The 144179-nt window shown below is 39.0% G+C and overlaps 1 protein-coding gene and 1 long non-coding RNA gene across 2 annotated transcripts; one reads left to right on the forward strand and one right to left on the reverse strand.

Annotated features, from left to right (window-relative positions):
* Nucleotides 1-22055: 22055 nt before the first annotated feature.
* On the reverse strand, nucleotides 22056-52247 carry LOC5574080 (structural maintenance of chromosomes protein 5). The gene is made up of 7 exons (XM_001661101.2): nucleotides 51938-52247; nucleotides 51735-51876; nucleotides 40944-41500; nucleotides 37367-38176; nucleotides 35066-36230; nucleotides 22473-22748; nucleotides 22056-22411 (listed from the first exon to the last, which is right to left on the reverse strand). Exons 1-7 carry the CDS (start codon nucleotides 51988-51990, stop codon nucleotides 22301-22303), a joined length of 3114 nt encoding a protein of 1037 aa, XP_001661151.2. The 5' UTR covers nucleotides 51991-52247; the 3' UTR covers nucleotides 22056-22300.
* Nucleotides 25762-26034, forward strand: LOC110677848. The gene is made up of 2 exons (XR_002501240.1): nucleotides 25762-25809; nucleotides 25871-26034. It is a non-coding gene; the product is annotated as an uncharacterized LOC110677848 (long non-coding RNA).
* Nucleotides 52248-144179: the final 91932 nt, after the last annotated feature.

Here is a 144179-nt window from a genome sequence, read left to right on the forward strand (position 1 = left end):
CAAGCATTTACGTGTCGGTGTCTTTAAATATATAATCTTAGCAATGTATCTACGAAAGCCTTCAAGACTTCCTCTAGAGCTCAGGAGTTCTTTCAGAGAACGTTGTGGGAGTTCACCAAGGGTTACTTTCAAACTTCAGTCAAATTTCATCAGATATTACTTTTTGATTTCTTTCTAAAATATCCCCGGATTTTTAAAAAATTTCTCCAATAATAGCTGAAAAAAATATCCTTGATCTGTTTTGGTGATATTCCTCGGGAAATTATTTGAAGATATCTTTGGAAAATTTATCTAAGAACTTCTAAAATAATTCCTTAAGGAATCTTAGAAACAATCTCTGGAGTAATTTCTGAAGGAATTCTCTGGATGAAATCTGAACGATAATTTTGACATACATTCTAGAAAATCCATGGAAAAAATACTAGTTGAAGTCTTGAAGATGTTGTAAACGGGATTTTTATAAAATTTTAAGAAAACGATGGTAAAATCATTGAAAACAATCCTGGAGTACTTATGATTTTCTCGAAAAATTTCCAAAATCATTGAAAGATCTCATGAATCTCTGAGGTAACTTCTATGGTCATCTTTAGAAAATTTATGTTTATTATTTTTATGGTATCTAAAACGAAGTACATGAAAATTATAACTTGAACTCCTGAAGAAATCTTAATTACAAGGCATTTCATCAAGAATTTAGAAATCAAAAACACAAAATTTAGAAAATGTTCAATTACTACAACAACATATCAACGTAAGCTCCATCACTTTAGTCTACAGAAGCAATTTGTTCATCATTTATTTCTACATATAATTTCACACTAGCGCCTTACATTTAGACGGCGTTTACCTTTATTATGAGGCCCCTAAATCGAACTCCACACCGCGCCCCAAAACCGTTAGCTACGCTAGTTTATAATATTTAGCTCTACCGGGTACCCCCGTTGGTTTGACCACTTTTAATCTGAACACTTTTTAATCTGTACCCCGCAAATTTGCACATCGTTCAGATTAAAAATGGTTCAAACGTCATTTAGCTCATGGAACGGAGTAAAGTAGAATGGAACGCTGTGAAACGGAACGCAAAATCAAAACAAAACAGCCAAAGAGGTTACCACAAACACGGTTCTAGGGTGACTAGATGTTCAAATTAAAAATGAACACCGATAATTTGCATGAGGTACCGTTCAAATTAGCGGGGGTACACGGTATTCAGAGATAGTGCAGATATCCAATCTACCAAGTGCTTTATTGAGATTCTGCTCAGAGGATTCGAATACATTAAAAAGAGTCTATTCAGAGAGTTCATGTTGATGTATGAAAGACATGTTTGCAATACCCTGATGAAATAGATAATTGAACTGGATACAAAAAAATGAAATGATTTTTATCGAAATATATGGCAACCAATAAAAACATATAGATTTTTTCGGAATTATTTGATAAATTACGTTAAAAACATAATGAGGAACACCCGTATGTCTTCAGCAAAATGATAGATTATGGTACCGTAATCCGGGGTGACATTGATCCTTTTTCTGAATATTTCTTTAATATTTCGTTTGAAAATGCAAATGTTGCAAATTTTATATTTTTAAAACAAGTACTGCCACCTATAGCTCGAGACTGTATACTGTATTTGTTCATTGAAAGGTAAAAGCAGGACAATAAAAAGTTTTAAGCGATTTTTTGATTTAGCTGATATGGGGTAACATTGATCAACTATGTAAACAACGTTCGGTAATATAGAAAATGTCATTACCGTAATCCGGGGTATCATTGATCAGCGGGGTAACATTGATCGGAATGACTCATCTCGTAATAAGTTGGTATCATCATTTATTGATGAAACATTTCCAAAGCATGAATGTTGCTTCTCTTTATTATATTTATAAGCTATTAAAAATTAAGATTTTTTCAAAAATTGCGTTAACTTTATGCGTAAATTTGTCAAGTTTGCGAAATAATGATATTGATGGTTAAAGATGACAGTACCAAAGATTCGAGAATTGAATCAAAAAGTTTTTATAAATACATGAATGTAAGCAGTGTTGTGAAAAACTCAATATCCCATAACTCACGCTTGAGATTTTTCATACGTGAGTTATCAATCACGCAACTCAGCAGTCAAAATATCATGGATGAGTTGGCTCACATTTTGACTCATTGTCTCGTATTTCAATAGTTTACACACACGGCAAATATTGCTTGTTAGTCTGGTAAAATTATAGTAATCCTTTCTAACGTAAACAACAACATTCGGGTTTCACGAGTTTTTGACGGGTTTTGTGACTGAATCATTTTTACGGTTTGAGTTGATTGAGTGATTTTGCATCAAAATTTCAAGCGTGAGATTTGCGATGCAGATCTCTAATGAGTTTGCTCTCATGGGAGAGCGTATTGATTGATATTTGAGTGTGAGTCTATCAACATTGATTATAAGTTCCTAAAATATTCTCATAGAAATTCAGGAATTATTTGAAGAATTTACCCTGAAGTACTTCAAGTGTTGTAATTTTTTTTTCTAAGTACTATTCCTGTAATTTTCGTCGTAAACTCCAACCTCAATTTACGATGGTTCTTTTACGAACACTTTTTACTTTTTACGAAATTCAGATTACCTGGTGGAAAAATGTCGAATCTCTTGACTAGTACAATGAGAGTCCTAGAGCTACAACACTGCGGAAGACGTTATCTTTCTAAGTAATCAGGATCCTGAGAAATCCGCAAAACAAAAATTCCTTGCTCACTAACGCTACCTGGTGGTGAAATCTTGAACCTCTTTGCTTGAATAATGATAGACCTTAAGATTCTGAACAACTTCGCCGAAGACGCCATCTTTCTAAATGGGGATCCTGAGATATCCGCAAAACAAAAGTTCCATGCACACTAGCAATGCCTGGTGAGGGTATTTCACTTGAACAGTGTTGCCAGCTACGACAAAATGTTGAACCCGTCATGAAAAAACCTGGATTACAGTTGAAGAGTGTTTCTATGTTGGTAAGCATTCTATTTTTCTATTCCGCTCAAGTTTTATGGTTTTGATCTTTTTTTATTTCTTCTTAAACAGTGTTGCCGACTGGCAACATAAATATTTGTGCTTCGGCCAACTTTATAGCATGCAACACTTCCTCCAATTTAGGTGAACATTCGATATCGTTATCTTTAAAATTTATTGGTATCTGCATATAACACCCCCATATAATTAGCTCTTTCGATAACAATCGAGCAGTGTTGCCATTTATTACTAGAATATCAAATGTTGAATGGCCGAATATCTCAAATCAATTTTCCCACATCACGTTGCATTTTTTAAAAACATAATTATAACCCTGCTTTGTTTTTATGACGAAAATTTTTACCACGGTCGTAAAAAGAGGTTGGTGTGTATAATTGATCTCTGGACTCCTTTCAATATTCAATCAGCAATTCTTTCAAGGATCCATTTGATCAGAGTTTTTTTCAGGATTTTGTCCAATACTTTCTTCTTGGTTTACTGGTTTATCTATAAATACTTCTAAGAACACCACCAATAATTCATCAGCAGAATCCAACATTTTCCAACTATTACCGGAAAAAAGGTTTCTTTAAGAGTTTATTTTGTACATACTGTTTTACTCCCGAATCAACTTTCTAGGAATTCTTGAGCAAATTTTCAGAGGAATGCTCGTAATTATATTCAAAGAACAACTCTTGTGTCTACGAACTTCAGGTTTTTCAAAACACTATCGGCTGGTTTAGGCTATAAACAGGGCTGGCACCAACTCGCACAATGCGCGCAAAGAGCAGAATTTAACCACTGCACAAAGAGGAGACAGACGCGCGCAAAGTGTAACAACACGAACACAATGAGGGCACGCAGTCGGAAAGTTAGTGTAAGCGATTACGCAAAGAGTGATGCTGACGGAGTGTGTTGGCAAAACATGCTCAAAGTGTACACAATTTGGCTCTTTTTGCCTTATCCTAACATGGATATTTTTAAAACGAGACCAACGAATAGATGACGGATATCGATGTCCGAAGTTGTTTTGGAATCCAAGATGGCGACTTCCGGTTTCCGAAAATTCCTTTAAGCCCATGCAATATGGGTATTTTTGGAACGGGGCTGTCGGGTAGATGACGGAAATCGAAGTGCGACTCTATTTTGGAATTCAAGATGGCGACTTCCGGTTTCCAAAAATTCCTTTGAACCCATGCAATATGGGTATTTTTGAAACGGGGCCGACGAGTAGATGACGGAAAGCGATATCCTGTGTCGTTTTGGATTCCAAGATGGCGACTTCCGGTTTCCTAAAATTCCTTCAAACCCATGCAATATGGGTACTTTTGGAACGGGGCCGACGGGTAGATGACGGAAATCGATGTCCAACTCTATTTTGAAATTCAAGATGGCGACTTAGGGTTTGTGAAAAGCCCTTCAAACCGGATTGCGCCATCATGGATTTCAAAATGGTGTCAGACATCAATTTCCGTCATCTACTCGTTGGTCCCGTTCCAAAAATACCCATATTGTATAGGTTTGAAGGAATTTTCGCAAACCAAAAGTCGCCATCTTGGATTCAAAAACGACACCAGACATCGATTTCCGTCATCTACTCGTCGGTCCCGTTCCAACAATTCTCCCATATATTCCAATAGAACCATTCAGTAGGTACTCAATGAGCCACACAAAGAGTTTGTGTTCACCATTTTCCATCCACACTTTGTGTCGAAGGATGCATTGCAGCGAGAGCAGAAACACAAAGAGGCCTCAAAGAGGTAAGAACCAGTGAGAAAGTGTAGCTGTCGCACTGCACTCAAATTCGTGATCAACACAAAGTGCGCGCTCTTTGTGTTTTTCTGTTTGCACTGAGGAGATGCCAGCCCCGGCTATAAAAAGCGTTGTTGACTGTCATACGAAAAAATCTAATCCTGAAAGAGGGGGAGGGAGTTGAAACTTGAAGGAATACTTCAAAATAATATTGACTCCATTTTAATCACCGTGAAAGAAAAAGGAGGATGGCTGTTATAAAAGACGTTTTAAGCATAAAGAGTTTGTGTATAATGAGTGTTTTTATTTGTGTGAAATTCGTGAAGGAACTTTTAACCTTCCATAGTCCCTAACAAAAAGTTACAAATTGTGACTTAGGGTCGTTTTCGACCCGGAAATTCAAACAGCTCGCAAAAATCAGTGTGTTGACCGAATTTAGTTCTGTTGGGCTTAAATGAAAGGCACACATGTCTAGTTTAAGAAACCCTCACGGAGGTCCGGATTTGGCCACAGAGAACCTGCTATATCTGAAAATTGTCCATTTAGAGATCCTTATTTTGACAACATGTAGATTCGTAACTAAACAAGTAATCTGATCCGTTCTCAAATTGTTGAATAGGTATTCACGTAGACTGTGAATAGAGATTCTCAAATCACTTACATAGTAATTCATACCCGGTTCCGGAAACCAGGAACATCCGAAAAGTAAGTTCCCATCGCAGTTTTGTATATGTAATTCAAATCGGTACTATTCGGTTGATGGATATTTTGGCAAATCTTCCGATAAATTCGGTCCAGTATGGTCCATCCGGACCGGTTCCTAGAGTCCCGGAAGGTGGCCAATCTGGACAATTCAATTAAATTACTCGGATTTATGCCCCAAAACCAAATGAAATGTGTCCAATTATTTATGATATTTTGTGTGATGTATGATGTATTATGCCAACAGGATGAATGGATGGTTATTCTGGTCCTTTGGAACATCCTAATGGCCACCGGGAAACCCGTAATATGGGATAACTAAGTTTTATCACCAAAAGTAGGCATGTGACGGCTCAATCTTCATGATTTTGAACCCCTGTGACTCTGCTAGTTGAATTATAGATAAATGGATCTCCGAAATAATCCAGGAATGACCACCGGAGTTGTATACTCATACTTTAATTGTATTTATCCTATTATTCATATTCCATTACAGTTTGAATGATCTAAGATAACCGGAAAAATCTTTATCAACATATGTTGCTTTTTCTGTAACATTCATGATACATAAGACCGAAAAAAATCTAATCCGTACGTAATACGCAAGTAGAGAAAAGTCGTCCTGAAAGGGTTAACTCTACTCTTTCTTCGAGAATTGCACTGCCATAGGAACAGAAATTGATTAAATGGTCAATTATCTCTATAATAAATGAAGCTATTTTTGCTTATCGCGCTCTCACGGTATTTGAACCTTTGGAGAGACTGGTGGTATGTCGTCCACGTACGTAAGCTGCACTCCATTCCAGCCAGATCTCATAAAATCAATTAAAATTATAATAATTTCATTGACACCGGTGCTCTGGCCCAGGTGGCTTGACACGGCTTGGAGGGTACTCCGTGCAAGCCGATTATCGCCGATGCTAGGCTATCTGTCAACTTTATTAGGTAGGTGCATGCTCGTTGAAATCAGGCAGACAGGTGGTCCTCACCTCGACTGCCAGATGAGGCATCTTCCAAAGCTTTCTTGCGCAGGAATGTGATGAACAATTACCGGACGGATGATCAATTTGCATGTTAATAGCAGTGGTTTGTTTAAGATGATCAACCGACGTCCGGTACAACACTATTCAGGCTGTGGATTTCAACATGAGATAGTTGAAGGGATCAACTATATATGGGCGAGCTAATTCAAGCATTAGATGCATCGTTGTCTTGGTATAATTTCATTTTAAATGGTTTTTAATATACTTTTCATTAACATGCACACTTGCAACATGACTTACGACTACGGCTTGAATCCGACTTTGTTGAACAAGCACATAAATGAATGGATTTTTCATTATTGGGCTTTTAAGCATTTGTTAGTTTATTAGATGTATTCTCTTGTTTGCAGTAGATACACACTCTAAAAATTGTGCACAAAATTGAGTACGACCGATACAAAATCGGGCAGTTCTAGACCAACACAAAATGTGTGTAATTTCCACACAATCTGAAAACGCTTCTACATTGATCACGTTAAATGTAGAGCTGACGAGCAGAAATGGTGAAGAATTGATTATCGATGTGACGTTCTACATATTTTTGATAAAAATTTGTTTCGAATGTATTATAATAAAGTGTTTAGCCATAGACAGTCGTAGGCACAATTAGCGCACCGCTCGTTTTGAATTCTCAGATAACCATCATAAAGCTAAGAAAAAACTGAGTATGATAGGCTACAAAACTTAGGTGAGCAATGGTATTCATTTCGTATGTTCATTGGCAATTCCATTGCCTTCTAGACGTCTTATTAGATACTAGGTTTAAAAACAATATCCGAAGAAGAATGGTTCTTCGCTGATAGCAGAACTTCGATAAGATTTAATTAACGCCAAATTGCAGCACATGGAAGAAACATGCTGATGCTAGTGAGGATATTATTAAGAGGAAAATAACCATCATCGTTTTATAAATTTTCAAAACCAGTTTTTCTGCTCAAAATTTAAGCAATGTTCAAGAAAATCTATCATTGCATTACACTTGCTATCTGGATTGCGATGATAGATTTTCATGGCGATTTCTTTAAATTTGAACGAAAAAACTGGTTTTTTCGTTTTTGATGATTGCTGATGATTGAATGATGGATTCTTGAGCCTTAAGCGTATTACATCGATGAACGCCGATTGGACTCAAAGTAGACCTCATTCATCACCATCAGCTCTTGCGGCTACCGGTTGTCATCACCATCCCGCATGTTCTTTCAACATTAATCTTGGGCTCCAGCACCGGCCACGAAATCGCTGACGCAAATTCCCCCCATTAAAAAGCCGACACATCCTGCTTCCACGGCATAATAGACGCTTCCTTTCTCCCCGTCGCTTCTCACTATCGGAGCAACAAAAAAAACAGGTGCAAATTGTAGCATGACTTTTCAATCGAACCTCCCGGAAGACGTCAATAATTAACGAGCCGATCCGAAAGTGTGAGATCGCTCAGCAGCGCACTATCTCTGAAGCGGACCGTGCCGTGAACGCGATCTCTTGGCAGACTATGAGGATGACAAATTCCAACACGAAACCCCATCAGGCCGTGGTGCAGTTCGTGCGACGACCGACGATTACATCCTGAGAAAGCAGTAACCAGTGCATTGGAGATAGTACGCGAGGCGCCTTCGTCCGGACTAGGCGGCAGGATAGCAGAGCACATGGTGTGCGAGCATGGACGTGGCCAGGATTTCCATCAGGAGTTGGGGTGATTGGGGGGTAGCGACCTCAAAAAATCATTCAAACGCACATTATGTGATTTAGGATTTCTTTGAAACATATGTCAATATATTTCCAAGAAAAAACGTTAATTTGCATCTCAAGTTTAATGCCTTTAATAATCTTTTATCAGCCATTGCTTTGTATCAAAGGAAGGCGCTTTTTCAACCATTTCGCAATATGTTGAATATTTTTTATATCCAGCTTTTTACGAGCACTAATCTGCCGTGAATCGCAAGTCAGTCCCATATGTAAAAAGTAGGCATGGAGAAAATGGGCTGTGAAGTTTTCAAACTCGTTTTCCATACGAATATTCAAAAAAATCCAGAGGATTAGGACATGTTCCAATCTTAATGAAACTTTCACATCTTGTTTTCACTACAATATCTCTCAGAGAAAAATATAAGGATGACCAAAACAAGTTACATTTTTGTGTTCCACGGTGCGAAAGTCTGTAGTGGGACTGATATGCGGTTACTTTTTATTATGGGACAATTTGACTTGCTGTTTTTTTTTCCTGATTTTTCCGAACAAATCATATTATTTCATTAATAAAGCTGAAAGAGCATTGGAAGAGATGTTGAAAACTGAACTCAACTCAATTTTGACGAAAATGCAGATGGGACTGACTTGCGATTCACGGCAGTAATGGCTGCCACAAAAAGGCTCGCTTTCTGGTAGGGATCAGTCGATATGGCGTTTGGCATGAGCCCGTTCAATATAAAACGACCCAAGCCAAACGTCAAATCGACTTATCCCTACCAAAAAGCGAGGCCGTTTGAGGTAGCCATTAGCGCTTTTAAAAAATTGGATAGCTGGAGCTATAGGATGCATTATCGAATGCTCCTTCAATATCGAGAAAAGCAACAACGGCTTTTTCTTTGGCTTCAAGAGATTTCTCGATTTTATCTACCAGCGACGGCAGCGTTGTAATGGTAGATTTACTTGATTGAAAAGCAAATTGGTATTTACAAAGAGGCATTTCTATTAAACTTGTTGACTTGAAGAAGTCATCAATTATTTTTTCCATTGCCTTTAAAAGAACAGAGGAAAAGCTTATAGGTCTCTAAAGGCTTTGGGAATTGTTTTATCATTCCTTCCAGCTTTTGGAATGAAAACAACTCGAACCTTTTGCCACGATTTTGGAATATATGAAAGCGCAACACTTGCTTTGAATATTTCGGTTAAGAGCGGACAAAATGTCTCTTTTCCTTGTTGCAGTAAGCCTGGGAAAATATCATCTTTCCCGGCAGATTTGAAAGGCTGAAAAGAACTCAATCAGTGATGCCACATACACAGATTTACCTGTAATTACACAGATTTTTTACTGTTTTTGCCTACAGATATCTGTGATCACAGATCACAGATTTTTTAGATAAAAAAGATTTTTTGAGATTTAAGGATATTTCACGAGTTTAGGACACGTTTTGGAAGATATAAATCAGAAATGCCTTTACTCTGTTAAGTTTTTCTCAAAAACTTAAGTGTTATAATATTTTAGAAACTATTATGTACCTTTAACTTACTTTAAGAAAAATAAGTTCAAATTAAAAATTGTCGGCATGCCAAAACCAGTCATAATATCCCAAGTAACAAATTCACAGCAATTTGGCATTCGAGTGGATTTATTAATGTTTTAAGACAGTTACGTGAATGCAATGATAGCTAGAGGCGACATTTAACGTTGCTAGAAGATGATATTTTGTAAGTCAGCTCTTGGTTGTTTTCAAAACCTTTTAGAGACAAACTATGAAGTTAAAATGTTGTGGCTACAAAACCAGCTTTATTGCAGCATAGAATACCTCATTTAAACTGCTAGTGGTGGCTGAGTGACACTTATTTGTGACGGTTATGATAAAAGATTGATATAATACACCTTGTTGCCATAAAAGCTGCTTTTAAACTGATTGACTTGCACTTTAACCTTGATTACTTACCTTATTTATACCTCTCAAATCGATATTTGGGCTTTTCAGATGCATTACGAATGCATTGCAATGCATTGCGAACACTTATTCCCGACGAAAAACGACGAACTAATGCCCGTTTTCATTTTTTTTGCGTATATTCTTCATAATAGCATACCCAAACTGCAAACTTTGTTGAATGCTGCTTGGTTGCCATAAAAAGCGAAAAAAAGCTGAATCATCTGCAATCAACATTTGTTGAAGCAATTTTACATCTGCAAATGCCGAATCATAGCAGTGTACCCTTATTTGTGTATTTATGATGACAAAACAGCATTTGTTGATGACAATCTATCAATTATGGTTCCGCCATATTAATTTCACTCAAGTTGCCACAATTTCACTTTTTCAAATAATATTATCTCCATGAATTCATTCATTAGATGCTATGGTGTGATGATTAAACTAATTGAATATAATTTAAAGCACAATTACTGCCTAATCAAACCAAGAAATGTTCAATTCTTCACCTGGCGATTTATTTTAGCAAATACTAAATAACTAAAAATATGCCACTTTCAGAGGGGGCACAGGCAAATTCACTTCTTTCTCATCACATTTCACAGTAAATCTCACTCGGCACTATAGGGTTGGGTACTTTATTCAAATAAATCACTTCAAATAAAAAGCACTTAGAAATAAACTATTACATCCATGTTTTCAATCTTATTTTCTTTTGTTTACGTTGGAATAAAACCGGCAAGATCAACGTTATGATAAAATCATTTTCAAAATGAAGCGACATTCATCTAGAACAGGTGGCCTCAAAATAGCTACCATAAATGCTAATTTGCTTTATTCGTGTGACATAATTATACACTTCATAGCCTCTTTCAGAGTGGGCCAACTAGTCACGTTCTAATCTACAAGAGGTTTTGGGGGATGCGATGAAGACAACAGTGCCTTGACCATGGTTTTATGGGCGTTTATTTATAGCACCCTGGAAGTAATTCATAAAACTAAAATTGTTACTTGGGATGTTTGAAATAATTATTTTTGATCTAAAATATATAAATTTTGGGTATTTTTGCGACACAGATTTTTACCAAGATTTTTGGAGGTTGACCTAAGATAAAAAAGATTTTTCCAGCCGAAAACACAGATGAGTTTTGGAAAAAATGTGGCAACACTGAACTCAATGCCCATTCGACCCTCGAAGGCGTGAAGATTTCACAAGCTTTCTGATAGGCATTTATCGACCATACATGTCTTGCCTCATCTGAGACCAGTTCTTCATCCGAATATGGGATCGATTCAGGGAAATGAGTTCTCATCATTACTTCCAGTGTTTCAGAAGAGTCAACAGTATATCTGCCATCTTCTTTTTTAAGGCTACCTAGATCATTGGAATGGTCTTTCGAAAGGACTTTGTGCAGACTTCCAGCTGCAGGAGCGTTGTTGATGCTTTCACCCGTCTCCAGTGCCTTATGTTTGGCGTGCCTTCCCAAGTAACAAAATTAGTTTCATGATTTTCTTCAGAATTTTTACTAGAACAAATCATAAAACTCAAGAATAAATCGATTTATCCTGCAAAACCAGAATAAAAACACGATGAAAATCTCATAAAACTAATCTGGCCCACGCTTCAGTAGGTTTTCAAGACTATTTTTTAAGATTCTCTTAAATGTTGATGCTCTTGTGGCCGAAAGCCTATCATCGATAATGGGAGCATCATAAAACTATGATGAGAATACCTCTAAACCTATCGACCTTGTGATAATCTGTTTCAAAAATACTTGTAGATAACAATAAATCATAATCATTATTACGCTTTTGGTTTGTATTTGATAGATATGGGGAATAAATATGACTAGAACAAAAAATAAATGAATCCACTGAAACGTTATTATTATCTTCACGCAAATTAATTAATTGCTAGATAATCACCCTACACCACGAATTTAAGCTGCTATTCTCAGTATATCGTTATTATCGTGCATGATACTACCGAAAATTAAAATGCGCCACGCTTATATTGAGAAACATCCCATAAGTTTTAAGAAATTAATACAGCATTTTCCATTTTGAAGCATACATTTCTGCATTTTTTCAACATGGCCTCCAACTCAGTGATACAATTATCATACATACGCCATATTTTATAGATGTTTTCGATTAAGTGCAGCATAAGACACTATCAAATCCACTACATCTTTCACAAATCCAATGCAGTTCAAAGGAGACCATTTAGATTCATGAACACTTCGGTGAAAAACGGTTGATCTTGATCCAATCTTATATAAAACTCAGAGGATTCATACAGGAGTAAAAGTTTGACATTTGTTTATTTACATCACTTATCGTTCGGAAAGTGTTTTTTTTACACTCAGATTCGTTTGGTATAGCGATTAAAATCATTTCTGAACTTAAAAGAATATTAAATGTAATAAAGTGACAAATGTTCCAAGTAAGTACCGATTAAGGAATTCTGGTCAATGAACACGGCGGTGCTGTTTTGTATTTTGAGTGGGAGACGGATTACACTGGCAATATAAGGTGCCATTTTTTCACCTTCCCTATACATCAGTTGTTTGGCCGTTTATATTACTTTAAGCTGTTAAGATTACATTTAATTTCAATAAAAATCAAACAATGTTGGAATATGGAAATATTGTCAAGAACATGATTAAAAATTAATACTACAACTTTTTATTGAAATAAGTATTTAGGAAAGAATTTTGATTTTTGTTCGAGAACAAGAGTGATTCAAGAATGAGCTTAGTAAGTATATTGGGTTTTACTGTGATCAGCATAAATAATCCACAATACAATTGAATGTGCTATACTGAAGAATTTATGGAGAGCCTTGTAAAACTTACTTCTAGATATTCTTATAAAATCAAAGGTTTTGTAGAGCACACTTCAAGTATTTGTTAAGATGGTTTGAAGAGAATAAACTGGAGGAGATTACTTCAACTTGTGAAAAGGTGCAATAAAACTGCAAACAATGATCATGCTGTTATAAAACCATCATAAAAATTGAACAAATCCAGATAGAATCGGAATTGTTACTTGGGTTACTAATTAGTTCTCTGTTGTATTCTGTTAGGGTTTTTTTTTTTGTATTTAATCCAATTTAAAGTGATCTTTGCTGTATTGAACAACCGCCTGGATTTCTTCCTCAATCCTGCCAGCTTGTCATTCCACCAAGGCACATCCCTGTTAGATGACCTTTGTTGAATAGGACAGCTAGCATGATATGATGAGTAGAGATGTACCGAATATTCGGCCGGCCGAATATTCGGGCCGAATATCTCGATTATTTTGATTTTGCCGAATATTCGGTCTGCCGAATAATGAAATCTGTTAGTCGGCCGAATAGGCCGAATAGTGACCGAATAATAACAAAATAAAATAAACTGTAACAAAACATTATGTTTCATACGAAGGAAAATTAAAAAAAAAAACGATTAATTTATTCAAGTGATAAAACATCAAATTTTCCCTTTGGTGGATTCCATGGATGGAGTTTGATACTAAATGTTTAAAAATGTGAGAATTTTTCCGTTCTACGGCATTACGATGCTGCTCAATATACAAGCCATTCAATATTTCACTCATCTTGCATGGATTGTATTGTGGCATTATTTTTACGTAAACTGAAAGTGCGTTTCACCTTGGTTTTGTAAAAAACATGGAAACAACGAAAATTCAAACTTTTGCACTTATTATCGCTTGTGCCTATAGGAACATATGTGACTATTTCTAATTCCTGTTCCAATAGCTTTACGGCGTAGGCAAAACAAAAAAATCAAAATCGTATGTTTATTCAAAAAAAAAAACAAAGTTTCTCTACTATAGGAACAGTACCTAGGTGTACTATAGGTGCAAGAGAGCTAGAATTTTCAGCAAAAAATCATTTCTTGAACAAAATTGAGCTGTGAATCAATGGTACTTAGATAAATAACTCCTGACATTCATGTCAAAAAATATTTTGCAACGATTTATAGAAAAACGGTCGTGAAAAGCTACTAGTGCGAATATAGGGGACTGTCTACTAAGGGAACACCGACCCTATGCGATGTATGTGCTCTAATTAATATGAAGCACTTCCAGAAGTCGGATGAGAAATAAAGCGACGTATTAACCTAGTTCCTTAAAAAGTTAAATGGATCAAAACTGCAATCAAAAAGATACAAATCCCTTACTTTAGAAATATAAATCCTCAGAGCTTTTGACTTTTGTTTTTTCTTCACACGGTTTCAAAAGCTTAAAACGATCATTCCGATCAATTCTTCACCGTGGAAGCTATCCCTATTTAAAAACTAGGTGTTATTCGACCGAAATTAACGGTTTTATTGGGCCGAATATAGAGTCATTATTCGGCCGAATATTCGTTTGGCCGAATAATAATTTCTCAACTATTCGGTATTCGGCCGAAAGCCGAATAGTGCTATTCGGTACATCTCTAATGATGAGACTATTTGGTCGGTGTTAAGTCAGAGGGGACCAAGTACAAAACTTGGGAAAATTGAATTATTCTCTCATTAGATGCAAAGTTACCTTACCTCCGTTTCACTTTGACCAGATTTGATGAATGCTGTAAACTGCGAGAGATATTTAACAAATTTACTTTGGGTGATTAATAAAAATCGATAAAAGTGTGCAGTCAGATTGGACCAAGTGCTTATTACCATAACAGCGAAATAATCAACGCACTGAGGAATGCGAGGAAATGAAAAACATTTCGAGACATTTGTCAGATTTTTCGACATCGAATCAATCTTCTACTCATCCATCAATAGAAATCCATAAATATTACTTAATTCGATGAATTTGGTTTTGACTTTTGACCATTTACCATATTTGGATGGGTGGTCAGAAATTGCAACCGTTTCTGTGCAGTCAGAGTGGACCAAGTGTTGAAAAGCAATAAATCGATTGATTATTGCATTTTTTGAGTCAATTTCAGAGTCCGATAGAAGTTTATGGAATATCTATGGTGTATGTATGGAATGCCCTAGAACCCGTTTATTGGACTAGTATATTTTGGACGGTACTCAAGATTTTCACTTGGTCCACTCTGACTGAACGCATATTTGAATATTTCTGGTCTTCATTGCCCTGACTCTGCGAAACCTTAATTTCCAAGCTATCGTAATGCCACTGCTTTTGGTATTGAAGATATGGATTATTGAAGGATTTACGATTCTGGTGTTGAAGGGTCTTGATAACCTGTTCATCTTAGATATATGCACCCAGTTTGCCCATGCAAGCATTAAATGATCGTTATTTTTCTAGAAATTGTTCAGTCAGAGTGAACCAACTCACTGAACGGTGGTCTTCAGTTCAGTCAGAGTGGACCAAGTACACATAGTCCATCAAAATATCGTTCTATCAGAAGTTTTCATTATGATTATTCATGATTATCACTTCACATTATATTGTTTGAAAGTAGCACAAAGATGTATAGAAATATTGAACCAAAATTTGAACGAGTTAAAAAATTACAGAGCGTTAGACTTTAAGCTCATTTTTCTCAAGATATAAAAAAATGTCACTTGGTCCACTCTGACTTAACGCCGACCATTTGGTCAATGATCCCATTAACCTTCCAGTCGTCGCGCGGTTCGCCACCGTCAGAACCAGCACGCTTCTGCTATGAGCGAAAAGCGAGCTGTTTTCATCAGTGTCGTATAACATACAACAGCGCAACGACTGAAGTGTTAAAGGCACTTCCCAGTTGTGAAACAGTCGTGAACTGTTCACCGTTATAGTATGTGCCCTTCCCTGTAGATATGGCGTATGAGGCCATCCAACTAGCCGGTGGACAATTCTTCGTCCTCCCATACCTTCAGAAGTACTCGGTGGATCGACTGATACAGCTGTTCACTTCCGTGCTTGAGAAGCTCGAACGGGATCTCGCCATTCCCAGCAGCCTTACAGTTCTTCAGCTCGCTGATAGCCTTTCGAATCTCTCCTATGGCCGGTGGGTCCACAGCTTGATCGTCATCATCAATGTTCATCCTGTTCCTCGCAACATTTCCATTCTCACCGTTCAACAATTGCTGAAAGTGCTGGCGACATTCTTCATGTCTGTCACTCTCTGGCACTCTTCATCGAACCAGTCGTTTCGTCGGTCCCACAGGCTTTCTACATGTTCAGCAACGTTGATTCTTCCCAACTGCTCGTCCAATTGCTGGCGGTACTGTGCAGCTACCCCATCAGTCGACAAGCGTTATATATTGAAGTGCAGCGCTCTGTTTGTTCTGGAACTCGTGACGCTGAATAACCGCATCCGAATTTTAGCTACGACGAGATAATGATCCGAGTCGATATTAGGGCCTCGGAAGGTCCTGACATCCATGATATCTGAGAAACGTCGCCCATCAACCAGTACGTGGCCTATTTGGGAGCAGGCATCGCCACTCGGGTGTCGCCAGGTGTGTTTGGGGCTATTCTTTCGTGTGAAGTAGGTACTGCTAATAGCCATCCCTCTTGCAGCAGCGAAGGTTACTAGCCGCAGGCCATTATCATTGGCAACGGAATGAAGGCTTTCCGTTCCAATGACGGGTCGGAAGAAATCTTTTTTCTCGATCTGCGTATTTGCTTCGCCGATGATTAGCTTGACATCTTGTTTTGGGCACTCTCCGTAGGCCTTATCCAGGCTCTTTTATTTTGTGTTTTTTTACAAGGGTTAAATCTGCAAACAGAAGATAACTCAGGGAATGCGGGATGACCCGCTAAAACCAGCCTATGCACTGTGCTTGAGCAATTCTTTTAGAATTGCTCAGGAGGTGAACAGTGCATCGACATTACCCTTGGCCTCAGAAGCTTATCTCCCCGGAACCACCAGGCTTTCATAGAACTCATCCTTCATGTCATCGGGCTTCTCGTTCGTTGGCGCATATATGCTGATCAGGCTGTAATTGAAAAACTCGCCCTTCATTCTCAACACAAATATTCTGTCGCTTACCGGTTTCCACCGAATAATTCGCTTCATCTGCTTCCCAATCACTATCACTAAAATCAATCCGTTTGCTCTACTGGTAAAGAGTCTTCGATAGGCCACCTAACCAGGGTTGCACTACCTACATCGTGCTAGAGGGGCTGCCTCGTCGGTGCTGACACGATACAGCATTGTCCGTTTATTCTTTACATGATGACCACGGTCATAACCATCACAATCATCCACCTTTATCAGGGCTTTGGACATGTAGCTCTGGTTTTCAATAGTTTCAAGTTCTTTCGCACATGCCACTAAGGTGAGCCGTCATGCGCTAGCGCTGTTATGAACTGTGATAGATCAACTATATTAAGAGTGGAAGACAGAAGCAAGTGAAATATACACCTATAAAATAGTTGCTAAGGACAATCTTCGGCGGCGTGCAGGAGAACGGCGTGTGGCGGCGAAGAATGAACCACGAGTTCGCCCAACTCTACGGCGAACCCAGTATCCAGAAGGTGGCCAAAACTGGAAGGATACTATGGGCAGGGCATGTTGCAAGAATTTTATTGGGGCCCAGATAGCCGTAGCGGTAAACGCGCAGCTATTCAGCAAGACCAAGGTCGTGGGTTCGAATCCCACCGGTCGAGGATCTTTTCGGGTTGGAAATTTTCTCGACTTCCCAGGGCATAGAGTATCTTCGTACCTGCCACACGATATACGCATGCATTTGGTCATTGGCACAGTAAGCTCTCAGTTAATAACTGTGGAAGTGCTCATAAGAACACTAAGCTGAGAAGCAGGCTCTGTCCCAGTGGGGACGTAATGCCAGAAAGCAGAAGATGTTGCAAGAATGCCGAAAAATAGCCCTGTAAAGATGGTGTTGATGGCAATGATTTATTTTTATTCGCAAATCTATGAATTTTGGTTTTTGATTTTTATAATTTTTATTTTTGAACATCCCTACCCTTTTTCATTTTTTCTTGAAGCCTCTTCTAGTTACTAATTTTTAGCAATAGTAAAAATTTAAATTTTTACAAGTCTTTTAAAAATATTAAATTTTTATTTTTTTTCTGGATTTTTTTTTTATTTTCCGTGTAACTAACGGAAATTATTTTAATACCACCAAACTCTTCTTCTGCGCTAGGTTGATCGTAGAAAAATATAAAAGGTACGATTTTCTATATTACAACACGTTATCTTGAACCCTGGCATTTGTGGATTATATAAGATTACAATTTTTCAAACAATTTTCAAAAATAGAAAAATGTTTCAAAAGTCATAAAAAACTTTTCTTATATGAGTGTATGAGTCAAGGTTGAGGTCAAAAATAAAATCATTTTGATTTCAGAGCTACGCAAAAATACACAAAATTCCAAACTGTACCCCGTCTAAAGGCGGGGTTGGGTATTAGAGGGTTAATATGGAGGCAATCTTTCAAAAATGTGAACACTATAATAATTTCCTTAGCGATCTTTCTATTGGCCAGGGGGCAATGATTCTGGTTACGCCCATGTGTACGAGCGCGCTTCGCTTATTGCCGCGAGAAAAATTTCCTGGTGCTATTGGAAAAATCAAGCGACAAAGTGTCATCCATCGATACACTGAGATGGCGCTGGCCTCCGGTTTTCTTCTAGTGACGGTGATGATGATGCATGCATGCAAACACCGGTGCGTCGAGAGATAGCGGAATCGATCGCGAGTTCTGGTCTGGTCCGGTATGAGGTCCATCTTCTAGAAGCAACTCTGTCCCGCGTCTAGAAGGAGCTTGAGATTTTATTAGAGCGACACACGCGGCCCTAAGGGTTTTTTTATCGATGGGTCGAGGAGATGCGTTGCGAGTCCGTAAACCGGCTTCTAGATAAGCTACGTGGCACACGTGGTCAGGTGAACCTCGCGGCGATAATTATATTTACTGAAACAAAAAGTAACATAGAAAATTATAGAGAGATGGGTAACCCAAGCGGACAAAGAGAGGTGTACGTTTGAAAGCAATATTTTCGTTGCCAGAGGGTGTTTGATAACAAAGTAGTGATTGCATCCAACCGATCAGGGGTGTATCCTAGTGATCATCTAATTTAAGAAACAACTTTGAAACCAACATTGTTTAAAGTTATTCCGCCTCTGGCACAGATTCGGACGTATAGAGCTTAGTTGTAAGTAGAGATGTACCGAATATTCGGCCGGCCGAATATTCGGGCCGAATATCTCGATTATTTTGATTTTGCCGAATATTCGGTCTGCCGAATAATGAAATCTGTTAGTCGGCCGAATAGGCCGAATAGTGACCGAATAATAACAAAATAAAATAAACTGTAACAAAACATTATGTTTCATACGAAGGAAAATTAAAAAAAAAACGATTAATTTATTCAAGTGATAAAACATCAAATTTTCCCTTTGGTGGATTCCATGGATGGAGTTTGATACTAAATGTTTAAAAATGTGAGAATTTTTCCGTTCTACGGCATTACGATGCTGCTCAATATACAAGCCATTCAATATTTCACTCATCTTGCATGGATTGTATTGTGGCATTATTTTTACGTAAACTGAAAGTGCGTTTCACCTTGGTTTTGTAAAAAACATGGAAACAACGAAAATTCAAACTTTTGCACTTATTATCGCTTGTGCCTATAGGAACATATGTGACTATTTCTAATTCCTGTTCCAATAGCTTTACGGCGTAGGCAAAACAAAAAAATCAAAATCGTATGTTTATTCAAAAAAAAAAACAAAGTTTCTCTACTATAGGAACAGTACCTAGGTGTACTATAGGTGCAAGAGAGCTAGAATTTTCAGCAAAAAATCATTTCTTGAACAAAATTGAGCTGTGAATCAATGGTACTTAGATAAATAACTCCTGACATTCATGTCAAAAAATATTTTGCAACGATTTATAGAAAAACGGTCGTGAAAAGCTACTAGTGCGAATATAGGGGACTGTCTACTAAGGGAACACCGACCCTATGCGATGTATTTGCTCTAATTAATATGAAGCACTTCCAGAAGTCGGATGAGAAATAAAGCGACGTATTAACCTAGTTCCTTAAAAAGTTAAATGGATCAAAACTGCAATCAAAAAGATACAAATCCCTTACTTTAGAAATATAAATCCTCAGAGCTTTTGACTTTTGTTTTTTCTTCACACGGTTTCAAAAGCTTAAAACGATCATTCCGATCAATTCTTCACCGTGGAAGCTATCCCTATTTAAAAACTAGGTGTTATTCGACCGAAATTAACGGTTTTATTGGGCCGAATATAGAGTCATTATTCGGCCGAATATTCGTTTGGCCGAATAATAATTTCTCAACTATTCGGTATTCGGCCGAAAGCCGAATAGTGCTATTCGGTACATCTCTAGTTGTAAGGTACCGCGGGGCAAGTGGGTAAATGGGGTAAGTGAAAATTATTTGTATATCTTACTGAATATGTGAATTAACGTTTTTACCACATGCGTGAAACTTTGAGGCTATTAAGAACATTACGATAGGTAAGAGATTTTTGAGATTGTTCAACCATTATTGCATATTAGAGCGAAAGATTGTTTACCAATCAATTACTACTCCGTAACAAGTTGGCGGCGTACAATCTTCTTTTCATATTTTCGGTGTAAAAAAGTGTCGGAAAATAATTTCCAGTACCACTTCTAAGTTGTCCCCTCTGACAGTTTTAAACTGCAATGAAAAAAGTTTTAGAATTAATTCGACATAGACCTAAAAATAACTAAATTGAAACACCGTCATTTTTCTAATCACGTGGGGCAAGTGAAAAGTTTCTCATTAGAGATTGTATTTGTGTTTTCTCTTTAGGTAGCAATTATCATAGAATAACAGAACGTACTGATAATTCAAGAAACACTATACTCAAAGCATTAAAAGCTATTAGCATGGCATTTCTGTGAAAAAAAGATTGTCAAATATTACGATATTAACATGTGTACTTCGGACAGCCGATTAAAAGAAAGACGTTGATTGAAAAGTTCCAATATAAGAGAACGCACAGAAATCTAGTGGAATGAATATGTAAAGCTAGTTGAAAACATAAAAAATGGAGTATGAGTCTACCCACATAAGAAAGTTTCGAAATACTTTATTGGAAGATTCCGTTTGATTTCTCCCGAAGAGTTATCCGACGTCAAATCCGATTTTTATAAAAACAAATAACGAGCGGTGAAAATTCTACAGAGCGGAAATACAATTGCTGTCCTATGATGTAAGAACTACCATTGGAAATGTTGCAGTTAAAATGTTGTCGAATCATTTCAACAAATATAACTGAACAGAAGAAACTTCAAGTAACAAGAATAAAATGTTCCTTTTTTTACATCTTATTTATGTTATTGTTCATTGAAACGCCTTAACAAATGTTAATATGTATCGTGAATGTAACTGTTAGTTTTTGAATTTATTGCTCAAATCGATAAAAGAGACGTTTTTCAAAAACTTTTTCTGTACTTTTTTCTTTAATTTTACATAAAAATCAATTTCAGCATACTGCTTATATTTGGTGGGAGTCAAGCTAAAAAATATACATGACCACATTTGTTTTAATTTAAAGTCTCTAGAATTTGGAGAAGCCCACCTATGCGAAATCCATTACCCACTTGCCCCACGGTACCTTATTTGAAGACACCATATCAAGTGCTGACGCATTGGCGCTGTTCTCTATCCTTCATCCCTGGTAAGCCAAGAAGGGTTTGCGTTTGTCACCAGGCGAAACCGTTCCCAAGAGGGCAACGCGACACTTCTTCGCGATGTGGCAATCAACACGCACGGTGCACCCGTAAGCAAAGTGCGTGATCGGTATAGCCTTTTAGCGCGTGACAGCCAACTCTGTACGTATCAGCGGAGAAATTAATTTTCACTCTTGTTTGGTTGATGATATTGGATAGCGGTATCGATAGTTAATTGAGGGCTTGGGGTATCAATCGGGTTTGATTTTTTTTTCACAGTTCACCTGTACTGATATGACATTTTCTTTTTGATCTATTTTTAAAATGCCGTCGTGGCGATAGACATTTTATTTTTTTGTGGAAGTTTTAATGGTTTGTCTCTTACGGTGAGATGTCTATAATACAGATAAGTATGCTAACGGAATGAAAAACAATGTTGCACTCTGGGATGAACCAAATCAACGTTAAAAGATTACACGTAAAATTCTAAAAATTTGTACGGCTTTGACTTAGTAGGGTATGTAGGAATTCAATCACCAAGTGAGAATGCTCGTCATGATTTATGATGTGTCGTAATTCTAACACTCTTGCAGCTGATCATAAACGAACACATGAGAATCCTGTATAAATTTCCCATTATGCACTATGAATACACTCATCAGATCGTTGTGCTTTAGGTTTGGCAGAAGCTGGAATAAATTAATTGAAATTGAACATATTTAATGAAATAGATTTTCAGATCATATTTACCTTGGGAGTGACGAAGAAGTACTGCGATTGGCCGGAGCGACAGGTTTCATCCACCAGCATTTCGAACACCTTGCGTTCGTTGCGCGGATCCATACCCTGGTTGATTTCGTCCACGCAACGGAACGGTACATGCGTGATGTGCTGCAGGGACAAAGTGTAGGTGGCAATGGCAACGGCGCGCTCGCCACCAGACTGCACGTGCCGATCGAGTGCCTGCAGTTTTTCCGTGTTGCGATACTTAACACGAATCTGAATGCCGTATTCATCGTAGTCACGCTATGCAAATGAAAACCGAAAAACAAGTTGGTGATTAGATGAAGAACTTCAAATCAATGGACAAGGGAAAACTTGATTTTATAACAGTTCCCAGAAAACCATTAACCTGAAAACTATACCCCATAATGAACCGTTCATCAGATGTACATCCATTTTTTTTCAATTTTTCATTGCGAAACAGCTTAAGTATAAATAAAATTGATGCACTACATTTTGATATTCGGTCAGGTAGTCAATGCTTAAAAGGTAGCCTTTTTCGTCTTGAAACCAGATAATTATCTGAAATACTTTTTTTTTTCACTGAAACTATGTATTCTTCGCAATTAACCATTTTTTACAAGCCTGTGAATGATGATAGCAACTTCTTCACATGCTCCTTCCAGTCGATCATTACGATAAACAAAAAAAGCATGGATATCTTTTGAGTTTGGATCCAGGATTCAAATAACTTTTAGTAATAACTGCTATATGTATGTTAAAAGCTGTTAGAAAATCAAGTGGGTACAAGTTCGTCAAACTAGATTTGGTACTACAGGTCGGACTCGATTATCTGGAATATTTTTGTACGGTTTTTTCGTGTATGCCGGTCAAAAATGTATTTTCCTTCTCAAGGCCCCTACCTACCTTGATACCTTGATGGCTACAGCGTAGCATCACGCCATTGCACAATGGTCGGGCTCCATATAAAGGAGCGGCCAAAACTACCAAAAACTTTTTTGAGATTTTCATGATTTTTTTAATTTTAAAATATACCTCATGTGTTATATTATTATGATCCTTAACTGAAATTGAAATAAAATTTTAATTTCTATGACTTTTATGACGGCAAACTGGCTGAAGTCAAAAAATTGAAAAATGTAACTATAAAATAAAGCACAAAATTTATAATTTAGGAATGCAATATTTCCCCAAAGTTACCCACTATCTGAAAGCTTATGGTTCAACACTTTTATCGAGCATGAGGATGGAAAAAAATATTTGGTTGAAGTTTTAATACTATTCAATATTAAACTTTAGTAATTTTGATGATTTTGAACATGAAAAACAACTCTTGTCGCGTCATGTCGCCGCCATTTCGAATATTGCACATCAAAAAGCATCCTTAGATCTCACAAAAAACCTTTGAATTTTTTGCAGAAATTTGCTGATTTGCAAGTTAGAGCTATTTGAATAATTCAATATTATACATATATTTTTACGATATTTTTCATACAAAGTTTATTTAAAATATATTTAACCGCTATTCATACACATTTTGATCAAACTCGATCAAATTTGAAATAAATTTGTGCTTTCAGTCCAGTTTGAAAACAATTTTAATTTAAAAAAATCTTTTTTTCAAAGCTACGTAATTTGTGAATAACCCCTTCTGAAACAACAAAAACGTCAAAGAACATATTCAGATTACATATTTCATCGATTAAGGCGATAAAAATAGTTTTGGCCAAACTTCACTTTTTTCGACCATTGTGCATTGCCGGGCGTATTGTACACTGAGCCAATTAATCCGTTTATATTTATCTGGAAAATCATATACACGCATCAGAATTCATATTTAATAGATTTCATTAACACCCAATAAGGACTATATGAAGGTCCAATGAGGTTTAAATAATAACTATATGGAAATCGTTGGAAATTCACATATAACTTATTGGACATCGTTTACCCATTAAGTCATTGAAAAATCAGATACATGGTATATGATTTTCTATTGTGAAAAAAATCTGTGTTTATATTTAGTGACACGATGGCGGCCACTGTATTCATTTCGCTAGCAGATAAAGGATTTACGACGAATTCTTGCAAGTTTTTAAAGGTAAGCGGGTAAATATCAGTTTTTCAATAATTATACAGTTTTATGTACATATTTTAGAATGTGGAACCATTATTTACTTCTCGATGAAGAATTTAGCTTCTAATTCCATACAACTTAGAAGTTGATGAAGTTCTGCTCGACGATATCTATAGATATAGGTGAGTTATTTTATTCGGCAGTTAGTTTTGAGCTTAAATTGTGTTAACATGGTTTTATGGTTTTAGATTTATATACCGACCATGCTGCAACAAAAATCCCTTTTGTTCAATTTCCAGTAGTTACTGTGAGATGGCTTTGCAGGTAGTGGATCCAAATACCCGAATGATAAAAAAATTGAAGACTGGAGAAGTACTTGGCCCTTCTCAAACCATGTCAACGAAGAAATCTTTTTCGGTTATTCTAATATTATCTTAAATAAATAATTTTAAAATGTAGTACATGAACGTATTTTTATTTTTGAAATTTCATTTCAAATAATCTTGTAGTAAATGCCATTTGAAAACCATTTCAGTTTTATTATAGAATCAATTATTATCTATATTAGTTTCGGACGAAATGTATATGATTTTGTCTATGATACCAACTTCCATTGGATTCCATATCAATCGTCTTTATGCTTGGAAGGTATGTGATTTTCACAATGAACTCTATCTATGCGATTTGTAAATAAGAGTTATGTGAAAAGCATTATGGAAAAAAGCTATATGTTTTTGGTAATGACTTGAACATGATTACTTCTCAGAGTGTACACTGAACCAACTAATCCGATTATAATTATCCAAATGTTCATTTAATTAATTTCATTGGTGTCCAATGCGAATGATATGAAGATCCAATGCAATTTAAATAATGATCATATATGAGCAATTTGAATTTCATATAAAGATTATTGGATATCGATCATCTATCCGATCATTACAAAATCAGATACATGATATATGATTTGCCAATGTGAAAAAATCTGAAAAAAAATCGTTTACCTGTGTCAAGATGGCGGCCGCTGAACAGAAATTATTAGTCGATCTTGGATTTCCAAACGAATTGCTGCAAGTTTTCAAAGGTAAGCTCGAAGGAATTAACTTTATCATAGAATATAATGTTTATTCTCTAATTTCAGAATGTGGAATCACCCTTTACGAGCTAGTATCGTACTCATTTGAAGAGTTTTGTCATAAATGGGAACCAACGTCGGTTAGATACGACGAGCTGTTCGACACTATCCAAAATTGGAGGGAGCGTAACGTAAGTTATTTTACAGTTAAAACTAGGATATGTTTTAATAAGTAATGTGTTAATATTTTAGAGATTGTTTGTCGTGAAACCAACGTCGCTGGTTGAGGGAAACGCATGCAAACATGAAGTGATTGAAATTGTATAGGAAGAAGTTTGCCGGAACATTCGTAAGTATACGCACGTATACGTAGAGCACAATTGTGGCCCTTTTAACAAATGTAATTAGAATAAGAACGAATAAACTGTTATAAGTATGAAAACCCATTTATTTAATTGCATTGGAACTCGAATTGCGCATACGCTCAAGCTGTCACAATAGATATCGGGTTTATACTATTGACATGTTTAAAAAATGCGTCAATTAGTAAAACTTGACATATATATTGTGATTGTTTGAGCGCATGTATTATTTTTGAAATTTTATTTCAGGTATGCAGCAAGCGCTGAATGATATCCCATTATTTTTCATTAGATATCCCATTGGGTTATGTCATATACAACAAATACAATCTATATGATTTGGTATATGATTTCAGATTCCTCCGAATTCAATATCTATATTCTTTGTATTTGAGAGTTATGTGATATTCATAATGAACTCTATCTATAGTATTTGTATATAGCAGTTATATGAAAAACAATTTGGAAAAAAGCTATATGTTTTTTGTAATGATTCGGATATGAACAATTTTTGGAGTGTAGAGCTCCATCTTCGTCGGTCTTGGGCGAAACTTCTCCAGTTGCCCCGAACGTTTAGGGTCGCCAGGTCCTCTTCCACTGCGTACAGCCAGCGTATTCGTGGTCTTCCCCGAAGCCGCCGACCTCTACCTGGTTCCCTGCTGAATATTATTTTCGCAATTCTTTCTTCCGACATTCGCACTAAGTGACCAGCCCACTGAAGTCTGCCGTATTTTACACGATTGATAATATTCGCATCTTTGTACACTTGATACAACTCGTGATTCATGCGTCTGCGCCACACACCATTTTCGAGTTTCCCACCGAGTATTGTCCGCAGCACTTTACGCTCGAAAACACCGAGAGCTTTCCGGTCTGACTCTTTCAACGTCCACGCTTCGTGCCCGTAGAGAGCCACCGGAAGAATCAATGTTTTATACAGGGCGAATTTTGTTTCGGTTTGCAAGCTGCGGGACCTAAGCTGGTTACGTAGTCCGTAAAAGGCCCTATTCGCAGCCGCAACACGTCTTTTCACTTCGCGGGAAACGTCGTTGTCACACGTCACAAGTGTTCCAAGGTAAACAAATTCTTCAACAACTTCAAACACATCCCCATCAAACACTACCTCAGCACTTACACCACCATGCCTGACTCTATCTCTACCTGCAACCATGTACTTCGTCTTGGTAGAATTGATGGTCAGGCCTATCCTCGCTGTCTCCCTCTTCAGAGGCACGAAGGCCTCTTCCACTGACCTGCGATCGATTCCAATCAGGTCTATATCGTCCGCAAAGCCAAGGAGCATGTGCGACCTTGTACCTTTGCACGCCAGATCTCCTAATAGCACCCTCAAGTGCAATGTTGAACAGTAAATTCGAAAGTGCGTCTCCCTGCTTCAATCCGTCTAATGTCACGAACGAGGTTGACACCTCGTCTGCGATCCGAACACTTGATTTCGAACCATCCAGCGTAGCACGTATCAGCCTAATTAGTTTAGCCGGAAAACCATTTTCAGACGTTATCTGCCAAAGCTCATTTCTTTTCACTGAGTCGTACGCCCCCTTGAAATCAATAAACAGATGGTGAGTCTGCAAGTTATACTCCCGGAATTTGTCTAGGATCATTCGCAAGCTAAACATCTGGTCCGTTGTCGAACGGCCCTCACGAAATCCAGCTTGGTATTCGCCGACGAAGGACTCCTCGAGCGGTCTCAGTCTGTTAAACAGGATGCGCGATCCTATAACATTTCCCCGAATACCATTACCCCGAAAACCATCACCCCGAAAGTCAATACCCCGAATGGTCAAGTACCCCGAAAACCATTACCCCGAATAGTCCGTTACCCCGAATACCATTTCCCCGAATGGACCATAACTCCGAATTTTCTTGGCACGAAAAATTGAAGATCCGACAAATGAATCCCATATACCTATTTCATAGAATTTTGATTTTCATTTGAATTAATGTTCTTCATGTTATCAAAGATTTATTATTCTTTTAATCAACAGCTATTCTTCATGAGCCAAGTGAGAACCCAAATTTTACTCACAGGCATGTACTTGATTTTGTGCGAATGATTGTGTTCACAGCAATAAATCATTTTTCGAACTGATGATAATGCTGACATGTTAATATTAGAGACTTTTCCCACCCTCTTTCAAATGCGTTATATTATTTGGTAATGTATAATTATATTTTTATATTGCAGGAGGCAATGCGAGTTCAACATATTCTAAAATGTCATTAGACTATGGTTTGAAAAATGTCAGATGAAAATGTTAACTGATATTAAACTGACCACTATTTCAAAAGTACATCGCTAAAGAATAGCCTATGATAAAAGAAGAAAAAATCACTGTTGAAAGCGTCAATAATTATGATGCCAACAATCACTGTGCTGGTGCAACTTCCAAAAGAATAGCCGATAACTAAAGAAGGACAAATCTCTTGTTGGAAATTGTAATACTGACAAGATGTAACACAGACAAGTAATCCAGGGGCTTATTTTCATTTAGTTTTTGAAGTCACTGTCAACTTTGAATTTCGCTCAAGACAATTTTGTCAAACTTCAACCCAAACGGTACAATTCGAAAGAACAGCCTATAACTCAATGAAGAGAAAATCATTGATTAAAATTTTTACACTGCCATTATACAACCTCGAAAGAACAGCCGATGATTGAAAGAATAAAAAATCACTAATAGGAATAGTAGTAGTTACTAAGCCGAAAACTTTCAGGCTCAAATTCGCGAGCTTCCTTGAAGAATTTCTTGAAGTGCATCACAGATTTTCGGGGAAGTGTCGTATTAGGGGAACTGGTTTTCGGGGTAATTTACCATTCGGGGTAATGGTTTTCGGGGTAATGTGTCATTCGGGGTAACGTTGCATTCGGGGTAATGGTTTTCGGGGTACTGGTTTTCGGGGAGATGGTTTTCGGGGTAATGGTATTCGGGGAAGTGTTATAGGACCCTTTCTTGTAGATAGGGCGGATGAGGCCATCCAACCAGCCGGTGGGCAATTCTTCGTCCTCCCATACCTTCAGAAGTACTCGGTGGATCGACTGGTAAAGCTGCTCGCTTCCGTGCTTGAGAAGCTCGACCGGGATCTCGTCCTTCCCAGCAGTCTTACAGTTCTTCAGCTCGCTGATAGCCTTTTTAACCTCTCCTATGGTCGGTGGGTCCACAGCTTGATCGTCATCATCTATGTTCATCCTGTTCCTCGCAACATTTCCATTCTCACCGTTCAACAATTGCTGAAAGTGCTCTTTCCACCTGGCAGCCACCGCCGTTTTATCGGTCAGCAAATTCCCTTCTCGATCATTGCACATGGCGGGCACTGGTACGGTATTGTGCCGCGCACCATTGACCGTTGCATAAAATCTCCGCATATCATTCTGGTTCATGCTTTCTTGTGCGTCAGCTACACACTTTCTTCGTGCTGCCTTTTCTTTCTGCGGTGGATTCGCTTTTCTTCGGCTCTCGCTGCCCTGTACCGCTCTCTGTTCTGTTGGGTACCGGCCACAAGCATACGGCTTCTGGCGGCATTCTTCATGTCTGTAACCCTCTGGCACTCTTCTTCGAACCAGGCGTTCCGTCTTCGTCGTTGACCAGTGCCGATCACTTCCCGCGCCGTTGTTGTCACAGCTTCGTGGATAGGGTCCCACAGGCTGTCGACGTATCTAGCAACGTTGACTCTTCCCAACTTCTCGTCTAGTTGCTGACGGTACTGCGCAGCTACCCCATCAGTCGACAAGCGTTGTATATTGAAGCGTAGCGTTCTGTGTGTTGCGGAACTCGTGACGCTGGATAACCGCGCCCGAATTTTAGCTACAACGAGATAATGATCCAAGTCGATATTAGGGCCTCGGAAGGTCCTGACATCAATGACATCTGAGAAATGTCGCCCATCAACCAGCACGTGGTCTATTTGGGAGCAGGCATCGCCACTCGGGTGTCGCCAGGTGTGTTTGCGGATATTCTTTCGCGCGAAGTATGTACTGCTGATTGCCATCCCTCTAGCAGCACCGAAGGTTACTAGCCGCAGGCCATTATCATTGGTGACGGAATGAAGGCTTTCTCAAGGCCCCTAATGTTCCTAAAAAAATGTGGCTACGTCACTGCATCATTTAAATAAAACAACGAAAAGAGATAATTTTTAAGTTCTTTTATCGCAGATTTTATTTTTTTCAGTGATTCGATTATCCGGAGTGAAAAAAACATGATACTCTGGATAATCGAGTCCAACCTGCATTTATATAGGGTCAGTGTTCCCTTAGTGGACAGTCCCCTATCAGGGTGTCGACTCAATTGTGAAAATTAATTTCCCTGACTTTCCCTGACCCTGACCAGTCGTTTTCCAGAAAAAATCTAGATCACTGAGTTGATTTTTTTTTTTTATCTATATTAACGAGATTTTTAGCCCTGGGCTAGTTCATCTCAGGACCAACGGCTTTACTTCCCTTCCGAAGGAAGTCGTCACTATAACTTTTTACGTCATAAGTGACTATGTCGGGGATGGGATTCGATCCCAGGTCCTCGGCGTGAGAGGCGAGTGTTCTAACCACTACACCAGGTCCGTCCCCAACTGAGTTGATTAATTTGAACCGAAATATGTAAGATTTGTACAAGAAGATACCGACAATTTGCATAATGTTTATGTTATTGCTCGTATGTATAAATTGAACAAAAGCTTTAAACTTTGCTGAGATATATGTACCTGCCAGATAACATCCTTGAGCGTTCATTTTCGTTGATATGTCAAAACTGAGCAATTGAGAACCTATTTTTCAAACTTGAAAATCCATATGAACAAAGATGTTCTCGGCTAGTGAACTACCTCAGATCTAATTTCATAAATTGCAGACATGAACGACAATTTTGAACTCCGTCATGATTATAACTTTTTATACAAGACGCAACTCTATTGCGATTATCCATCATCCTTTTTTAATGGAAGAAAGTTATCCTAAAATTTGGCTATTTCTTTTTCCAGGTAAAATTCCAGCCATTGCCAAAGAATTTTCTTGGAGAATTGCTTCAAGGAATTCCACATAGATTTCTCGCGGAACATTACTAAAGGACCTATCTAACATTGAGAGGTTCTCTTTGTTTACTTTCTCTTTCATCAATAACTGAGTCACATTAATCTCTTGTGTTGCGTTTTTTGTATGAAACGCTAGTCAAGGAAATTGGCTTTCGATCTATAGTGAAAAACTTCCCAAAATCTTTAGTGGTCCACTGTTATAATCAAAAGAGAACGAGAGAGGAGAGAATCTCTCATTTGTACATAGGTCCTTTAGTAATGTTCCGCGAGATTTCTCAGAAATTCCTCTTGATATTTTTGAGATGTTATTAGAGTTATTCCTTCGATACATCTCGATGAACTCTTTAAAGATTTCCCCTAGAAGCTCCTGATCTCCAAAATTCCCTAAGAATGGTTGGAGGGAGATTACTTACATTACCGTTACATTACTTGCAACAAAAAGAGGGTTCATTCACAAATTATAGGCCCCAAAGAGCAATTATTTTGTGACATCATCATATCACACCGCAACTTAAACCGTGGCAATTTTTTTTTATTTCGTCACGATAACAATACTTCTCTCGCCCCAAAACGTGTTTGTTTATTTTGCTCGATAGGTTGACGATTTGACAGTTCAATAGGTAGACTTGGTTTCAGTCTTCGCGCAACTCTTCATTCATAGACTCTGCTGAAATACTTATACAAATATTTTTCAAGATCACATACATTTTTTCCCAAAATGTTTTCATTTTTTTCTTAGAATACCTTTAATAACGTTTCACAATGATTACAGGTATTTTTTTTAGGATTCTGATATGAATTATGCCTACCTTTTCTTTCCGAGGAATTTATCTAAATATTTTTAACGCAATGCATTTAGGGCTTGAATAATGCGCTAATAATAAGTTTTCTGATGTTTCTCTTGAATTTGTCGTACCTTCATCAATGCTCCGATGAACTCCTCTAAGAATTCTTCTATGAGTATCTCCAAGTAATCTCACAAATTGTCAATAGATAATCAAGCATTTTTTTTTTTTCAAATAATATCCCTAGAATTCCTGTTTTTCAATGGTGTTTAGGATTCCTAAAAATAATTGCTTAATTTTGAACAGCGTTCTCAAAATTTCTGGAGAATTTTCTGGATATATTTTTAGAAAAAAAAAAACTAGGCATACTTATCAGAAAGCTCTTGATAAAAATCCTGAAGAAAGGCGGTATTATCTGAATAAACCTTTTTCAGAAACAACTTGAAAAAAATCAGGAAAAATCCTGTCCATACCCTCATATCTAAAAAATTACGTATTTTCGACAAAATTTTAGATTTTCCATTTAGTTTCTCATGCTGCAATTTTACATCAAATATAACAAGAGTAAAACTGTCCAAAACATTCAACCGAAAAAAAACACTACTAAGGGCACAAATTTGTAAAACCAAACAGTGTTTTGGGCTGAAAAATTGATGGATTGATCACCAAATAAATAACAAATAAATGATAGATTGAGGCATCAGCTATGTGCTTTTTAAATTTTGAGATACGGCTTTTATTCATCCTTACTAAAATACGAGAATTCTTGTTGGGTTTTCCCTATACATAGTTTTACTAGTTTTCCTTGCATATGTCGAGTAAACTTGATAAGATTGGCATGAAATCAATTTTTTTTAAAGATTATGGACAAAATGTGAGGAATTAGGCATTGAGTTGATCTAGGAAACTTTAGAACAAAATATTTTCAAAGCAATCAACGTCAATTTCGAAGAATTTGTTCGGAGAGCACTGTTGATGCTTTCCATTTCGGAAAATTTAAATTTTGATGATAATTATAGGCAGTGAAAGAGCTGCCCATTATTTACGTAAGAGATTATGGTAGGAGAGGGGTTTTGGAATTTTTACGCGCCATACAAATCATGTTTTATTTTCATGCAGAAATCGCCAAAACTGTCTTACTTAAGTAATGGACGACCCCAAAGTGTAGTATATGCATAAAAGCATTTTCTCAATGGTGAACTGTTGTTTTGAAAGATTGATAACCCATTTTTTTTGTCGTGTTGAATGTAAACATCATGATTAATCGCTATTGTATTGCTGATTTAATCTGATCGATAATTTTGCAGACAATCAAATCGTTTGATGTTCTAGTATTTATATTTTTTCCCTGCCCTCAAGTGAAATTCTCTGATTTTTCCTGACTTTCCAGGTTAAAAATTGAATTCCCTGACATTCCCTGATTTTCCAGGTTTTTCCAGGTACTCGACACCCTGCCTATAGTCGCACTAGTGGCTTTTTACGGCTGTTTTGCTATAAATATTTTCAAAATATTTTTTGACATGAATGACAGGAGCTATTTATCTAAGTACCATTGATACACAGTTTGATTTTGTTCAAAAAATTATCAAAATAATAAGTTTTGCTTAAAATTTGAGCTCCCTTGCGCCTATAGTAAACCTATTGTTCCTATAGTAGCACTACTGTGAGAAACTATATTTTATTATACGTAATAATTAATCAATTAAGAACTTTTTTTACATCAAACGAAAGCTTTTGATCCACACTTTGAAGGAAAAATATAGAAGCTTTGTAAAAATGCGATTTTGATTAGTATTTTGCCAACGCCGTGATGCTAGTGCTACTATACTGCCCATAACTGCAAAACAGTCACATTCGACATTTTTGACAAATTGGAGTTAATACCATGGAGAGTCATCAAATGATAAATACTTTCGATCAACTTACTGAAATCTGTGAGATTGTTCTAGAAAATTCTAAATAAATACCAAGTTGTTTTGTCACATTGGTAATTATAACCGCAAAACAGTCACATTGAGATTATGAATGAGCCTTGTAATGTAATAGCAATGAAATTTCTATCAGAATTATTTTCTGGCAATTCATTTAGTATGCGATTTGAGTTGTACGAAATATCAGCCTTAAATAAGCACTTTTGAGTTCCTGGCATTTTTTAGAAATTTTAGTTTCCTCCCATACTGCCATAAAATGCACACTTGGTATTCCATTTACTCAATGCCTACTTTTGTCGAATGTTACAAATATGCAGTTATGGGCAGTATAGGAACAGAAATTAGAAATAGTGCTACTATAGGCACATGTATTCCTATAGTGGCACAAGCGATAATAAATACAAACATATGAGTTTTCGTTGTTTTCATATTTTTCCCACAAAACCAAGATAAAAAGTTTTCAGATGATGTAAAAATAATGACGCTAGCGTTATTTTTCGATTTTATACGAATATTTGTTCTTAGCTATGCGGCTATTGGTACATCGACCCTAGTTATTTTGATATCAATTTATTTAAAACATCTTTAGATTTTGAGTCTTGAAAACATCTAGGGACAGTGTTCATTGAAAAAAAATGGATTTTTTTTGCATACCTTCTTGACAATTTTTTGCAATATTTCAATGAATAGGAATAGGTACTAAAGTTTTTCCAGAAAATGTTCACGTAAGCAATGCAAAAATATGAGGTTTGAACAAGGGGCGTTCAAATGGCGGTACGCTAAGGCTGTCATGAGGACACACTACGGCTATGCTGATCATCTATGATAATGCAACCAATACCAAGCCATAAGTTGGGAAGTAGTAAATACCGACAACTAAAAAAATATTTTCTTTTGCCATTACCTTCAGATTTTCTTAAGCGTTCAGAATATGTTGCTTGGGCCGGCACGGTAGTTCACTTGTATGAGTTTACTGAACTTAGTGTCCAGGCATAGAGGACACATAATTCAAATTATTCAAAAAGGGCGATAGCTTTCAAAATTGAAGTACCTACCGTGATGCTACCATATTTCGCTCACTGCCATTTTATTCATATTTCTTGATACATTGGTCTACATAATTGCATGTTATGTAACAAAGGCTGAAGTAGAATTATTCAAAATACTAGTCAACAAAAATTTCTTTCGCAAAATAGGTTTAAAATGTCAGTGAGCGAAATTAGGAGCGCGCGCAAAAAAGGAAAACTTCACTTTAAGTTTTTTTTTCTTAGTTTTCTGGGGAATAAAATGCGGTTTTCGTAGGAATGTCATAGAATCGTAAAAACTTACCACTCCTTTTGTGATGATTTCCACCTCACCAGCGAAACCCATACTGCTCATGAATCGCGAAAAATTTCCGTTTATGATGTCTACCACCCGGCTAATCTCAGGAAACCACCGGTCATGAAGCTGCTGTAATTCAGCTTCCAAAGCATCGGTATTCTTTGTAGAATCACCGATCGATTCTTTCAAGGCATCAATCTGTCGACAGCGAGCCTCGTACTCCTCCAAGATATTTCCATTGTCGCGAGACATACATTCGATCCTAGCCTGAATCTCTTCCATGTGATTATTCAGATCCTCTAATGAAGAAGGAAGTTTCCTGAATTCTTTCTTATACGGAAAATTTTCATTTTGTGGTATCGTATTGTTGGTCAGGTTCTTGGCGAAACTCAGTTTCCTTTTCACTTTATCCTTAACTTCTTCGTATCGTCGCAAAACAGATTCGTGACTTCGCTTAGCAGAATCAACTGCATCTTCCGCCGATCGGATTTCACCCTCCAAATCAGCATTTTTGTTCAGGAAAATCATCAACTTTTGCTTGTAGGCTTCGTGCTTAACCGTAGCAGCCACGTACAAATCCAGTTCGTCCACTTTCTTTCCCTGCAGCTTTAACAGATCGGTGATTGTCTTCGCACAAAACTCCTTGAATTTCGCCTTTTCCGCGCTGATGTCTACCAATCTTTTCGCCAAATCGTTACACTTCTGTTCTTGCCGTTTGGTTTTATGCTTGCAGTTTACGTAACGTGAAAACTTTTCATCCACTTCTCTGCGCTTGGCCGTTAACTCCAAAGACTGTTCCTGCACTTTGTTGATGTCGGCCTCAATCTGGCCGCGATGATTGCGAATCTTGTCGCATTCTTTCACCAACCGCTGCAGGGCTCGTTTGCGTTCTTCCAGCACTTCCGGGTCAACGTTTTTGTTCAGGAGGTTCTGAGAGTGAATTTCATCCGATCGGGAACTTTTTTCGCCGGTGTAACGTGATTTGATAACGGAAAACCGATGCGACGGAGTGAAAAACAAGCGGATTTCGTCCGGCATTTGGGAAGCATACTTGGTAGAGTCGTTGGCACCAACGGGGACATTGTGTAGCTGGAACGATTTGCAGAGGTAGTTCAGAATGGGGAAGGGTGCTTCCACCATGTCTATCAGATAGGAGTGGAAACCGTAGCGCCTAAAATGGAGAAAAATGATACGGATAGTTAATGAGAGGATAACACTTTGCTGAACAGTTCAGAAAATAGTAGCAGGTTTGGTAAACTTTAGTTTGAAATTATACTTGAGATTTGTATTGCATCAGTTCCCAGCACAAATGAGATAAATATACAGAAATCCAAAAATTCCCATTTAAAATCTTTGAAGGAAATAACAAATAAATTCTCTCTGATAAAACAGCAATTATCTCATAACAAATCCGTCAAATATATGACCAGAAATCCTCAAGGACCAACGTTAAATATATTAAAATCTTCAAAAAGTGCATAAAGAAAAATTTTAAAACCAACCTAGCTTGAAGGAGTTTAAGGTTTATATACTGGGATATCAACAGACAGACCCCAAAATCGAACCCAAAAACAACGTGACGATCAATGGAAAACACTTCTCCAATATTCCCGACGTCTGACTCCATTACAGTGCTAATTTTGTGTCTGAACACTACTTCGTGATGAAAAAACTACGACCAAAACCATACGCCATCAACAACTTACGGTACCGACGCCCGTCTCGGTACGATCTAGTGCGATTGAAACAATTGGATGTCACCACCTTATAGGCAGAGGAACTCAATTAATGTGATTATAAAACGAAGCTAAACTTCAAATTTTCAAGTTCACAGATCTAGAAAACGTTTGCGTTATACATTTAAGGCCGCACGGGATGTCATCAAAATCACCCTATCCATTTGAAAAAGCAAATCTCAAGAACCACTCCATATACCTATCTATGCGAAAAATATATCACTATGATTCTATATAGGTATGTAGTGCACAACCCAATAAATTTTCAGCTTCATCGGTTCACTAAAACTCGAGATTTGCATCCACAAAGGTTTGATGATAATTGTTAGTGAGACAAAAGATAGGGAAAATAGCACGATCTCCCGTGTCACCTCAATCGATTGGTTGCATGCTGCTGATGATCAATCGGTCAAATTTTCAGCTCAAAGCGCAGTTTAGTTTTCTAGACTAGTACTCTTTGAAAAATCGATGTTTGGTTTCGTTTTATACTGTGTGGGACCGAAACACTAACCCAATTGAAACCCAATTGTAACATCTGTAGGAAGTGGTAGGCAAATGCACATATACTCACTCTAAACTTTGAATCGGTAACCGAGATTTGTACATCAGCCGATCCGCGGGCTCCGAAAACACCACATTCACCCCTTCCAACTTCATCTCCTGTCGCACTTTGCGCAAAAATAGCGCCATATCGTCACGGTCCTCGCAAGTGAACGCTATCAAGTCCCGCTTGGCGATCGTATTCTCCAGATACTTTGCATTTTCGCTGTTCGGAACGTTCAGCTCCAAGATCATTGGTTCGTAGATATTCCCTCGGAACAGATGTCGATTGTCTCGCAACCATAGCGTTGCATGGTAGGCACTTTCGAACTGCGACTGCAACAACCGCATCTTGACCTGCCCGACGTTCTCCAGCGCTTCGATTCGCTTCTGAATGCTCACCATCTCCGGTTTGAGCTCGGTTTCGATCTTCAAGTTCAAATCATTGCGTCTGCTCAGCAGCAGGTCAGCTTCTCGTTTAACCTTGTCGATTTGAGCGGTGAGTTCTCGCTTTTTCTGCTCCTGGACGGGCTCGGAACCCAACTCTTCCATGGCGTTCTTACAATCCTGCACCAGGATCGAGAGGGTTTCCTTGGCTTGCACCAGCTGGCTTTCTCGATCTGCCGCCTGTGCAATGGAGTCCTGAAGGTCACGTTTCGCCTTCATAATGGAATCCTCTAGCTGTTCGGTTCTAGATTCCATCTGGCGCAACTGGTTGGCATGTTTCTGAATCTCCGCCTGTTCGACTTTGATCTTTTCGTTGAGCTCCCCTTTGACTTTGTTCAGTTTGGCAGCCTTGGATTTTAGCGGATCAAGTCGTTTCTGCTTTTCGTTCATGTTCCTGAAAGAGAGTTACATTGCATATTGAAATATTTCTAAAATATCAGAACTGGTAGCGAAAAGTGTTGCTGAAAACCCTTATTACTAGTAATGGACCCTTTTAGTAGCTGAGATTTATTCTCGACGCTTTTTGCACTGTTATCTTAAGGTGAAACAGTTTCGAATCCACTTCTAATATTTCATTTTCATTTCATTTTGCAACGTTTGGTGGGGTAATGAGAGCGCAAGTCAGTCCAAAGCCGGGGGAAGGGATAGATAATGGCCGTAATAGTCTATGCGGACCACTTGAACACCATCGGAAAGGATAAGAAGGGTTGGGGTAGGGTATAGGGAATGGAGAAGACTTGACACAGTAATGCGATTAATGCTGCAAAATGTAAATGTGCTGAAAGCAATTTAATTTGAGTTTTGAAGTTAGATTTGACTTATTAAAATTCCAAATAGATTGGCCATTGTACAAGTAAGAAAGAATATGCTGATCGCTTTCTAGAAATTTTATAAACAACAAAATAATAACAATATGAGAGTGATGCTAAGGGCTGCTGATGGCACAATGCGACGCTTTAGGAGATTTTGATACTGATTGAACATTACTATACAGAGCGCAATTCAATCGCTGGTGATAACTTTACAAACTTTATCTGTTTTTGCACTGATTGACGATGCTGATTTATATAAAAATATTTGATATTATTAGTTCATTTGTTTGTGTGATCTAAGTGTTAATAATGGAAAAATTTTACATACCCTTTATAATAATACTTCCCTGATCAGAAATATTATATTTTGAGCACCCTTTTCGAAGCTATTCTATCCAGGTATCCATGTACTGCTTTCAATCCTGAAATTATTCTTATTGTGCATGCTCATGCATTATATTAGTGATGATCATCATCATGCAACAAATAAGAAGGAGAGAAAAAGAGAATATAGGAACAGTGATTAGTAATGAGTTAATTATGTAGTTTTGTTAGAATTATAAACAATTAAACAGTAGTAATGAATAGCTTTTAAAATGACTTTGCAGCATAGATGAGCCTTTCGGATCGTAAGAACGATATATAAAAATAATTTGTTTCGAAATTGTCCGCGTGGTCTTCTAGTGCCCCTATTAGATAAGAATCAGTCATAGACATACATACCGAATGCTCGCCATGACCCTACACGCAGCGAACTGGACTATCGAAATTCATACTTTTTGCCTTATGAAAGATGAAACGATTATCGCAATACGAACGCTTTATGTATCGTTTTAGCATCACTCCACACCAAGGTGTCGATAGGCACGGGGTGTACGTACGAGTCTATCGATAGCAAAGTCCTTGGTTCGATTCCAGGTTGCCGCGAAAACTATTTTTGTTTTCAAATTTCGGTTTCATAAGGCAAATTTATGAATTTCAACCCGATTCCTTGTGGCGAATTTTCATAAGGGGTTCCTATGTTTATCGATAGTCCATTTGCCTGAGTGTATGACCAACATTTGTACAGTCACCCCACGCAGTTGAATCACCCACAATTTATGAATCAGCTGACTTCAAAAGACAAAATTATTATCAAACTTGTCACAAAAATCACAGAATTATTTTTACTGATAAGAAACTATGTGTAAAAATAATTCTGTGATGTTTTGTGACAAGTTTGATAATAATTTTGTCTTTTGAAATCAGCTGATTCATAAATTGTGGGTGATTCAACTGCGTGGGGTCACTGTATATGTATAGCCTTAGCTGATGTGGCTTTTCTAATAGGTAGTTCTTTCACTCATTGATTGTCTTCAAAACCTTGTCAAGTATAGAAAATTGATTTTATTTCATTTATTACTACATTGAAACTACATTGTACTTATTATGTATTAGGTATTATTTTATGTTTTTATCACTATTGATATTGTCAAGGCCAGAATTCCCAGTGAGTGAAGAATTTTATAGTACTAGAACACCATAGAAGTTCGTTAAACATTACCTAATCATGGAACGGCTTTTTGCTCTATTATTTTAGGTAGATGCTATTGATCTCCCTTTGCTCCTATCCGCAACCCGGTGCACGCGCCCTGTTGGTTTTCGAAAACCTCGTAGAAGATTACAAACCGTCAATGGCATTCCCAATTACTACCCCACATTGCACATTCAAGGGTCTGATTGTGCTCCTAACCCACCCTCAGTTCGTAATCTTCTCGCCAGTTTGAAATTATATTTTCCCGAAGTGAAAGTAATTTTGATGAGTGATAGCCTAGTGCAGCCGAACTGCATAGTACAGTAGTTTAACCAGAATTTTTAGGTCAGAAGATAAAATCTAAATTTTGTAATAAAAATGTTGCCATTGCTTTGAAATTCACCCAACATCTAATCAAAACTACTAACAGCGATCAATTATCAAAATTCATCGCTCCCTGGAAAATATAATCCCAAGCCCAGGGAGTTTCGAATCCACTTCTAAGATTGCACTAAAACTTGAAAGGCACAAATCTCGCGAAGAAAGCATCCAACAACAGTGCACTTTTTATTTTGGCTTTGTGCACTAGCAGCTTAAAATAAGAAGAATAGAAACGTTTGCCAACTATTTCTCCAGTTTAGTGTCTTTGAAATCGTGAGTAGGAGCACAAGTCGGCCATTGTTCCAGCCATCTTTGGATTCCGAGATGTTTCACCTTAATGTTGTAATGGCTTCAAAACAGAGGCTTTGAAGTGATTGGCTTCTAAAAGCACCAAGTCACAAAAACGAGACTCGCTACCAGCTCTGCAATATTTTAAATAACATGAATAAACTTACGTTTTTGCCAACTGCAGGTCGTCCTTCGTCGAGTTGAAATCCAGGAAAATTTGCTCATACTCCAACCACGCCTTTCGAGCGTTGCAAATTTCCACTTCCTTCTCGTACTGCTTCCGGACCTTCATGTTCTCAATCTGAACGCGCAGTTCTTCGTTCTTCGCCTCGGCTTCCTTCAGTTTGGCCAAATTGTCCATGCTGGACTTGTTCACTGTCTTTTGCTGTTGTCGTTTCTCCAGCAGCTGATTCATCAGCTCCGTCATCTCCGGACGACAAACCGAAGCCTGGGTGTTGAGCAACAGTTCCCGGGAATTCATTTTGGTGAAATCCTGTACCCGATCCTGCGGCAAAAACTGGCACAGATTGTCGATCTGGATGTTCAGGTCTTTGACACGCTTGAGGAACTCCTTGTGGGACACTTTGGTGCCGTCGATTTCGAATCGATCCATCCCACTTCGGTTGAATGTGCGATTGAACATCATTATGTCCCCTCGGGAATTCTTGTAGAGGGCCACCTCAATCTTGGCCATTTCCTTGCCGTTCTTGATGTAGTCTTCGATCTGAAAGGGAGGAAAATGAGAGTCAAGCAAATGTTCTAGGAGCGGGGTTCTCAATTGAATTCGAAGCACGATAAATGCAAGCGACGAAAAACATCGCATCTGTATCGGTTTATGATTGACAATGTTTCGCAAGTTGTGACAAGTTTGATAAATAGTAGCTGCGAAAGAGGGCCCCAAAGAGATAGCGAACTTATTATTCTCGCTTATTCACCATTAGGGATAGGAGTTTATCTTTACTGGCATAATAAGCAATCCTCATACATCCAATAGCAATACGACATTATTGGACAAATCCCTGGAAAATCCTGAAAATATCGCTATAGCAATATCTGACAAAACCTCTGTAGAAATTCCTGCTTAAACCATGCGAGAATCTCTTAAAAACTTCCTAATTTCTGAAGAAGTTTTGGATGTTTTTTTCTGGATGATTTTGCGGTATGAAGAAATGAAAACAAATTGAATCCCTGTATAAAATTCTGCAGGATTTTCTGGAGGCATTATTTGGAAAACATTGGAAAGAATCTGTTCCGCTCAGGGCAAGTGGGTTTTCACCGGATTGGAATTTAAATGCACTGTAAACGCGTGGGTTGATTTTTCTAATAATATTACTTTATTCACATTGATATCTTCGTGAGAATTTTGCTCCGCGAAGCCTGTTAGTGGACTGTTGCATGATTCAACTTGTTTGCTCCTCAGTTGCCCTATCCTTCTCGTAGACTGTACAGTTCCTTTTCTCCCCATCTTCTCGCAAACTTTCAACCTAGGCGCGCAATTGTTTAAAAATGGGCGAAAATTGTTTAAAAATGGTCGGAATAAATGATATAGTATTCGCTTGTGTAAGATTTTACTTGTGAAATTACTTGAGTATTTTTTGGAAGAACCGCAGAAGTAAATCGTGGATAAAATGTTGGACAAATTTCTGGTGAAATTTAATGATGAATCACGGGTTGAATTTTTTGAGCTTCTTGATAAAGTTTTTAATAGATTTCCTGGAATAATCGCTGGCATTACTTAAAATAAACCGTAGATAAATCCACGAAGGAATTCATATAAAAATGGTTGGAGAATTAACTGAAAAACCACCGTAGGAACTCCTTGTAGGGGTTCCTAGAAAAACCTTTACCGAATTTCTTCACTGGGCCAAATATTACATGGAAATTTCATAAGAGAACGCTTGTGATTTGATTTATTGACTAGAAATTCTTGTCGTTATCATTAGAGATCTTATGAATCAAATTCAAAAAGCAATTGTCTGATCACATAAGGATCCTAAAGAGTTCCATAATTGATATGTATGATTCTTCGAGTATCTCATGTAATCCTTAACGCAATGATCGATGGTAGTTCGAAAGTTATTCTTGTGATTCTCGTTAACTGTTTCTTATGTCTTTATTCCATTATAAATTTGTAGGTAATTCATGCTCGTAATGCATTATTTTTTCGTAAGAAATTGAGATCCTACTCTATTAAACTGACTAATGCAGCACACAGACGCTCAGACACAAACCATCGCTGGGTGGAGCCAAATGTTTGACGAATTAATCGTAGAGTAAAGTGGGGCAAAAGTTCGAGTGGGGTAAAAGTTTCTTTTTGAGATTTCTAGCTCAATTCAAAACAAATCTTATAAATGTCATGGTGGTTCGAATGCTATTCAAGTAAGAGACTTTCACTCCAAATATCATAAAAATCGATTGAGATTTGGAAAAGTTATGGTTATTTGTTGTTTTTCGACGTGAATATTGTTGTATTGTAAAGTTTGACCAAAAGACTTTCGTTGCATGGAACCAATTGAAGATAAAATCTTTTTCAATATTTTATGTAAGGCCGTTTCTAGGCCTATCATAGGGTTGCTTTGAGGTGTATTAGTTTTAGCATAAATGCTTGAAAACAAATTTTGGCCCATAGTGGAGCAAAAGTTCGAATCAGCGGGGCAAAAGTTCGACCCATGTATAAAATCACGGAAAAAATTGCAAATTGCCTAAAATCCACGTATCATCTTCAAATTTAGTTGAATTTGTCTGATCGTGTGAAAATTGTCACCAAAATTTTACATTTCCACTTAGTTTTGCAAAAAACTGCTATTTTTGAGTATATTACAATTAACTCGGTTTTGGGCAATTTTTTGATGAAAAGTTAGTGTGTATTTTTCGTTAAACTTAAGTTTACGGCTGGTATTAAGTATGCCTGTCATAAAAGGATCGATATTTTGTGTTTTAGCCAGCAAACTTTTGCCCCACACTAGATTCGAACTCTTGCCCCACCGGTGGGGCAAAAGTTCGAATAAGACAATCAATTTTGAAACTGTTATAACTAAAAATGAGTAAATATTTTGACACAAGTTTGTTCAGCAAAATTATAGCCAATATGTTGAAGGTTCACTGTTTGGTATTTGTTTTGTTTTAAGTGCTATTGTTTTCCTGGAAACTTTGATTATACCACTAAGGTCCCACCTTACTCTACAGGGTGTTTGCAAATTATCCGTACAAACTTTGAAGACATGGCTCTATACAATTAAGCATAATAAATTCAATATTCTTGCATGGTTTTAAACATTGGCTCATTATATTCTTGAGAAGTAAATTTGACACATTTCCAATTTCAAATAATTGCACAATCAACCCAAATGTATTGAGGTGTCTTAAAGGGAGCTGTTTTCCGAGCTTTATGACGGAAGAGAAATGTTCATGCAACTCACTGGATTTGAACCGTAAAATTTTCTATTTCCAGTCTAACTCGAAGCCACTTACCTGTAGATTACTTCAAATAATAATAGGACATTTGGATTCATCTCTTTGCGGTTTTAGGGATAACACATCTCCAGTATGACTAGCGGCCCTCAGGCAAACGTGGCGCCATACCAGCGTCGAAACGTCGGGTTAAATAATAAAACTCGTTTTTAACAAAAAAGACTGCGTTGCCGATATTTCATCAATCATTGAAAATACAGTCGAACTCTCAAAAGAAAACAAAATACAACTTTAAAAAATTTCGAAATGATTGCTTGATACTGAGATAGGCAAATTTAAATTTTTCGGAGACGTTTTGCCTGATTGCCGCTAGTCATACTGGAGAGGTGTTATCCCTAAAACCGCAAAGAGATGAATCCAAATGTCCTATTATTATTTGAAGTAATCTACAGGTAAGTGGCTTCGAGTTAGACTGGAAATAGAAAATTTTACGGTTCAAATCCAGTGAGTTGCATGGACATTTCTCTTCCGTCATAAAGCTCGGAAAACAGCTCCCTTTAAGACACCTCAATACATTTGGGTTGCCAAAGTCATGCAACACGGACGTCACAAAGCAGTTGAATATCCACAAGTTCAATCAATGACAAAACCGATTCCACATGAAGATTCATCTCCTTATCCTGTTTGTCCAAAGCGAAAACGAGAGCCTTCAGAGGATGACAGTGACGAACCACCCTTTGATGAAAGCAACGTGGAATACGAAAGAAAGCCGATGCTGTTTACACAAGCGGAACTCAATGACTTGATAAGGGACTTGGACTTATCAAAAGAAAAATCAGAATTGTTGGCATCGCGCTTGATGGAACTAAACTTTCTTTCTGCTGATACAAAAGTTACTTCCTATGCTACAACCAACATAATTGGAAAATATGCTCAGATCTCAAAGTTGTTGCAATGTTGACTGGCTTGCAACAGGGATATACTAAGTTCATGTGTTTTCTTTGCAAATGGGATAGCCGAGCACGTAAACAACATTACGTTCGGGAAAATTGGCCCGAACGAAAGTCTTTTACAATTGGTCAAGAGAATGTAAGGTGCCATCCTCTCGTAGCGAAGGAACAGATAATACTCCCACCACTGCACATAAAGCTTGGGTTGTTCAAGAATTTTGTAAAGGCGCTTAACAAGGAAGGACCAGCTTTCGGATACCTGAAATCCATTTTTCCAAACTTGTCGGATGCCAAGATTAAGGAAGGTGTGTTCGTTGGTCCTCAAATTAAAAAAATGTTAAACGATGAAGATTTCTACACCGTATTGCACAATCATGAAGCCAAAGCATGGAAATCGTTCCAGCGTGTAGTTGCGGAGTATTTGGGGAACACCAGGAGCCCAGACTATGAAGAAATTGTAGCCGATTTACTCAAAAACTACAAGAGAATGGGTAAATTTTAAAGTTTTGTTTTATTTACTTTCAGCTGTAAAATTTTACATTTTATTTTAACAGGTGTGAATATGTCTCTGAAGATACATTTCCTACACTCGCATTTGAACTTTTTCCCTGAAAACCTCGGCGACGAAAGCGACGAGCACGGGGAATGTTTTCATCAGCAAATGAAAATAATGGAACGTCGTTATCAAGGATTTTGGGATGAAGCGATGATGGGCGATTATTGTTGGTTTCTCTTTCGAGAAACAAATTGCAAGCATAACAGACGGAGTGATTCAAACAATTATTTTTAAACATATATTTTGTACATGTGAATTTATAGCTTAATTTAAGGAAGCTTTGAAATATATGAAATGAACTGATTGTTGTAGAGATAATAAGTAGAGATAAAACTTATGTTCTGAGTGAAGTAGAAGCTCTGTTAATACACACGCCCTTTTAACAGATTAGTCGTGATCTAAAATTATGGATTGATAACACAACATTAAATCTTAACTAAGACTTATTAACTGTTGAAAGTTTAAGCAAATCTAAATGAAAATGCATTAAATTATCTTCATGTTGTTGAGATCGCTTGAAAATCGTAAAAACTTCAAAATTCAAGTGTTCTACAAAAAATGCCATAAAATCTTCAATTTTCAACCGATTTCAGTCATTAGGTACTTTTTTCTTTTGTTTTTTTTACATACCTTGAGTTCAACATGATAAACGAATTTTAAAACATCAGCATCGTGCTTAAAACTTAGCTAAAAGTTGAAAATTTTGTTAAATTTTACTCAAAAATATCGAAAAAATTTGATTATGCCATAAATATCTAGAAAACCGTAATTTGCACAACAAAGTGATGTTCACACGGTAGAAAGCACATTTAATTAGCTTTATTTTGCTAAAAAAAAGTTTAGATTTGGTGCTCTAAATCCGGAGATACATCAATTTTAGCAAATGTACTTTTTTGAAAAACCAAAAAAATCAAATATTGAGCGTAGCTCAAAAACGGTTCTACTGTGAATTTTTTTGACATTTTTTTTGGATTCAGCGTACGATTTTACATTGAAAATGGAGCTCAGCTTACTAAGTTCAGAAATGTTGTAAACAAGTGTTATTTGAAATTGGAAATGTGTCAAACTTACTTCTTATGAATATAATAAGTCAATGAGCCATTTTACGAGACGTTTCGGAACAGCTGATCGCCGAAACGGCGTCAACTGACAGGAGACCTGGGATTAAATTCAGCGTGATTTTCAATAACGCCTCATCTTACCAAACGAGGACATGGAGAAAATGACAAAAATGAGATCCAAAAATGTTCGTTACTGCAACATTACACCTAGTTATTGTATCAGCTACCTCTTTGTTACCCATATTGCACATAAAAAAGCACTTTCTGATCACAAATATTTTAATAATTTTTCTCCATTTAAGTTTTCGCCTGGATGAAAAGCTACGCTAGAAATGCGCACAGTCATCAACCATCATCATCGCGAAAACTGACGCCGATGATTGAAAAATCCCAGGTCTCCTGTCATTTGACCAGGCTTCGTAAAATGGCTTATTGGGTTTATTCTACGACTGGCGTGAGGTGACAATTGTCGGTGTCGTATAGCGAGGTGACAATTCTCGACTCGCGTGAAGTGACTCTCCATTTCTCGAAAACTTATTCATACAGACTCAAGTCAAAAAAGTATACAAACTTACTTTATCAATCCTACGTGTTAAGCAGGCGGAATTCTACACGTACCGCTCTGTACCAACTCAACTTTTCACTTTTAGAACGTTTAATTTCCGGATTTACAAAATGACGAAAGTAATATTATCAACTTTCGCAACCTAACCACTACTTTCGCCGCCCCGCTGTATGGAGACACAAAGTGACTTAACCACGAATCAAAACAAAACACTACTTGAGCCGATTTTACACTGGTAGAAAAACGTCGAAAGTAACTGAATGAAACGGCTTATCATTTTCTTACAAATATTTTTGTGGGAAATAATAGAAACTACCTAGTTTTTGAACGTGAGCTGAGTGTATGCAAAATTTGAGCGAAGTACACGGCAAAAAAAATGTTTAAAAGGTGATTCATTTTAAAACAGTTTTAGAAGATAGATTGTGATTTCTCCTAATTAATTTTCTCAAAACCGTATAAAAGTTACTTACGTCGATTTGAAAAAGTAATCGAGATTTGATTTGCACGGCGAGTCACTTCACTCGAGTCGAGAATTGTCACCTCGCTTTACGACACCGACAATTGTCACCCCACGCCACTCGCCTTGGGCGTCCCACACACTGCCGATGCAGATGGATAGCAAGTCAAAATACGTGAATTTACGCATCGTCGACGCCATGGTGATGTAGCAAATGTGTACGCTTGAGTTGTTTCTATATAGGTATTTCACTAGCGATTTACACACAATCTTCAGACGATTTCCTTAGCAAATTCACCAGAGATTCTTTGAAAAATTTCTTAGTTTTCTTCCAGAATTAATTTCAGAGAATCCACCTACAGTTTTACTTGTGATTCCATCAAAAGTTCAACAGTGAGTTCTTCTAGGTATTGTAGCAAGAATTCCATCAGGAATTTTACCCGGAATTGCTTCAGGAATTCTACCAAAATTCCTTCATGGATTTCATCATTAATTCCCTCCCTTGATTCTTGTAACATTTCCATTTGGGGTCATACACAAATAACGTCACGCTCCAAGGGGGGAGGGAGTCGAGCCAAGCGTGACAAGCCTTACAAAATTTTCGGAGGATTCATACAGTGTGACAAAGGAAGGGGGGGAGGTGGTCAAAAAAGTTGAAATTTAGCGTGATATAATTTGTGCACCATCCTTTTCCAAAACATCACATGAAATTCCTCATGGGATACCAATAGGAGTTCCTCCAGGGAATCCTTTAGTAGTTCTTCCAGAGACTCCATGAGGAGTTGTGAAGGAGAATGTGGGGTCGTGACAAACTTTGGTTTCCGGTTGGCCGACGGCGCTGCCTGTTCTGTGACGTAGATGGTTAACGCGCCCAGTCTAGCGTATTGGGTGTCGTGGGATCGAAGTCCACCAGAACGATTCACGATTATTTTCCACAATTTTACATCTCAATTTGTTCAAATTGACTTTTGTGTCTATGAACTTCAGGTTTTTTTTTTCATTCCATCAGTAGTTCCTCGGAAATTCCATCGAGGGTACTTCTAAAGATTCTATCATGATTTCCACGAAGAGTTACTTCCATCAGGAGATCTTGTAAGGATTCCTTCAGGGAATTTATTCAGGATTACATAATCAACCAAAAAAAAAACGAAGAGTCCACAAGGTTCTTTTTTAGAAAACCAACAATATTCCGGCGAGAGAATCTACCCGGAATTCTGCGAAGTATTGCTTACATTACTTTACTTTTGCTGGCTCTACGTCCTTTAAGACATGACCTGCGCCACAATGTTACGCCAACTAACTCGGTCCATGGCTGCTAACCTCCAATTCCTCGATCGCCCCACACTTCCAAGATCCTGCTCCACTTGGTCAAACCACCAAGCTCGTTGCGCTCCCCTTCGTCTTGTACCGGCCGGATTTGAGTTGAACACCATTTTTGCGGGATTGTTGTCCGGCATTCTCACAACGTGTCCCGCCCATCGTACCCTTCCAGCTTTGGCGACTTTCGTGATACTGGGTTCACCGTAGAGTTGCGCAAGCTCGTGGTTCATTCTTCTCCTCCATACGCCGTTCTCACATACTCCGCCGAAGATCGTCCGAAGCACACGTCGTTCAAAAACTCCTAGCGCTTGCAGGTCCTCTTCGAGCATTGTCCACGTCTCATGCCCGTAGAGGACTACCGGTCTTATTAGCGTCTTGTACATGGTACACTTAGTACGGAAGTGAAGTTTACCAGACCGCAAGGTCTTGTGGAGTCCATAGTAAGCACGACTTCCGGCAATGATACGTCTTCGAATTTCTCTGCTGCAGTTGTTATCCGACGTTATCAATGATCCGAGGTAGACAAATTCGTCCACCACCTCGAACTCATCCCCGTCGATCGTCACGCGTCTGCCTATGCGAGCTCTATCGCGCTCGGTTCCTCCAGCCAGCAGATATTTCGTCTTCGACGTATTTACCTTCAATCCAACCCGATCTGCTTCACGTTTCAACTTGGTATACTGTTCAGCAACCACCTGGAACGTTCTTCCGACAATGTCCACGTCGTCAGCGAAACAAATGAACTGGCTGGATTTATTGAAGATCGTGCCCCGCATGTTGAAGCCCGCCCGTTTCATAACACCTTCTAGCGCAATATTGAACAGGAGGCAGGAAAGACCATTACCTTGTCGAAGTCCTTTGCGTGTTTCAAACGGGTCCGATAATGCACCCGTTATCTTCACACAGCACTGTACACTATCCATCGTTGCTTTGATCAGTCTAGTCAGTTTCCCGGGAAAACCATTCTCGTCCATAATCTTCCATAGCTCTTCGCGGTCGATGGTATCATAGGCCGCTTTGAAATCGATGAATAGGTGGTTCGTAGGGACTTGATATTCGCGACTCTTTTGGAGGATCTGCAGCAACATAAAGATTAGGTCTGTCGTCGATCGCCCGTCTGCGAAGGATCAAACTAGGATTTTTTCTTTTCTCTACTCTAGGTATTCCATCATTGTGCTTCCTCCAACAATAGTAGCATGAAACGAGCTCACCAATTGGTTACATGCATGCTCTGATTCGCTACTCACCACATAGTAACGCACATGCGCTAGTTTCTATGTTTTTCAAAAACTCTTGTTGATTTCCTTGGGAGAAATTCTGTAGAAATGTTTGGTTTCTCCTAGAGTAACTGGAGAAATCAATTGAAGGATAAGTGGAAAAATATCTGGTGGAAATTCTAGGATAGCCTGCGAAAAATAAATAATGCCTGAGGAAATTACTCAGTTCTCAAGTACAGTCGAATTTCGTTCGTTGCACTACGTTTAATTGCACTTCGTTTAAATTGGGCTCCCGTTAAGTGGGCTATAGCCCACCTAAAACGAAGGCAAACGACACATTCTGACATAAACCGCAATTTGTCAATGTTGGTAGCCCTGAATTTGTATGGACCGATGCACGAGTTCACTAATTTGACGTTTGAGCGGTGCCGAATTCACTCGTTGCCATGGTTACGTAAATAACACGGCATCGCTCAAACGTCAGATAGTGAACTCGTGCATCGGTCCATAGGTCCATAGGCTTGGAGAAGTGGATGAACAAGGATGAATCTGTCATTCAAATACTTGTCAAATTTCATACAAAATCTACTTTTTCTCAGCGATAAGTTCATTCCTCATTCATGCTAGGTGAACCACTTCCCCTAGCCTATGGACCTATGCACGAGTTCACTATTTGATGTTTGAGCGGTGCCGTGTTATTTACGTGACTATGGCAACAAGTGAATTCGGCACCGCTAAAACGTCAAATTAGTGAACTCGTGCATTGGTCCATGGACCGATGCACGAGTTCACTAGTTTGACGTTTGAGCGGTGCCGAATTCATTCGTTGCCATGGCCACATAAATAACACGGCACCGCTCAAACGTCAAAGAGTGAACCCGTGCATAGGTCCATAGGTCCATTGTAATCGGTTATTTGACAGCTCAAAACTTAGCCCGATTAGTGAAAGTTTTTCACTAGGTGGGCCACTGGTTTAGTGCAACGAACGAAAGTCGACTGTATTTCCTGGAGCAAATTCTGGAGAAATTCTATTTGGCATTATTTGAAAAATCACTGTAAGAATTGGTAGATGAATCTCTAGTTCCTAAAAGTATGCCAAATGAATTCTTTTCTTTTTTGAAATCATTATAATTCCTGCAGTCTTTTATCGAGGAATCTAAGATTTTTTTTGTAGAAACAGCCGCGTAAAAGCTTTTGAAAGTTTCTCTGGAGCTTTTGCATCAGATTTTTTGCAAGCCAAATAAAGGAGAACGATACTTTAGAGAGCATTCCGGTGAAAATAGACTTTCATTAAAATAGAGACGAAGTCTCTAAAAAGAGGCTTGCAACCAGCCCTGCATCTATCGGGAAAGTGGCTTCGGGTTAGTGACGTATACAATTCTATAGAATCAGGAGCTATACTAATATCTAGCTAAACTTACACTTCCGGATCGGGACAACAGCTTGCAATTACCGCCCATCCCCAAAACGATTGCCGCAACGATAGTCGATTTGCCGGTTCCATTGGGACCAATTATGATGTTCAAATGCTCATCCGGATAAAATATTACGACGTCGTATGTTCTGCAAAAATATCCAACATTCAACACACTGTTCTTATACGAAATCCAAAGGAGGGACTTACACAAAATCCTTGACCGCGACGGATTTAATCTTTCCTTTCAGGGAGTCTGTCATCTCTTCATATAAAATCCGATTGACGACAGCCGGGTGGTGATTTTGCTTGGAACGCGATTTCCGAACGAACTAAAACTTACAGTCAATGGTTTTCACTGAATCAACGAATTAACACTATAATACTGTCAGAAACTATAGAAAGCGTAGCGATTACATATAAAACTACTGATTAAAATAGAGATTATTTTATAAGAAGCCAGAGGTTCAACGGAAAATCACAGAAAACAAGACTGTTTGCGAAAATTTATCCGACGAATGTTTACTTCGATCCGGCGAACAAGTTCTTTCCCGTTTTATCGTTTTTAGCGCGAACACCGAAAAATATTTCCACTCAAACACCCAAGCGATAAGTTTATTTGCTTTCTCATTTTCTTTATTCTCCAAGTAGGTAGAAACTTAACATTTTCTTAAGAACTCGATCGAGAAGCTGCAAAATATTTAAAAAATAATATGATGAACCTAACATTATTCATAATTTTGAAACAAATATATTTCGATACACGAGCGTTCGTTTCATTGAGCGAATAGAAAGTTTTTAGAGCACTGTGAAGCCTGGTGTGAAGAAGTTCTGTGAAGCAGTTTGCTAGTTTGAAACTAGCGAACACTAGGTGGTGTCGTTGTTGGAAAATTGTAGACAGCAACACCTGCTGGTGAATAATACCAAACACTACATTTACAGTAAAGGATTTGAAATCACGGACACGTTGGATGGACACACTCTAGCGATTTTCTATGCATCGGCAGCGTGGACAAATTCAACATTGATTTTTCATAAGGGCTTATGGACTGTCCATTAATTACAAAACATATTTTAAATTTTCGTTCAAGTAATCTTATCATGGAGGAAGGAGGGGCTGAAAAACAAAACGAAATTTGTCTTACCTAATTAATGGACAGTAGCCTGGGACACGGTTATATGAAAAATTTAGATTCTCGCTCCAGTCCACTGTTTGGATTGTATTTAGGTCCCATAACAACTGTGCAAAATTTCAGCTCGATCGGAGAAACTATATTTTAGCGCCAGCCGTTCAAATTTTGTATGGGATGTACTATGGGAAAACTTACTTTTAAAAAAGAAAAATCGCCGGACGTCACCCATTGTCTTCTATAAAAATTCTGAACACAGACCTCGATAGGTATATTTACGATGAAGAATATTGCCGAAGACCGCGAAACAATCCGACACTTGGGAGCGATCCATTAATTACGTAAGACAATTTTGGCGGTTTTTAGACCCCCCCTCCCCCCATAGTAAGATTTTTTGTATGAAAATTAAAAACAACTTGCATGGCGCGTAAGAAATCTCAAATGAAATGATATATTGAGTTTGAAATGTTTTATCTATATTGATGGCTTTAGGTGTCATCTATTATTTGACAGCCATAACATGTTTTCATTTATATTCATCTTTGGATTAATGGAAGAGTATTGAATTTGTGTCTGCTGATACTCAACCGCTTTTTGATAATCGGAAACAAAAAATGATATTCATTCTAGCCAGCTTGACTTTTTTACATTCCGCTTCGGGAATTTGTAATTTTTGCACGAGGCACACTAAAGACGCATCAATATAATCGATTACGTGCATCGGATCGTTCATTACCCGTATAGCAGCATATTTTTTAATTAATATGAACCTCATTGATAATCAATTTTCTAAAACTGACTCTCTTCTGCTTCTGATAATCAAAAACACCATCGACATACGGGCATCATTGTTTGTTTTGCCAATCTACTTTTGTGCCATCTTCATTGGTATAATCATATTGGTGGTAGTGCGGTTACTTTGATGATGGCATAAATGTCGGTGAATTGAGTATAGTGAGCATGATTTTTTTCGTCCCTGATCTCAAGTAAGAATATTTTCATAATCCCCATGAAGTTAGAAAATTTGTATGATTCCTCTTTAAAATAGAATAAAGGGGTCTATTTTATAAGTCGAGTCGATCAAAATGACTCGACTGGAGCCACTGCCGACCGAAAAATTCGCTCGACTCAGCTCTGTCACGCGAGTTTTTCGACAGTTATCACTCTATGTGACTGGATTACTATGGGAGTCGACGGGTGACATCTGAAATATACATGGTTGCTTTGATAGACAGTGACTAAAGACAAGTCACATGAATCTGCTCGATTTACAAAATAGACCCCAAAGACTATCATACAAGATTACAGAAATCATAAGAGGAATAGATTTGCTCGAATTTCGTCGTAATCTACTAATGGGACTGTTATGCGAGTACTTTCAATATGGGACGCACATGGTTTGTTATTTTTTCGCATTTTGTCCATACAAAAGTACAGTTTTATGAATGTTTCCAAAAAGTACACTAATAATAAACACTATTCATGAAGTTAACTCGAAAGTGTCAAATATTCAAATGGGACTGTTATGCGAGTATGGGAAGAGTAACAGATATTCAAAATCATGAAAATTGATCCGTCGCATGCCTAGTTTTGCTTAGCTTAGCTTAGCTTAGACTGACTACACATATCAATGGTTGCTGTTCCGTGATTGACCGGAGTCAGTGAAAATGCACAAAGAATCAACTAGAAGATCGGCTGGGATTGGCCATAATCTTCTTCAGTGTGCATAATTCAGTGCCTCTATTTATACATGGTCAATAACGGCGCCGGCCACGTCCTTGCAGTCAGGTGGGATTGGGGGAAGGAATGTTAGTGTGTAACCTTTGCTATTTGGAGACCGTGTTTGCCTCTGCATCTCCACAAAGGTTACTGGGAGGGATGTTTGTTAATGGGGAGGATCGTTGGGTCACAGGATTCACTTTGATAAGCGATTAGACCATGATAAATAATTATTGGTGAGATATAAACATGCTTATATGTAAATATTATTTTTTCATTTGATATGAACAATATCTATGTAGAGAAAAATTATGCCGACACTTGACGTGACGAACCTTTCAAAGTTTGTTGAATAAAGTGAACCTTTCGCAAGTCTACACTCGTAGTGTCGAACCATTCAAAGCTTTTTTTTTAATTACAAAAATAAAGGTAAAAGGAAAAACGTGTTTTGAAAAAAAAAAAAAATTAGACATTAATAATTTATGAATCAGAGTTTATGTCGACACTCACAGTGACGAACCTTTCATAGTTTGTTGAAAAATCATATTTACGTCTCACCGTTGTAACGATTAAAGGTGCAGTCATACATATTTTATAGATTAGAAATAGTAGCATGAAACGAGCTCACCAATTGATCCGTCATCCTTGAGCAGCAACAATCCACTTTCAGCTTCACTCATTTGATCGGCTATATAAAAGCACTCAGAGAAAATAGGCGCACGACCCGAGAGGGAAAACAACTGACGACTGCTCGGGCTTTCTTGCTGCACTGCCCAGGAGCAAGTGTCAACTTCGAAAGATCAAAAAGAACTAATCGAACGCGCCACTTTTTCACTTTCACTCGACCGACGCGCGACATGTTTGATCCTGCCCTCATCGCCGGCTCCCGTAGGAGCAAGCGTCAAGGTCGAAGGATCAAACACAACTAAACGATCACGCCACTTTTTCACTTTCACTCGACCGACGCGCGACATGTTTGATCCTGCCCTCATCGCCGGCCCCCGTAGGAGCAAGCGTCAAGGTCGAAGGATCAAACACAACTCTATCCGTCGCATGCCTAGTTTTGGTACAAAAACTGAAATGTCTCACAATATGGGTATCTCCGGTGGTCATTCTTGGGTTATTTCGGTTGGCCAGAAAAACCAAAGTGGTCATTCATCAATAATTCAACTAGAAGAGTCACAGGTATTCAAATTCATGAAAAATTAGCCGTCGCATGCCTACTTTTGATTTCGGGTTTCCTGGTGGCCATTCCGGTGCTCCAAAAGGACCAGAATATAAGGTTTATTCAGCTCTTACTCAAAACACAAACGTCAAGTGGTATAATAGCTTTTATATAAGCGGAAATTAATTTTATTCAATTAATGATTCAGCTAAAAATTTGTTCAGCAATGGTTGCTGCTATGCAGCTTGTATTAAACACCTAAGTATCTTAAAAGCTACCAATTGTTCCTTGGGTAACCATCCATTCATTCTTTTGACAAAAAACATCTAAACATAGTAAATCGTAAATAATTGGGTACAATTAATTTGGTTTTGGAGCATAAATCTGAGTAATTTCATTGAATTGTCCAGATTGGCTACCTTCCGGGACTCCAGAAACCGGTTCCGCATGGACCATACTGGACCGAGTTTTTCAGGGGATGTGTTGCTACGTCTGGGACTATCTTTCGGACTTCCTATTAGCAGACTCGATTTTAGTGGATGAGTAAGCTATAAGCTGTAATTCATTGTTTGTTTCAAAAGGTTGTTTTAGTTTACATGTTTTATGTTTTACTTACATTTACTAGTCCTGCATGAAATCTCTTCGTCCCTTTATAACAACTCCTAGTGTATTCTCCTATTCCGTTGATCGTGTGTATCTGTTCAATTTTAAGTTTTAGTTCATAGGCTATATACATAATTCACAATTTAGGTACTTACAATAATAATATCAATAGAGATAATATATATTAATTATCAGCACAAATCGATCAAATTATCTTACAAGATGACTATCCAATTCAGTTTGTTTTTATTTTGATCCTTTCATTTCTTTGCCCTATCGGCAGGTTTACATTTCTGCCCTATTGGCGTCTTTGTACATTGCTGCCCTATTAGAATTTATGCACCAACCGTGTTGCCAAACTGGTGTCGTTCATTACACCGCGAATGGGTTTGGTTCATTACACCGCAACAGGATGTGAGCTGGTAATAGGGTCCTAAAGCCCTGTCTCAATTTTAGTATCAAACGCTTGAGTTTAGGGCAGAAACACATGTTTACTCAATTTTCAAATAATTTTCATTGGTTTAAGTACGAAAAACATTTTTTATGATTTTTGAGATTTTGTAACACCCATTGGTTTAAACTCAAATGTTGGGTATATTTTGTTTTCCGTGTCTCTTCCAAAATGTCAGATAGGAACAACTCCAGTGTTGAAACTATATGCCCTGTGGCATTTTTGTCGAAAAAGTGAATGTCAAACAAGATCACAAGTGTCAAGGTTCATATTTGGAACCATTTTTAAAATTGAAGTTTAAAAATATTATAGCCGTTATTTGTGCTGGAAAACTTGCTAAAGTAGTTGCAATAACATGCTCTTTCGTATTATTAAATAAAAACAAGAATTCATTAAACATTTTAGGACCCAATTGGTTCCTTGTAACAGAAACATTGTATGCCAAAATAGCCATAAACCGACTAGTACCGATGTGAATTACATGTACAAAACTGCGATGGAAATTTAGGGTAAATTATGTATTTTGGACAGGCTAAGGATATGTCTGGAAACGGTGATCGGTTAACTGCATTAGATACTAATATTTTATTACGTAATGTTACTTATATGCTTAATGTCCCATTGTATTTTGAGTTTTTGGGAAGAAAAAGCTTACAAACTATAGTATTAGCTTCCAAAATAGCGTTTTTTGGTGGCCTGTCTGTTATACATTTCGGACACCAAATATACATTTTAGACACCCTCATGTGAATATAATTTGGACAGGGGCGTTATCTCAATATCCATACAATGGTTTTTTAAAAAGACGATCATAACATAAAACGTTAAGAGTTTACAAGTGACTTAAGCATTTTTTTTTCGCTTATTGGATGTATATATTAGTGATAATCAGTAATTTCATTTAATGCAAGCAAATATCACCAGATTCACGAAAAAACGGCTGCAAGTATGCATGCATGGTACATTCCAGTGTGTTTCATCAGATGGCCAAATTATATCAACTGAACAAAAACCATAATCTATTTTGGACATCACCTGATTTATGCCTATATGATGATATACTCATGTTAAGATTTTAGATGAACTTAGCTTAAATTTCAGACATATTTTATCATGTTGCCACTTTTAAACTTTTTATGAATGTCAATTCTGAGCGCTATTATTGCATTTAATGTATGTTCTTGAAATGCACATCCTCTTGCATTCGTAGGTTTCACAGGTGTTCTGTTGATACAATTTACAATTTTGATATTTTTGAAGCCAATTTGTAATTGTTATGAAAATGGTCATCATTAATAAGTAGCATAGTGTATTAATAATGCAATACATGATTTCCCGTACTTATATTCCTCGCCATCTCATTGAAAATGAGCATGGAACGACTAGCCTGTCCAAATTATATGCATGTCCAAATTATATAAGTTACCCTACTCTTTGGATTATTCCGGGCCTTTCTTTAAAGTCCAACATAACTAAATTCAGTCAACACACTGATTTTTGCGAGCTGTTGAGTTTTCGGGTCGAAAACGACCCTTTTTTATGGAAGCACTCCTAGGGGTTATTCAAAACTTTTGTATCCGCAAAACCAACATTTTCCACAAAACATAATTGTCAGAAAATTTCCAATTGCTAGGTTATTTCATTACATTCATTCATTATTTCATTACAAGTTACATTGATTTGAATTTTGAAATGGATCGAAAAAAGACCTAAGGTTAACTATGTGCACTAGCTGAAAGGTTAACATAAGAAGATCGAGCTCGTACACTCATTATTTCTGCAGATTAGTGCCTTCGCAATCGTGACTAGGGGCACAAAACGGACATTGTGACAGACATGTTTGGCTTCCGACATGTTTCACCTTGAAGATTATGTTGAAAAAGATCAGAAAAACTCTTGTGGTTGTTATTTTGAACAATTGTTCTCTTGTGATTATATGATTGTATGGGTTAAAAAGAAAACATGTAAAAACTTTGTTATTCATGTATTATTATCACAATTGTAATTAATTGAATTTTGCACTTGACATACACCCTGCAGCCACAAATCACATTTTAATGTCCTTTGAGTTTGTTGCAGTTTTTGTTCTCCCTCCACGTAATGTTGGTTTCTGGTTTCAATTCGCACTTTTATCACTGATGGCTATCATGTCAAGTGGATGGTGGTAACTGGATTAAAGGGCGTTGGTCCCAGAGTTGACTCACGGCATCAATATATGGAACAAGCCCAAGAAAACCAAAATTATGTCGTCTCCCAGCTCAACCACCAGCGCATCCCTATAATTAGGACCATTTTGGGATGATTATTTTTTCGCAGTCTCTCACTGTTGGCTCGGAATTGGAATGGTCCACTCCGACGGGAACCTTTTGAGGGAAAGGGTTTGAGGTAAAGGATTATATGTGATGGTGGGGAGGGGGAAACTTGGTCGAGATTTGTCCAAGGCACGGGGTTTCGTACCGCAAGCGATTCTCCTGAATCGGTGATAATTTGGCCTTAATTCCACTGTCATTAGGCTGTACGTTTGGGAATAATGTGAGGATCAACCCTGCCTGGTAGTTTCAAGTCGTTTCTCTAATAGAGATGAAATCCCTTCTGGGGTCGCGCAGTGTCATTTACGGTGAGCTCTCGGTAAGTCGATTTTCCACTGTCTCTTTTGATCGTATCTTTCACTCGAGTTTTGAAAGCTCATCTCATTTTCAACATCGAACTAGGGAGAATTGACTGTTCCTCCAATTTGAACAACCAGACGTTTGCGTTGTTAAAGTCTCATGAAATGATAAATTTTGTATCATGAAACTAATTTCCTCATTACCGTTATTATATCTCAATTGAGGTAATTGAAATTAGTGCAGTGATTTTTCAACTTTGTTCGTACCATGCGTGTCCTGCTTGATAAATCGATTTCTTGAAATTTGTTCCCCTCGCTTCGAAGCCAGGTAAGCCTCTTTCCAGACAACAAAAAAGGGTCCGCTCAAAAAACAAACATTCAGAAAAAGTAATTCCACGCTTGATCCCCTTCGCTTCTCTCGAGACAAACTCTCGAACTGCGACCGAAAAACCGAAACTATTTAATACGCTATTACACCCTCAATTAGGGATTCAATTAATTTCCCTATTCGTCCTGCTGGGCCGTAGTTCCGCTTTTTGAGGGTGCGAGTTCATTTTTTTCCATTCGGGTTTCAAAACTAAACGGACTTAATCCTCGAAGGGATGGATCTGACAAGTTGTGAGCCTGTTGGAAAATCTGTTCGAGCCAACGAACCGCGTCCGATTGTAGACAGTTGTCACTGGTTCGTGGTTTGGTCTCGTTTGGTTCATACGACAAAGGGAAAATATGTCTTATAGAGAATATGTTATTTGCAGATGCATTTTCCCTTTTCAGCTTCCTATTATCACGGACAAATAGACGAAAAAGTTGTTAGCAATTATCAATTCCGAAAATGATCATGAGAATTTCAAAACCTGATTCTAAAAATACTGTATTTGGCTAACCGAGAACTAGGTGGCGCTAGTACGCAAATTCGGCCACAAATTCGGCATTGGCCAACTACCAAAATATTGAGAATTGAGCGCTTTTTCGCTTCATGATGACAATAATTCGAGCGTGTTACGTCTGTTTGTCTGTGTTATTACGCCTTGTGATGTGTGGGAGCAGGCAGTGAAGGGTGACTGCTCCGGATTGTCTGTTTCTCTGTGAGGTATTATCTGTTTCGTACTAGGATGGGAGATCAGTAAATGCTTGGTCATTTGGTGATTTGTTCAAGCTGATCCTGCCCTCGTTGTGATGTTTGCTGAAACGATTTGCCCATACATAAGATTCTATGTTGTCATAACAGTCGACGACATCGTTCAGCTTAGGCCATTTGTTGTAAAGTAATTAGGCTGAGCGGTGGGTGCGATTAAGTGGTGTGGATTGGCTCGAGAGGAAATGTCAAGTGGGTATAAATATATTAAATTTTCATATTGTTATGTTTCAAATACAGGTGCTCAGGTTAAAGAAGTATTTGATTTGAATATAATTTAAATTTGATTATAATAAAGATAACAAATTGTGGAGCTTGAATAAGATTTGGAATTTGGATTGGATTTGGATTGGATTTGGATTGGATTTGGATTGGATTTGGATTGGATTTGGATTGGATTTGGATTGGATTTGGATTGGATTTGGATTGGATTTGGATTGGATTTGGATTGGATTTGGATTGGATTTGGATTGGATTTGGATTGGATTTGGATTGGATTTGGATTGGATTTGGATTGGATTTGGATTGGATTTGGATTGGATTTGGATTGGATTTGGATTGGATTTGGATTGGATTTGGATTGGATTTGGATTGGATTTGGATTGGATTTGGATTGGATTTGGATTGGATTTGGATTGGATTTGGATTGGATTTGGATTGGATTTGGATTGGATTTGGATTGGATTTGGATTGGATTTGGATTGGATTTGGATTGGATTTGGATTGGATTTGGATTGGATTTGGATTGGATTTGGATTGGATTTGGATTGGATTTGGATTGGATTTGGATTGGATTTGGATTGGATTTGGATTGGATTTGGATTGGATTTGGATTGGATTTGGATTGGATTTGGATTGGATTTGGATTGGATTTGGATTGGATTTGGATTGGATTTGGATTGGATTTGGATTGGATTTGGATTGGATTTGGATTGGATTTGGATTGGATTTGGATTGGATTTGGATTGGATTTGGATTGGATTTGGATTGGATTTGGATTGGATTTGGATTGGATTTGGATTGGATTTGGATTGGATTTGGATTGGATTTGGATTGGATTTGGATTGGATTTGGATTGGATTTGGATTGGATTTGGATTGGATTTGGATTGGATTTGGATTGGATTTGGATTGGATTTGGATTGGATTTGGATTGGATTTGGATTGGATTTGGATTGGATTTGGATTGGATTTGGATTGGATTTGGATTGGATTTGGATTGGATTTGGATTGGATTTGGATTGGATTTGGATTGGATTTGGATTGGATTTGGATTGGATTTGGATTGGATTTGGATTGGATTTGGATTGGATTTGGATTGGATTTGGATTGGATTTGGATTGGATTTGGATTGGATTTGGATTGGATTTGGATTGGATTTGGATTGGATTTGGATTGGATTTGGATTGGATTTGGATTGGATTTGGATTGGATTTGGATTGGATTTGGATTGGATTTGGATTGGATTTGGATTGGATTTGGATTGGATTTGGATTGGATTTGGATTGGATTTGGATTGGATTTGGATTGGATTTGGATTGGATTTGGATTGGATTTGGATTGGATTTGGATTGGATTTGGATTGGATTTGGATTGGATTTGGATTGGATTTGGATTGGATTTGGATTGGATTTGGATTGGATTTGGATTGGATTTGGATTGGATTTGGATTGGATTTGGATTGGATTTGGATTGGATTTGGATTGGATTTGGATTGGATTTGGATTGGATTGGATTTGGATTGGATTTGGATTGGATTTGGATTGGATTTGGATTGGATTTGGATTGGATTTGGATTGGATTTGGATTGGATTTGGATTGGATTTGGATTGGATTTGGATTGGATTTGGATTGGATTTGGATTGGATTTGGATTGGATTTGGATTGGATTTGGATTGGATTTGGATTGGATTTGGATTGGATTTGGATTGGATTTGGATTGGATTTGAATAGAAAAATAGTCCAAGCGCTATCAACAAAGGGAGAGCAGGCCTTTTGGTCGATCGTTGTAAGGCCAAAGGCCATTAAGCCGAATGCCGTTAGGTCGAAATGGTCGTTTGGCCGAAAAAAAAAGATTATTTAAGGTGAAAAATACTTTCGGCCTAACGGAATAGAAGCCTTTCGTACTAATGACCTTTTCGGCCTAGCGACAATCGTTGGGTTTGAACCCAAAAAATGTAACATTGATTTGACAAAAAAAATCCTAAAATGTTACCATATTTCATTCTAATCATGTGAAGTGCATCGTGTTTATGGTATTTATCACCCAAGCCCTGATTCCCATTTGTCAGAAAGGCTGGAAAATCCCTTTTGTGTGCTCACCTTGTATGTAACAAAAACTGTTGTACCGAGTCCGTATTTAAACAAATTGCAGAGAGGGAAAGCTAATCATCGACAGTGCAATGTTTAAGCAAGAGATCATCCAACCTTTCAGAGCTGCTGCAAAACTTCGGAAAGGGGGTGATGACGATGAATGAATGCAGCTTAAAAATAACTCTCGGCAAACAAGAGTTAAGTAGCTCTTGAGAATGTTGAAGAACAAACATATTTGCTGAAATTCTGTCATCGTGATAATTAAAAGTAGAGTAATGCCGAACAACTGCGAATCCAAAAATGGTCCAGAGGGGTACCAATGAGAAAATATTCAAATGATGGTTCGATTTCTTGATCGACTTTGAATGCATTAGAATCGAGATTGATTTCTGAAATTCTGCCTCTCTGAAGCCCGCAAATGACTGTGGCAGAAAAAAAAGGGACGAAATGGAGGGTTCTTTTCGATAGCGGATCGGAATTGAATTTACATTCGAAATGTGAGTTTTCAGTAAAAAGAAATCTTGGCAATTGGCAGCAAAAATACAACATGGGAGAAAACGAATAAACAACGGCCTCACACCACATCGAAGAATTCTACCCAGGTTGGGTTTTGCTGCGTTCGTAGCGGATGAAAAAAAATCTGGTGATTTATGATAATGATCTTTTGATGCGTATCCCAGGAGCAAGGACGGTTGAATTTATGCGTGGAGAACTAAAAAGAAAAGCTATTAAGAAGGATACAAAAATGTACTAAAAATTACGACTTTGCAGCAGTTTTGGGTTTGTTATTAGTCGTCTTAGTTATTATTAAAGAAGGAGACTTTTGCAATGGGATGAGGATGTTAAATGTTCGTTTCATGAAACAGATAATAGACTATACAGAAATGTTTATAGAATTTAAAAACTATTTGGAATTCCGTAATTTGATTGAAATGGTGCCACAATTTATCATACATCTATACTTGAGTGGCCTGCGTGACAGATTAATGATTGAAAGGTGAAAGCAGGAGTATACAAAACAGCCTTAGTCCTTACGGTCATCGGGGAAGGGAAGGAATGTTAGTTGTTACTAGAGACCGAGTATACAACTGCATCTCCACAGTTGTCATGGAAAGGATATTGGGTTAGTGGAATAAGGTAAAGATCTGGGAGTCACCAGTTGTTGGTGATGCGATCCATGATATAATCACGCTTAATCGGATTCTCGATAATCGCTTTGTACGCCGAACAAGTGTTCATCACTCGCCCACGCAAGAGCAAGTGACGCGATCGATGAATCAAACACTACTAACGATCCGTGGCGAGTTTTCATTTCACTACTCGACCGACGCGCGGCATCTTAGATCCTGCCCTCGTCGCCCGCCCCCGCAGAAGCAAGCGTCAAGGTCGAAGGATCAAACAGAACTCGAAAACCTTCTCCTTATGCTTCCAAAACCCAACTTATAGTATTCTCACATAAACCAAAAGCTCTTTTTTTGAAACCCTCAAGTAGGCATGTTGTCACGATGAGAGGGGTTCCAATACATTGGCCAGATAAAGTTAAGTATCAAGGGCTCATGCTAGATAAAAAATTAACTTTCAAAACTCACATTGAGGGCATTCAAGCCAAACGTCACAAATATATCAAATGTCTGTATCCACATATTAACAGAAAATCAAAACTTTGTCTTAAGAACAAGATGTTAAACAAGTTTTAAACAAATGTTCAGGCCAGTCGGTATCAGTATGTACTAGTTGTTGTAATACCAAGAAGAAAGCTCTGCAGAGGATTCAAAATAAAATTTTGAAAATGATTTTGAAACTTCCTCCCGGGTATAGTACTAATGAATTGCAGAAAAATAAAATTATTAATAATTTTCGAAACAAATCGATGTCAAGATTAGTATAGACACATGATCCACAAATCGCTCTCGACGATCGCAACATGTATTACCTACTTGTTGATCACACACTGCTTTCAAACCTTCCACTTTCAGCAGTCATTACCTGCAAAAGTATCTGCGTAAAAATCGTTCAACATAACTCTCCAAACTGGGATTACTCAAAGCGACGGTACACGATCGATGATGCGCTGCCCGGCCGCTCCGCCTCAAGAATCTCTCTTACTAATGGAATGCAGCATTATTTGTCTCGGGCGACCGGCGTTATGCGCGTGCTTAAATCGTGAGGTTACGAGGTCAAGTATAGTGACCCATCCCCGTCGTAATTTTACGCGAGGTTGTACAGCGCAAATTGTGCATCTGCAACATTGGGCGACGGACGGGTAAAGGTATCGCACGCGCGTACTTGCAGTTCGCTCTAAGATCGTTTTTGGTCGAGTAGGGCGGTTCAAATTTCGATTTTTTTTAAATATTCAGTCTCCTACTATATTTGTGACAGTTATAGGGTGGCTGATCCAGTGGTAGTGTGTGTCCCAATAATAGTGGTAGTGCGGTTTTAAGCGTGTTATAGGCCATTTATATTTTTATGTCTTTTTTTTCTAACATGGCCCTTGTTAAAATAATATAAATGTGAATAAAAAAAAATTGTAAAAAAAATAAAATTGTGAATAAAAAAAAAAAAATGATGGTGAGTCTCAATGGGAAATAAATGTAAACCACTATTAAAGGAACACAAGTTAGCAAATACCACTATTACTGCAACATGCCACTATGGGCGGTTTCCATACAGACTGGCGGTCAAAAATATTTTTTCCATCTCATGTCGTATTTATGAGTTTTATGATACATGTTTGATGTTTTATTTTCAAAAACAAGTTTTCGAGACTAATTTTTGAATAGGGCCTATAGCGAAATATTAAACTTTGTTACTTATAATGCATATAAGCCATTTATGCGATTAACGGTGTGCAAACCATTAAAAATATTAAAACTTACATAGAAATGATGATTTGAATGATTTAGCGAAATTCAGTTATTTTCTGAATTAGTTTTTAGCTGTTTTCAATAGAAAATGGTTAAAAATATTGGAAAAATTCAAAAAGCCTTAAATTTAAAAAGTGCAAATTTGTGCAGCTAAATTCTTCACGATCCTTTAGTTTACATCTCAAAGTACCCTTGGAACTGAATTTAAGCCTGGGACAACTTGGGACAAAAAAGTACTCGATGTGTTAACTAGAAGCTTATTCGATTTTTTTAACCGCTTCATAAAAAAACATCATAAAAGCCACTATTTTGAAGCTTTTTTTATTTTTTTATTGTTTCTAGGAAGCCTTTTTTTAAGCTTTCAAATGGTGTAAAAACATTTTACGTAAGTATTATAGAAAAAAAGTTATATTCATTTGAGTAAACCATAGTTTTTGTTAATAAAAACAAGTTTTTCTCCATAGGCTCAACTTTGGCACCTCATATCTGAGTGTGCAATGCAAATCATGCCCTAATATTTTGGGGATTCCTTAGCAGACATGTTTACAATGAAATGGCGAACAAGAATTGAAATTTGGGGCACATCACTTTTTTGATTATTGGCCACCTGATAAGCCATAGTGCATGCTCCAATAATGGAGAAAATGATTTTTTGGAAGATTCAATTATTTTATCATTCTAAGATTATTTTTTACATGAAATAGAATAGGATAGCTTTCAAATGACGTATTCAGATTTGAAAAACAACCTTCCGTTATTTTTTGGCGATTTTTTTATTCCTTATCGCGTTACTATTGCCTCTATCACTCAGACGCCCTATCGCTGAAGAAAGCAAGACTGAATTAATCCGACGAAAAGAAGAAGAAATATGCTTGCAATTGTAATGTTCTTTTATGTCCATATGGATGTCCAATAAACTTCTTTAAAAACCTCAAGCAAAATTACTTCAAAATTGAATTGTACTTTCAACACCTTGCTTTCTGAAAACTTTTGAAATAAGATTCGTTTATGTATGTTAGTATCCAAGTGAGTATGACAGTACTACCAGTAATAAAAGTATCAATTCAGTAATAAAAGTATCAATTTAGTTTCATATAAACCTTTAAAGTGTTTGGACCTCCTGGGAGCCTTCCTTAGCCGACTGTTTAGAATCCGCTGCTACAAAGCAAAGTCATGCTGAAGGTGTCTGGGTTTGACTCCAGGTCGGTCTAGGATCTTTTGGTAATGGAAATTTCCTTGACTTCCCTGAGCATTGAGTATCATCGTACCTACCACACGATATACGAATGCGAAAATGGTGACTTTGGCAAAGAAAGCTCTCAGTTAAGTGGAAGTGCTCATTGAACACGGAGCTGAGAAGCAGGCTCTGACCCAGTGAGGACGTAATGCCAAGAAGAAGATGACAATCTTTTTATTAAGGATCAAACTGGCTGAAAATTTAACAAAACCACCTTTTTATCGTATAGCTTGTGAGGAAGATATAGAAGGAGGAGATAACATTTTCAAACTCTTTCCCGTATTCTGAACCACCCTAGATGTTGAGCTGTGCAACAGCAACGATCGGTCAGCTTTACGACGATGATCCATCCGAAGGGATCGACGTCGTCGTCGTCGTCGTCGTCTTTGGAGATTTTGGATCGAGAATAACCGCAGAAAGCATAGCATATACGGCAAGGCGACGGTTTCAGTGGCGGCTCGAGAGACAGTCATAAAAGAAGGTCTCGTGCCCCGGAGCGATGCGACCGTGATGACTGATGCCGAGTGCTGCTCTCGTGCGAGTCGACTTGAAGGTATGCTGCGATCAGGGATGCCAGATTCAATGACATGTTTTTCACTTGGAGGACATTTGAGTATGATGGTAGATATCTTGAAAGACATAATTCGATGCACATAATACAAATTTGCAAAATGTTCAAACCATCGTGGGAGATTGAGAAGTTAATTTACAAAACTGTAATTGCTCCAGCTATACAATGTGGTACAAAGGTTTCTACACGCATGGGCCTTAATTAGTCGAGTGGTTAGAGTTCCCGGCTACAAAGCAAAGCCATGCTGAAGGTGTCAGACTTCGATTACTGGTTGATCCAGGAACTTTTCGTAAGAGAAATTTCAACTGATTACGCGCAAAACCTTGAAGCAGCGTTGCCGGACGAAGGAGAATTCTCCGAAGTCCTTCTTGAGGACTGCTGGAGTAGTGTCAAAGCAGCATTAACAATGCAGCAGAAGTTACCATTGAGTTTGTGAAAGGAAATCGATTGCGGGATATAAAGCACCGACCGAGAAGTTAGAATGTGAGAACTATCGAGCGATCACTATTCCTAACGCAGCCTATAATGTGCTTTCTCAGATCAGCTTCCGCCGTCGCTCGCCGCTAGCAAGCAGATAACAGAACAAATCTTCATGTTGTGGCAGATCTTCCAAAAACGTCGCGATTATCAAGTTCTTACACACCACCATCGACCGCGAAGAGCTATGGAAAATTATGGACGAGAACGGTTTTCCTGGGAAACTGACAAAACTGATCAAGGCAACGATGGATGTGTACAGTGCTGTGTGACGAACCCGTTTGAAACACCTCCTGTTCAATATTGCGCTAGAAGGTGATATGAAACGAGCAGGCTTCAACATGCGGGGTACGACTTTCAATAAATCCAGCCAGTTCATCTGTTTCGCTGACGACGTGGACATTGTCTGAACAATGTCCCAAAAATACGCCGAAGACGAAATATCTGCTGGCTGGAGGAACCGAGCGTAATATACCTTGCAACGCATTGGCAGACGCGTGATGATCGACAGAGATGAGTTCGAGGTGGTGGACGAATTTTTCTACCTCGGATCATTGTGTAAATCTATTAGGAAGCTGGTGATATCGGACAGTCAACCAATACTTATTCATTTCCCATTTTGGGGGGCTTCAACGCTTCGATGAAATAAATTGAGTTTTTTTTTTAGCTACAGCAAGCAAACGAGCTAGTTCGCTTTTGTGCTGCGATCCGAAATACCCCCAGTTGTCGTAGGGTCCGTGATTCCGGGAAGTCGTCGGGAAGTAAGTCTCAAAGTTCTTTGGTCATCTCGAAGGTTGGCCAAGTTCTGCGTCGGACGTAGTTTATAAGCTGTAGACAGAATTCACAGCCGCGCGTGATACGATTCGGGTTTCTAGCGCGGACAAAGGTTCTAGGAAATTTCGATGCACATGGTTATCGCGGATATCGAAAAGTGACCGGTAATTTTGAGTGCACCATATCGTATGTCTACTTCTGAGGAATACGTGAGTGAAGATGATCACGGATACGGTAATAAGAATAATTCGAGCTCCAGTGATCGGAATAAATTCGTAACTTTGCAAAAAAAGAGCATAGAATGAGTCTACAAGCTGAACAAGATACGTTGGCACTGAGGGCAGAGTTGGACGAAAAAGTAGCCGACATTGAGTGCTTACAGCAATGGCTCACTATTGTTACTACACACTTGAAATAAATCACCGAATTTGAACTGGAAACAATAAAAATACAGATTTTCCTGTGAAATCTACCATTTTACCGACAAAATCCGTTAAATCAACTATTTTACCGGAGAAAATCGGTGAAATCTACTATTTTACAGGAAAAAATCCGTGAAACAAACAATTTTACTGTAACCCTGTGAAATACTAACGAACAGTTCGGTAAAATCATTATTTTCACCGAACTTCTGTGAAATCGTGTGACAGACGCTCTGGCAGGCATGAGTTTCCTTTTGTTTCAGTTTTTGCACACTACTTACAAGCAGTGGTAACAAGCCTGCTTCCTGATCGGTAGGTCGGGAGTTTGATTCTCGGTCGAACCATTTTCTTGTTTTTCTTTATGATTTTGTTCGACGATTTTACAGATTGTTCGGTGATTTTTCACCGAACCTTCAGCTGTTGAGATTACGGTGAAATGTTACCGTAATGCGTATTTTTTTTTAAGTGTGTAGTGCCACAGCAAGCCCTCAAGATCACATAGCAGTGCGGCGTTCAGATTTTCGCGAATTGAGACAGCTAGTCAGTAGGTTCAACCCAAAAGAAGCTACATGTCTTTTAGCGCAAGAATGGATTCAGGAAAACGAGTTTACGGCCGCGCACTATGACTGGGATGACGCGACTAAGTTACATTGTGCTCGTCTGAATCCAGAAGGATCGTCTAAGTTGTGGTGGGCTTGTGTACAGAACGAAGTCAACACATGGGCGCTATTTTTACAAAAGATTCTATCTCATATAACAACCGGATAACTATACGTCAAAAATGAGAGATAAAACAGTAGAAGAATACATTTACTCTCAAGTTTCCCTCGGAAAACGTGCTGGTTTATCTGAAGCTGTGATAGTGAAATACACGATCGCTGGGTTGGGGAAAATTTGTGCCTAAATACCGAGTAGAGCTGGGTGGGAAAATTGAAACAATTGAGGAGTTTATTTCTCAGTTGAAGTGGATGGAAAACATGGTAGATACAACACTGGAGCCAACCACTACACGAGTAACCAAAAAAAAAAAAAAAAAAAAAATAGAAAAAGTAGTGAACTGTTATCGGTGTAATAAGCCCGGACATAAAGTCGTAGCTTGTCCGAACAGTCAGAACGTAGCTGAAAGGTGCTGTTTTAATTATGTTGTTAGTGATTGGGCGAAAAACTGTCCGACGCCTAAGCCAAGACCAGGACCCTCGAATATGCAAGTGATAGATGAAGATAAAAACTTCGTGAAAGTAGTCGAGGTGGGTTGAATTAAACTGAAAGCTCTGGTTGATTCGGGATGTAAGATATCCACCATCGCGGATAAAGTCGGTGATAGTGAGGTGACCAGTACAACGTTGGTCGGCTTCGGAGGCAAAAAGATGAACGTTGATAGGGTGGTGAGATCGAGTGTAAAGCTCGATGAAGTGGAAATATCAGTGAAGCTCAACGTGGTTCCAAACTGGGTTCAGAGCACTGCTATTATTTTGGGACGTGATATGCTCAACCAAGAGGGCGTAGTGATGGTGCAGCGCAACGAAAGAGTAGAATTTCGTCATGATAGGGATGCTGGGCAAGCTAGAATGGTAGAGGTACAGCCTCGTAAATATGAGTCGATGTACACGATCGACAGTATTGTGCAGTATTCTGAAATTATGACTGATGATTTAAACGTTGAAGGACCAAGTGAAGAAATTGTGAAGGTAATAAACCAGGACCGATCCTGCTTCGCGAAAAATATGAATGAGTTGGGAGTCACGAAGGGTACCGAGATGAAGATTGTGCTGAGTGACCAGGGGTCCGGTGTGTGTGAAGCCGAATCGGATAGAATATTCGAGAGAAGTTGTGTTGAGTGGTATAGTAGAAGAGCTGATAGATGCTGGTATTATAGAAGAGTCAAGAGTGTTGTAATGGTACCGAAAAAGGATGGCTCGTTCCAAATGGTAATGGATTATAGCCTACTAAAGAAGAAGACTGTGAAGGATCGCTATCCCATGCCGGACATCGAATGGTGTTTGAATAAACTGGTGGATCTATATTCAGGATACTATCAAATATCCGTTGCAGAAGACAGCCAAGAGTCTACTGCGTTTTTGACTCGTGACGGGCACTACCATTTCCTTCGGATGCCATTCGGATTGAGTTTTTGGGTTTCGAGGTGTCAAAGAATGGAATACGGCCAGGTGCGATGAAGACTCGTGCTGTTGAAGAATTTCCAGCGCCGGAGAGTGTGCTACAAGTACAACAGTTTCTGGGATTTGCAGGATTCTTCCGTAGATTCATCTCACGATGTAGTATTGTAGCAGCACCTCTATTCACGCTGCTGAAGAAGGATACGATATTTGAGTGGAATAGTGAGCAGAAGATCGCGTTTGAAAAGCTGAAGTAATCTCTAAGTGATCGGCCTCTGTTAGTGTTGTTTGACCCGAAATGTGAATTAGAACTCCACGCGGTTGCATCAAAAGATGGTTTAGTCGGAATTTTGTTAATGCGCACAGAAGAGGTTTGGCGCCCAATAAGCTATTACAGCAAAGAAAATCGGAAACGGAGCGAAAGTACCATAGCTACGCGTTGTAGGTGTTAGCGGTCATGGCAAGTGTGGAAAGATTCCGCCACTACCTAATCGGGCAATTTTGTTTGGTGCAAACTGATTGTAGTGCAGTGAGAGACACCCACCCAAAACGTGAGATGAATGGTTTCTGAAAATGACCGAGTACGATTTTCGACTAAAACATAGGCCTGACAGTTCTTTGCGACACACCGATGCTCTGATCAGAAACGCGATTAAAGATGGGAAAAGTGTAGATCAAGTTCTGTGTGATATGTTATCTATCGATGTAAGCAATGTAGATTTCCTTGTGGCGCTACAACGACAAGATGCTCGCTTATGTGACATCATCGATATATTGGAAAGAGTTCCGTTGAGTGATGAGGAGAGGCTAATCCAGCAGACTTAACGATTGGAGCAGCACAAATTAATGAGAGTATGGATGGAGTAGTACCCACAAGTGTTCGTTGGCAACTGGTTCACATATCATGATGAAATGGGTCACTTTGCCGAAGAGAAAGTGTTGAATCGATTACGTGAGACATTCTGGTTTCCGAAGATGCGCAAGTATATTCGCTTTTATATAGAAGCGTGTCCACAATGTGCGTTCCACAAAAGCAAAGGGGGGAGACCAGAAGGGTATTTACACTGTGTGCCAAAAGAACCTGTCCCATTTAGTACAGTACACATGGATCACATGGGGCTGTTCGTCAGATCGACGCGAGGAATTTCGTATGTAGTGCTTTTAATCTGCGGATTTTCTAAATTTGTAGTTATCCGAGCTGTGCGTTTGACTAAGACTGGATCAGTTTGGATTTTTTGGAGGCTGTGACTGCTATCTTTGGTACAGCAAGTCGCATTGTAACGGATAGAGGCACAGCATTCAGTGCTAAGATTTTTGAGGAGTCGGGTGAACGCAATTACCCACATTAAGACAGCTGTTGAGTCAAAGAGAGCAAACGGGTAAGTGGAGAGAGCCAACCGGACCGTGCAAAATTCGATTCGATGTATATTGGGAGAGTACAATATGCAATGGGATGAGCAAGTACCGAAGATTCAGTGGTCGGTACACAATATGCCAAACTCGACTACTAATTTATTGCCTAGTGCATTGGTGTTATCCTATAAGCCACGTGATATTCATCAGAACACCATTGTTTTGGCGGTACACGACGAGGTGAACAAGGTATTGGAGAATCCACAGCAGCGGAAACAGCAGGTAATGCAAGCCATCGAGAGAAAGCAGCGTCTACAGAAGCAGTATTTCGACATGCGACGAAAGCCTCCAAATCCCTATGAGGTCGGTGAGATGGTATTAGTGGACCGAGACTTAACCACGTTGGGTCATAGTCGAAAACTCGAAGCCAGATACAAAGGCCCGTATGTGGTGAAAACTGTGTTGGACAACGATCGTTACGAGCTAGAAGATCTCCCAGGAGAGCGTAGATCGAACTGACTCAAAACAACAGTTTATGCAGCAGATCGTATAAAGCAATGGTGCCAATTAGTAGATGTAGGCGATGAAGATGATGAAGTTGACGGAGAATTAACAGATAATGAAAACGTTTAATACGAATTAAACTTATTGTATGAAAGTATTTGAAAAAAAAATTGAATTAAACCTAATTTAAAATCAGGTGAATCTGGGTGTCCGATTGTAAATCTATTAGGAAGCTGGTGCTATCGAGCAGTCAACCAATACTTATTGCTTATGAAGCAGAAGCGGTAGTCATGAGACCACCAACTCCGTCCAGTATAACCTTAATCAGCCATGACACCAAAAACTTGACAACATATATTTTCATGAGCTCATCTTGATATGAATGTTGTTCATAAACCTTCAAAAGAGCTCTTGTTACGCTTGTGTATCTGTAGACCTTCTTTCTATGGAGTTGCTGGCTATAATAGAGCCACAAACATCATATATTTTGCACAATTTTCCACAAGCTCTATTACGTACATAGAGGTTTGATATAATATTTTCAATTGACCTAAAATTTAGACCTAATTCAGATCACTGAACGAATTAGCATTGGAAATTAAGAATTTTGAAGTGAAAGACATTGGAAGATTTTTTTCCGTGAAACTGGAAGACATTCAAGAAAATCACCTGGCATCCCTGGCCACGATTCAGTCGGTCTCCACCGCGGTCTGGATTTAGTGGATAGGTAATGTGAGCGACGCAGTCGATTGGCGCGAGCCAAGCGTTTTTCCGTTTATCCTTCTTCTGGTCGTCGTCAGTCCGTTCCGTATAGCCCTCTTAGCCAGAGACTAACCCGAGGTTGGATATATGGTTCAACTTGAGCCACCAAGTCAAGTCAAGTACCTCTATTTCACGAGATGTTCGCGCGATGTCAATCACAATCGATAAATTATGGTGCCAATTATCCTAGCTAGCGCAAACCGAAGCAGCACACGCTCCAAAGTAGTAATGGATGGATGGTTTGTGGGGGTTTCGATCCCGTGCCCGCCGTCAACCGAAGTCGTAAAGTATCAGAATACTGAAGCTTAGTGGATTGAGAGCCCATAAATAATCGTTGCGGTGCTCAAATTGGGAGTAATCGCGTTTGCCTGATGCTATCGAATGTTGCACAAGAAATTACGCTACCAAACTAGAACAGAACATGCGCTGATCGTTTTGGGTATGCAGGGAGTCGCGAAACATAGCTGAATTTCATTACAACTGAATGCTGCCAGTAGTCATACATCGTCATGAATTCCATCGGACAAGTTTGGCCGAGCGCAACATAAAAATGTATCATGTTTCCATGCTAAAATTACAAGATTTAAATTCGATGTTCAATATTCAATCACTGGACTAGAAGGCAAGCTATATGGAAATATTGTTTGACAAAAAATAAACGACATGCAGCTACGCCGGTTGAGCTTGATGTCCGCACCGTGTGGAGAGATAAAGGACCTGGTACACCGAGTGCAGCTTTTCAAATTCACGGATGTATGAGCGCTTCTCGCACATTTGCCCGGCGGTTGTGTGACAGATCGCGAACAAAATTTTTAGCAACCATCGAACGCAATTCTGACGGCTAACGACGACAAACTCAGCCTTCTCCTCTCGTTACTGGATGTGAATTATCAGTTCACCATCAGTTTACACATCCGGTGCAGATAGGATTTATGTTATGGATGCATAAAGTATCTTCAACTTAGTGCAAATTTCTTATTATTTCCTTATTATGCTGTCTGCTTTCTTCCCAAAATTAACAAACTTCCTTCTAATACTCATGATGCAACCCGAGCAGTTCCAAAATTTCCAGTCCAAAACTTACGAAAAACAAATTACCTCTGCCTCTCAAATTGATATCTATTGATTTTCAATAGGACTAGTGAGTCCTAAATTAAAATTGTGCGCGCTTTCCAACTGCATAGCAAGTTTTTGAGCTTTTTCGAAATTAGTTAGTAATAATTCCTCTCTTTCAATGCCAATATTGGATTCTGAGTTTTTTTTTTTCAAAATTTTAGATAATTTCCAATAGGGCTTAGAGCCAGGGTCCAATTGATGAATTTTATTTCAACTTTTTTCTTTATTGTGAAAATCGTTTTTTTTTAATTTCTATCTGCAGATCCTGCCATATCATTTTCATATCTGGATCGCTAGTGCTTTAAAATTGCCTTCTCCTCACGTTTTTTAGACGGATCAAGAGTTTTAGATCATCGTCTTTAATCACGGATTCAAATTTTACTTCACATTTTGGATTTGCAATGCTCCTGGCTTCAACAATGGAATTTGTTAAAGTTCCAAGAGCATTGTCAATATCAAGTTTAGTTTCTAAAGAAATGTTAACATCAAGATTAGAGTCAACATACGTTTCATATATATTCCAGTCGGCTCGTAAATAATTGAAAGTGGAGCTGACAGGATGGGATATTTGAAATATAACAGGGACATGATCAGAATCAGGCGCGGTAAATGGCTGGGCATGGCGTACCATGGCGTACCATATGGTCACAAAGCTGCTACTTGTGTGAATCCTACTTGCTGTCCCCTGTGCGCTGGAGATCACGCTGTTCAGGAATGTGATGCCACTTTTGAGAAATGTATCAACTGCGAACTCAAAAACAAGCAGAGGAAGTTGCCATATGACGAGCTGTTAAATATCAATCATTCCGCCTGGAGTTCAGAATGTCCAGTTTATCAGAAGCGTTTAAAGGCTGTGAGAAAAATGGTGGATTATTCTGCTTAGCAATCAGTTAACTATTGTGCTATATATGCTTCTATTGGTAAAACTAACACTAGTATATGTCCTGCCGAAGCTTCAATAGATTCTGCACGAAATCAAATGGATCTTTCACCACAGATGCCCAGATCTACTGACGTTAGCAACGATACCCAGGTGATGGATGCAAGGTCAACCAATTCTGATGATTGTCTTGTGGACAATCCTGCTTGCTCAGGTAATTTTAGAGAACGTATATGTCATGCCGAAGCTAGACAAGATGCTGCCCTCCTTAATAGTCGTTCGGTTTTACAGACTGACTCTTCTACTGCGATATTCAATGGATGCACCCCAGATGACTTAGCTGTTGTTCCAGGTAACGATGGCAGTATATGTCTTGCCGAAGAAGTAGGTGATACTGCACCCCCTGAATCAAGCTCTCGGTGTAATTCCAGCTCCGACAACTCCGTCCCGCAGATCATTGACCAAGTAGCAACACGGCACAAGCTTTCGTTTTTCTATCAAAACGTTCGCGGACTACGCACCAAGATTGACGACTTCTTCATTGCAGTATCGGCATGCCAGTATGACGTTATAGTGCTAACAGAAACTTGGCTCGATGAGGTAATACTGTCTCCTCAACTTTTTGGAAACTCCTACACAGTCTTCAGAAATGACAGAAACCAGCGTAACAGCAGTAAATCCCGTGGTGGCGGTGTTCTAATTGCCATTACATCGAGAATAAGTTGCTGTCGCGAATCTTCTCCAGTAAACGATTCTCTAGAGCAGATTTGGGTGAAACTTAAATTATCCAGTTTCAATGTTAGCGTTGGAGTCATATACCTTCCTCCCGATCGTAAAACGAGCGTAACTTGTATCAAAAATCACATGGAATCTATTGAATCAGTTTATTCCAATTTGGATGCACATGATCATGCCTTCATGTTCGGCGATTATAATCAATCCAGTTTATTGTGGAAAACAACATCGACCAAATCAACTGTGGATATTATGCGATCCACTGTATCAACTGCTTGCAGTAGTCTTCTTGATGGGTTCTATTTGAATGGGCTTACTCAAATCAACCACGTTTTCAATCGGAATGGTCGTCTCCTTGATTTAGTTCTGGTGAATGAAGCAGCATTCGGAAATTGCACTCTTTCAGAAGCCATTGAGCCTCTCACAGCTCTCGACAATGATCATCCTGCCTTGGAAGTTGAAGCATACTTGCCTGACCCCATCAAATTTGACGAAGCCACACCTGTTCCTGGTCTTGACTTCCGTAAAGCAGATTTCGATGGTTTAAATGAAGCTTTGCTTCGATATGATTGGAGTTTCTTGGAGACAGTTAATAGTATTGACGATGCTATTGAAAACTTTACACGTATTTGTAATGCTACCATGTCCAACTATGTTCCTTTACGTAGACCTCCCGCTAAGCCTTCATGGGGTAATTTTCGTCTGAAACACCTCAAGCGAAAAAGATCAAAAGCACTTCGGAAATACTGCAGAACCCATTGCATACTTGCCAAGCAGGCATTAATCAGAGCTAGCAACAAATATCGGTTATACAATCGGCTTCTATACAAACGTTATACTTCACGAATGCAAGAAAATTTACGGAAAAACCCAAAGCTGTTCTGGAATTTTGTGAAATCTAAGCGCAACGAAACAGGCCTACCCACGGAAATGTTTTTGGGAGATGCTTTCGCTTCTTCAGACCTAAGTAAATGCAATCTATTTGCTAGACATTTTCAGAATGCATTCAACGACACTGCATCTACTGATTCCCAGGTGGAAATTGCCTGCAAAGAGACTCCGCTTAACGTCTTTGAGCTTGCGATCAGTCGCATAACGGTGCGACAAGTTGCTTCCGCAATAAATAAAATGAAATACTCAACCGCGGATAGCCCTGATGGTATTCCGTCCTGCGTATTGAAAAGATGCTGTGATGCTATAAGTCCTGTTCTGGCAATTTTGTTCAACATCTCGCTACAGCAACGCAAGTTTCCAGAAAGTTGGAAATTATCCATTATGTTTCCTGTGTATAAAAAAGGAGACAAGAGAAACATAGAGAACTATCGTGGAATCACATCTTTATGTGCCAGCTCTAAGGTATTCGAGATAGTAGTCTACGACTCAATATTTACTGCTTGTAAAAACTATATATCGATCGAACAGCATGGTTTTTACCCAAGGAGATCAGTAAGCACAAATCTTGTTCACTTCGTTTCCAACTGCATACGGGCCATGGACAGTGGCTTACAAACGGATGTGATATATACCGATTTCAAATCTGCATTTGACCGTGTAGATCACAACATTTTGTTAAAGCGCCTCGCAATATTAGGCATCTCTTCAGACTTTGTTTGCTGGTTGAAATCGTACCTGATGGATCGGAAACTCTGCGTAATGATTGGCTCTGAATCTTCTGATACTTTCTCAAACATATCAGGCGTTCCACAAGGAAGCAATCTTGGTCCACTGCTATTCTCGCTTTTTATTAACGACCTCTCCCGCCTATTACCATCTGGATGCAAGTTGTTCTTTGCCGACGACGTGAAAATCTTCATGATCATTGAAAGTTTCAACGACTGCGAAAAACTTCAGCAAATGGTAGACAAATTTTCCCATTGGAGTTCGAGAAACATGCTTACCTTAAGTATCAACAAATGCAGCGTCATATCGTTTCATCACAAGCAAAGACCTATTGTCTATGATTATGCAATCAATAACATTCAGCTACAGCGAGTCTATCAAGTACGAGATTTAGGCGTTACGCTGGATTCAGCACTCAGCTTCCGGATTCACTTCGAGGATATCATCTCTAGAGCTAACAGACAGTTAGGCTTCATCTTCAAAATTTGTGGCGAATTCACGGACCCACTTTGCCTCCGGTCATTATATTGTGCACTCGTGAGATCTTTATTAGAATCAAATGTTGTTGTATGGTGTCCCTATCAACTGACGTGGATAAATAGGATAGAGACAATTCAAAGACGATTTGTAAGACGTGCTCTACGTAATCTACCGTGGCGTGATTCGATGAACTTGCCACCATACGAGGACCGATGTCGTCTTCTTGGCATTGATACCCTTGTCAACAGAAGATTTATCCAACAAGCGGCTTTTGTGGCAAAAGTACTCACCGGAGAGTTGGATTCGCCTGAGATTCTGTCCCGTTTGAATATCTACGCACCTCAACGAATTTTGCGGCAACGTGATTTTTTAACAATTACATCCAGTAATACGGTTTATGGCCAAAATGATCCAATAAGTGCCATGTCCACCGTTTTCAACGAAGTTTACGTATATTTTGACTTCAACGTGCCTGCTGCAACATTTTCAAGAAGGCTTCAACAACTCAACCGATCATGATGTCAGGACGAAAAATCAGGCGAGTTCCGTTCCTAAAGTTTATTTTGGAAAGAATTAAGCTACCCATTTTTCATTTTCAGCAGTGTTTCCAACTTGGACAGCCAGAGAGTGTGACGTCGTTGTTATCGTCCATTTGTTGAAAAACCAACTATATTTAAGTAATGTGCTTTGTTTTAATGTTGACTTTTAGCTTGTAATTGGTGTAAATTGTAAAGCATTGAATTGTAAATGTAATTTTGAAAAGATGCGGGGTTTTTACGCCCTTTGGAGAATGGCAATTACAGTGCTTGTCAACTCCAACGGGCTTTTCCTCACCACCTTCATTAAGCCAAAAGGCAGATGAAGTGAAAAGATAAATAAACAAATAAACAAATAAACAAATTGGTACCTCGCGTACCTGCAGGAATAAAATAGACCCCTTTGTGCGGTCCTTAGCTTCTTGCCCAGCAACTCCTATCCCTACCTCCTCGTGGTACTGGTCGGGGTACGAGTAACCTTGGGGAAGATCGGGTAACCAACCCCCGGTGGGAACTTTGGTCGTATGCTGACAGGGAAGGGGGGGTTTGCTTTTGCAAACCTGGAGCGTCTGTACTCCACGTTAGGAGCGGCTCACAACAGCGTCTGTACCCCATGTCAGGGGCGGCTGATCATCGTCCGAGTGCCAGAGAAGGACTCTAAGCTAAACTGCGCACTATGGCCCTCCGAACATTTAGGGGGAATGGTCCTCCGGAAATCTAGGGGGTTGGTGTCAGGCCCTGCGAGCCAGCCGTAAAAACACATCAGCACAGGAACGTCAACGAGAGAATACGGACCGGAACAATCGGCAAAGACCACAGCGACGAAAATGGACTAGCGATTGGAAACTCGGTACGTGGAACTGCAAATCTCTCAACTTCATTGGAAGTACTCGCATACTCTCCGATGTACTGAAGACCCGCGGTTTCGACATCGTAGCGCTGCAGGAGGTGTGCTGGACAGGAGCATTGGTGCGAACGTTTAGAGGTAATCATACCATCTACCAGAGCTGCGGCAACACACGCGAGCTGGGAACAGCTTTTATAGTGATGGGTGATATGCAAAGGCGCGTGATCGGGTGGTGGCCGATCAATGAACGAATGTGCAAGTTAAGAATCAAAGGCCGATTCTTTAACTTTAGCATAATCAACGTGCATAGCCCACACTCCGGAAGCACTGATGATGACAAGGACGCATTTTACGCGCAGCTCGAACGCGAGTACGACCGCTGCCCAAGCCACGACGTCAAGATCATCATAGGAGATTTGAACGCTCAGGTTGGCCAGGAGGAGGAGTTCAGACCGACGATTGGAAAGTTCAGCGCCCACCGGCTGACGAACGAGAACGGCCTACGACTGATAGATTTTGCCGCCTCCAAGAACATGGCCAGCACAGCCTCCCGTATCGGTACACCTGGAGATCACCTCAGCAGACAGAATCGCAAATCGACCACGTTTTGATCGATGGACGGCACTTCTCCGACATAACCGACGTCAGAACCTATCGTGGCGCCAACATTGACTCCGACCACTACCTGGTGATGGTGAAACTGCGCCCAAAACTATCCGTCATCAACAATGTACGGTACCGACGCCCGCCCCGGTACAATCTCGAGCGGCTGAAACAACCGGATGTCGCCAATGCGTACGCGCAGCATCTTGAGGCAGCGTTGCCGGATGAGGGCGAGCTCGATAGGGCCCCTCTTGAGGACTGCTGGAGGACAGTCAAAGCAGCCATTAACGACGCTGCCGAAAGCGTTGTCGGATATGTGGAACGGAGCTCAAGAAACGATTGGTTCGACGAGGAGTGCCAAGAGGTTTTAGAGGAGAAGAATGCAGCGCGGGCTGCAATGCTGCAGCATGGTACGCGGCAAAACGTGGAACGATACAGACTGAAGCGGAAACAGCAAACCCGCCTATTCTGGGACAAAAAGCGCCGCCTGGAAGAGGTGGAATGCCAAGAGATGGAGTTGCTGTACCGTTCTCAAGAAACGCGGAAGTTCTATCAGAAGCTCAACACATCCCGCAAAGGCTTCGTGCCGCGAGCTGAGATGTGCCGGGATAAGGATGGGAGCATCTTGACGGACGGACGCGAGGTGATCGAAAGGTGGAAGCAGCACTACGATGAACACCTGAATGGCGCAGAGAACACAGGCACAGAAGGTCAGGACAGCGAAGGCGATGGCTACGACAGCACAGCGGACAGCGGAAATCAACCAGCTCCCACGATGGGGGAAGTTAAGGATGCCATTCAACAGCTCAAGAACAACAAAGCCGCTGGCAAGGATGGTATCGGAGCCGAACTCATCAAGATGGGCCCGGACAGGTTGGCCGTTTGTCTGCATCGGCTGATAGTCAGAATCTGGGAAACGGAACAGCTACCGGAGGAGTGGAAGCAAGGCGTTATATGCCCTATCTACAAAAAGGGCGACAAACTGGAGTGTGAAAATTATCGTGCAATCACCATCCTAAACGCCGCCTATAAAGTGCTATCCCAGATTCTCTTCCGTCGTCTATCACCTATAGCAAACGAGTTCGTGGGAAGTTATCAAGCAGGTTTCATCGACGGCCGCTCGACAACGGACCAGATCTTTTCCGTGCGGCAAATCCTCCAGAAATGCCGTGAGTACCAGGTTCCTACGCACCATTTGTTCATCGATTTCAAGGCGGCATACGATAGTATCGACCGCATAGAGCTATGGAAAATCATGGACGAGAACAGCTTTCCCGGAAAGCTCACAAGATTGATCAGAGCAACGATGGACGGTGTGCAAAACTGCGTGAAGATCTCGGGCGAACACTCCAGTTCGTTCGAGTCTCGGCGGGGACTACGACAGGGCGACGGACTTTCGTGCCTGTTGTTCAATATTGCGCTTGAAGGTGTCATGCGGAGAGCCGGACTTAACAGTCGAGGCACGATTTTCACGAGATCCGGACAATTTGTTTGCTTCGCGGACGACATGGATATTATTGGGAGAAAATTTGAAACGGTGGCAGATTTGTTCACCCGCCTGAAACGCGAAGCAACAAGAGTCGGGCTAATGGTGAATGCGTCAAAAACAAAGTACATGCTGGTTGGCGGAACTGAGCGCGACAGGGCCCGCCTAGGAAGCAGTGTTATGATAGACGGGGATACCTTCGAGGTGGTGGACGAGTTCGTCTACCTCGGATCCTTGTTGACGGCTGACAACAATGTTAGTCGGGAAATACGAAGGCGCATCATCAGCGGAAGTCGTGCCTACTATGGGCTCCAGAAAAAACTGCGGTCAAGAAAGATTCACCCCCGCACCAAATGCACGATGTACAAAACGCTCATAAGACCGGTAGTCCTCTATGGGCATGAGGCGTGGACTATGCTCGAGGAGGACTTGCAAGCTCTTGGGGTTTTCGAACGCCGAGTGCTAAGGACGATCTTCGGCGGCGTGCAGGAGAACGGCGTGTGACGGCGAAGGATGAACCACGAGCTCGCTCAACTCTACGGCGAACCCAGTATCGTGAAGGTAGCTAAAGCTGGAAGGATACGCTGGGCAGGGCATGTTGCAAGAATGCCGGACAACAACCCTGTAAAGATGGTGTTCGCCACGAATCCGGTCGGAACAAGAAGGCGTGGGGCGCAGCGAGCTAGGTGGATTGATCAGGTACACCAGGACCTGGAGAGCGTGGGTCACAGTCGAGGATGGAGAGAAGCGGCCATGAACCGAGGGAATTGGCGAAATATTGTTGGCGAGGCTTTATAAAGATAATTGATGTAAAGCCAAATAAGTAAGTAAGTATGATCAGAATCAAAATCAGCATGAGTAATCAGTTTGTTACAAAGATGACTAGAGTCGTTGATGGGTTTCTTGAAGAGGAAAAACATGTAGGGCTATCAGGGTTTTGAATAGAGAAATATCCTGAAGAGCACTCATTAAATAAAATTCTGCCGTTGGAATTACTTTTTGAATTATTCCTTGACCGATGTTTGGCCTTAATGTCACCCATGAAATTTTTTTTTGACTTATTGCGAGTCAATTTTTGCAAGTCAGTTTGGAGCAATTTAACTTGCTGTCGAGAGCATTGAAAAGGCAAATAGGCAGTTTTGAAAGTATATTTAAAAAGCTGTGTTTCAACTGAAACACCTAAAGTTTCAAAACCTTTAGTTACAAATGTCGCCTATGAATGATGATTGCAACTCCCCCACATACCCCATCAAGTTGATCGTTACGATAAACAAAAAAGTTAGGATCTCTTTTGAATTTGGATCCAAGTTTTAAATATGTTTCAGTTATAACTGCTATATGTATGTTATTAACTGTTAGAAAATTAACCAGCTCGTCCCCTTTACCATTCAAAGAACGAGCATTTCAATTTAAAATATTTAAATTATTATTTGGATCCAATAGAAAAACGCAATCCAATAACAAATTGATTAGTAAATTTTAGACCAACTTGGACTGCTTCAGTCATAGTGGTGGTTTTGAACATTTCATCAATCATTTGATTCAATTGTTCAGATAGAAAAATAAAATCAGACGCAGACATATCATTTCAAGTGGGTTCGTTATCTGATGATTTTCCGTTAGAATTTTCGGTAGACGAAGAGGTGGAGTAGAAATTTTTTGTGGCGGCAGGGTTTTCCCATCAGATTTGAAACAATAAGAACGGGTACTCATAGTATGTAAAAAGGAGGAGTTCAAATTACCTGATACGATATAGGCAAAAGATATTCCTTCGGTAGATCCATTCGAAATTAAAAGATTCGAACGGCTACCCGACGGAATAACATTAGTTTGTGAATGAGCATGATTATAATCCACCTGATGGGTATGATTCCTATTCAAGCGTTAACTGGAAAATGAGCATTATTCGATACTCTACCAGGGGAATTCCGGAAACGACCGTTATCGTAAAGGACATTACTGTTCATCTGCCTGGCACGAGCCTCAACGACTCGCCTACGTGAAGGGCAAGTCCCAAAGTTTGACTTATGATTGCCCCCGAAATTCGCGCATACAAACTTATTGGATCTTCCTTCACTGGACAGACGTCCTTATCGTGAGAAGAACCTCCACAAATCATACATTTAGCATCCATGCGGCAATTTTTGTTCCATGACTCCACTTTTGGTACCGACGGCATTGGGTGGGGTTTTAGAAATTTCCTCCAGGTTTAATTGCTTGTTTCTAAAGCTTAAATATTATTTAGATCACTTTTGTTAAAGTAAACAAAATTATATTTTTAAGAAAGCCCATTCCCAAGAATGCCAGACTGGGTTCTATTTTTCATGATTACTTGGACTGCGGAAAATCCAAGTAAATCATTTATTCCATTTTTGATCTCTTTTGACCTTGAAAAAACGCTCAATTTTGTCGTCATAAGTGAAAAAAATGTGCTTTTTCTCATCAATATGCTTGAGAAGAAGTTCGCAATCTTTAAGAGGTAACGGCAAAACGCAACAGTCTCCTTTTTTGCGATTCGGAAGGAAACTTTGATTCTCCTAATGGAGTTCAAGATCTTCTGCGTAAATCCTCCAAATTCGGAACAACTGACCACGATTGGCGGCACTCATTGTTCCCTCACATGAATCAAAGAGCTTGGGCTATAGTCTGCTTCAATTTGATATTCGGCAAATGTGTTTAAAGCATCGAACTGATGGTCCATTTCGATGCAATTATCAACATTAACCATTTCACCCTTGGAAGAAAGTTCACATTCCGGAGAAACGTTCTTTCTTCCATTCTTTCCACGTTTAGTGACAGTTTTAAATTCCTCTTTTTTGGAAGGAAGTTGTGAATTCAGAGATTCACCCTTTCTTTTGTTTGTAGTTGCAACCATGTTTAGTGAATAAACGAGAGAAGACGAGACCTCCTAAGAGGTTTTTCCCAAGACGGTGTCCAAGAAGGATTGCCACCGCTAGCTTTCGCCAACAGGTCCAACGAAAAATCGAAGGCTCGGGTCCAAACAATGATTGTTAATGGATCAATAGTAGAAAAAAATAGTACTGAAAACTTTTGTTTTAGTAGCACTAAAAAGTACCGTTTTTAATTTTAGCACTGAAAAGTACTGTTTTTGTAGCACTGAAAAGTACTGTTTTATTGTTTTAGGTAGTTTTTAAGAAAACTTCCAAGAGCTGAGAGAATTCGTGTACGCACAGCACGAAGGTACGATGCGCACTGACTGAGACTAAGTAATTTACTAAGACGTTCTGTGAATTCCTAGCGGGATGACTAGTTATAAGTATCTAGAGTATTTCTATTTTAAAAAAAAATCTTCAGGATTCCGAATAGGTTTCCAGCGGAATTTAGGGATTGTAAGTTGCACCCTGGGAATAATAGACTTCTTACAATCGGAGACATGAGATTTTTAAGCAATATCGCTGCGTAATCTTTTAAATCTAAGCGATATCCTCAAAATCATATCGGAATCCTAAGCTGGTTTCTGATAATTGTAGGCGGGATTCTGTGGATTCCTAGCGATATGCTTCAAAGTGTTCCTGTAGATTTTGGGTCCATTGATTTCATATGGTAGGTTTATGATATATCCCGACTATAGGTACATAACAAACTTATATCAGGTTGTTAAAACTTGATGCAGGATGTTGTTACTGGGGAATTGCGAAAAATGTTGCCGTTCATCTGGTACGAGCTCCAATGATCCGTTTGCGCGAAGGGCAATCCCAAAAGTTAGCCTTATGGTTGTCCCAGCAATTTGCGTATACAATTATTTGGAATCTTCCTTCACAGGGCAGTGAGTTAATTAGTTGTCTTTATTCGAGACGCTTCAACACAGGGCAGTGAGAAGAACCTCCACTAAGCAACAATTATATATCTAAAAATTATACTAATATTCCCCCATAAAACGTCTGAAAGATTCCTTCGACAATTTTCTGAAGTAATGGAAATAAATTCAGAATTCAAGTAATTCAATTACTTTCTGTGGAATTTAATTTTAAAAATTAATTCCTAAAAGACTCTTGCCAGATTCAGTAAACTAGTTTCTGAAGGTTTTCTGACAAATTTTTGGATGAATTTTCTGAGAAACGTATAGATAATTTTTGAAATGATTTGTAAATAAACGCTTGGAGAAATTCCTGTAAAAATGTATAGCGGGATTGTTCCAGGGAAAGTCTCTGCATTGTTTTCTAGAAAGATTACTGAAGTAATTCATGAGCGGATCTTTGGAAAATATCCAACAAAAATTTTGGTAAATTTATGAAATTCTGGATGAAGTTTCTCGAAAAAGTTGTTGCAGTTTGAATCGTTTCACAATCTTGGAGAAAATCCTTGATGGAATTCCTGAAATTAAGCACAAAGGAATCTTTTGAAATATTTGTGAAGCTATTCATGAAGAAATCATTCTATTTGCTCTATTTTTGCCTTTCTTGGTTGATGAAGAGTCTTTGATAGGCCACCTAACCGGGGTTGCGTTATCTACATAGTGCTTGTTATTTACATGATGACCACGATCATAGCCATCACAACCACCTTTATCAGGACTTTGGACCTGTAGCTCTGGTTCTGAACAGTTTCAAGTTCTTTCGGACATGCTACTATGGTGAGACGTCATACACTAACGGTGTTAAGAATGTGAAAAGAAATGAGCTGTGGCAGATAATGTCTGAACATGGTTTTCCGGCGAAACTAGTTAGGCTAAAACGTGCTACGCTGGATGCTCCGAAATCAAGTGTTTGAATCGCAGACGAGATGTCAACCTCGTTCGTGACGTTAAATGAATTAAAGAAGGGAGACGCACTTTCAAATTTACTGTTCAACATTGCACTCGAGCTATTAGGAGATCTGGCGTGCAGAGAAACGGAACTATCATCACACGGTCGCACGTGCTCCTTGGCGTTGCGGGTTATATCGACCTTATTGGAATCGAACGCAGGTTAGTGGAGGAGGCGTTGGTGCCTCTGAACAGGACACGATCTTCGCTGTCAAGGCCTGACCTTTATTTCTACCAAAACGATAGATAGAGGCAGGCTTGGTGGTATAGGTGCTGAGGTAGTGTTTGATGGGGATGTGTTTAAAGTTGTGGAAGAACTAATTTACCTTGGAACACTTGTGACATGTGACAACGACGTTTCCAGCTAAGTTGTAAGACGAGTTGCGGCTGCGAACAGGGCCTCTTACAGATTTCGTAACCAGCTTAGTTCCTGCAACTTGCAAACAGAAATAAATTTCGCCCTGTATAAAACATTGATTCTTCCGGTGGCTCCGAATAGTCTTCGGTGTTTTCGAACGTAAAGTGCTGCGGAAAATACTCGTTGGGAAACTCAAAAATGGTGTGTGGCGCAGACGCATGAATCACGAGTTGTATCAAGTGTACAAAGATGTGAATATTATCAAGCGTGTGAAATACATACGCCAGACACTAGTGGGCTGGTCAGTTAGTGCGAATGTCGGAAGAAAGAATTGTGAAAATAATATTCATCAGAGAACCAAGTAGAGGTTTGCGACTTCGTGGGAGACCACGAATACGCTGGCTGTACGCAGTGGACGAGGACCTGGCGACCCTAAATGTTCGTGGCTCCTGGAGAAGTATCGCCAAAGACCAACGAAGATGCAGCTCTACAATACGCCCGGCAATGGCGTGACGCTACCCTGTAACAATCAAGGTAGGTAGGTATTCATGAAGAAATTATTGGAAAAATCTAGAAAAAACATATTGAAGAAATTCTTGTAGAGAATTTTGAAAAATGTTTCTGAACAGACACCCAGTGGAATTCTTTGGAAAATACGTTGTGGACAACACTGAGAAATTCCTGGCTTTTTTAATAATTAAAAAGAGAGAGAGAGAGAGAGAGAGAGAGAGAGAGAGAGAGAGAGAGAGAGAGAGAGAGAGAGAGAGAGAGAGAGAGAGAGAGAGAGAGAGAGAGAGAGAGAGAGAGAGAGAGAGAGAGAGAGAGAGAGAGAGAGAGAGAGAGAGAGAGAGAGAGAGAGAGAGAGAGAGAGAGAGAGAGAGAGAGAGAGAGAGAGAGAGAGAGAGAGAGAGAGAGAGAGAGAGAGAGAGAGAGAGAGAGAGAGAGAGAGAGAGAGAGAGAGAGAGAGAGAGAGAGAGAGAGAGAGAGAGAGAGAGAGAGAGAGAGAGAGAGAGAGAGAGAGAGAGAGAGAGAGAGAGAGAGAGAGAGAGAGAGAGAGAGAGAGAGAGAGAGAGAGAGAGAGAGAGAGAGAGAGAGAGAGAGAGAGAGAGAGAGAGAGAGAGAGAGAGAGAGAGAGAGAGAGAGAGAGAGAGAGAGAGAGAGAGAGAGAGAGAGAGAGAGAGAGAGAGAGAGAGAGAGAGAGAGAGAGAGAGAGAGAGAGAGAGAGAGAGAGAGAGAGAGAGAGAGAGAGAGAGAGAGAGAGAGAGAGAGAGAGAGAGAGAGAGAGAGAGAGAGAGAGAGAGAGAGAGAGAGAGAGAGAGAGAGAGAGAGAGAGAGAGAGAGAGAGAGAGAGAGAGAGAGAGAGAGAGAGAGAGAGAGAGAGAGAGAGAGAGAGAGAGAGAGAGAGAGAGAGAGAGAGAGAGAGAGAGAGAGAGAGAGAGAGAGAGAGAGAGAGAGAGAGAGAGAGAGAGAGAGAGAGAGAGAGAGAGAGAGAGAGAGAGAGAGAGAGAGAGAGAGAGAGAGAGAGAGAGAGAGAGAGAGAGAGAGAGAGAGAGAGAGAGAGAGAGAGAGCGAAGAATGATATTCCACGAGGAATTTCTTAAAGTATCCGTAGATGAAATACCTAAAGAATCTAAGTAGCAATGTTTGAAGGAATTTCCCGAAAAAAATCTAGAAGAGCTAATGGTGGGATCTTTGAAACAATTCCAGGTGGAATGAATCATTTGAAAGAGTAAAAATTCACATAAGAACTTTGCTGGAGGAATCCGAGGGGGATTCTTATGTGAACCTTTAGTACAATTGCTGGAGATAACTGTGCAAGAATATTTATATCTGAAATATCTGACAGATTCCCTAGAAATTTTTTCCCATGCATCCCATGGAGTGAATGTTGCAAGAAATCTATAGAGGAATCCTTGTTCGTATTCTAGGATGAATCGCCTGAGAAATTATTGGTGGGATCAATGGAGAAGTTCTAGTTAGTATCTACGGAAGAAATTCTTTAATCTGTAATATTAAAATCAATTCATGGAGGATCCCCTGATGAAATCCATGAATCAATTTTGGTAAATTTGTTTTACGAATTTCAGTTAGAATCGTTATAAAAAAAGAAAAAGCTCTTTAGCTGAATAATCTATTGGTGTTGCCTTTACAGTAATCCCTATGTTTAACAAACATATGTAATACAATCATGTGATCTGGTATCTGCTCAAACGCACCAAGCGTCAAACACAATTTTTATGTTATAAATATCACCATTGAAAATTTGTATAAATTAAATATTCCTACAGAAGATATTTGTGTCTAAAAAAAACAGAAATGAAAATGATTTTAACTCTGTATGAGCTAAAATACTTGGAACGGTGATAAGTTTTATTAGACGCATTTTCATCTGCGAGTAGCTAAAACTTTGTAAATCCGAAGGCAGCTTAAACTCTTTTGAGAAAATTTTATGTACAACTTACTTAAATTACACCAGATGGCAAGTGAACGTTAATTGTACCAGCCCATTCACCGACAGAAAAAAAATGTTATGTTTGTGTATGATCCAAATTGGATTATCTTGAACTATGCCTCGATTGCTCTTTCGCCGAACATACCTCTTCAGCCTAAGCCTCTCTACCCTTACGCACGGCACCTAATCCACTTTCGGAGAAAAACTGCCAAACAATTGACTCTGTTTGTGTAAAGGATTTCCCTCCCAGATCGAGACACAGCGACCTCGTCGTAAGAAGCGTGAAATTTCTTTCGATCTCTTTCCCAGGATACCTACCTCAATCCAATCAGGCAACCACCGCCCGGTTCTTGTTACTTCATGCTAGTTGCTACTCCACCCAACTAACCGACCAACCGACAGACGATGACGAGACCGGGGACCGTTGATCCAATTAGTCATCCTCCATAGTAATCGTTAATGATATTCGCATTCGAGTCAATCCTCCTCCGACTCCGCTCATCGATATGGACGGAAGGCTGGTGGCAGATTGGCATCTCCTTTGGGAAGAATATCATTTTCGAAGCCAGTGGTTTTCATTTAATCCGGCCACCTCCTCCTCTTCCTCGGCTCGAGATCAGTTTCTTTGACATGACGACGCTCGCGTATACGTAGCTTATGATTATGCTTTTCGCGTATGAGCCGTATGGTTGTTTCTAGCATAATGGGTAATTTGCATTCATAAAACCATTTCACGCTTTGGAAAACCATACCCCCACAACTTCGTCACTGCTTGCATTGTATAATGGACATTCGCAAGGGTAGTAGGGTATGAGGCAGGGATGTTTTGTTTCGTCGTTCCCTTCGACCGCGGCAACGACCACAACCAGCCACCCCAAAACAATACGTGTGTGCAAGTAGGTAAAAGTGAGCAATCAGCCACCACCCAACCGGGACTAATAATAATCCGTATAATTTGATTACGATATCATCAGCTCGGAAAGATGTATGCAAATATGGTTTGCTTTGGCGCATTACAGTTTCCCGAGACGCTTTTGTCGATAGATGCTCGAAAATAGGAGTTCTGGATATATGTACACCCAAAAGTTGAAACCGTCATTATAGGCGTTTTCTGCGTCTATTGATGGCGGAAAAGTGTTCTTCTGAGCGACATGACGTTTTTGAGCGTCTATTGATAGGCAGATAATCCGGTCATTAAGTCGAGCAGTTTTTACGGTACAAATGGGGAAGTACAACTTGATATGCTTTTTGCACCACACATTCCAGCAAGCGTCGCATGTGTATTTTTTTTCATGTGCGTGCATCACCAACACATGTATTAAAAAATAAAACTTCCACACATATGCCTCTTTTAAGTGCATGTATTGGAAGTATGGAGATACGCAAAAAACCGAGAGGGTGCAAACCAGATTCGAACCATAGTCATCGGATCGACTAGCACACTGTGTATCTACTGCTACAAACTTTCTACTGAAGTGAAGAGTAACCAAAGTCGATGTGGTTTTACGTTTCATATGCATGATTGCTCATGCTGTTGATAAACATGTGAACATGTGTTATCCCCAGCAAAATAAAGATATACAGTCAAGTCTCCTTTAAAGCGTTAATCATCGTATGTTGAACAAGTTTAATGTATATTCATAATAATTTATCACCTACCAGAGTAGTCACATTCTCTATTGTAGAACTTACTTAAGGGGGCAGGATCCGTCATTGATTTCGGAACTTTCAAAAGTTTTTTCCTTCAAAATCAAGAAAATTTACAGGAAAATGTGTTCTCTGTATTCTATTCTCCAACTGAAACATAGTGAACACATTTTCATCGAATAATTTTTAGTTTTGAACAGAAAAACTGCTTTTGAAATTTTGATGATGACGATGATTACGATGACGGAGCGTTGATCGTTAAGGACTGTTCATTTTATGAAGTGGACACCTTGTGCATGCTATATCTTTATAATATATCAATAGAAATACTGCAACCTAGGACTTCTGCCCATCAATGGCAGATGGTTCAAAGTTCAGTCAAATGCGCAAAGTATTCCGGAGGCACATTTGCTACTGGAAAACATTGTGTACATAGAGTAATAGGGTATATCACAATAGTCCTAAAAAATGGACGCAGTGATCCCACACCCGACAGAAGAAGAAGAATAGAATCGTAATCGATTTTCTTATCGTTAGACTATTATATTATTGCACGATGGTGTTATAACAAAAAAGCCATCAAAATAATTATAATTCACACGAATAAGGAACAATGTTTAGAATGGTCAAAGATTGGTAGGTCTGGAGCCAAGTATAATAGTTGAGTATACCAAAACACAATTCATTCATAAAAATTCGGATTTTTGGTATGTGAAAAATATTGTTTAAGTTTGAAGAACATCTTTTCTAGGAAGTTTTTGTCGAAACTTCTTTGTTCTTCTTTGTAAGATCTTATATTTCCATATAAGAGGAAAATAATAGTATTACGATGCACAGAAAACCGATTATGATTTCATTGATAAACTAGCTAACCCAGCGTGGCTAGTCACGTTCCATAAGAATTTTCAAGCAAAAACCTCTTTCAAAGATTAATAATGTTTATGTTCAATTGCAAAATGTTAACATGGACAGAGAAATGTCTCTGTTGATTAATATGCCATTGATGTATGAATAATAAGCTGAGACACGCATGATATTTATGAACGCAAAATCGCCCAAATTTATGCTCTAACCATACTCCATTGTTATAGTGCCGTTATTCTGATCTGAAATAATTACAGCCTTAAATGCTGTTGTGAAATATTTCAAAAGTTCCAGAAGCTTCTATAAATTAGAGAGAAGAATCTGACTGAAAATTCTAGAATATTCTCTTGAATCCCGATTGACCAGTGCTACAATTTCTGTATAGATCTTTGTGCTGCGATGGCGATCGTCAACGATATACAACGAATCGAATTGTAATTAGGGGACTATCGACTAATGAATATATCGAGTCATCGAACAGGAATGCTTTGGAAAGCTCTTTTAGGGGACCATTATAGTTACCATAAAAACATATTTTTATTTTGCCTTCATAAGTCGATATCGAACCATGGAACATCGACTCAAGAAGGTTGTGTAAATAAAAAAAAAACTAGAATATTCGGCCCACAATCATGTTTATCTTTCCTTTGCAAATATCTTATTTGTTTTTGAACCTTATATTGAAATGACGAAACCCGTAATGAATCACATTTTCAACTTGCATCGGAATTTAAGTGCGGTCGAACAGCATAAAGTTGGTTTGTTTACATTTTGATTACCGTCCAAGTTCATAAAACCGGAAAACTACAATGATAAAAAGATCGTGACTTTTATACGAATTAGGAAGGACAAAGCTCCGGAAAACTCTAGAACACCCTGTGCAATAGCTGTTATAGTGCTCCACAATTTGCAATAGGGTCCTAAAATGGTTAATTAAATCTTGTTTTCATTTAATAACACGAAAGATCATATTACTGCAACTACTTTAGCAATTTTTCTCGCTCAACTTTAATTTCAAAATTGGATCCATAAATGAACCTTGACACTTGAGATTATGTTTGACGTTCGCTTAGTCGACAAAAATATCACAGGGGTTTTAGTTTTAACACTGGGGTTGTTGCTATCTGACATTTCGGAAGGGACACGGAAAACAAAATACACCCGAAATTTGAGTTCAAATCAAGGAGTGTGACAAAATCTATAAAAACATGAAAAAATGTTTTTTGTACTTAAACAAATGAAAAACATTAAAAAATTGAGTAAACATGTGTTTTTGGCCTGAACGTAAGCGTTTGGCACTAAAATTGGGACAGGGCTTTAGGACCCTATTGTAATGTTGTTACATTCATATGGACTTTTGCGGTGCTCTTAATTTGACTGTTGTTGTGCTCTTAAATTGCTGTTGTATGCTGCTCAATGAAACCTTTCAAAGCGTTACTGACAGACAGAAAACTCTGGGATTTTATATACATGATAAAAAAGATATAGCATAAACAAGGTGTCCTCTTTATAAAATGAATAGTCTTTAAAACATGAAAACTCTGTGGAATCTTTTGCTGGTGCTATTCAAAGAAAATAAGATCACGGTTCTACTTTCACATTGATAAAAAAATATCGATCCAATGCTGATGAATGCTACCCAGAATGAGCCGATTATAAGAAACCGTGCCCCATATATGGGATTAAATTTTAACCATGGTTTTAGTATAATAGTAAAAGAGTTTTCTATAGATGAATCGATCATTTTGACTCAAGAACAACTTCTGCAAATTGGCTATTAGTTTTTGCAAGCAATTTATTTTAAGAATTATTGCACCGATATGTTGATTTTAGAACAGAACGTTCAGTGGGGAGATTGTAGTAAACCGTTTGGAGAAGTCAAGAGAACATATATACTGATTTTTTTTATCATGAAAAATATGAAAACAAAATTTCATTTTTATATAACGCAATAATCTTTTTTTTATCATTTTTAATTTTGACTATCTATGAATTGTGATAAGAATTAGTTGTTCAGGACAAAATTTCAGAGACATTTTCGATAAGAAAGTTTTTCTAAGAACAACTTATGCTGTCCATAAAGGCCCATATTGAAAAAAGTAGGCACTGAGAAAATAGCGCTCAAACTTTGAAGTTTTTCTTTAATACAAATGTTTATAATTTTCTATTAGGGGCCGTCCATAAATAACGTAGCATTTTTCACTGATTTTTTACACCCCCTTCCCTCTCGTACCGTTTCGTCACAAATGCTGATACTTCACCTTGGAAAATACGTAGCATATCAAGCACCCTCCCCTTCTTCTTCTTCTTCTTCTTCTTCTTCTTCTTCTTCTTGGCATTGACGTCCTCACTGGGACAGAGCCTGCTTCTCAGCTTAGTGTTCTTATGAGCACTCCCACAGTTATTAACTGAGAGCTTTCTATGCCAAAGTTGCCATTTTCGCATTCGTATATCGTGTGGCAGGTACGATGATACTCTATGCCCAGGGAAGTCGAGAAAATTTCCAACCCGAAAAGATCCTGGACCGACCGGGAATCGAACCCAGACACCTTCAGCATGGCTTTGCTTTGTAGCCGCGGACTCTAACCGCTCGGCTAAGGAAGGCCCCCTCGAAAGATTTGGAAAACAGTTTCAAATAAACACAGTTCCTGTTACATAATTTTGGTATCTAGTTTCATATAGGCTAAATTGTATTACTTTTGCTGTTGTCACCAAGCCAAACAAGTTTACTATAGAAAATGTGAAAAAAAATTGATTGGATTGATGAAGCTCGTTATTGTTGAGTTAGGGTACAATATATTTTTAGTTTATTTTTAGTAAGAACAAAAATTTCGTTATTAAAGGATTGTTTTTTTTTTTAAATTATTCTTTGTTAGGAAATAGATTTCAATGAAAATGAACAATACAATATATTAATTCGAAATGAATTATTATCCAAATTCAAATCCATTTGGCAATCAGTGGCCAGATATAGAAAAGATTACACTTGATATATTTGGAATGTTTAGAAAATTTTAGCGATTATTATACAGATTATTTATCTCTATTAATATTTCAGCTGAACTTCATTATCTTTCTTCATAATAAAATAAACCTACACAACCTATAATGAAACAGTTAAATAATAAAAAATTAATTAATTAACTCATTACGCGTGGTAAAGATGGACAAATTATGGGTGAAATTATGAAAAAAATCCACGTGCTCGGCTGGGATTTGAACCCAGGACTCTTGTATGCTAGACGAGCGCTTTACCAACTAAGCTACCGAGCCACTTGGTGACCCAATAACTGAGTTGGTTACAAGTTTAGAATTCAAATCCCTACAGACCACGCGGACCCCTTTCATAACCAATATCCATCCATCTCATGTTCCTACACACGCGGAGCGAGCGAGTGCGATTTGTTTAGTGTTGAAACTGTTTGCCTATCGTACCTACATCGCTTCCACAACAACTGTATTGTGGAAGAGTAAAGATGTGGGAAGGCTATCAACGTGTCGTTCTCACTCAAGTGACGACATGACTACTACAGAGAGGCAGTACACTCTAATATAAACTGACACTTATATTGAGCTATTCGGTAATCCAATCCGCATGGTTATTAAATTAATTAACTCATTACGCGTGGTAAAGATGGACAAATTATGGGTGAAATTATGAAAAAAATCCACGTGCTCGGCTGGGATTTGAACCCAGGACTCTTGTATGCTAGACGAGCGCTTTACCAACTAAGCTACCGAGCCACTTGGTGACCCAATAACTGAGTTGGTTACAAGTTTAGAATTCAAATCCCTACAGACCACGCGGACCCCTTTCATAACCAATATCCATCCATCTCATGTTCCTACACACGCGGAGCGAGCGAGTGCGATTTGTTTAGTGTTGAAACTGTTTGCCTATCGTACCTACATCGCTTCCACAACAACTGTATTGTGGAAGAGTAAAGATGTGGGAAGGCTATCAACGTGTCGTTCTCACTCAAGTGACGACATGACTACTACAGAGAGGCAGTACACTCTAATATAAACTGACACTTATATTGAGCTATTCGGTAATCCAATCCGCATGGTTATTAAATTAATTAACTCATTACGCGTGGTAAAGATGGACAAATTATGGGTGAAATTATGAAAAAAATCCTCGTGCTCGGCTGGGATTTGAACCCAGGACTCTTGTATGCTAGACGAGCGCTTTACCAACTAAGCTACCGAGCCACTTGGTGACCCAATAACTGAGTTGGTTACAAGTTTAGAATTCAAATCCCTACAGACCACGCGGACCCCTTTCATAACCAATATCCATCCATCTCATGTTCCTACACACGCGGAGCGAGCGAGTGCGATTTGTTTAGTGTTGAAACTGTTTGCCTATCGTACCTACATCGCTTCCACAACAACTGTATTGTGGAAGAGTAAAGATGTGGGAAGGCTATCAACGTGTCGTTCTCACTCAAGTGACGACATGACTACTACAGAGAGGCAGTACACTCTAATATAAACTGACACTTATATTGAGCTATTCGGTAATCCAATCCGCATGGTTATTAAATTAATTAACTCATTACGCGTGGTAAAGATGGACAAATTATGGGTGAAATTATGAAAAAAATCCACGTGCTCGGCTGGGATTTGAACCCAGGACTCTTGTATGCTAGACGAGCGCTTTACCAACTAAGCTACCGAGCCACTTGGTGACCCAATAACTGAGTTGGTTACAAGTTTAGAATTCAAATCCCTACAGTTGTTGTGGAAGCGATGTAGGTACGATAGGCAAACAGTTTCAACACTAAACAAATCGCACTCGCTCGCTCCGCGTGTGTAGGAACATGAGATGGATGGATATTGGTTATGAAAGGGGTCCGCGTGGTCTGTAGGGATTTGAATTCTAAACTTGTAACCAACTCAGTTATTGGGTCACCAAGTGGCTCGGTAGCTTAGTTGGTAAAGCGCTCGTCTAGCATACAAGAGTCCTGGGTTCAAATCCCAGCCGAGCACGTGGATTTTTTTCATAATTTCACCCATAATTTGTCCATCTTTACCACGCGTAATGAGTTAATTAATTTAATAACCATGCGGATTGGATTACCGAATAGCTCAATATAAGTGTCAGTTTATATTAGAGTGTACTGCCTCTCTGTAGTAGTCATGTCGTCACTTGAGTGAGAACGACACGTTGATAGCCTTCCCACATCTTTACTCTTCCACAATACAGTTGTTGTGGAAGCGATGTAGGTACGATAGGCAAACAGTTTCAACACTAAACAAATCGCACTCGCTCGCTCCGCGTGTGTAGGAACATGAGATGGATGGATATTGGTTATGAAAGGGGTCCGCGTGGTCTGTAGGGATTTGAATTCTAAACTTGTAACCAACTCAGTTATTGGGTCACCAAGTGGCTCGGTAGCTTAGTTGGTAAAGCGCTCGTCTAGCATACAAGAGTCCTGGGTTCAAATCCCAGCCGAGCACGTGGATTTTTTTCATAATTTCACCCATAATTTGTCCATCTTTACCACGCGTAATGAGTTAATTAATTTAATAACCATGCGGATTGGATTACCGAATAGCTCAATATAAGTGTCAGTTTATATTAGAGTGTACTGCCTCTCTGTAGTAGTCATGTCGTCACTTGAGTGAGAACGACACGTTGATAGCCTTCCCACATCTTTACTCTTCCACAATACAGTTGTTGTGGAAGCGATGTAGGTACGATAGGCAAACAGTTTCAACACTAAACAAATCGCACTCGCTCGCTCCGCGTGTGTAGGAACATGAGATGGATGGATATTGGTTATGAAAGGGGTCCGCGTGGTCTGTAGGGATTTGAATTCTAAACTTGTAACCAACTCAGTTATTGGGTCACCAAGTGGCTCGGTAGCTTAGTTGGTAAAGCGCTCGTCTAGCATACAAGAGTCCTGGGTTCAAATCCCAGCCGAGCACGTGGATTTTTTTCATAATTTCACCCATAATTTGTCCATCTTTACCACGCGTAATGAGTTAATTAATTTAATAACCATGCGGATTGGATTACCGAATAGCTCAATATAAGTGTCAGTTTAATAAAAAATTATCAAATTACCAAGTTATCAATAAAATTGAATGATAGGACAATTTCGATATCACTCGAATCTGTTGTCCTCATTAATATTCAGGCTATTCCATCAAGAGCATTGATACATCAAAACAAATCGATGAGTTGATTGAGTGAGATCTCCTGCAACATTGAATGCATAATACACGGTATAAATATCTTGTTCCATGTAATATTTGCCGAAAAGAGCATATTTTATTGTCTTGAAAACGGCTGACTTTATGACTTGTTAATAAATGAGAAAACAATGTACTTCAAATAGTTAAAGCATTGATTTTTAATTTATTTATTAAACTTTGATTTTGTTTATTTATAAATTTATCAATTAAGACACGAATATAATATAATATTTACATAACCATTTAAAGCATTGAAAAATCTGTTTGATTGCATTTATCAAGAAAATCTAAAATTTCTCAGATTTCTTTTCAATCTTGATGAATGTTTTGAAGCTGAATCATCATTTTATAAACCAAGTTTATAAGTCAAACAAAACTGAGACACTGTGCCAATGCCCATTTTTACTTGCGTATATCGTGTGGCAGGAACGAAGATACTCTATGCTCTGGGAAGTCGAGAACATTTCCAACCCGAAAAGATCCTCGACCGGTGGGATTCGAACCCACGACCCTCAGCTTGATCATGCTGAATAGCTCCGCGTTTACCACTACGGCTATATGGGCCCCGTAAAGATCCCCCTCCCCCCTAAATAGCTACGTCATTTATGGATGACCCCTTACATTTCTTCCTGACATATTTAACACAACCGCATAGCTTACTAATTTTGCTTCTAATGATCAGCAAAAAATAATAAACTTGAACACAATTCACGTTTGCAGCTGAAATTTAAATTAAAAGTTCATATGGAGACTGGTATGCCTTTATTTTTCAATATGGGACTGCTCCAACTTCATATTTTCCAATACATTTTCAAACAATGTGTGTTTATTTTTATATGCATAATAAAATGCAGATTAAAATAATTTTTATTGCACTCATTCGATAACTGTCAAGCTATGATACATAGTTTTGACATCATGAATGCTCTAAAGCATGACTTTATATCGACAATATGTTGAGCATTATTATTATAAGTAAATTTTCTGGGATGTAGAAAAAATATTGTTCGGAAAAGATCTTCACGAGTTTTATATAGTTATGCGGCTTGGCAAACCTCTGAATGAACACAAACACCAAAAAATCCACTTAAGGGTTGAAGAAATCATTTCGTGACGCGTTCACCATTATTTTGCGATTATGTTGTGCACATAAGTTTTTTTTGAGAATTATTATTTATGTATATCAATTCCAAAAATATGGAAAATCTGGCTTTGGTGTAAAATGTTGAGTGCGATAATTAAACCTTATTGTAATTTCTGTAAATTCCAGTTAGGTACTATTGCATCTTCTTTACAAAAAAAAAATATAACGGTAAATGTAAATGACTGCTAATAAGAGCGGTTTTAAATTTAAAAAAAGTTTTAAATTCCAATCCCCATATCTTTCTTAGGGGTCGTCCATAAACCACGTGAACATTTTTCCTGACTTTTCAGTCACCTCCTCCCCCCTCGTGCTTTTGTGTGGTTTTGACGAATAACCCCCCGCTCGCCCAATGATCATGTGTTTCATTTGTTCATGAATGAAACAGAAGTTTGAAAAATGGGAGAAGAGATATTTATGAATTGGTTTGCTATTACTAAGCGAAATGTGAGATTATATAGTGTGACAAACTTCTGCAAAAATCCCTAACAAAATTAGCTCAAAAAGATTTGTTTCTACTGCAGTGTTCCTTATTATTGTTTGAGGAATTAGTTTTCACTTAGAGATAATTTTGTATTAACATTACAGTACTAACATGTGGGGAACATTTTTTTTTTTCAAATTTTGTCATAGTAATTTCCATAGAAATCTTAATCGTCTTCTAATCGTTGTTGGTAAAGAAGATATGAAATATTGAATTTTAAAACTTTTTTTTTTTAATTTGAACCATCCGACTGCTAATGAAACCTTTCAGGTTTAGTTGATGGTGGAATTTTCTTTGAAACACAAATGGGTGGACCGTGGTCTTTGGCTAGATACCCCCTCCCCGCTAAATGATAACATAGTTTATCAACGGCCTCTATTTTGATAAGTAATTGTTAAAAAAATTACGGTAATCCAGTTTGCTGTATGCACACTTAGATGTTTGATTACAATATTACATCGTCAAATGAATCGAATCCCACAAACCCTGGGTCTCCTACTTCGAGGAGTCTCATACCGTCCCCAACCATGCGACTAATAGGAGACCAAAATGTAAATAAATGAAAAGTAAATCAATCAGCAAACGTCAACGATAAAATTCTGCTTATAAAGCGCCCGACTGTTATAGTCAAGTGTGTTTATTTGTTTCTCCCTAATATATTACCCAATCCAACACGCACGGCATGAAATTCTATTTCCACTGCAAATGTATAAGTCATTGCCGATAATAAAGATATACAAACATATAGATTTTGACTCTAGTATAAGTAAGAAATTCCCGCAGCACCGCGTTGGTACTTTAAATATATTTATAGAACATATCATCTCACCCCTTCTCGCACTTGGCTGTCCAACGGGTGTTGTATTTTGCTCCTCTTGCAGGTTGTCCTCCGTGACAAGATGGTTCCATGTTGTGTGATGTAGAGTTCTTAACACATGAGAAATTGTGATAGGCGAGTGGGGTGGGTTTACGTTTTGGATCCGAAGGTTGCGGTTTCGAATCCAGTGACTGTTATTATTTTTTTGTTTTTCATATTTTGGTGTCTAAGGAAATTTCTTGTGGCGGAGCCTTGGGGCAATCGGGTATATGGGGTAGCTAACAAGGGAAGGTCACGATGTGTTACACGGGGTTTTCAACCGGACTATTTTTGTTGGATTCAACATGTCGAAATATGTGAAACCATAAAGCCTTTCGGGTGAAGAGCCGGGGAGATGTAGTATGTTGTTAACAAAATGTTAATAAAATCTTAAATTTGTTTTACCAAATTAGGATGATAGTGTTGTCTAACACAGATCACCTAGATATAAGAAATGAATGTAATGTTTGGAATGATACTAATAAAGAAATTAAAAGTAAACATGTACATCGTAATGTTCTGAATGGCTTCAACGGATGACGCATGAATTTGGATACTAGGTTCAAATAATGACTTATTCAGTAGGTACAAGAATGTTAACACTTTTGACCGGGTTAAATCCGCTCGATAAAGGCAATATATACATTACTTACAAAAGAGATAACTTAACTTTATATAAAATGAGTAGTAGAAAATCGGTAAAATAGAATGGTGTTTGATTTTCGACGATGTTATTACTTTCAATAAAAGTAACATTGTTGCTAAATAAATAACTTTACTCAAGAAAATTGTTTTAAAAAGAACAAAATGTTTATTATTTATGTGTGATTTTTTGTGTATTCATACACTAACAAATGAGGCCATTTGAAATCACAGATCTGACTGTTATTTTTTTAGTTCCAGTTCAGTCATTTAAAACGACAATATTTTCACTTGTCCCACTAGTTTCCAAAATTTGCAATATTTACCTTGAACTTTGGCACAAACATTAAATTTAAATATAGCATAGATTTAGTAGGAAACAATCTGAAAAATATAGTAGATCTTATTCATTTTATTTTTTTTAAGAACCCTCTCTGTACGATTTCCTTTACCCATTTGTCACACGGTACCTTATTTCGATAGTCACTCAAGCAAAATGATTATCTAAATACAGGGACCGGAATCTATTATGATAATTCGCCACAAGAAATCGGGTTGAATTTCATAAATTTGCCTGAAGAACCAAAAAATAAAAACAAAATAAACACATACGCTTATTCAGAATCGAACCAAGGACCTCCCGATTCATAAACCAGTACTAACTCCACAAACCTATCGACGTCTTGATGTGAGAAGTGACAAAAGCAATATATAAAGCGTTTTATATTGCAATATTCATTCCATTCCTCTGACATGTCCACCATCCATTTGCCACGTGACCATTTGCCTAAGTGTGCGTTTCCGATGCCATCATTCGGCTTCGGATTGGTTGTGCAATTGTGTGGGTCGGGCGTAAACATTTAGATTGCTCGAATTTTCAAGTCCAATGTGCTCGATTTCAATTGACGGGTTTGCCCGTCTACGCTTAGGAGGCGAATCTTACCATCAATAGGTGGATTTAGCACCTAATACGCTAGGAGGGAAATCCGCCATCCGAATTATTTTGGGTGTATGATTCCTGCATTGAAGTGAAATGATGACCATTAGAGTTCTGTGTTGTTTATTGTACATTGAATCCATTCAATGATAGTAAGGGAGCCTTATTTGGGCCTGTGATATGCTAAAGTCCGTGGCTTCGAAGCAATGCCATATTGAAGTTATCTCTTTTTCTCATAGTATTCTGATTTGTTATACCATACATCATTATGATTAATAATTTATAATCGAGTTATCGAGAGCAAATTTGTCGTATTAGAATTCATACGTACATTGTTCTATCATATTACGAATTTTAAAATACAAGGTGACCTTCGTGCATGAAGTACTCCTTTATTGTACTCTTTGTTTATTCACGCGGCATTTATAAGATGCGCAATTGCAACTTAGGTTCTGTGAAATTGAATCGATTGTGGGAAATTTTTGTCTGAACTTTTGTTCAAAACATGGTGAATTCAATCAGATACGTACAGTGTAGGTGAACACTCTTTGTAATGGTTATTGGTCCAAGTTCGAACTCGCGAGGCCATGGCAAGTCCTGAAAGAGACTTAGGGCCTGGTGAATCTAACACGTGAAGGAAGGCGGAGGTTCCAAAGCTGAAGTTACGCGTAGACTGGTTGCACAAGCAATTCAGCAGTACAGGACAGATAATGATCAAGTTATCGTGCCGCTGCGACGATGTTAAAACTGCCCTCCTATACGGCAATCATGAGGAGATTTCTCTCCATCAACCACCTGGATTCACTGTGCGCGGACACGAAAACTAGATGTAGGGGAACTGGGGGTAAAATGAACACCCTAAGCAATTTTCTTGTTTTCTTGCGTATGAAGCTCTCAGATTATTTTTCAATTGCTCAGAATTGAAGAAGGATGTTTATGCAATGTAACAAGTTGAAATATTGTGATGGAAATAGAGTTTTATCAACATTATTATAATTTTGAAAATTTCTTTCCACAGAGTCAATGTTCCAAACATGTGGGTTAAATGAACATGTAACGGGGGTTATATGAACATATACTTGGGGGTAAAATTAACATACAATGGGGGTAATATGAACATATCCTGGGGGTAAAATGAACATGTAGTGGGGGTAAAATGAACACCATTCAAATTGAACGGTTGGCGGTATGATTCTCGGCATCTGGTATATGATCAATGCATATCTCACAGACAATCCGGAATCGATGGAACGTTTAGCCACGACCATTTGGATGGCTGTCCATGTCTGTCTTTGTATTTTCTCCGGAAAACTCTCGGCATCTGAAAAAAAAAAATCCGGTAGTATTCGCCCTGGCAAGGTGTTCATATTACCCCCATCTCGAGTGGTTCATTTTACCCCCAAAGAATCAACATATTCAAATCATTTATTCTAAGAATTTTGAAGATAAAAAAAACTTTCAATTTTCGTCTACTTATCATAAATACTTTGAAAATTTGGTGTGCTACGCAGTTCAATAGATTTTTGATGATTTTAGTCATCAAAACCTTAAATTCCACGAGTGAAAATTTACATCACATGAGAAAACGGAGAGGCGTACTTTGTTTTTGTTTACTTTTTCAGTTTTTGACAGCTCTAGATCGCGCTAGAGTTGTCGATATAATAGTTCCTTAGTCTGAGGATTAAGGTTGGTACTTTTTTGCATAGATTTATAGCAGAATTACCGTAAAACACAAACCTGTTCATTTTACCAACAGTTCCCCTATCGACTCAAAAAAAAAAAAGGCTGTACGGGCTGAAGCTGGCTGCACACAATAGAAATATTAGTAGTAGAATGCTAATAGCACTGTTCTCACAAAACTGATTTTGTTTATTATCACCTTTATTTTCATTGTTTATTCAATGCCATGTTGTAGTGGATGATTTAAACATTTATTTGACACTTTGAGTACCGGTACTCAAGCTGTCAGCGCAAACTAGATGTTGGTAACACGAACAGTAGCGACCAAGGTATATTGAAGACAGGTAATGGGATCTAAGCAGTCAGTGGATGCGAAGTGTGGTAAACCGCGGGGGGAGGAAAATGACAGCTGGAGAGTCGGCGAGCTGGCAAGCTTTTGCTCCGCTATCGTTTCCATGGATATGTTGAATTATTTGTTGTTGGTAGCAGCGTCTTGAACATGAGTGAAAAGTTTTACAAAAGCTTTCGGCTGTAAGTATGTTTGTAATATTGGCTCAAACAAACTGTTAATATTGCTATTTTCAGGATACCGTTATAACATTGGACTTTCTACGAGATACGAGAGGGGCACAAGCTAGTAAGATAGAGCAGAGTACGTGTTGAAACCCGTTATTGTGCAAATCCCCAACGGAAGCCATCAGCTGAATTGACCAGAGGAATCATAAGTTCTGAGTGACCGATAATTCGCTATATTTTTGAAAACGAGAGTTATTAAGTTGTATATTTTCATAACCTTATACTAACGTATTATCTAATTTTCAGCACTACAAGCACATCAATGGCGAAGATGTTTCGCATTGTGGCATGCCTAAAAATATACAGCACTAGCTCCTGCTGAACTGGTCGTGCAGAAAAGCCGAGAGATTGTAATTCGAAATGGAAGTGTTTTATAATCATGCTTGTGTTCAGAATGTTCAGAATTAAAACCTAATTTGTCGTAAGACCCACATACAATGCAAATATTTAGGAATAAAAAATGAACAATTGCACCTAAAGTTGTTTGATTCATTCATTCAATTCAACTGTTACGATGAAAACTAAAACATAAATAGTTAGGGCTAAATGTTCAATGACGTTTCTTCAACATTGAAATAAAATGTTTTTGGATTTCATGGCTTGCTGACCTGATCGTGCAAAATAAACTGGCCAGCTTTCAATTATTTTTCCAATATGGCGAAACACTGTAATTGACACATTGAAGTACCTCCCTTCTAAATACCTTGGTAGCGACATTAGCATTCTTAGGTTAATGCTTCTACTCTGCACACTGAGCTGCTGCGACTGGGAACCCAGAGGTGTGATTCTGGCCCGTGCCACTATCGGAATCAGGAAGGTAAACAGTGGTGCTACATTCTTGTGTACGTCGCCAGCCGTAACGAGCGTAACATCGAGAGAACAGCCAAAGGACTTCAGAAACCTTTCAACATTTCGTCAATGGGAGACATTCATTGGAGCTTTGGATCGAAGTGGAGCGTGACGGAAACGGGATTTCTTCTTGAACCAGAAGCGATACATCGATGAAATTTCCAGAACGAATGGATTAGAGTAGGCCATGCTGTCCTTCCAGACACGGTAAAAATAAGCAAGGTTTTATGGACCGATGCACGAGTTCACTATTTGACGTTTTAGCGGTGCTGTGTTATTTATGTGACCATGGAAACCAGTGAATTCAGCACCGCTCAAACGTCAAATTAGTGAACTCGTGCATCGGTCCATACTCCGAAAAATGACATTTGGCAGTAACGTCATTCCTATCGCAAACTCGAAAGAGTTCAAAAGAAAGCAAGGCTTGCTATCTTCTACCATCCTGTAAGCCTCATGCTTGACGATAGGAATGACGACACATGTTTTGATTGAAAACCGTTGTTTACACGTGGGAATAGCCTACCTTGTTGTGTCTACCGTGCTTCCAAACAACAAAAACTTCCAGAAGTTAATTGGTCTGTTTTGTTGTATGTGTCGGTCAACACCAGACCGGACATATCAGTGGCTGCCTGCACATCAGTCGTAAAACAAGCCGTCCAACCAGACTGGAACGAGCTCAAGCGGGTGGTCCGCTACATGATGGGCACTAAAGATCACAAGCTGCGAGTAAGCAACAACGCGAAATCAGAAGGTCTAGTCGGATTCTCGAATGCAGAGAAGATCGGAAATCCAACACCGGATTCATCATGATGTTCAATGGCGGTACGGTCAGCTGGGCGTGCAGACCTGTGTATCGTTGTCAACCGCGGAGGTTGAATTCGTGGCACTCTCGGAGGCCACACAAGAGCTGATTTGGTTGAAGCGCCTTCTCAGCGATTTCAACAAGTAGCAGTGCAACCCTATACCATTTTCAAGGATAACCAGAGCTCACTAAAGATGCTGGAATCCGAAAAATTCAGCAACAGAACCAAGCACATAGCCACTCGGTTCCAATTCGCACAAGACGTGAAGGAGAAAGGAGAGCTCCAATTTATGAATTGTCCGACTGCAGAAAAGGCTGCTACGCAAACTCATTGGAGGAGTTCGGATAGCCAAGCTTCGGATGGTATGCGGACTAGAGGTCCCTTGTTGAGGAGTAGTATTCGTGGATCATAGGAATTTTTAATGATTGCTGATGATTGAATCATAGATTTTTGAGCTTTAAATAGAACAGTTGCCTTCCACTTCACAATTCATCAGTATCAATCAAGAGTAATATCAAATGGATGAAGACGCAAATATGATGAGGCGTATTATATGACAGTGGCAGAGGACCTGGAGGCTCTACACGTTAGAGGTATCCGTAGGAGCATAGCCCAGGGATGCCAAGTAAATTTTCAAAAATCTGGAAGGTTTTGAAAATTTGTCTGGAAAGTCTGGATATCCTATGTCGTATATGGACAAATTATTTATAAAACCTTACAAATTCATCACGAATTTTATCTGGATCTTTAAGATTTTTGTAAAATGGAGCCTCAAAAATCTGGAATATCCAGACAAATCTGGAAGGTTGACAATGCTGGTATAGTCCCAAACCGACGAAGATGGAGTTCTAAAATACCCCGGCAAAGACGTAATGCTACGCCGTAGACAAGGAGCTATATTCTTGAGATCATTGATGAGCATTGTAGAACTAAATAATCAGTACCATGAGCACCTCGAGAGGCCAAGGCCCTTTGGGCTTCATACCGACTTAAAATATTCGTAATGAGTCATCATCGTGTTTTTGAATTTGTAAATAGCAAATGCTGACTTATTTATTTTATAATATTTTGGAATTCATCAATTGTAATTTCTGCACCCGTTGACATCGTCTCTGCAGAATTTTATGCATCGTGCATCCATCGAACGCCATCCAGGCGGCAAAAAACGGATCACTGAGCGTTTCGAGACCAAAAAGGACAACAGCATATAAAAATCCATGTCACCATACTGCACAGCCTCTGGTTGACACAGCTTCCAGTCGTAAAAAGCCCATTCTCCGCGAGGCTGATTTTCCACGTATTCTGTCAATTTTTCCCTGCACCGAAATGTCATTCAATTTGTCATTCGCCCCAACCTCAGTCAACAAAGTCTGTCTGTCGGTTCATTCCTGTTCGTTCGGCTCAGAAATGGCTTTATGGAAATCACAATGAACGCGTTTCGGATCCCCGGCCTTTCCAAATAAAGCCGATGTACAATTAAAATGCTACATGCATTTAGTGTCTTCCCGGAGCCAACCACGTGTTGTCCAAGAGAGATTGAAAAATGACAAAGGTAGACAGCGCGTGACCCGGGCAGATGGGGATATCAAAATAATATCTTGAATCAAACACATTTTGAGCTCATTTCTAAATCTAATATTGAAAAGAAGTTCGGAGTGGAACGCACCTTGTAAGTTTCTCTTCAATGAACAAGTTTTCAGAGAAAAACAATATGCAGATTAATGAAACGTTACAAGTTGTTCACATCCTGAAAATATGAAACGTTATAATTAACTGAACAAGCAAATAAAACAATAAACTAGAAAAGCACGATACTTGTTGCGGGAACTAGCATCACTGCCGTGGACACCCCTCATTCGCCCTTTTCTAATGTTTGACAGCTACGAACGAACAACGAAAAAGGCCGGAACGATGACAAGACTGTCATCGATAGGGCTTCATTAAGAACATTCACATTTCAATAACCACGTTTGTAATACGATTTCTCTAATAAAAAAAAAATTGTTGGATTCGAGGGAAAATTGAATTAGTTGGATACCTTAACGTAAGTAACTTTAATTGATTGTAAAATGAAAACCTTCAAATAAAAAAATGCACTTCCACAGCTTGAAAAGGCCGAAAAACGTCATTTACGAGGCGGATCCGAAACCCTGTTCAACGATCCAACTATACTAATAGAACTTTTCCTATCGTTTTGGTTGTAATTTTGATGATAAATAAAATTATCAAATAAATATAAAAAATATTGAAATGCTATTTTTTATAGATAAAGATGAGTTGTAATTGATTGCGGCTAGTATAGAATAATCTGAGTAATATAATGGCGCAAACTTCATTCCAGAGTTCGGATTTTGATCCGAACAAACTGATCGAACCATATTCAGAGAGTGTAACAGTTTATATCATATTATTTTTTTTTATTATATATATTATATTTCAACTCTTATCTTCAAGTTGATTAAAATCTTCAATTATGATCTTGTTATGCTTGTTGCGTCTGCTCGGGGAGATTTGTCTGGGTAGACGGGAAAGCAGGTGCGTCGTGGGGCTCGGAATATGTTTCCATCGTTGGTACACAGAAATCAAATTAAATATTCAGTGCAGAAATCCTATAGGGTGTAGCCCTTGGCAACCAATAAGAGAGCTGGGGACCGAAAGAGACGGAACATATCATCGATACATCGTTGTCGTCGTCGTTGTTGTTTCTTGGAGTGGCAAGGTTTGCCGTCTTGTGTCTCCCTTTCTTACGCCTCCAGAAAGAGGGAAGAGGGCGAAGAGCTGCGGCGACCTGTCTTGTGAGATATGCTGCGTTCGTTGTACATATACTGATACTGGCTGCCGGCTTTGAGTCAACCATGGAGACCACGGGTTTTGGGTAGATACGCATATTATGGAATCGAAATAAAGGAAACGAATGGAAGAGCGAGGCGTATCGGTATTGTAGATGTGTGTACGTTCTGTACATGATGTGGGTATGACCTGTAAGAACATCGATTTATCTTGAAATTATTACACTGCATACAACAAGCGTACTCCAGAGATCGTCAGCATAATAAATTGGTTGACAATCTTTGGTCACGCGGAGAAAATGGCGCTTCATTAGAGCTTCTAAGACTGGTTGAGGCATAAGGAGGAACTGTTTTTTGTTTATCTTTCAGGCTTTAAAATGAGAGCCTTTAGTATAAGTAGGAGATGGCATTCACGTGTGCGACCGGATATGCTCATGTTATGGTCATATTTTCTTCTTATTTTTCATCTATACTGAAACTGAGCCTTCCTTACTGCATAGTGTAGTGTATGAGTACTGAACTTAGAGCTTTCTTAGACAGTTGACCATGTTTGCAGTTATATATCGTGTAGCAAGTAGAGATGGTCGGGTCTCGGGTTTTCAAACCCGAATCCCGACCCGAACCCGACGGGTTCGGACAAAATTAGCGGATACGGGTCGGGTTCGGGATTGAAAACAGTCGGGTTTGTGTCTGGTTTGGTGAGAATTGTGAACAGAGTGACAAACTGAAACCTTCCCTATGCATCAGAAACGATGAATTTATCATCTTTTAGAACTCTGGTTTTCCTTAGAATATTTTTTCGGGTTTCGGGTCGGGTTCAGGTTTGAACAGCGGAAATTTTTTGGGTTCGGGTCTGTTTTTCAATCATTCACGAAGACTTGTTCAAACATACTCAAGTCAGAAAAGTTAAAAAAATCTTACTTGTTCGTGTTCCGCAGACGAAATTCTACACGTTCCGCTCGATTTTTCACTTTTAGAACGTTTAACTTCCGGATTTACAAAACGACCAAAGTGAGATTCTCCCCTTTCGCAGATTTCTTACGCACCATCCAAATTATTTTTGGTTTTCATACAAAAAATCTTACAACGTGGAGGGCGGGGGTCTAGAAACCGCCAAAATTGTCTTACGTAATTAATGGACAGCCCCTAACTTATAACAAGTATGAAAATAACAATTACAGCATTTAGCGAGCACCCCAAAGAGAAAGTGATCATAAAAATCCTTATTCTGCTTGATTTTGTATTGGGTGACAGCGCACGTTATGTCTGAACCAGACGATTATAAAACTCGAATGTACATCGGGTTTTGTCTCGCTAGAGATCAGTATTTGGTCTGTATTTTCATAATCGGAAGGTTTCAAGATATTCTATCGGGGAAATTTTTTCCATACATTTTCTATGGGCTGAAATGCGTGGAAACGGGATTTTCGTGGGTTTTAGTATGAAAACTTACTAAAAAGTGAAAAAAAAAAATCAAAATTTCACCGATGGAATATTTTAAAACCTTCCGATTATGAAAATATAACCCAAATACTGAGCTCTAGCGAGAAAAAACCCGATGTACATTCGATTTTTATAATCATCTGGTTCAGACATAGCGTGCAGCGATTTTGTTCCTCTGAAATAACAAATAATCTTGAAATATCTGACAATATTAGTGTACTTCTGATTTGAACCTTTTTTAAAAGGATTTTAAAGCTGCCAATTTAGAAACAGGATCTCTCGATAGGCTACTGTGCGAGTAGTGGGAGATATTCTCAATTTGCACCAATTTTTACTGCTGATTTAAAATAAGGCTTCAACATAGTGCTTTATATCAGAGCTTGTGATCAACGATAACGGCCGCCAAATAGACTTTAACTCGAGCTTGTTCAGCTATATATTGTGCTCTTATGATTAAATACATATGTAATTAACACTATCTAGACAACAGCTTACACTTAACGCTCCAAATGCCACTATTTACTTATTCAAAGGGATGCTGCCTAAAGTGTCATTTTCAAAAATATAATCAGATGTTCAAAATATAAAAGACATTAACACAATATTTGTTGATTTCGGTCAACTTGCATGCATGTTTTCAAGCTTATATATTGTAATTTATATGTGTAATTACTATAAACTTTAAATAAATGAAAACCAAATTTTGTATTATACCATTTAATTCCGCTATAGTTTGTATCCTTTGACAGATACGCGTATTTCGACCTCAACTGTAAGGTTATATTCAGTGTCGTGTTCTAGACTCGATATAAACTTTAAATTTATGGACCTTATTCCAATTTCTAAATGGTGATCTTGATGTTTTGCTCATAAAATCCATTCCTGACTAATAAGTTTTTTTTAGCGAAAATGTCTCGTTGAGTTAATTAATTTTGTCGTAGACTCCATATTTATTTTCCATCACTTCAATATAGACGAACAAAATAAGTCAATATAGACGAACTGAAAAGGTTTTAGGTGAATAGATCTCATTTAGTAGATAAATTTTGTGGAAGACTCAATCTTTCGATTTAATCACTGAATATGAGCGAATAAAATGTTTGCTCACTAGTACAATTTTGGAGATTTCCGAACTTATAAGTTTACAGGCAAATTGGTCTAATTTATTTGTTCAACTTTGACGAAGACACAAACTTTGTATCTAATTTTTGCCCAATAGCGCTATGTTTGGACTCATTTATGATCTACGTATTTGTTGGCGAAACCACAGGGCAGTTCTCGCACTCGAATGAGTGAGTCCCGACTACGCCCTTTTCGCTTGAACGATCCGTTGACAGCTACGTCAACTGTCATCGGGAGTTTGACGTTTTGTTTCACCCTTTTGCTCAATCATTCTTGAACAACTATCACGAGTAGTAATTAAAACCCTACAACTAAACTTAAACATGAAATAGTACGGATTTGTTAAAATTATCAATTGGATTATAGTTATATTGAATTCGAAAGGTAATTGCTAGTGATACCTGCTAAAATATATTATTCTATATGTAAAACTATTATCACAGATCGAAATAAAAGGGAAGCACAGTCAGGACAAAATTATAACCTAAAACGTAAAAAGAACACCAAAATGTAAGTAATGAACTAAAACTATGTGAATTGAACTTAATCTAACATGCAATAAATAAAACTTTTAGCTTTGAAGCTGTGTCAAAGGACCTGCTACCAAGGAGTGTTCAATTATAGTCCGAACTGCGATTTTTCCCAACAAAAATCTTCAAAGATTTTGACGTGGATCCCATGCGCACGTGGTTAACATATGGACAGGAATGGATCCGTCAGAAAGCCATTGTATGCTCTGCGATCGGCCGAACCACGTCGACAATTTAGTTCAGTGCGACCGATGTGACGGGTATTTGCACTATTCCTGTGCCGAAGTGGGGGACTCGATAGCCGATCCCGATCGGAGTTTCACCTGCAAGAGGTGCATCGAGAGCGACGAAGTCGTCACGGTATCCTCCCATAGCTCCCGCAGGACTTCAAACAGCAGCCGCAGTGCGGCCCGAGCAGCACTACGTCTCCAGCAGCTGGAGAAGAGAGACAGATCCGCCTCAGAGAGCTTGAGGACGCGGAAAAGTTTCAGCGAATGCGCCGCCAGGTCGAACTTGAGTTTGAGAAGGAACAGTTTGCCATCCTGAAGCAACAACTCCAAGAAGAGAACGAAGATGGTAGCACCAGTACGAGCAGAGTAAGCTCTAGAAGGATCCGCGACAACACCAGGAAGTGGGTCAGAGCAGCGAGTCAGACCGGTGGAGTGAAAAGTCCAATAGCTACCACATCGACTCAAATTGATTCCACAATTCCCACTGGGACCTCGCAGAATCCAGCTATCGCTCCCGAAGGTAGCACTGAAGCTACCCTAGCAGTTCCGTTTTCCAGTGGCATAACCAGTCGAGTGCCGGCACCTGTCATGGCGATGAGGGTCATCGGCAATTCTGAGGAACAGCATTCCAACCAGCCTACGGAAGTTCGTACCACCACGACAACCAACAGCGACCAAGGAATGATCACGCGAGCTGAAATCGTTCCTCCGGCAAATCTGCAGATTGACCAACAACTTCCGGGCAGAATGCAGCAGATAGCAGGAGCAGCTCGTACGACGACCGATTGCAACATGTCATCGGGCACCGGCGGTGAGCGAGCAGGAGCACCAATAAGCGTAGGTTTGTCTACAGACCAGGTGAGAACTAGCATTAGCACTTTACACGTCAGATTACAGCCGATAGACGAGGCTGCTCAAACTAGTACGCCGAAACAGGCACCTGTAGTACAAACAAGCGTAGGAAATCAGTCAGGGCCTAGAGAAAAACCAAATTATCTAACCAAATCAGGCAATACGATAGGAGCAGTTCAGGGTCAGCTACCACACACTACTCTCTTGAAAATCTTGCCAGGGGAACTTCCTCCGGGTCCAAAGGGGATTGGTCTACTACCACCCTTTAAATCAACCTTGTTAACTAATCCAAATCCATCGATTAGTCAATAACCGAACAGTCAAACGATCGGTCGAAAAACGTCGGTAGTTTCGTCTTTATTGGAACGTGGACAGTGCGGTCAATCAAATCCATCACTTGTTTTGCCAGTGTCGGGACATCAGCAGTTCAGTGTGCTGAATCCCCAAGAATCTCAACCACCGTTGGGACGAGAACAGTGCATGGTGTTTAGTGAACGAAACCAATCAGTGATCCAGCCCCCACCGGGATACGAAAATTTTGTGAGGAATTCCGAGACAGCAACAGCCGGTTCCTGGAACACGTCGTATCCAACGCTCGCGAATCCTGGTTCAGCAAACTTTTTCCGGACATCAGGTTCGTATCAGCAGACACGCCGCCTCCCAGACCATGCTTTGAATTCGACGGAATATCCACCGGCGTTTGGTCATCAGCAATGCCAATTACCGAATTCGACGATATTGGGAGCCCAACCAGGATGTCAAGCATTTCCGGCACCTGGACCGGATCAATCGGGACCACCAACGGGACGAACTCATTAGTATGTGCCAAATCAGTCAGCTCGCGTGCAGTGGAACCATACCAGTGATTCTCAACCGCGACGTGGGACAAGGCCCACAGCCGAACAAATGGCTGCTTGACAAGTCATCGGAAAGGAATTGCCAATCTTTGCGGGAGATCCAAAAGATTGGCCACTTTTTCTTAGTTTCTTCAACAACTCGACCGAAACCTGTGGGTACAACGATGCCGAAAACCTGGCGCGTTTGCAGCGGTGCTTACGTGGACATGCTCTGGATAGCGTAAAAAGTCGGTTGCTGATTCCGGAGTCAGTTCCTGTTGTATTGGAGACACTCGAGCGACTATATGGAAGACCAGAGGTGATTATCCATGCTCTTTTGAAGCAGATGAGAGAGATTTCCTCCCCTCGGGGCGACGACCTCAAAACGTTGATCCAGTTTGGAATGGGCGTCGGAAACATGGTGGAACACATGATCCTGGCGCAACAATATCAGCATATTAGCAATCCTATGCTACTGCAGGAATTGGTGGATAGGCTTCCACCGAATCTAAAACTGCAGTGGGCCTGCTTCAAGCGCAACTACATCCCAGTCAACCTGGCCACGTTTAACGATTTTATGAAAGACCTTGTTGCGATGGCCAGTGACGTCACTCTTTTTGCTGATTTGGGGCTGCAAACGATCAAGAAACAAGAAAAAGGAAAGCGAGAGAGACCCACGAAGGAGAAACTTTTTGTTCATCAATTGTCATCAACGGCGGCTGGGACGTCTACCCCTGAGAGTCTACTGGCAAAACCCTGTATCCATTGCGGTCAAACGGGCCATCGAATCGCCGACTGTATGGCATTCCGGCGATTGAATGTGGACGAGCGATGGAAGGTGCTACGGCAGAAAGGATTGTGTAGGATATGCTTAATACCTCATCGATCTTGGCCCTGCCGATCAAAACTGGAATGTGGAGTAGGAGACTGTCGAATGCGTCATCATGGTTTGCTACACGTTAGGAAGGAGGAGTCTGGAGTACCATCGTCATCTACGCTGGAGAAGAACGTTGTTCAGCAACATCTACATTCAGCAACTTCTAGTGCACTGTTGCGCTATCTTCCTGTGACGTTGCACTTCAATGGAAAAAGCATGGATGTTTTCGCATTTCTTGACGACGGATCTTCCTCGACCATGGTGGAAGCAGAAGTAGCGGATCAGCTGGGCGCTGTAGGACCTGGCGAACCGCTCCATCTCGGTTGGACGGGAGATATTACAAGGACCGAGAAAGAATCCCAGCACATCCAAATCGTCATCTCCGGACTCAACATGGAAAATGAATTTCCATTGAAGGCTAGAACTGTGAGCAGCTTGAAGTTACCGAGTCAAACGCTGGATTACGACGCGCTCTGTTCAGACCATCCTTATTTGAGGAAGCTGCCACTGTGTAGCTACAACAATGCCTCACCTCGTCTCATCATCGGGGTTGATAACGCGAAGCTGATAAGGGCACTGAAAAGCCGGGAAAGTAACACAGGAGAACTAGTGTCGGTTAAGACTCGGTTGGGATGGTGTCTTTTCGGAAAAAGCTCTAGCGGGAGCAGTCCTGAAGAATACGTTAACATTCATGCTGAGCTGCCAGAGGAAGACGTCGAGATGACCAATCTGTTCAGGCAGTTTCTTGCAGTCGATGAAGTGAGCGTCAAGCGAAGTCCACAATCGAAGGAAGATCAACGAGCGCTGGACATCCTACACAACACCACCAGAAGAGTTGATGGTAGATGGGAAACTGGGTTGCTGTGGCGAAGTGATGAACCGTCGCTCCCAAATAATTACAATATGGCCGTGCGAAGAATGGAAGCATTGGAGCGCAAGCTAGCGAAGGATGAGGAACTGCGGAAGATAGTCCAAGGGATGATTGAGGAGTACCTTGCTAAAGGATATGCCCATCGAATAACTGCTGCGGAGTTGGAGTCTTCTATGCCTGGTCGGGTAAGGTATTTGCCACTTGGAGTGGTAAGGAACCCACGAAAGCCAGCAAAGATGCGTCTGATATGGGACGCCGCCGCCCGAACAGGAGGAGTTTCCTTCAACGACATGATGTTGAAAGGACCGGACATGTTAACAGCACTTCCGGTCATCCTTCTGCGCTTCCGGCAGAATCGTATTGCTTTTAGTGGAGACATTAAAGAAATGTTCCACCAATTTCGCATACGACAAGAGGACAGGCAGGCGCAAAGATTCCTTTACCGGGAACATCCAGAAGCGCAAGCGCAAATATTTGTGATGGATGTAGCAACCTTTGGAGCTGCATGCTCACCATGTATTGCGCAATATTTGAAAAACAAAAATGCCGAGGAATACAAGGAGCAGTTTCCAGAAGCAGCGCAAGCAATAGTCGACAAACACTATGTTGATGACTACCTGGATAGTGTTGAAACGTTGGAAGAAGCGGCGAAGCTAATAGAGGATGTAAAGCACGTTCACGCTATGGCTGGAATGGAGATTCGGAACTTCGCTTCGAATAATACGGAACTTCTCTAGCGCATTGGAGAAGTACGCGAAACTGAGCATAAGTCTATGATCCTGGAAGCAAGCGCAGAGAGAGTGCTCGGTATGATGTGGAAACCGTTGGAAGACATCTTCACGTTCCAGTTGGATCTAAAGGAGGAAGTGTGAAACATCGTGACAAACAAGATTGTGCCGACGAAGCGTCAAGTCCTGCGGACGATAATGTCTGTTTTTGATCCGTTAGGTCTGGTAGCGCATTTTGTTGTGCACGGAAAGCTGATTATGCAACGAATCTGGAGGGCTGGCCTAAACTGGGACGAGCAGATCGACGGAGAAATCTTGGAGGACTGGCGTAAGTGGAGCGGTTTGCTGACGACAATAGCCAAAGTGAGAGTCCCAAGATGCCTTCTTCCCGACAGTGGAGATACTACACAAGAACCACAACTTCATGTTCTGGTGGACGCTAGTGAGAACGCCTACGCTTGCGTAGCATACCTCAGAACTTCGTGCAATGGACTCCCGCGATGCACATTGATAGCAGCGAAGACAAAGGTAGCGCCACTAAAACCTCTGTCAATTCCACGACTGGAGTTGCAAGCAGCGCTAATCGGTAGCCGTCTGGTGGACACTATCATCAAGGCTCTAACGATTCCAATATCAGCTCGATACCTATGGACGGATTCTTCAACGGTTTTAGCTTGGCTGAGATCGGAGACCCGGCAGTATCATCAGTTCGTCGGTTTCCGAGTTGGAGAAATCTTGAGCACGACTACAGTTAATGAGTGGCGAAAGGTTCCATCTAAGCTGAACGTGGCGGATCAAGCAACGAAGTGGAAGGACGGGCCTAGTTTCGACCCAAAGGACTGGTGGTATGCTGGACCAAGCTACCTATCCGACCCGGAAGAAAAATGGTTAGAAGATTCGGCGGAAAAGTTCACTACAACGGTAGATATGCGAGCGTCGTTTCTACTTCATCGAAACCAAGGTCAAGTTTCAATGGTTGCCGTGGAACGATTCTCAAAGTGGGTGAGACTGCTGCGCACCACCGCCTACGTCGTTCGGGCGGCCAAGCGATTCCTAGGACTGAAAGCACCCGGCCAGCTGATGCAGGAAGAGATGCAGAAAGCTGAAACACTTCTGTGGCGGCAGGCGCAAATGGAGGCATACTCTGACGAATACGCGACTCTCAAGTACAACAAAGAGCATCGAGTAACTATCCTGCTCGTTGAAAGCTACCACATCCGCTTTCTGCATGGAAACAATGAGACGGTATTTAACGATGTAAGGCAACGCTTCCAAGTTCCGCAGCTCCGTTCGGTCGTTGCAAAGGTGGCCAAGCAGTGTCAACATTGTCGAGTTCAGAAAGCAGTTCCACAAGCTCCAATGATGGCACCACTTCCTGAAATCAGGCTAACGCCATTCATCCGGCCCTTTACCCACACCGGAGTGGACTATTTCGGGCCCATTTTTGTCGAGCAAGGGCGCAGCACAGTGAAAAGATGGATCGCCCTTTTTACGTGCCTGTCTATAAGGGCAGTGCACCTAGAAGTCGTTCACAGCTTATCGACACAATCCTGTGTTATGGCCATCCGGAGATTCGTGGCTCGCAGAGGTTCACCTGCTACCTTTTGCTCTGACAACGGAACCAACTTCATCGGAGCGAACAATCTCTTGAAGGAACAACTCCGGACGATCAGCAAGGACTGTGCGACGACATTTACGAACTCGGCTACGAAGTGGCTCTTCAATCCTCCGCTTGCGCCCCATATGGGAGGTCCATGGGAGCGCATGGTCAGGTCCGTGAAGGTGGCCATGGCGGCGATTGCGGACCATCCACGTCATCCCAATGATGAAGTCCTTGAAACCGTGCTGCTGGAAGCAGAATCAGTCGTCAATTCAAGGCCGCTCACTTATGTTCCGCTGGACCATGCAGCGCAGGAAGCTTTATCCCCAAACCACTTTCTGCTATACGGAACACAAGGCATCAACCAACCTAGTCGGGACTTCGTGCAGGAGCACTCGACACTGAGAGATAGTTGGAGACTAGCGAAATACCTCGTCGACACCTTCTGGACACGTTGGGTACGGGAGTACCTCCCTACACTGACGCGCCGCACCAAATGGTTCCAACCGGTACGACCACTAGAACCTGGAGATCTGGTCATTGTTGTCGAAGAGGGGAAGCGTAACGGATGGATTCGTGGGAGAATTACGGAAGTTCTCCCAGGGAGGGATGGACAAGTACGAAGAGCGGTAGTACAAACGGCTCGTGGACTGATGAACCGACCTGCCACCAAGTTAGCACCATTGGAAGTACGAAGTCCGGAAGTCGAAGGATCGTCAGTCCGGGAAATTGGCGTATCGGAACTACACGGGCGGGGGATGTTGGCGAAACCACAGGGCAGTTCTCGCACTCGAATGAGTGAGTCCCGACTACGCCCTTTTCGCTTGAACGATTCGTTGACAGCTACGTCAACTGTCATCGGGAGTTTGACGTTTTGTTTCACCCTTTTGCTCAATCATTCTTGAACAACTATCACGAGTAGTAATTAAAACCCTACAGCTAAACTTAAACTTGAAATAGTACGGATTTGTTAAAATTATCAATTGGATTATAGTTATATTGAATTCGAAAGGTAATTGCTAGTGATACCTGCTAAAATATATTATTCTATATGTAAAACTATTATCACAGATCGAAATAAAAGGGAAGCACAGTCAGGACAAAATTATAACCTAAAACGTAAAAAGAACACCAAAATGTAAGTAATGAACTAAAACTATGTGAATTGAACTTAATCTAACATGCAATAAATAAAACTTTTAGCTTTGAAGCTGTGTCAAAGGACCTGCTACCAAGGAGTGTTCAATTATAGTCCGAACTGCGATTTTTCCCAACAGTATTTCTGATCTCTTTAGTGTTAGTTCAAAGAACAGTCAATGCTGAAAGAAGAACATCCTAAATGTAAACAATTATTCACTTCTCTGCTAACTGTAATAGCTGCCAGCATAGATTTTCGCATTGCGTTTGTAGTCAGCTTTTAACAGTATCTAAAACGGGTTACTTCTTATTCGTCTTTCTTGTAAAAAGATGCAGCCAAACTTGTGACTGCTAGAAATTAATTAATTTACTAAGTACTTTCAGAATGATTGAAGCAAATTGATGTTACAAATTGCTTTAATCATTCTGAAAGTACTTAGTAAATTAATTAATTTCTAGCAGTCACAAGTTTGGCTTCATCTTTTTACAATGCAGAAACAGTGTTCACCGAGTCGTTCGGTTTGATTTTTGATAAGACTCACTATGAACGTATCATAAGCCTTAATTCCAATAACTATCAAAAATATTCAAATATGAAAGAACAGCCTATGATCAAATGAAGGGAAAAATCCTTTAAATAATTTATGCTAGTGTAGTACAATAATTATTATATCAGTATAACTATAAAGAACTGCCGATGATTTAAATAAGGTAAAAATGCCAATTAAAATATGAGCTAAATTATTGTAAAAAGTAATGAAATCAGTTCAAGTTGTAAGAGAAGCCTATGTTTAAAAGAAGGAAAAAATTCTTATGAAATTCAATTCAAATCCTAACACATAATTGTTAGCCATAATTCTTTTTTGTTCGTGATTCGGCCAAACGACCCATTCGGCCAAACGACCCATTCGGCCAAACGACCCATTCGGCCAAACGACCCATTTGGTCAAATGTCATTCGGCCAAATTGCGTTCGGCCAAAAGGCCGGACACTGGTTCGACAGTTTGTTATATGAAAATTATCACATTATTGTGAAACAGTAATTATTCAAACAACTAATCATTCACTACAACTTTACCCTCGTCAACATTCCATAAATACATGTGAATCATAAGTATTCATCACTATTTTATAATTTAGCATGAAACATTTGAAACTTTCACATATAAGGTAACACGGTGTAATACGCTCCAACAGGGTAATACTCAACACACCACTTTCACGGGAGTAAGGCTTTTTTGCACGTAAATATAATCAATCATATTTACGAGCTTGAGCTTGAGCTTGATTGGCCGCCCGTGGATGCACTCCAGTATCGCCATATCAGCTGCACTTACACAAGGAACCAACCGAATGACTGCTTGGGACTAACAGGCATCCTCAGTGTATAAGTGCTGGTGATCTTCTATTTTTAGGCAACAATGGCACCTGCCACGTCAGAATGCAGACCAATGAGGGGAAGGGGGAGGAATTGATGATGCATTGAACTGACTCCCACGTAGACCGTATATACCACTGCATCCACGTCAGTTCATGCGGGAGTGTATGGATTGGGGGAAAGGCATGGCAGAAAGGTTTGCTTTTGTGGTTAGCAGACTGCCTATGTATCAGGCGTAAGAAAGGCGTGCGCGTGGAAGTAGGAAGCGTTAGGGAAACGGTTTCTTGTCCGTCTCTGGTTCTAGCGTTTGCTATGAACTGAATAGTTTGAGTGTGATATATTTAGAATGGAAGATAGAAGCAAGTGATATACAACTACAAAGTACGAGGAAAGAGACGGGCCTGGGATTGAACCCATGACCTTCTGCATATGAAGCAGAAGCGGTAGCCATCAGACCACCAACCCCGTCTATAATATAATCAATCATATTTACGTGCAAAAAAGCCTTACTCCCGTGAAAGTGGTGTGTAGAGTATTACCCCGTAGGAGCGTATTATACCGAGTTACCTTATATGTGAAAGTTTCAAATGTTTCATGCTAAATTATAAAATAGTGATGAATACTACGAAATATCTTAGAAAAAAGGATGTTGAACATATAATGAATGCCTTTGAGAAGTATAAATAATCGGTTAGGTGATAAAACGTCGAAAGACAAAAGGTCGAATGCCAAAACGTCGAATGCCAAGATGTCGAAAGGACAAAACGTCGAAGGGACAAAACGTCGAAAGGACAAAACGTCGAAAGAGTAAATTCATGTCATCATTATTATGTAAGTTATAATATTTATAATGGTTTTCGCATCGTTAATTGCATTAGTGGCCTATAAGTATCATTATTAAAAAAATGCATACAAGTTACCACATTATCTATTGATAGAAGCTTGTTGCTTATCACTCAACTGCTTTTTTCGGAATACATGTTACTAGAATACTGGTGAAAAAAGACCACGCCTCACACATACACATATTTTTGCAAAAACTTGAGCGTAAAGTAGAAGAAAACCCGAATTTGATGCTATACAATTTAATTCCACTAGAGTTTGTATCACTTGACAGATACGCGTATTTCAACTTCAACTGTAAGGCCGTCTTCAGTGTCGTGTACTACACTCGAAAAGTCGGGTCTAGTACACGACACTGTAGACGGCCTTACAGTTGAGGTCGAAATACGCGTATCTGTCAAAGGATTCAAACTGTAGTAGAATTAAATGGTATAGTACTCAGAGGACTGACACCCAACTTGCTCTTGATTTTCGAGTATACGGCTCAAGTGCTGCTAGTGCTAGTTTCTGGCAATTAAATTGCGTCGAATCGTCGTATTTCGCTTTTCCTTTTTTCAACATTTTGTTGAATGTTTTACATATCAGTGAGGTATCATTGATGTCTCCTATCTAAAAATACATATGTTTTGTCAGTCCCAAAAGAATAAAAACAAAGACACTGGACGCCATGTTGAATCAATGTTGTAGCTAATTATTGATTCATTTCACCCCCCTGATAGTACTAAATCTACATATAGGTATTCAACTAAACAGCTCAAAGATTTATTATCTTTAGCGTAATTCATGAGAAACATCATTTAAGCAAACAAACTGTTGCTAGAAGATGTATTGTGTTGCATGGTACGTAAGGTGCTACTCAACTGTATTGCAACTTAACTGAAACAATCGAACATTTTGCTGTCAAACACTTGGATTAGTGCAACTTACGCGTAACTAAGATGAATCTTCTTCAGTTGTGGACATTGGAATGCAACTTGCACACAACGTAGTTATGTTGTGGATGCTTGAAATGAAAGTAATTTGGAATATAACATTAAAATTGTCATTTTGGGAGAAGTTAAAAGAGTTTGGAGGAAAAGTTACTGAATCTTTATAAACTTGACTTCAATGCTGTTTGCAGAGAACATTTGGAGCAAATCTCGTCGTTTCAGTAATGTTAAATGTCAAATGTAAGGGGAAATGCAAGATCTTTGGAACGGCAATAAAACTTTATGAGCTTTTGATATTAATTTGCAACGGAACTACTACTTGGTAAGTTATAGATCAGAAACCATTTTCAGAAAGCAGCTCTTTAAAAGTTGTTTCACGTGTTGCTTAGGAAGTATGTTTCTGTTACTTTTCAAATTTCTTCTGAAGTGATACTCAAATTCTAATTTTAATCATCATTAAGCTGATTTAGATCAGTATAATATCAATAGCAATCTTAACTTAAACGCTTCTTTGAAAACAACATTTTGTATTAATCTCTCATAACAAGCACAAATTCTCTGGTTGGCGCAAGGGGCATTGGAATCCAGGATAAGAAGTGAAATTTGACTCCGTTATTCTATATCGGGCATTTCTTAGCCTAATTTCTACGTACAAAACAAAACAAACGCAGTAACAATACAAAGCTATGCTGAAATTGTCTGGGTTCAGTTAATAATTGTAGAAGTGCCCATTGAGCATTAAACTGAGAAGCAGGCTCTGTTGCAGTAAGGGCGTAATGCAAAGAAGAAGAATTAAATGAAGATTATGAACGTAGATTCATAACTCATAACTCGCAAACCAGCTGCACCAGGACCTGGAGAACGTGAGTTACAGTCGAGGATAGAGCGAAGCGGCCATGAACCGAATGAATTGGCGAGGCTTTATCAGGATAATAGATGTAAAGCCAAATAAGTATGTGAGTAACTTTCAAACTTCTAATCTGCCTGCAAATGTGAGGAGAAAACATGATATAAGATATAAAAGTAATGTTTAAAATGTTACCAATGACCATTTAAAAATGTTAATTATTTAACCCGTATAGGCCTGAGTGAAAGTAAAAATACTAAAACCCTCACCGCTCAGCGAATTCTTAATGGATTCTTTTGAGTTTTTGTCGGTATACTGGCCCACATATCTAGTTTCTAGAAGTGGCCAGAGGAACTCGGAAATATTCCTGTGTCCGGAGTTATTCCGGTGGGTCACTGGGTCAGGTCGGGTGAAAAGGTCGCTGTGCGTTTGTGCCCCTGGAGGTAGGCAAATTTCAAGGCACAGATAATTTCTAGAATCGGCTATAATGTGGCCACTATATGACGGAATTTTAAGAAAATTGCATCATTGTAAACCTATTGAGAAACGATTGAATTGGATAATTATGAGTTTTGCTTTTGAATGATCCTACAAATGATCATTTTCGGGTCCCGGGACGCCTCAAATTTACGACAAAGTGGTCGATTTGTATCTGAACATCTGTGTCAAGCTTATGGTAACGCATTTAAGTGCACATTTATGTTTGATTTCTACTTTTCGAGAATTGAAACGGTTTAGTATTCAACAAATCTAGAGCCGATTCTTCCGGGTATTACGTCCGAATTTCCACATGCGATGTATTTTAAACGATGCAAAACTCTTCATTTATAATGTTGAATATCAGATCTTAATGATTTATGCAAATTAAAATGATTGTCATTGCAAATAAATAAAGGTAACTTGGCATGTCCCAAAAAGTAGCCCTTTTTTACTCGACTTGACCCAGTGACCCACCGGAATAACTCCGGCCACAGGAATATTTCCGAGTTTCTCTGGCCACTTCTAGAAACTATATATGTGGGTCAGTGAACTGTTAAAAAATCATTTGAATCCGTTAAGAATTCGCTGTGGTGTGTAGGTTTTAGTATTTTTGCCTTCACTCAGGCCTATACGGGTTAAAAAGAAACATCGATCTACTGAAAACTTTATTTTAACTTTTTACGAAACATGCTCTCCAAATTGTAACAAACTGCAGTATCTTGAAATCCTCATCTTTCGACGCATAAAACAAATTTGCACTAAAACGCTGCGCGACCGGAAGTGTCCTGCTGCTTGTGAATCAGCTCTGCCAACCGAAGGTATCGGTATCTTTACAGCTCTATAAAATTTATGATCAACCTCAAATCCCAGCAATAATAAATGAAGATAGCGTTCGCGATTCAGTGGTTCCATTTCCTGGCATCGTACAGCAACCGTTTGAAAAAAAAAACCTCGTGGTACTCTTGCTGCTCTGACAAACAACCCATCTGGACAGATTCATCTCGTTCTTTGGGCAAAATCCACCCATTGCCCGGACAGAGCACAAGGGACGGAACGGAGCCAGATGCCGAGGGAAATATGTGCACTGCCGGCTGCGGAGGCTCCGAATTCGGACAAAAAAACAACAATGTCCCCGGGCGGAAATGCGCGCAACGTAACGCATATACCGACGCCGCCGTACCGTACAACATCGGAAGGCCTGCCCAACATTCGAACACTCGCTCATTCCTATCTGTGCAAACCGACAAATTTTGGGTCTAGCAGGATCAACCACCGTGCCAAAAACCGAAACCAGGCGGAATGAAAAATTAAGCTCAAATCCTTGCTTTTTTGACTGTTTTTCCAAGTCGCGCTCCGTTTGTTAGGGTGGTTTAGATTTTGTCAAATGAGCGATGTACAAATTTGGAATTGATTCTGCAGAGTTCAAAGCAGAGGATTTTTCTAGACAGTGGACAGACGTTACGACAATTCTTTGTGGAGCTTAATTAAGTTCTACCAAATTGGATGATAGTGTTGCCTTCATACGACCCCCGACATAAGTGGCCCACCCTGGTCCCACGGTTTGTGTAATTCCATTGCGGAGTTTTGGGTCCACTGCAGCAGTCGTTGTGCTGGCCTCGGTAGGTTGTCGTGTTTTATGCTTATGATGATGATGATACGGTGCAGCTTCAGTTTCACCGTTGATAACGCGCGCGCATTTTTCCAGAACTGTCCAAACTGCGGTACTGCTGCAGCTGCCTTTCTAGAATGTGCCTGTTTTGCGCAAGTTATGGCCATGTTGTTTGTGTATCGCTAGCAGAAATGGGTTTATATCTCGATGAGTCGTAACAGTGCGATAGGTGAGCCGTTTTCTCTAAACGACCCATCGGAGACACCGAACGGAGGCTGGGATCGTAAGAATTATGGACCCTGCTGAAATTGTGTTTCACAAATCCACGTGCGAAGTCTACGAATTATGGAAGCCCTGGAATCATAATCATTAAACCGTCGCCAAAGCTATTCACTGTCGTTTGCCGTTATCGTAGTATTTTGTGGCATCGTCATGAGCATCATTACTGATGATATTACTATTGTTATTATGGTACTCATAACATCTAAACTTCTAATGCGGTGGGGTTTTTGAGTATTGTGGACTATATGTTGTGCACAAAATATACTTGTGTAAAGGGATGCTCGTCTTTTTTTTACTGAGAGATAAATCTATACTGATGAAATAGCAACCTCGAAAATCATACATTTCAGATATACATATAGGTCTTTTAGGATGTTTATACGACAATTCTCATGAAAATCATGAAATCTCATTTCAAATCATTGTCCCATTGCTAAGGAAACTAGCCATGTTTTTTCAGTGCGTTTTATTTTTTTAAATATCACAACTTTAAGTAAAAATTAAGTAAACAAAATTCAAAAAATGTTTTTGGAAAAATATCTACGAGATAAGAATTACTCATTGCCTTTCGAATGCGCCATAGAGAGTTTCAATTGGACGTATAACCACAGGGATATGGACAAAGCACTCTTGTATGTTTTTAAGGGATGAACCCAAACTTTTGCTCTAGAAATTCTTTAAAACATTTCTTTAGGAAGGTCCTCTACGTACTTTGTGCATATAAATACAGTTGTTAGTTAAAAATTTCTTCCATTTGTTCATTGAAAAATGTTTTACGACTTTATGGAATTACTGATGATTGCATCAAGAAATAGTATTAAACATTCTAGGACTATCATGAAAATTACCAGACAACCAAAATGTACGAATAACAAAATCACCTGGAGGCTTTGCATGAGTAAAATTACACTCATAAGATGTCGCGAAAAGGCCTTCTACGTACAAAATGTGGTGAATAATAGCATACAATGCGAGTGTAAAAATTTTCTTTCGAACTAACCTGTGATCTTATGCGGCTTAACTTATGATAACAAATGTTGGTTTGGCAGCTGCTACGGATTGATTCGACTTACTTTGTACGAGTGTATGGGTTGAAACAAAACGTACAAATGAACTCAGATAAAAAGCGTTCTATGCGACGAAACCCATCAATCTGTCGATTTTATCCACCGTGTTTTGCGGGTTTGATGTAGTTTGTTTGAATTAACGAGTTATTACGTGAACTTTTATGCGACTTCTAGTTGTCTGGGTTGTTTTTTTGATCTTCAAGCAAAAAATCCTTTTTCTGCAAATTTTCAAAGAGTTTATCGACAGTTTCTGGGGTCTTCCTTAGCCGAGTGATAAGAGTCCACGGCTACAAAGTGAAGCCATGTTGAAGGTGTCTGGGTTCTATTCCCAGTCGTTCCAGGATCTTTTTAAAAAGGAAAATTATTTGACTTCCCTTGGCATAGAGTATCATCAAACCTGCCACACGATATACGAGTGCGAAAATGGCAACTTTTGCAACGAAATCTCTCAGTTAATAACTGTTGATGTGCTCATAGGAACACTGAGCTGAGAAGCAGGCTCTGTCCCAGTTAATGCCCCCACGTAATGCCCAGAAGAAGAAGAAGATCAACAGTTTTTCCATCTTTCTCTTAGAAGTTCTTCCTAAAGTTTCTGTTCAGATACTTTCAACAAATCTTTCAAAAATTCTATCGGAAATTTCTCAATAATTGCTTAAAAACTTCACAACTAAAATTACAATCAAATGGTAACATTATTTATTATTTAACGATATCTCTCAGAAGTTTTCCACAGATCAATCTGCATTTTCAACAGAAAATTCTCTAAGAATTTTAGAATTCTCTACAAATTAGTTTGATGTTGCTCATTACGTTTCTTCAAAATTCTCTCGAAAATAATATTTTAAAATTTCTTCGAAATTGCCTTCCAAAAAAAAAACAATTTTTTACATTTTTTACCTTCAACTGTTCTTTCGAAAACTCTTTCGCGAAAACACTCAAAAATATTCCGAGCAAATTGTTAAGGGATTTTTTTGTAGAATCATATTATTGTTTTTTTCTAAGATGTTGTTCTAGGATTCTATCACCAGAGAACATCGGTGGAAAAGTTCGCATCACGAAGCAGCTCACGAGTATATACCAACGCATAACAAACATCACCGACTCGCGAACTGGCTAGGTGTGAGTAAGTCCGCACCCGTCTGCTTGGGAGAACATGTCGTAAGAAGTAGCAACAAACTCGGGAACATTTACTCGCGAGTAACCGAGCAAAGTGTGATTAATTATGATTTTGACAGACAAATTAATTGTATAACAATCGAATTGACAGTAAAGTTTGTAGTCAAAAACCCTTGGATTCCATAAATTTCGGAAGGGAAGCAGCTTTTTTTTTTCCAAAAACGCAATATGACTCTGAGCAGCTCTGAACACGTTCGCGATTCACTTTTAGCTTCGGTTACTCGGGAGCACGGCAGATGCGAGTAAACCAGCGCTCTGACGCTCGGGAGTGTTTTTGTTCCAGTTCAGCAGAGCTGTTCGCCACTTTTCATCACTGCCAGAGAATTGACCATTTTTCAAACATTGTTTTCTCCGAGCAGCAATTTATCAGGGGATTTAAAAAAACTTTCAACAAATTTACTAGAGGATTTTACAATTCGTTCATGGGATTTTTAATTGTTTTGACAAATTTTTGGCGATATAACTCACAGAAAAGCTTAAGTGGTTTTTGTAGAATTTACTACAAAAATTCTTGTCCGAACGATTTATTATAATGGACAATAATAAGCGTTCAAGCAGATCGAATTTTGACTGAAGATATCTAACATCTTAGAAAATTCATGATACTATGGTGAACAAATCGATGTAGAAACCAATTTTTTTTTGTACTTGCCGAAACAAACTTTTTTGGAGAAATCATTTTTAATTGTTTTGGTAGAAATATATAACGCGAACATGTTGACGGTAATTTCAAAGAACGTTTTCAAAGAACGTTTTCAAAGAAAAAATCGTGATGTAAGATTTAACTAAACTTGAACAATGATGAAATATTGCTTTGCAAATTTGGTGAGGAATTTCTGATGGACTTTCTGGAGTCAGGATTCATACGTATAAAAATTCTACAATTTTTTAGGACTAATAGAATTTATCTTCTTCCTTTATGCTCGTTGAAGTTTTGCTATTTGAAGAATGGAATGATTTGTGTACGAAGTTCCTCAAGAAAGCGTTATGACAAAAAAGGAGAAACAACAAACTGTTGAAGCAGATAGAAACAACAGATGGACAACAAACGATTAATGATTATTGGTTGAACGATAAATGATTATAAACAATTTTTCATTGGATGTGAATGATTACTGGATATTTGAAATCTTTCTAATAAGTAAACACATCTCAAGAAGTTTTTTTAGAATCTTGTTCAGAAATTATCCTTGAAATTTAGCGGATTTCCTTCCTTGAATTTTGGATTTCCCAGAATTCTTTCAGAAGGCTTATAAGAATGCCGCCTTAGAATTGCAAGAAATGTTTCAAGGAAGATCCTTAAAATTTTTTGTTATGAATATGTTAATAAATACACTACCCGCCATAAGTATTGAATCGCATCATCTAGTATTGCAACACCTCAGTTGAATATTGCAGCACGCCCAAAAAGTTTAGCATCATCCGTAAACTATTACACTAATAACGCAATATTTTGGAAACCTTACTTTCTAGAAAGCTGCGGTCTTCAGCAATGTTGTACAGAAGCTTTACGGTGCTCATGAGCTGAAATTTTTAATGCGCCATTTTGCCGTTACGTGGCGCTAGTGTGCATGTAATTTGGTCATATTCTAGCAGGTTCTAGCTCATGAACCTGACCACTTAGAATGTTCGTGTGTTCAGCAATTTTGTTCAGAAGCTTAAAAGCAATGTGAGGCAGCACTGATTGGTTAGCTATTTTGACGACGGTGGCTCTGCCCCTAGCGAAATGATGGATCCAAAATTTAAACTGAGTGTTGGAAATAACTTTAAATTAAAACTGTGTACGATTTCTTAAGACATTCAATGTAGCCTATTTTGACAAAAAATGTCAAAATTTGAATTTTTTGAACACATAGTAAATAAACTATTATATTATGTTTCACAATGTTTTGAATTTTGTCTAAGTAAACAGGTTCGTAGAAACATGCCGTCTTCTAAATATTTGTACTTTAAAAATGATTCAATTTGATTATTTCGTTATTTAACGCTTCTGAACAACTTTACTGAAGATACGAACCTTCTAGGTGGTCAAGATCATGTGCTAGATGTGCTAGAGCCCGCAAAAATATGACCAAATCTTCCTGCACACCTGCACAGAGAGAGGAGACAGATGGCTTAGATTGCAAGCTCCCAAAAGACAAGGGACATTATTATTGACTTGTTTTCAAAAAAATTGTACACGGTGCCCCGACAGACCGTTATTATAAAAAATGTCCATCAAATCTGAGTACAGGGCTCGATTCCTTAGGTAATTCTGCACCTCTGGGCCAATTTAAAAAAAAAATCGCTAGGAGGAATCTCGAGAAATCTTGTTATTAAGTTTTTGACCTTAAAATTTCATATAATTCTTAATGGAGTTCTGTTTGATCTTCCGACCTTGACGCTTGCTTCTGCGGGAGCGGGTGACGAGGGCAGGATCAAACATGTCGCGCGTCGGTCGAGTAAAGTGAAAAAGTGCCGCGATCGGTTAGTTCTGTTTGATCTTCGACCTTGACGATTGCTCCTTGGCAGTGCGTCAAGAAAGCCCGATCAGTCGTCAGTTGTTTTCCCTCTCGGGTCGTGCGCCTATTTTCTCTGAGTGCTTTTATATAGCCGAGCAAACGAGTTAAGCTGAATGTGGATTGTTGCTGCTCAGTCAAGGATGACGGATCAATTGGTGAGCTCGTTCCATGCTACTATTTCCAATCTATAAAATATGTATGACTGCACATTTAATCGATACAACGGTAGGACGTAAATATGATTTTTCAACAAACTATGAATGGTTCGTCACTGTGAGTGTCGACATAAACTCTAATATTTTTTTGTTTTCAAAACACTCCTTTCTTTTTATCTTTATTTTTGTAATTATAAAAAAAACTTTGAATGGTTCGACACTACAAGTGTAGACATGCGAAAGGTTCACTTTATTCAACAAACTTTGGATGGTTCGCCACTGTAAGTGTCGGCATAAGAATAAGAGTGTTCTATGATGTTCCAGCCAATCGAGTTTTTGTTTCTTTTCAAATAAGTAAAATATAATAACACATGCTTTCGTCCTGACAGCTGTAGGAATGTTACATTTAGATATTTGTTCAACAAACTTTGAATGGTTCGTCACCTCAAGTGTCGGCATAATTTTCCTTTACATAGAAATTGTTCATATCAAATGAAAATATTATATTTTCATAAAAGCATATTTATATTTGACAAAAAACTATTTATCATGGTCTAATCACTTATCAAAGTGAATCCTTTGACCCAACGATCCTCCCCATTAACAAACATCCTTCCCAGTAACCTTTGTGGAGATGCAGAGGCAAACACGGTCTCCAAATAGCAAAGATTACACACTAACATTCCTTCCCCCAATCCCACCTGACTGCAAGGACGTGGCCGGCGCCGTTATTGACCCTGTATAAATAGAGGCACTGAATTATGCACACTGAAGAAGATTATGGCCAATCCCAGCCGAACTTCTAGTTGATTCTTTGTGCATTTTCACTGACTTCGGTCAATCACGGAATAGCAACCATTGATATGTGTAGTCAGTCTAAGCTAAGTTAAAATTTCATATAATCCTTAATATAACTTTGCAATAGCACTGAAAAAACCTGTTGTTACTATACTTGTTTTTAATTATGAAACGTGGTTTACGGCTAACCAGCCGAGTGGAAGTTTAACAACTACCGAAAAGCTAAACATTACATATAATCTGCAATTGTTGTTACTGTTGTTATAATGAAAAATATTTACAACTGATTTAACATACCGGAGTGGCTTAATTTTTTTTCATAGATTCCTAGTTTAAATTTAATTGATTGTTGTTTTCTTTGTTGTACTGATTGAAAGGTAGGACAAATAAATTACCAATCAACAATGTTGTTATTTCGAACAAAAAAAAAATGATCTGAGAATAAATGTAGCACAATAATAGTTGAAAGACAAGCCATGTGAATACTTTTATAGACGATTAGAGCTAGTATCAACAGTTTGTTTCAAATCTGGAATGATTAGGTTGCTCTGGTACGCTCACGACAATATCTGTATGAACATACGCGGATATCTTCCACGGGGTAACTGATTTCCACCTGATTGATGCAACTTTTTCTTCCAGCATTCGCACTAAATGACCAGCCCACTGAAGTTTGCCTATTTTATTCGCTCAATATTTTTCGCTCCTGTTCTCAAATAAATGTGCATATAGAGCCAAGAATAAGCGTTTTATACAGGGCAAATTGACAATGAAGTTTTTTTAGGCATGCTTGCATTCATCGTTGTTCTCTTTGCATTATTGTTGAAAACTTATTTAGTTTTCGAAATACTTTTCTGTGTTGTACGATAGAGGATCGCGAGGTGTTTTGACGAAGTTATTAACGAAAGAATGGATCCTTTTTTAAAATTGTGAAACCCTGCTATACTGCATTGCAATCGATTCCAATGAAGTCTGCAAAATCAAGGAGTATATGCGATAAAACGCAATACTAAACAGTAAATTCGAAATATCATCTCATTTCTCTTAATTTTACAAAAAAAGTAGGCACCTTATCTGCAATTCTTATACTTTATTTATTTAATCAGTTTTCCCAGTTCATGTTGAGATATTACCATCTTCTTTTTAAGTATATGATATTCCCTGCCACAGCTAGATTTCCGTTATTGAGTCGAACGCGACCTAGAAATTAATAAACAGATTGACAATGAATTCTATTAAAACTAAGTAAATGGTTGCATTTAAAGAGAATGGAAGTCCTAGTGATGTTGATTGTTAGGTAATAATTCATTTACAAGATGAGACGGGAATGTCGTGCAGTTTTTACGCTAGTGCAAACTATAAAAATGAGTGGGTAATAATTATTGGAGATTTGATTGTAGATAAAATCCTGTTGTGGTTGAGAATGTAGAACAGGATTATTTTTACGTGAAGTGCTGAGGATAATACACAGTGGAAAACTAGACGTGAACAGAATACCAGAGTAGTACCAGAGGTACATAGAAGCAAATTTTATTTAGCGAAAAAAAAATTTCTAAAGATAACAACGGTAACAATTATTTACTAGTTGGGCAGTTTGGCCTACTTTTTGTAGGGTTTTTTAATACTATAACTGTGGGCTTCGTGGCCATGCGGTCGTCAGTCGACTAGGTGTATTGTGCCACGGGGTGTGGGTTCGATTCCCGCTCCAGTTGATCGTCAAACGAAAAATTCATCACTGGTATACTGGGTGTTTTGTGTTGTCCGTTGCCAAATGTTAGTGATCGTTCAGTCTGTGCAGCCTATGTGCTGAAGAAGGTGTAAGGTTTCTTTAATTTTAATATGGATTATATTGAATTTAAGGGTTAAAAACTTAAATACAAGATTTCTCTAGATTCCTCCTAGCGATTTTTTAATGACCCAAGGAATCGAGCTCTGTACTCAGATTTGATGGACTTATTTTTTCATAATAACGGTCTATCGAGGCACCGTGTTGTACCAAAGTTCTGAAGGCACCTTTCGATATTGCATGAGAAATTTGATTATATTAAAATTCTTCATGCAATATCAAGTGAAACATTTCTTCCATTTTTGACACTTTTAGTGAAAGATTTAAAACCCACTATTTTGGAAGGAAGTTTTGAATTCAGAGATTAGCACTTTCTTCTATTCGTAGCGGATGTTCAGCGGATAAACAAAAAAAAGAAGAAGTGACATTATAAGAGGTTTTTTTTTTCCAAGACGGTGTCCAAGAAGGATTACAACCGCTAGATTTAGCTAACGAGTCCAAGGGAAAATCGAAGGCACGGCTCCAAACAAGGATCGAAAAGAGATCAATTTTAGAAAAATAATAATGAAAGGTACTGTTTTTGTAGCACTGTTTATTGCTTATGGTAGTTTTAAAAACTTCCAAGAGCAAAGAGAATTGGTGTACGCACAGCACGAAGGTTCGATGCGCACTGTTGAATTCGGCATTATTGATCCATAAGTGTGGAGTAATGGTATATGAAATATATCTGTTATCGATCTTGGAAAACAGATTGCAAATCTTGGTAAACTTTTGCTGAGAGCCATGAAAAAACTTCCTTGCAATTATTCGGATTTCCTCTTATCGCGATGCATCGTAAAGTGTATAGCGGAGTAGTTTACAAAATGTATACACTACCCGAATGGTTTGTTTCTTTGACGTATTGATGCTTTACGTGTTAAAAGTGGCATCATTGCTTGGTTAATTACTCACCGAATTGTCTTTTTATGCACATGACCTTCCTTATCTGTTGGAGTACAACCATCTTGTCTTGTAACTATGTTGTTTTCCGGTTATCTCATTTCTCAATCAGTAGGTGTTGTTTTCATCTCTGAGAAGATACACATGTTTTCATTTTTTAACTGTTCCATTTGCGAGTTGAAGCCATAATTTTATCTGATGATCATTTGTGAATCAGACTAAAATATTTCAATTTGTCGCGAATGCTCTAGAAGCAATCTGATCATCTCTATCCTAGCACCAACAACATTCTATATTTCGCGAAACTTGGAGGCAGTTGCGTGCCTCACTCATTCCCGTATCCATCCACTTTTTGCTTCCTCCACTATCAACCACGCCTCCGTTACTCTTCTTCTTCTTCTTGGCATTATGTCCTCTCTGGGGCAGATACTGCTTCTCAGCTTAGTGTTCTTTTGAACTCTTCCACAGTTTTTGATTGAAAGCTTTCTTCGCCCAAGTTGCCATTTTTGCATTGGTTTGTCGTGTGCCAGGCACGATGATACTGTAAGCCCAGGGAAGTCAAAGAAATTGCCATTACGAAAACATCTTGGACCGACCGGGATTCGAACCCAGACACCTTCAGTATGGCTTTGCTTTGTCACCGCGGCCGTTACCACTAGACCTAGGGAAGGCCCCACTCTTACGGTCCTGGCCGTGTCGTCAGCGACGTCGGTTGGTAGCATTAAAATTGCGTACGTTTACATCAGCACTGTGACTGCAATAAGGGGAGTAGTGATCGTTTGGCATAAAAACGAGTAATATTGGAATCGTAAATCACGTCGATATGTAGGCCCCCAGTGTCCATTCCGGTGCCCATAGAGCATCCAAAGAGCAGCGTGGCGTCACAAAGCTATGAAAACTGGCATGGTACACGGCGGCAAACATAACGGGCAAGTGGTACATGACCGGTTATAGCGAATGGCAGTGCCATCTCTCGCAGTCCCAGTCACAGTCACAGTGCTGCACGGCAATAACGATCCAACCAGGACGAGCTGGAACATGGGCGTTGTCAGGATTTCCATCGAGTAACTTCAAAAGTTCAATCACGAATCTCACTCAAAACGGTCACTATACACGACTTCTGCACTCTGCATGAAACGTTAAAAGATGATGGACTCTCTTTTTTTTCTTTCATAGTGAGCAAGGTGGAAACCAAAACGCGTCTAGGTTGAATTTGTTAGCCAAATTTTGGGTTGGATAAAGTTAAAAGATTCGAATGAGAGAGTTCCCATTAACCAGCAATGTCAGCCTTGTCAGTTATTGAAACATAATACAAGAATTTCGTATAGTTCCTTTAAGAAATCCTTGAAAGATATTCCACCAGCATTTCTGCTGGCATCAAGCAAATATTCCTTAAAAGAAACCGACAGAAAATCCTCCAGGAAAAAGTGAATAGTTGGCATTATTCAAGGAGTTTCTTCAGAAACTATGTGTTCTATTCAATTTATTGCTTTATAGACACGATGCTTGAAGTTTATATTATCAGTTGTTGCAAAGATTACTACGTAAACTTCTCCAAAGATTTCTATTTTATCTGGATATCAATAAGTATTTTGCAAAGAGTTTAACCTTCTCATCTAATAATCACTTTTTTCTCTCTTAAATCGATCTGAACACATTTTGAGCAGTGATTTGTTTTTATTCGCGAATTTATAAATATTGGTTTTTGATTTTTCTAGTTTTTATTTTTGATCATCCCTTTCTTTTATATTTTTTTCCCTAAAGCCACTTTTGGTTACCTGTTTTTGATATAATTAAAAACTTTAGGTTAGGATTACTTTTGAAAATATATTTAATAATTGTTTTCTTTTACATAATTTAATTTCCGTGTAATTCATGAAAAAAAAGTTTTAGATTAAATTGAATACCATCAGGCTCTACTTATGTGCTATGTTGATTGTGGAAACATGTAATGTGTACGAATTTTTAGATTACACATAAAATGAGAAGCGAACATTTGCAGGTTATAAAAAAACATTATTTGAAACATTTTTCTAAAATACAATGATATTTCAACTGTCACATAATAAATCCTGATATGCGTATCGGTACTGTTATTCAAAAATAAAATCCTTCTGATTTTTGTGCTACGAAAATATACACAAAATTCTGAAGGGTACACCGTTTATAAGGGGGGTATTAAAATGTTAACATCAAACTTCGCTACAAATTCAAATATTGCCTCTTGAATTTGCTTCAGAATTTACACTTGGAATTCCTCTTCCTTCAACAGTATCAGGATCCACTCCGAATTAAAACAAATCACACTGGAGTCCCAATATTCACATTAGAATCCTAAGATCCAAAATGAAGTGAGACAATCTACACTTGAATCCTAGAATCCATACTGAAACTCTAGGATCCAGACTGAAACTCATGGATCAACATGCCAATCCCAGGGTTCACAGTATTCAAACTGGATTCCCAGAATACATATTGAATTCCCAGGATCCATAATAAAATCCCAGGATCCCCAATGGAAGCCTAAGATCCATAATGGAATCCCAGAATCCACACCGGAATTCCAGGATCCACACTGTTATCCCAGTATACACATTGCAAACCCAGGACCCACACTGGAAACCCTGGATCCCTACTGAAATCCAAATATGCGCACTGGAATTCCAGGATTCAGCTTGGAAACCAAGGACCCATGTTTCAATCCCAGGATTAATACAGCAACCGCAAGATCCACTCTGGAATACCAACCGCAAGAAATTCACACTGGAATTCCAAAGTCCACACTGGAGTCCCAGGATTAAAACTGGAGTCCCAGGATCCACACTGGAGTACATAGATGTACAATAAAACTCCTAGGCATTGAAATCCCAGCATACAAACTGTATTACCAGGATCAATACTGATATCTCAGATTCCACACTGGAATATCAGGATTTACACTGGAATATGAGAATTCACACTGGAATCCCAGAACCCACACAGGAATTCCAGGATCCTTACTGAAATCCTAAGGATCACGCTGTAATCAGAGGATCCTCACTGGAATTCCATGATAAAAGCTACAATCTTAGGATCCATACTGGAAACAGGATCCATACTAGAACCCAAGGAATCTTATTGAAATTTCAGCATCCACACGGGAATTGCTAAAATTACACTGGAATCCCAGGATCCTCACTGAAATCTTAGGGTCCAAACAAGAATATCAATATTCACATTGGAATATAAGGATCCACAATGGAGTCTCCGCATTCACTTTGAAGTCCCAGGTTCCATATTGAAGTTCCAGGACGCATACTGGAATACCAGGATCCACACGGGAATTCCACACTGGTAACCTATGATCCTCAACCAAAATCCACTGAAAACCTACGATTCACATTGCAATTCCAGGGTCCACATCGAAATCCTACAATCCCTGGATCTACACCGGAATCCCAAGATCCACACTGGAAATCCAAAATCCACACTGAAATCCCACGATCCATACTGTAATCCCAAGATTTACACTGTTAACAAAGGATCATTACTGAAATATCAGAATCCAGACTGGAACTTCAGAATCTACACTGTAAACCCAAGATACAAACTGGAATCCCACGATATACACGGAATTCCACACTGGAAAAATAAGATTCACACTGTCACCATATATCATATATCCAAATAACAGTCTCAGGACCCACTCTGAAATTCTATGATCTACACAACATTTTCTGGATTCACACTGGAATAAAAGAATAAATACTGGAATATGAATAAACATTGAAATACCAGAATCCACACTACAATCCCAGGATCTTCACTGAAATTTTGAGATCTACATTACAGTTCCAGGATCAACACTGGAGCTCCTGGATCCACAATAGAATCCAAGAATCTACATTGGATTCCCAATTTTCACACTGAAATTCTGCGATCCACATTACGATCGCAGGATCTACACTGCAATCCTACAAAGCGAGCAACAATCCTAGGATCCACACTGAAGTCAATTGATCCACAATGAAAAACCAGGGTCCGCATTGGAGACCCACGATCCACATTGAAGTACCAGCATCCACACTGGAATCCCAGGATTCACTCTGGCATCCCAGAATCCATATGGAAATCTGACAGCTTACACTGGCTTCCGTGGTCTATTCTACAATCGTTCAGGAACATCTGATTAGGAAACCACGCTTATTAAGACTAGCATAAGACGAGCGTGGTGATGCCGACACGATATCTGCTTACAACGCAACCCAGAGGAAGAAATCTGAATTGAAACATCTGTCATAACACTGCCCTTAAGATCTTTCACTACTTTGCTGAAGATACCATCCATCCATTTTGCCTAAAAAATAACTGTATTAATAAAAGTAACTGATCTCAAAATAGACCACTGGGCTTTAAAGCTTCGTTAATGCGATTGATACAAGGATTTATTCAAACGTTTGTTCAAAGATATCTTCAATGAAAGCTCTAAAATTCTTCAAGTGTTTCCTACTGAAATTTTCCATGGCATACTTTCTAAAATTCTTTTTTAATTTAGCTTAGCTTAGGCTGACTACGCATATCAATGGTTGCTATTCCGTGATTGACTGAAGTCAGTGAAAATGCATAAAGAATCAACTAGAAGATCGGCTGGGATCAGCCATAATCTTCTTCAGTGTGTACAATTCAGTGCCTCTATTTAAACATGGTCAATAACGGCGCTGGCCACGTCCTTGCAGTCAGGTGGGATTGGGGGAAGGAATATTAGTGTGTAACCTTTGCTATTTGGAGACCGTCTTTGCCTCTGCATCTACACAAAGATTACTGAGAGGCATGTTTGTTAATGGGGAAGATCGTTGGGTCACAGGATTCACTTTGATAAGCGATTAGACCATGATAAATAATTATTTGTGAGATATAAACATGCTTATATGTAAATATAATATTTTCATTTGATATGAACAATAGCTATGTAGAGAAAAATTATGCCGACACTTGACGTGACGAACCTTTCAAAGTTTGTTGAATAAAGTGAACCTTTCGCAAGTCTACACTTATAGTGTCAAACCATTCAAAGTATTTTTTTAATTACAAAAATAAAGGTAAAAAATAGGAGTTTTGAAAACAAAATTAGACATAAATAATTTATGAATCCGAGTTAATGTCGACACTCACAGTGACGAACCTTTCAAAGTTTGTTGAAAAATCATATTTACGTTTCACCGTTGTAACCATTAAAGGTGCAGGCATACATATTTTATAGATCAGAAATAGTAGCATGAAACGAGCTCAACAATTGATCCGTCATCCTTGAGCAGCAACAATCCACTTTCAGCTTCACTCGTTTGCTCGGCTATATTAAAGCACTCAGAGAAAATAGGCGTGCGTGCGAACGCGGCACTTTTTCACTTTCACTCGACCGACGCGCGACATGTTTGATCCTGCCCTCATCACCGGCCCCCGCAGGAGCAAGCGTCAAGGTTGAAGGATCAAACACAACTCTTTCTAAAATTCTTTTTCAATTTAAATTAAAAATTATACCAAGAACGCAAATTCTCCCAACAATGCTTCTGATATTCATCCAGGTGTTTCTTTAGGAATATGGACCGATGCACGAGTTCACTAATTTGACGTTTGAGCGGTGCCGAATTCACTGGTTTCCATGGTCACATAAATAACACGGCACCGCTAAAACGTCAAATAATGAACCCGTGCATAGGTCCATAGTCTAGAGATACTATAACAATTCATTTAGAAACTCCTTCATGCATCGTTGGAAGAAATCCCAGGATTTAGCCCACTCCGATCGCGGTTTGGAGCTCTCTGGTCTTCGCCATCTTCTTTGCAGCAACGACATCTGTGTTATCCTTCTGTTTACCGCATTCTAAGTGCTTACATGCTGGAACATGTTCTGCACGATTTTGTCCGGAGAGCGCTTCGATGTGATTGCGTGTCCTTAGACGTGGATCTCAAAGTGCTGAACCGGCTTGCAGTTGCTGGCTCGCACCACCTACGTTTTGTGATGAGCCAACTGCAGCTTGACTCCAGTCATCCAAGGTTAGTACTTGAGTGATTCCAAGCAACAGCACCAAAATTTGGTAAATTTTTTAATTCATTTTTTTCTATTGAGCTGAAACTTTGCACAGTTTTCCAGTTCCATCTAAATCGTCATTTTCCAATATCAAACCTTCAAGTTGAGTCACGACTAACTTTTCAAAAGGGTGTATGTGAAAATGGTTCAAAAATATTCAAAAAGCTGCACAGCAAAAACGGTTCGTTCGATTGTTAGACAACTAAAGAAACAAAGTTAGACAACTAAATAAAGATTCCAAAAAAAAAAACACAATAAAAAAAAATTTTTTTTTGCATTAAAAAACATAATTTTTGACACAAAAACTCAAATATCTCAAAACCCTATCGGAATACCAACGTAATTTTTTGAGGGAAAACTGTCCATTATATAGCTATCTATCATAAAAATTTGGTGATGGTAACCCAATAAACAAAAAAGTTATGACATTTCAAACATGTCACAATTTTCACATTTAGTAGAAAAAATTTTTTTTTTCGGTGTAAATTATTACGGGAACCGCAGTTTGTTGCTGATTTTATTGTTAAGGGCCTTGCGTGAATTAAACAAGTCGTTTTCATGTATTCATTAGTATTATGTATATTATATGTATAAATATTATGTATATGTATAAATATTATATGTATATGTATATATGTATAAATTAAAATGAATTAACAGATTACACGAAAATATTTTTTTTTTACCAGGATATTTTTTTTAACAGTATGATCGATGAGTTTCTAAATGTTATATATAAACTTTAAAAGTTTTGGATTTGGATATGCGTTATGAGATCATGAAAACATTTTATTAATACTTATTTATTTATTTATTGTTATTCATTTTTTTTACAATATCGAACACTTTTGCATCATTATCAGTACAGTTCGAGTATAGTTTTGCTTTAATTTTATTTTCTGACAATGGAATGAAACAGTGAAATTTTTGGGTTCCTTGGATCGTTTTCGCGTTATTATATTGCTCGCTGAGCTCTGATGCCGTTAATTTGTACTCTTCAGTAGTAGTAAAACAAAATGATAATTTTGTTAAATCTTCTTCTTTTCTGCGATTCGCCCAATCAAATAGTTCTTTTGCAGTTTTAATTGGATGCTCACGTTCTTTGGCTAAACTTGCTCTTGTGGCCATGCGCTTTATGGTTCCTCCAATAGCATCACAAGGACCTTTGCCATGCGACGTAGCAAAGAAATGCCATTCTGCATCAATTCCGTACTTTGATTTAAATTGACATAGGCTCGAAAAATTCTTACGGTTTTTGTACTGCGATGCTGCTCCATCAGACATGAAATATATCTTTCTGATTTCTTTATCCTTATCAACGCGTAAAAAGTTAATCATTTTGGCAATGAACAAATTTACAGATACTGAGTCGTGTCTTAAATCTTCGGAAATTACAATAAAACTAAAATGTTCAATTTGCGTACTTCCATTGAAATAAATAACGAATGGATGAATTGTAGCTTGTTGTACGTTCCAGTGATGGGACTGCACTTCATCTTGCAATACAAAGCTATAGTTTTCAGAAAAATCACAAATGACTAAAAATTCACCATCTTGTATTGTATTTTTCGTATTTTTTAAAAAGCGGGATTGCTCTGTTTTAATAAAGTCGTGAGGAATTAAACTTTCTAATTTCAAGCAAAAAAATGACACAAACTCATCTACAGGTTTTACAATAGTTTCTAGGTCACACCTATCCGTGGTCACCCATTGCTCAAATGATAACCGAACAAGATCGTAGATAGCAATTTGATGTTGTATTTTCACACAAAAGACTACCAGTTAACATTTTAATATCCTTTGATAAATTGATTCTTTTCAAACTATGTAAGATTAGGTTAATATTTTCGTGTGTTGTGCACACACAAACATTAGGGGCCGTTCAAATATTACGTAACGCAACAGGGGGAGGGAGGGGGTCTTACATAGTGTTACGGTTCATACAAAAATTTAAAATTTTCCATACAAAAGCTGTTACGTGGGGGTGGGAGGGGGTCTAAAATTAACAAATTTTGCGTTACGTAATATTTGAATGAACCCTTATGTGTTCCTGAATTGGATAGAAGCTTGCATTGCCTTGGACGAAGGCTTGCAAATGAGGAAAAACCTACCTTAATATTTTCGTTAATTTCCTTGAAGCGTGTATACGCTTCTTTCAAAGTAGTCATCATTAATCGTTTTTGGATTGCTTGACGCTTTCCATCTTTTTTTACAGATACATAATCTTTTTGGCCAGGCATAGCTCTACTTACTTCATCGTCTTCAAAATATTGAATTATTATTTCTTTTGTCTCATCCGTTAATGAAGTACTCGACCTAGCATTTTTGGTTGCAAGACAGTTATTTTTGAATTGTTTTGCCTCTTTTGCTGTATTTCTATTGGTTTTGAACTCATCAATGGCGTCTTGAATAGACCACGAGCTTGGCAGCATCGACAAAATCAATAATTTTTCTTTCCTTGTCGTGGCTAGATTCGAGAACCTTTCCTTCATATTCATAATTACCTCATCGTAGTCTGTATTTTCCACATCCTCAGGTCCTAATTTGAAGAGGTTTCTTCGTACAGCTTCGTTGATTTCACGGTATTTTTTCTCGGGATAATTGACGTAACCCATCTTCGTCCATTTAATCGGAGTCACTTTTATTCCAGCTATCCCTTCGTTGAAGCGTTCGATGTTGACCTTCTGGATGCACTCATCTTCTGATTGATTTGTTGAAACAGATGTCGCTGATGGTACCGTGGCAAGACTATCTGCACTTGGTACTTCTGGTAACTCCTCAGTTGTTGTCGGTGCATCTAGTAATTCCTCAGTTGTTGTTGTTTTCAAACTTCCTGCAACCTGATCCACCGATGATGTACAGATTGCCCGTTTGTCAACGTTTAAACGGCAGGACGTACAAATGCGTAAATTTGTATTCAATGTAGGCATTGGAGCATAACCAGCCGCTTTCAGTTTATCTATGGTGCTTTCGGTGAGATTTCGTAGCTCTTTCGAACACTTTTTTTCTGCAAACGGCCTGCAACAGTTGAGAAAGCGACTACTCATGTTGCTCGTTAGATTTTAATAAACAAAATCACTTTTAAGTTTTTACTGACTAGTTTGGTGTCGTTTGCTTGACTGAAGAAAAATTTTACAATTAAATCTTTTATAACCATAGTGGTAGTATATTTTTAGCTTTTTCGTGAGTATGTTCATGGTATGTACCTATCATGTTTTTGATGTTGTTGAAGTTACTCGCTTTCTCCCAAATATGATTAACAAAGTCTATTCTCTACCAAGGCGGGTCTATACCCAGGTGTAATCAGATTTTAACTTTGTGGAGAAAACCAGCGCCGAGAAAACCGACCTGCTTTACGTATACTAGATCACCTGGGTATAGACCCGCCTTGTTCTCTACTAGGTAAACTTTTTGCAGGTAAACTAGTCGTATACCTGTATAGAAAACTTTTTTTGTAGCTTTTGTCTTCAATATTAGATTTCTTATAGGTTTCTTTTATCAAAAGGTTTCAACACTATTGAGAGAATTTTTCTTCAGTTACGTACAATAAAAAATATGACACTATCAAGACTTTAGATCACAACACTGGATCACGTCTAACTTTCTAATAGATGCTATAATAGTTATGAATAATTAAATAAAATATCATGAAAACAACTTGTTAACCTCATGTGGTACCCTTAACAAAAAATTCAGCAACAAACTGCGGTCCTAAAAAAAATTAACAATGAAAAAAAAAAAAAAAAATTAACTAAGTATCAAATTTGTGAAATATTTGAAATGTTATAACTTTTTTGTTTATTGGCTTACCA

The sequence above is a fragment of the Aedes aegypti genome, chromosome 3, assembly GCF_002204515.2.
Source record: "Aedes aegypti strain LVP_AGWG chromosome 3, AaegL5.0 Primary Assembly, whole genome shotgun sequence".
Classification (NCBI taxonomy): domain Eukaryota; kingdom Metazoa; phylum Arthropoda; class Insecta; order Diptera; family Culicidae; genus Aedes; species Aedes aegypti.

Excerpts from the sequence above, each read along its gene's own strand:
- LOC5574080 (XM_001661101.2), bottom strand. The coding sequence starts at position 51,990 with ATGACAGACTCCCTGAAAGGAAAGATTAAATCCGTCGCGGTCAAGGAT. Across the intron at positions 51,877-51,937 it reads GTCGCGGTCAAGGATTTTGT|AACATACGACGTCGTAATAT; the intron begins GTAAGTCCCTCC and ends ATATTTTTGCAG. Across the intron at positions 22,412-22,472 it reads ACTTCTTCGTCACTCCCAAG|CTTCTGCCAAACCTAAAGCA; the intron begins GTAAATATGATC and ends AATTTATTCCAG.